Genomic DNA, 121896 nt, shown 5'->3' on the forward strand with positions numbered 1-121896 from the left:
TTTTTATTACCTGAGGTGTAGTTAGAGTTACGTCCTCGCTTTTAATTTTGAGAGGTGAATGGATAACACTTTCTTTTAGAGGAAGCTTACAAAGGGGACAGTCGACAGAATAAACTGAGAGAAAGAGTGCTTTATTATGAGAGAAAAGATGGGAGGTCGGCCTGAACTACTATGTAGGATAGGGTAGATAAACATTATTAAAATAATAATAGAATAATCGCTAATGGTCGGGGCCCTCTAGCCTGCTACTCAACGTTGGAGAAGAAGAACAAAAGAAGAAGGCGAAGAAGAAGGTGATGATATGAAAAAGAAACGCATGAATAAAACATTAAAAGTAAAATTATCTGGAAGAACTTATTACAGTGGTATTACCAGTTCAGCATAAGCTGAAGCTTCAAATGGACATTAAAGATGAATATTCAGTTAGGTTGCATTAGTACACCGCGCTTCTAACATATCAAAACGGCTCTGCCTCTACCGTGCATGGGAAAAGACTAGGTGAGCCAGCTAAAGACGCAAAGAACGATAGTTATGCGGTGACGTCGTCCTGAAGTTCTCGAACCAACTCCATGAGGTCAATCATCTTAAAAATTAAACTTACATTCTGGGGTTCTACGTGCCAAAGCCACGATATGATTCTGAGGCACGCCGTAGTGGGGAACTCGGTTAAAGAACCCCTGCATGGGGTTCTTTAGCGTGTACCCAATGCAAGGTACAAAGGGTGTTATTGCATTTCGCCTATACACCGAAATACGGCCGCCGCGGTCGGGATTCGATCCCACGCCCTCGGGCTTAGTAGCGCAACGCCAAAGCCACTACGCCGTCACCACGGCGGGTGTCAATGATTTTGACAATGATTTTGATCCACATACTCGGGTCTAGTTAGACGCGAAGGAGGTATACGTCACATTATAAACAAACAAAGCACACAACCTAACGATTTCAGAGACCTTTTCGTGCGCCATGACGGCCCACACATGAGAAGAAAGAAAGATTGAAATTTGTGACGTCAGAGACACGTACCAGGGCTGGCGCGGAACTCAAACGAGAGAATTTTATTCAATTTTCTCAAGTACAAAGATTTTCTTACTATATGAATAAAAGCTGTTTCTGAAGGATGCTTTGCCAGCCTAGAGTGATAATACTCTTGCTATCAAACACTATAAAGAAATGGGTGGCGCGATCAAGGCGCATTCCAAAGTCGTCTCGAGGAGAAATTTTCGCACGATCCAGCGGGCGTTGACGGCGGGCTGCACTTCTAGGTCCGACAGATACTCGCAGCACTCGTGGTGGTGGTCCTGCAGCTTGCTGTACTGGGAACGGTCGCAGAGCAACGGCAGCCACCAAACATCGTCTTCATTTTCGCCGACGACCTGGTGCGTACATTTCGAGCCTTGTTCCACCCAGTGATCTCCCTCCCCCCGTTCGTATTAATAGTTTGTTTACAGGTCACTTCATTGCAAAAGGTCTTGCACGGCCCAACTCAGAATTTTTACTTCGTTATACTGGACATTTGGTTGTAGAGACCTTCGCTGCAGAGGCTTTCCGCGATTTCTCCCTGAAGTTCGTCCCGAAGTGCATTCCCTAAAGGATTATTTTAAATAATATCTGCTAGAACGATGCCCCGAGAACCACACTCGAGTGTTGTTCTACTGGCAGACCAGTGTGCAGGACACACTGAAGCCACCGCTTTCTGCCCCAACTTAGTGAACGCAGCACTGACGCTGCTCTGCACTGCGAACGGTATAGTTGGGATCTTGAGAGAACGTTTTACCGAAAGCCCTCACAGGTCTAGCATGGAAACAGAAATTATCAAAACGCAAATGCTAATGTGCGTAAACAAGGGCTTGTAATGACAAGCATCGCACCTCTTGCGAAGTATTTTTTTCCCTTACCGGCCTCGTATGAGGCATTGGGAAAGGAAGGCCTGACAGTAAGGACTAAATGAGCATATATAACGGGTACATAACAAAACATAATACAGACACAAGATAAATCGTCATCATCAGCATATTTTATGTCCACTGCATGCAGGACGAAAGCCTCTCCCTGCGATCTCCAATTACCCCTGTCCTGTGACAACCGATTCCAACTAGTGCCTGAGGACTTATTAACACCCCACGTAGTCTTCTGCCGTCCTCGACTGGGCTTCCCTTCTCTTGGCACCCATGGTACCCGCCGCGGTTGCTTAGTGGATATATGGTGCTGGGCTGCTAAGCACGAGGTCGCGGGATAGAATCCCGGCCGGCCACGGTGACCGCATATTGATGGGGGCGAAATGTGAAAAAACACGTGTACTTAGATTTAGGTGCACGCTCAAGAACCTCAGGCGGTAAAAATTTCCGGAGACCCTCACTACAGCGTGCCTCATAATCAGATTGTGGTTTTGGCACGTAAAACCCCATAACTTCATTTCAGCCCTAATGGTCCACCGTTTTCTAACCTACGCATTACATGCCCTGCCCAGCTGCAGTTATTTCTCTTAATGTCAATGAGAATATAGGCTATATACCTGTTTGCACTCTGATCAACACCGCTCTCTTCCTGTCTCTTCGTTCCATCGCTCCTTGCGCGGTCCTTAACTTGTTTTCGAGCTTCTTTGTCGGTTTCCAAGTTTTTGCCCCATATGTCAGCACTGCTAAAATGCACTGATTGTACACCTACATTTTCAATGATAATGGTGATAAGTCAGGAGCTCACAACGTCTGCCATATGCGCTCCGACCCATTTTTATTCTTCTGTAAATTTCCTTCTTATGATCAGGGTTCCCTGTGAGTAATTGAGCTAGGTAAACGTACCCCTTCTCAGACTCTAGAGGCTCACTGGCAATCCTGAACTCTTGTTCCCTTGCCTGGCTATTCATCATTATCTGCATATTAATCTTCAACCCCACTCTTGCACTCTCTCCGTTAAGGTCCTCAATGTAACTCGTCCCCGGTGTTGCTGAACAGGACAATGTCATCGGCAAACCGAAGGTTGCTGAGATATTCGCCGTAGATTAGTACTCCTAAGCCTTCCCAGTTTAATAGCTTGAATACTTCTTCCAAGCACGCAGTGAATAGCATTGGAGATTGTGTCTTCTTGTCTGACCCCCTTCCTTATAAGTATGTCCCTACTGTCCTTGTGGAGAATTAAGTTAGCTGCTGAATCTCTGTAGATACTTTGCGAGATATTTACGTAAGCGTCTTTTACTCCTTAATTCTTCAATACGTAATGCCTCTATGACTGCTGGTATCTCTACTGAATCAAATGGATTTTCGTAATCTATGAAAGCCACATAGACTGTATAATAATGTACACGCAATATTTTACACAAACATTAGAGCATTGTACAAAAATAATAGGAGACGGTAGGGTACATATTAGAAAAAACAAAACAAAAGATGCAGTTCATTCAGCATGCCCGTGTGTACTATTGGTAGTTTTTTTTTTTTGCTTTGTTAAAAATAGGGAGAACGAATTAACTAAACAGCGGATCACCAAACACGCCTGTAGTTGTTCTTGTTTACGTAGTTCGCGTAAAAAGTGCCGCCTTCCAATTAAGATTCGCATGTATGTGTTCGTAACATGACTTGCGAGCGACTCTCTCTTTCAGTATACGTTTCTGTGAGTGGTTTCGCTTCTTTAAGTAAAACCCTTGTGTCCAAAAGGAGACGCTTGTGTTAACAGTTCGTGAAAATTATCGGCAAAATTCCGATCTTGGGACTACCAGACAACAAATATCTGGATTTGTCACCCATCCCCATCTTCAAAAGATAACATTCCATATTAATCTCTCGAAATTTAAACATATAAAATCCGAAAACAGAGGACCTTATGATATACGTCCACCACAATTCCAGGCCCTCGCTGTGTAAGGATGCTTCGTTAAGGGGGTGGCTCTGTCGAGTGGCCTCCGAGTTTACATTCATGCCATCTTTCCGCAGCTGCAGAGTACGCGACTAAATACACGCGCGTGAGTGCCTGCAGTGCTCAAGGCCTTACCGTCCACTACCCGTATGCCCTGCCGCTTCTTTGACCCTGCCTCCCTGCCCTATACTTGAGTGTAGAGTTCCCTCCACAATCAATTAGGTTCAGATATTACTCGCCCTAGATGATCGCATAGCGGGTGTGTCATTTATACTCTCTCTATTGATGCGAAAGCATCAAATGGCCCATTGAGCGAAAAAGCCGGCGTCTGTCGTCTGGACACGCGAAAAACGGCACCTATATTCGGGGACGAATTTCTGTGGCAATGTAGGGAAAGCTACGGAGGCAAAGCGCGCAGAAGTGAGAGCGCCTCTGAAAAGAGTCCCGTCTTTTCATCGACGTTAGTTTAAGCTGGGGAAGAGAAGACATAAACTCCTTATTAGCAACAGTTAAATAAGGTAAAACACACCACTGAGTGTAAAAGTTTACTTATTTTTCCGCTTTTCCCTTAGGTGTCTGGGCAAACGCGAAACCATCGCACGTGAAGCTGCGTCAATTCAGCGTCTGTTCCGAGCAACCAAAAGCACTGTCAAACGCTGGCGGACTACTTGACGTGGTAACACGTGCAGCGGCCACGCGCCCGTAGCTTTCCCTTCATTGCCACAGAAAGTTGCCCCCGCGTTTCTTTTTAATTTCTTATAAGTCTGCGACGCCACGTCACAAGCGCGCCTCGACAGCAGAGCCTGCTGGGGGCCGCAATAGCGCGCCAGCTGTATACGTATAAGGGGAGAGGGCATCACCACAACGCCACGTCACCCTCGCCATCGCTCTCGGAAGCCTGTGTTATCCACGCGTTCCTTGTCCGCGCAAGTTCTCGCCTGCATTCAAACTGCGCCCCGGTAAGGCCAAATCAAAACGCGCCAAGCGTCCCCATTATATTCTATGACAGTCGGGCAAGGTGGCATGACGTCACGGATCAAAGTGCACTGGCCTTGTACTATCTATAGGAGGCGTTGACCAAGCGTAGAGTAAGGAAAAATGTAGGAGGGAGCAGACTGCAAGGCTATTGAAGCCAAACCTGTCGGCCGAACACGTAATCGCACGTCAAAGTGCGCGATTGATTTTTGGTGTTCCCGATCTTCGGGCAGAGCCATGGAAAGGCAGCCGAACAAGCGCGCATCGAATAAGAACTACTGACATAGCTATTGGGAACCGAACGTCCCAGCAAATCTCGATTCTTGCTCCGTGATCTCGACAGAGGTCACGTGATGGGCCACTGCTGTGGCTTCACGGAGGGTTCGCTTGCCAAGGCTGTCTACGTGACGTAATACTCCCTCCTACATTTTTCCTTCCTCCATTGTCTCAACGCGCTCGCTTGCTCACGAGGAGTTCATAACTCCAAGGATCGCTCAGCGGCGTTCAAGTGGGCATCAATACTTTCACATTCACTACTCGTCAGAAGTGCTTAGGTGTCCTCAATTTCTTCATGCTTCAGTAAAAAAACGCGCAGCCGATATTACGTGTGAAGTTTCGAAACGATTCTCGGCACAATTCCTCGTCTATATACATGTAATAAGAAGAGTTGCACTTAATTTCTTTCGTACTCCGAAAAGAGACACGCAAAACGGAGAAAGGTGGAGGACGTGCATGGCGTTTCCTGCGAAGCAGGATCTCTCCATGGTATATATAACCTCCCTGGTGCAACAAAGAGAGAGAACATAAATCTGTCGTGGCTGACAACGCTATGGTATGAAATCCAGAATTGTATACGCGCACTGTCTGTGCAAACGGCTGCCCTAAGCGCCTGTAAGGATCCGACGGCGAGACTTTTGGCCAGTGTACACAGTGCATCAATATAGCGGCGCCGTAGCGTTAAAATGCAAAGTCACGCTTGCGCAATTTCCAGGGCTGGGCCGACGTCAGCTTCCACGGCTCCGGCCAGATACCGACGCCCAACATGGACGCCATGGCCGCCGACGGCGTGGTGCTCAACAACTACTACGTCCAGCCAGTGTGCACTCCGTCCAGGGCAGCACTCATGACGGGGCTCTATCCCATACACACCGGTACGTGGTAAGGGAACAGGGCGGATGGAATAATAATAATAATAATAATAATAATAATAATAATAATAATAATAATAATAATAATAATAATAATAATAATAATAATAATAATAATAATAATAATAATAATAATAATAATAATAATAATAATAATAATAATGATAATAATAATAATAATAATAATAATAATCGTTACTATTTATTATTACATTAAATGAAATGGGAGTGTAAGCCTTTCCTTTTTTTGAGGCCCGGAATTCCAAAAGTTCAAGTACACTTTAGTCAGGCAAGATTAATTTATATTAAGGCAGATTATAAGTCAGCCAGTACACAAAGTGACAAGTACACAAGTCAGCCACTTTGTGTACCGGCTGTCTTCAACTACGCAATTAAAACATCCCACCCCCCTCCCCTACAACCCCCGTAGAGTCGTTGATTAAATTCTGTTTTGCATAAGCCATCAGCCTGCAGCGAAATGAATTTCTGCAGCACGTAAAAATTGCTAACTGGAATAGCAATTCAACCCACAGCACATTTAGAGCCCACATTTTTCGAAGCTGGAGCCCAAAGTTTTCTTCAAAAGGTTATGCAATGAGTACTGACGTTCTGCAATTACACAACATGCGATTCTACAATCACAGCATGCGCTGTAGGGGTTGGGGGACGGACTCCGGGATGAAAACCCAAACTTGGGAGTATTTATTCTACATTATTTACAAGGAGGGTGAGACGTCACGTAACCGTCGTACAGTCATTACGGGCCGGCAGCAACTCGGACGCTGCGGCCCGCGGCAAGAAGTACGAGAGAGGTGAATCAGGGAATCAGGGAATCAGGGCATGCCCTGGTCTCTCTGGAAGGCTTCTTATAAACCCTTCGAGCACTGTAAGTCACGTCATGTTTGACCAATAGGAGAGTCCGCTCAGATGACGCCATTTTCAGCCAACGGTAGGCGCCCGTGTCGCGGTGTCACACCTGGCGGCTCTCTGCGGTCTTGCCTCGCCGACTGGCAATGCACTTCTTCTAACGAGGAGAAGGAGAGGGGGCGCTCATGCTCCATTGTACAAGGGCCCACCTGCTCCCGGTGGCTCGGCTCCTCAGCGGTAGCAATTGTCTTCTTCAAAGGCGATGAAGAGGTACGCCTGGGCCTTCCCGGCACGTCTGGCAGTCACGGCGCATTACCGCCGTCTTGGTTTGGCGCCCACTTCACTTCCAACAATGCCGTGCTATCCCCTCGCTTTCTGGAAGAGTCAAGCAGAGAATAGCTACCGCGGCTTACAAACTTGTTGGCTCGTCCGCTCCTCTGGAATGTGCTGCGATTCGATGTGGTCCGGGGGAACTTGAAGCAGGCGCAGGAAACAGCTCCATATCTAACAGCTCGTCCTCGCCCCGGTTGTTCTGAATGGCCGGTGAACTCAATTCGCTGGCCATGAGGAACGCTGATAGAAGCTGCAGGGTACTGGGGTCGAGCCTCGTTTGACGAACTTCGGGATCCTAGGCCCTGGAGAACAAACGTCAAACAAACCAAACAACACAGCGCTGCACCACGCGCAAGCGCAGGCTCTTCACCCCTGACTCGCCAGGCTATTACTGAGTCAAAATCAACCCTGATCTTTTAGTTCCCCAATTTTGACAAAACAGTTGTAACCACCCTTCCAAACAGCCATCCATTTCTCCTCGAATGCCGACAAGACCAGAGTACTATTGTTGTTGCAAAACAAAAGGGTCGTTGACGATGCAAAGAACAAATGAAAACAGCCGAACATAACTTAAGTGGCCTAACTACACGAACAGCATGTTTCCAATCTATCGCAGTGGCGTACTTATCGCACGTAATGGTGCCACTGAACAATCTGGTCAACATCACAAGTACGTAATCACAAGCGCACTAGCCTTGTGGTCAATAAACAGAACGCGTACATGCGTTGTAGGCAAACTTTTCACTTACGCTTACTCACGTTTCTTTCCTGAAAGTCCTACAGGACACGTGACGTAAACGAACAATTAAACTTGCGGGACTTACACACTCCGCAGAACTCTTAAAATAATGCGTCTTCTAATAACTAGTTCCAGGCACGCTCACTAAAGAAGTCAGAATACGGCTGCCCTCCACACACACTAGCAACCCAGTCCTAAATCTGCTTCCTTCCGTCCACACAGGACACGCGCTAATGGAACTACGAACGCTTCTCCGTGCAAATCATGCACTCACTGAAAACTACGCGCTTAACCTTAGAAAATTCAAAACACTTAAAAATAAAGAAGGTTAAATAACACACACGGGCGTTACGATAGGCCTCTTAACAATAACCTTGACCCTCAGGTTACTCACACACGCAAAAAAAAAAGCCTATCTACTTATTAATGAGCATCTCGCGAGACTACATGTTTACACAAACGCGTCTTTCAAACCTCGGAGCTTTCTCAAACCAAAACATAAACAAAGCTCATACCTTACACCTTGAAAGAAATCCTAGTCTCAAATCGCGAAAACTTTCCGATGCTCAAAAATAAAAAACAAAACAACATACTTTACTTCTACGGAAGCTCTTGGCCTCCCTTTCCAAACGCTTACGTCTGACTCATACTTTGAGTCGAACCCGGGGTGGTCGAAGTTTCAAAGCTACTCTGGCTGCCGAGGAACAACAAAAGGGCTGACTAACTATCAGCTCCCCCAAGACGTTACGGTCTCCTGCCAATTTGCGTCCTCGCGCCCCGCTTTCAACACAAACTCGATTGAGCGCGTCGCTACTCCCCACCGTGTCTCGTCCTGCCACCTTGCGTTTCTTCGAACTGCACGCTGAGCTTTGAAAAGAACTACGGAACGACGAGGAGTTTAACAGCCTCGTGCCCTTTGTCCGCGTCCGTGCAGAACATTCTTCGCGGTCCCCTTTGACCGGTGGCTCGACCATTCTGGATGCGTCAACATCGTCCTTGACGACCGCACCTTTTTCCTCGCGCACTGCCCTTTTGGGTTTCTGGCCATCTTTGGCGGCGCTACATAAGTTAATGTCTTTCGGTCTTTACCGCGCTTCTTTTTACGGCGCTTTCTCTTTGCACTCGCTTTCATGTCGCCTCGTGCTGGCCGGTACACATTTCGTCGGACCGGATCGGTCTCTTACCCGCACAGTCTGAGTGATTTATATTTAAATCTACTCTCACTTTGCCTCGACTGGCGGACAGCCCAACCGACTCTGGCACAATGCAGCAGGCTTTACTCGAGTAAGACAACTCGCACTCTTGCGAACTGCCCTCTACTACATTGCCCAGCTCACGCTGTGCATCGGCACACAGCCCGTCGGTATCGATCGCTGTCTCACGCGCACAGTCCGAATGATTAACAACTGAATCATCCCTATCTAGGCTATCTAGACTGGCGGAGAGCCGCACCGATCCCTGAACAATGCAGTTGTTCTCTCGTGAGCTACGGAGCTCGCCACCCCGAGAGCTACTCTCAACTGCATCGCTCAGTTCGCACTTCACTTCTGCACGCAGATCTGACCTGACATGGGTGCTCGCGTCTGTCGGGTCAGCAGTACCCTTTTCTTCGCTAGCAACCTCGCTAACATTACCAGCGACGCACACGCGCGGTAACTGTGCCAATTTGTTCGCAGCTGGCCTAGCTGTCTCCACAGTCATCTGTTGGCACAGCACCTCGTCGCTCTCCTTGCGGTTTTTAACGGCCTCTGTTGCCACTAAGGCATCGTTAGCAGCTAGCCTTTTCCCTTTACTTATGAATCTGCAGCTAATCTCACAGGCACTACTCTTCTCGTCGGCTTCTGGCGAAAATCCGCTCGATGCTGCCTCATTCTTTCGCTCTGTACTACGTACAGAATTCTCAGACAGCCGTTGTCTCTGTGCCAATAACTGATCACAATACTGTATCTCTTTGATCAGTGCTGCCTTCTCTCTCTCATACTTTTGCTCACGCTCAAGCTTACGTTCCTGATACTCACGTTTGCGTTCATTCTCACGTTCGTGACGCTCATACCTAAGAGTAAGTTCTTGAAGCTCATGCTTCCGTTCATTCTCGCGTTCTTCACGCATACGCTCACTCCCAAGTTCACGACGCTCTCGCAAACGTACACGACGCTCGCGCTCCCGTGGCTCCTGTATCACCTCCCAAGCAAGCTCAATGCTTTTGTCATCATTGTCACTATCGTTAATCGCCTTTATGATAGCTGGCGTTTCCATCCGTTCGTCCGCCTCAACTCCCAAATCGTCGCACACCAACAACAAGTCCAACCTGGTCAACCTTCTAAGATCCATGGCAGCTGCCCCGACAGGTGGTTAAAACTGTTTTCCTTAATTAATTTGTGCAAACATACAATGCATCAAACTCCCGATTCCCAGAACTGTCAAAATGAACACACAACATTTGAGTCTGGCGAATCATAAGGAAAAAACCACGCGCTCACTTACGGTTGCAGCACCCTGCCATCCGGTTCATTCGTCCGCTGTTCCCGGTTCCTCCGGACTCCCTGGGTCGAAGGCTCACTCCTTCTTCGCTAATCCCAGTTTCTTCGGACCTCTTTCGACGAAGGCTCTCTCTTCTTAGCTCTTCCCGGTTCCTTATGATCTCTCTTGACGAAGGTTGATCCGTAGCGCTGCCACCAGCTGATGCATTCGGAGGCGATCCTACCGCTGCCAACCAGATGTAGGGGTTGGGGGACGGACTCCGGGATGAAAACCCAAACTTGGGAGTATTTATTCTACATTATTTACAAGGAGGGTGAGACGTCACGTAACCGTCGTACAGTCATTACGGGCCGGCAGCAACTCGGACGCTGCGGCCCGCGGCAAGAAGTACGAGAGAGGTGAATCAGGGAATCAGGGCATGCCCTGGTCTCTCTGGAAGGCTTCTTATAAACCCTTCGAGCACTGTAAGTCACGTCATGTTTGACCAATAGGAGAGTCCGCTCAGATGACGCCATTTTCAGCCAACGGTAGGCGCCCGTGTCGCGGTGTCACACCTGGCGGCTCTCTGCGGTCTTGCCTCGCCGACTGGCAATGCACTTCTTCTAACGAGGAGAAGGAGAGGGGGCGCTCATGCTCCATTGTACAAGGGCCCACCTGCTCCCGGTGGCTCGGCTCCTCAGCGGTAGCAATTGTCTTCTTCAAAGGCGATGAAGAGGTACGCCTGGGCCTTCCCGGCACGTCTGGCAGTCACGGCGCATTACCGCAGTCTTGGTTTGGCGCCCACTTCACTTCCAACAATGCCGTGCTATCCCCTCGCTTTCTGGAAGAGTCAAGCAGAGAATAGCTACCGCGGCTCACAAACTTGTTGGCTCGTCCGCTCCTCTGGAATGTGCTGCGATTCGATGTGGTCCGGGGGAACTTGAAGCAGGCGCAGGAAACAGCTCCATATCTAACAGCGCCCTAAAGTACAAGGTTCATTATTCAAGTTTCGTTAATGCAAAGCCGTGTTGGAGTTTAATGTGATAATCGTGACGTCCGCCACTGCTAAAAAAGCTTGGATCGAAAAGTTATCCTTTTGTTCCTGAAGGGACCAACGGAAAAGGGGGGGGGGGGCGTCAAGAGAAAAAGGACGTTACTCCTCTCTCTTTCTTTTTCTTTTTTTTTACGTTTTTTTTTTACGGTCGACCTCGAGCTCATCGTGGCTCTCCCGGTTATAAGTCGGGCTTCTGCTTGCATATTATTTTATTTGTCGTTTTTATTATCTAGAGGGTAAATTCAAGAAAATTACTCATCACCGCTATCCTCACCAACGTAGAAGATGTCGCGTACTTGGACCTCCGTGCAGGGATGCAGAGCTTGGTGATACAAGTGGGCGAAGCTTGGGGCCTGCCGCTCGGGTTCAAGCTGATGCCGCAGCACTTCAAGGACCTCGGCTACGCCACTCACATGGTCGGCAAGGTGAGGGAGAGCTGCGCCGCTGCCACCGGAAGCACTGTCTGCAGTCGGTGACAAGCTAAGAATGAAGCGGCAACTGTAATGTAACCGCAATATTTACCGGGAAACGCTGGCGGCGAATGATATATGCACGAAGGCGACCTTTGTGGTTCTTTTTTGATGGTGCGCAAAGAATCGAGAGGGCCGCGCCGCCCCTACCAATGGCATCTTCGGCTAGCCGTTTCTGAGCGCTCTGGAGCGCTCTCGCGAGCGGCGTCGTCTTCGGATATATATATATATATATATATATATATATATATATATATATATATATATATATATATATATATATATATATATATATATATATATATATAGTTGAAAGAGGGTGCACGCCCTGCGTTTGGCTGGTTCTTCTCTATTGCTCTCCTCCATCTTGGAGCGCTCTGAGGTGCTCCGAGCCCTGTCGTCGGAGCAGGCGTCGAGACTGCAGCGTTTCCCGCAACGTCATCACAACACAGCGTCGCTGCTGTTGGCGATGGCGTCCACCGTATAACCTATACTCCGTTTCATACATCAGCCGCAACGCTGTGGAGGCTAGGGACATACTTTTTTGCAATGGCTGCGTTCGCACTTAGAAACATTTCGGTGTTTTTGACGTATTTTTGCGAAAATGTTCTTTATACATAAGGTCAGTTCTGAATGAAAGTAAAAGCAGGCAAACCGTACGCTTATTTGGCTGCTAACACGTTGTTTTATATCAATTTTCTTTCCGTTGTTTTTTATTTGCATCCCGTCGCGGGAGCCTCCCGTGCATCCTCGCGCGAGCAAACGCCGCTGGCGCACAGCGAAGCATATAGCTGGAACGCGCGGAGTGATGAAATTTGGATACCTAACTACTTGCGTAACTTCCACAGCGTCGCACCTGATAAATGAAACGGAGTATAGGCAGCCTCTGCAACCGCATGCTCGCGACGCTCATCCCATCAGCGCGCGTTCGCCGGTCTTCCCGGCAGCGCCGGAAGCTTCGGATGGGCGAAACGTCGGACGTTGGCAGTAGTCACGTGGTTTCGCATCTGCCATTTCCTCCTCCGAGAGCGAGTCACACACGTTTGGCTTGAGCGATTGTCTTCTACCTCCGGGTTCCGGGAACGCCGGATCTGCCCGACTCTGCTTCGGGGTACGGAGGCGACCAGTCGAAGATACGAATATGTAAGACAGATCTCAAGCGGCAGCTGGAAACCGCTATCGCGTCAAAAGCGGTTTCCGTTTGAGTTTCCGCGTAACAGAACTATCTTTTCTCGTATATTCAAATTACAATCCGACGCTATCATGTGCGTATAGCTTGTGTGTATGTCGTACTTAACGATTTGTCTTCGTATTTGATCTTGAGAAATTCAATTAGTTCAGTAATTTCCTTGCGCCACATGGAGGGCCTGAGTGGTTAGAAAACCTTTTTTTTTTTTCCGAGACGACGTCCAAACATATAGTGCAACGCTGCACACTGGACGCGGGACGTCGGATTTTCTGCGACACGGGGCCTTTCACGCTATCGCATTAAAATAGCAACCTAGTAAAGGTACCTCCCCCCCCCCCCAAAAAAAAAATATATATATATATATAAAGAATCTAGGAATGAAAAAAACAAGAAAACACTAATCAAGCCCTAGATGAATAACAAAAAGGTTAGCTGAATAACGCCTCCTTTATAACGGTGAGACTGCGTGACTGCGATGAGACAGTGAATTTGGCGTCCAGTGCTTCTAAGTCATTCTCGCTACAACGCCATCAGCACCACGCATACTTGCCGGCGATTTTAATGCACATCACCTGACATAAAGAAAGTTGCTCTAGTTTTCCGTGATGTGGAATAGTGATTTGGTTTTGAAGGGTTAAAGATACACATAAGGATACATAAGCACCACTTAGTTGTCGAAAAAGAGAACCCTCACCCTGCTGCCAGCGTTTAGGCAAAGGGGTTTGTTTTTCTCGTCACTCCAGGCTGAGGCAATAGCCGAGTTCGGTCATTATTGATCACTTCAAGGTCCCCATTTTTCTGCGACACCTTTGTCTTATAGGCACCATTCGTTGTTTAAAAGAACACTATAGGTATGTATGTAAAGCTGTTAAATTAAGATATATTGTTAAAGTCTACGGAATTACTTACAGATCGTTTACAGTTCACGCCGATTCACAGTGCCAGGAAGCGACGTTTAAAAACGAAAGGCCTGTGGCGGCGCCATCTTGAAGTTCCCGCACTCGCCGTAACATACGTCACATATTTTGCAGCGTCTGAGCGAAGCTAGTTAACTGTTTGTTAGTAAAAAAAATACTGTAAGTATAGGCCATAAATAAACACAGCTTTTGTAGGATTTGCCTGTTCAAAAGGCAGCGATTATGCGAAAATATATCGCGAATGAAACGTCGCGTCACCGTGACGTCACGAGCTCCGAGAATTTGAACACGGAATCTGAAAGCAGTGACTCGGGGCTTCGTTTTCTCCATGGACAAAGGCGATACGATCTCGTCGACGAGACTCGATTATTTGGGGGAGTGAAGTAATCTGTACTCGAGCATTTCTCCTCAGTGTTACTTCAAATGAACATAGACGTGTTCATGCTTAATATGCAGCGCTGTCAGGTACGACGTGACAGGGCAGCCCGGGTTCCATATCTTCACATTGTCTGTATAGTGATTTGGGAGATAAACCTCAGTGTAATAAATCCTTCAATGACCGGTGCACTGAGTCTACCTCATCCGGCGTGTGTTTGAATTCATGGACACAAGACAGGATGCAATCATTATTCGAGCCAATGCTGTCTAATCCCTCTAGAGTGCATGAGTGACAGCAAAGTTTATCTGCATGTCTGTATAGCTAAGGTGCTTACAGGTCAGGCAGACACGTGTAATGGCGTGCGTCCGCTCGTCTCGCAATTGCAGTGGCACCTGGGCTACCACGAAGACGAGTACACACCCACGTACAGAGGCTTCGACACCTTCTACGGCTACTACAACGGCGAAGAGGATTACTACAACCACACCCTCAGAGAAGTAGGCTTACAAAAAACACTCCCTTTCTGCATTCCATGTCATTATACTGACGCGAGTCAATCCGCGGAAAGCAACCGCAAAGTCGTATGCTTGTTCACGCTTCTCAACCCATTAAACGGTGGTCAAGAGGGGTCGTAAGCTCGCGCATATAGGTAAAACTGCAATAGAAATGGCGTTGGGAAAAACAGGGAGCACAAGGTGATTGCCTCAGAATTGTGTCGTCTAAGCACGATATAGGTCGATCTGCCAGAAATATTTAGTACAGAGATACCGTTAGCTTACACCGTAAGTTACTACGCCTGCAATGTGCCCGCGCGCTGTCTAGTCCATCTGGAGAACGTGCAAACAGCACATAACAGTGACACTTTGGGCGTACACTGTTAAATAATTTACAGTCAAAGCGAAAAAAAAAAAGGCTGCAAATTATTTGATAGTGCGCTGCCCATATAAACGTGAGATGCACTTTATTGCATCCACATGGGAATCGCACACACCTGCACATACTGTACTAGCTGTCCGAGATCTGTCTTTACGTACAGACTAACTTTTTTTAGTTGCCGCTTGTCTTAGTCTATTTTTTCTCCTGACGATACAGCAGTCAGTCAGAGATGTGCGTTGAGCACGCGACTTCAGTAACGTGCAAAGTAAAAGGGCGAGCACCTCTTCACCAAATAATTCCATAATGAAAAGACTTCTGCGCACCGTTGCGTCTTCTGAAGGAAACCAGGAGCGGGCTTTCATTGAGAGAAGTCGAACCGAGGTATATATAGGCACGAGCGCGCAAGTTCTTTTTTCGTGAAGGGTCAGCGTATACTTAGCTATTGTTTGCCAGCGTTTCCTTTCTTGCGCGAAGGTGGGCGGATGACTATGCAGTTGTTTGTTTCCTTCAATTACGCGTGGACTCGATAATGAGAAAAACATCAACGCGCTCGAGAGCTCTCGTGCTTGCCTTCTCTTGTTGCGTCTCCTGTCTTTCAGCGTTCGCGTTCTGCCAAAATAAACTGGCGCGGCCCTCCGGGCAGAGCGTAAATACCCCCGCCACGAATGCTTCGATTTTTGGCCAGCCTCCAGGCTCCCGGATTACGTGCGGGGGGCTGCCCCCGAGCCGAAGCTCAATGAAAAATGCGAGTTTGAAATACTTACAACAGAAGAAATAGGAAAGACTATAACTGTACCCTCCTCTATATCCACGCTACCAGAGTAGACGTCGGCTTGAATATACATCTACAGCGATTTGGAATCTGGGCGTCGTTCGAGATCTCTTGCGTCACAGCGCTAAACAGCAAAGTGTTTCCCAATTTGTGACGTACGCACTGCTGACGATCGTGGTCTGAAAAAAAAAAAAACAAATATGGTGCGCGAGACGCCTGGCGAGCCCTTTGAGACGACGTGTCTAAGAATTTGTCGACTGTGTGAACCAATAAACACGACGTCGACCGTGAATCGAGCTTGAGGCTTTGACCTAAAATGGCATCAAGTTCAGCGAGCATCGCAAACAACCACAGTAGAATGCGCTGTACAGAAACTGCGACACAGCTCAAGCAGCTGAAACTATATGTGATTTTGCTGTTCGTAAAGTGATGTGGCCGCTTTTATCTGTACCTGCTTTTGCGCAAGTCAGAAAACACCGGCTGATCAATCTTATTCTTGACTTTCCCACTGTATATGTCCATCATGTAGAGCATTGTGCATGCCTTCAAACGTAAAACCGCATCAGTTATTGTCGACGACAATAGAACTCGGCTTCCCATTTGGTCCCGATGCGGGGAAACGTTATACTGTGCACCTCAACCCAACAACACGCTATTCGTCCCACGCCGTTTCATGCGGACAGAAATCACGAAATAATTCGGCTTCCCGTCATAGACGCCGTGAAAACTCGTTGTCGTGCATCTTCTGACAGGGCGAGCACTTTGGTTTGGACTTCTGGGAAGGCGTCAGCAGTGCAACCAACGAGAGCGGTCACTATTCCACGACGCTGTTCACCGACAAGGCGGTTGATCTGATCAAGAGCCACAACGCATCCGAGGTGAGGCTATTGCATAGATTCACAGTGGTGTAAAATAAATGCAGCAACCACCGTCATCAACTCTTCGATTCTCCTAGCTGTTACAGAGAAAAAAAAATTACCGACGATTACGTTACTTCCTAATGCGAAATTTGAGCGCAGCAAATAATCTGTTTCACCTTTTCGATAGATTGAGGCAAAGAAATCGAGCAACACATGTATGCGCTATCACAGAATTTTTTTTTTATTTTTCACACGTATTCCTTTAACAAAGACTCCATTAACAGTTCTTGACAGTCATGAAGGAAGCTTTGTGGTCGGAGAAATAGACTGATATATGTTCGACTTGGTACACCAATGCTTGATTCTCAAAGACGAGATCTATACAAGTGCCTCGCGAGGTTGTCACAGCCGTGGGACGCGTTACGAGCGAGAGGAACGGGATGTTCTCCCGCATAAGTGTTAGGAAATTGCTGTTTGTCTTTATGTCAACATTAAAGTCCCCCACTACTAACATCGGTGTGGATCGATGGACGGTTAATGCGAGTTGCAGGAAGTGCACGACGTCTTTCGTGAGTGCGGTAGCGGACTCACGAAAGCGGTATCAGTCAGTCGCTGCTAGCGCTGGGGGGATGAAAGGGGGGCGGAGCTGGTTATGAGGCCGACGACAACGCGAAACCCAGGAACGGACGCCAAAGAGCCATTTGTGTAGCCAGCCCTCCTCCACAGTCTCTCCTCCTCCCTTCCATCATCCTCCCTCGCCCGGAGAGCCGACAGCGCGCATGCGCGGCGGCGGAGCAGCGGCGCATGCGCGGCGGCGGAGCGCGGCGGCGGAGGCGAGCTGGTTACGAGGCCGACGCCGACGACGACGACGCCGACGACGACGCGAAACCCAGGAACGGACGCCAAAGAGCTGCGCTCTAAAAGCGAAGATCCCACGTACTCATGGGAATCGATGTTATGCGAAGCATTTTGCAGGTATACCTGTCTGTCCCTAATTGTTCGGCTTTTCGCAAAACCGTACCAAGTATAACCAACGTGGTTGTGGAAATTGAATAGCTGTGCGCGTGCGCGCGCGCGCGCGCGCGCGCGTGTGTGTGTGTGTGTGTGTGTGTGTGTGTGTGTGTGTGTGTGTGTGTGTGTGTGTGTGTGTGTGTGTGTGTGTGTGTGTGTGTGTGTGTGTGTGTGTGTGTGTGTGTGTGTGTGTGTGTGTGTGTGTGTGTGTGCTGCTTGGAAAACACGACAGAACAAGAAAGGAGGGAAGAAAATACCGTATTGCACCTAAACTTCAGTCACTGAAAAGCATTCGCGTAACATACAAGATAACATAGCAGCACACATTAATTGAAACGCAAACAAATTTAGAAAAAAAATAGAAGAAAACACAACGTGTGCGGGACATTGACTCAATTGTTTTAGGCACAGTGCCCAGTGTCTTCAGAACGCATCGTTCTCAGATCAGAGCACCAATAGTGACAAGCTGTGCAGCGACTAAACACATTGCACTGTCAATGAATCGCCAATGACTGAGTCCCTAGCGCTTCTTTTTTTTTCTTCCTCTCTCGTTCGCGCCTACATTTATTCTTACACACTTTCCGGACTATATGTGGAAGCTTTAAAGCCAGCTTCTTTCATGTTCTTTGATTTGTCGATCCTGTGCCTTCGGCGCTGGGGGAGTCACACACTCCCACTCAATGGTCGTGCAGCCCTTCTTTCTGTACCTGAGCCACCAGGCGCCGCACGGAGGCGTTGAAGTCCCGCTGGCGGCGCCCAAGGAGAACATCGACAAGTTCGCGTACATCGGAGAGGAGAACCGCACCGTGTACGCTGGTAAGGCCTCCGGACGCACATAATGCGCAAGCCTTTGCAAGGGATGTAGCACAGGCACAAAGAAACAGCACACGGAGGGGCACGCAAACAAGGGGCAGCTACACACAGAACCAGAGGCAGTCAAATTGACAAACAGCTATATAGGAATTTTCCGTTTCGGTGTGCCCACGATGTGGAATTTTTTACACCCTTAAGAATAGGGGTGGTAGCCATGGGACAAACGACAACACCCTTAATGGCGTAGAAAGCGTCAAAGCAACCTGGGTGCTTGGTTTGACTCATGGCGAACACTCTCACTCTTAAAGGTGTACATGATTTTTGTTTAGCGTTTGGCTTTAGTCAGCACTGTTGCGTAGCATTGGTCTTGCGCACAGCCTGCAGCATCACTGGCCGAAAGTGCAGCACACGGTGCAGCTGGCCATACAGCCGACGCAAGTAATACGTGATTGGCTTTGGTATAACGTATCAAAATATTGCAAAAAGCTGCACCCCGTCTTGAGTGCAAGAGTATGAGCTAAAAACATTTGAAACACCTTTACGCTTTTTCCACAAGAGTGTTGAAAGGTGCACTTACAAGCTTGTACTCGCGTAATGGCTTCTTCGTGCTAGAGCCGTAGCAAAGGAGACAAATTGAGTATGTTACGAAATAGCACTGTTTCAATCTGTGAAGTTAACAGTGGTGCACGTCCTACTTTTCAGCAAACGTTAATGTTAATGAAGACAAACCTATTTTACAAACGCGAGTAATTAGCTTTTAACACGAAAGTGTTTTATGCCGAGATACACCATCAACTTCCTGTAACCTGATGTGACGTCGGCTCAAACGCTTAAAATATGCTCTCTCTCTCTCTCTCTCTCTCTCGACAAGGATGGTGCCGCCATGTAAGAGCGGTGAAGCGAAGCGCTGCACCATGACACCGACGATAGCCGACAGTATACGCGCTTCGGTATAGTCTCAGCGCAGCGGGGGCTCCAACGCGGTGTAGCCTGGTGTAGCCGGTGTAGGCCATCTGCTGAGGTGACGACGCAGTTTCCGCACGTGGTTCGTCTTTCGCGTCCCATTAGCCCGTGACGCCTCCTCGCCTACAGAGTGCAGCTTCAACAGGCATCAGCAGTCCTTACACGCCGCCCATACCGCTTCGCTTGCGATAGCATCAAGTAAGAAAATTGCTGCGCTAAGCGGCGCAGAAAAGCAACGACGTCGACGGGCGACTCTCGCTTTGGTCCGGCGAGAGACGCGCCAGCGTGAAGCAGAACGGTTTCGCGCTTTCGCGGCGCCCGCTGCGAACTGTGCCGCTCGCATTCCCGAAGCTGAGCGCATCGCGACCCGACTGGCTACCGAATGCACTACGGAGCAACAGGACGCTGCTCGCCAATAGGACGCCGCGCGCCACGCAAACTTACAAACACCGTCGGCGACTCGCAAATCGTGCGCTTTTCGCTGCAGCGGACCGTCAGTTCACGAAGTAAACATGCGACGGCTTCTGTGAAGACATAGGTTTCGCTTTCGTGTTCTACCGATTCCTATGAAAGCGGGATCAACCATATAGATATAGATACATAATGTAAAGAGGTCTCCGGCTACTTGTAACACCCTTTGAAAGAGTTTATATGTACTATAGATTCAAAAAAGCTCTTCCGTTTGGTCACCTAAGGACGTACTTGTAGTATGTGCTGCAACACTGCCTTTCGATTGTTTCAAAAAGCGAAGCATCGATGTTTGTCAGAGCTTTGGCGCCACGAAGCTTCTTTAAAGGATGGAAAGCATATGTTTAACAGGACTATAGTATATGCACCGCTGTGCACCGCAGATGGTGGTCTGCATGGCCCCGGCAATGCGTCCAGACCTACCTTGCACACATCGGCAAGTAACGCCGCTCAATGACGTCGTATAAGATTTGCACAGAGCTGTTTCTATTCCTCATTATTCGACAATCAATCTGATATTTCGGTCACTGCAAGAACTTAATTTTGGCGCATTGAATATCCTGCTTCTCGCCTGCCCGCAGCCATGGTGGACGCGCTGGACGAGTCCGTGGGCGCCGTGGTCGAGGCCCTGCAGGCGGCGAGCATGCTGGACAACTCGGTGCTGGTGTTCAGCAGCGACAACGGCGGCGCCCCCTGGGGGACGCACGCCAGCCGCGGCTGCAACTGGCCCCTGCGCGGCGCCAAGGGCAGCCTGTGGGAGGGCGCCTCGCGGGCCGCCGCCTTCCTCTGGTCGCCGCTGCTCGCCGCCCGCGGACGGGTGTCGCAGCAGCTGATGCACGTCGCCGACTGGCTGCCCACGCTCTACGCGGCCGCCGGTCAGAGCCCAGTTTCGCTATACGTCTCGTTCCCTACGTGGCATGCTTTTCGAGCGCACATGCCGTCGCTCTCTGTGTGGGGCGTTTCGGCGAACACTTTCGAAAATCTTTAAAAGCCGCCTGTGGCAGATATCACAGTCCTAGTTCACGAGCTGGTCTACTCGAAGCGGCGGACATTACTTGCACAAAAAATTGAGATAATAAAAATTGACTAATTGTGTTGTTAACTAATTACATTATGGCCCATATTGCAATTTACAAATTCTACATAGCCGTGGAGTTCGCAAGGCGGATCCACGTGGAACGAATTATCAGGTCGACACCAGTTTCGAGATACAAATTCCCGTAGTTTGCGGAGAAATGCGTTGGCGTTTCAGTTACTTGTGCGCTTCAGTGCATAAAACGACGTTTTGTTAACAAATGAACTAAATTGCAATAAGGGTCACGATATAATTGGTTAAAAGGTTAATTAGCGAATGTTTATTAATTAGTCGATTTTGGATTTCAATTTTTTGTGCAAGTTTAGTGTCCGCCGCTTCGAGTAGATCGGCTCATAAACTAGAATTGAGCCATCTGCCACAGGCAACCTTTCAAAATTTTTGAAAGTGTTCGCTGAAACACCCTGTATATAGAAAAGCTTCCTGCCGGGATAAACACCATAATTGGCGTCAGTGCGTTTTAGCGCCGCAAAAGAGGAAAAGTGACGGAAGGGAGAGTGAACAAGCGCTGCTACCATGCATGTATAAATATGTATAGTATAAACTCCCGTTGCTTGTAGCGCTTTTCAGTTTTCATCTTTTGTGACGCTAATAAATGCGAAATTAAGTCAATATATTGCCACTCTTCTGGTTCCGTGCATTAATTGTTTCGTCGTGGGCCAGCATAAGACAACTAGGAAAATGTTTGTAATCTCTCACGAAAGACGTGCAATTATTGAAAAAAGAAAAAAAAAAGAAATCGAACAGCTTGCCTTGTGGTAGATATAGGTATGTATATAACGAGAATGCGTAGCCCCCCTTATGTAATAATTGAAGCAGTGGCTTATCATATAGATTTTCCATGAGCACAGTCAGTTCGATCCCTGTTGGTTGGAAGCTCATAGAATTTTCTCTCGTGTAGCTGTCGTTCATCCACTATAGGCCATGAATTTCCATTGTTGATGCTAGAGCAGAGCACGTCGACATGCCCACGGGGTCTTCAGGTGTTGGAACCCAGGCCCAATTGTGGCGCAAGCTAATTGTAAAGGCCGCGCGGGCCAAAGTTTCCCGAGAGGCTTCTTTCACCAAACAAAACTGACGGAGAAGGGATTGGACACACGTACGGTGCGTTTGATCCGACGGAGGAGGGATTGCTGTGTCAAAAAGATATAAGGCAGAGGGATCATGACCTGCGGTTATTGTGACCAACGATACGCATGTGTGTTTCTTCAGGCCTTGAAGGTATACTGGTGGTGGTGTTGGATGGTTTTTTTTCTTTTTTGTGTGTGCACTGTGGACCACGACACGTATTCACAAAAATTCGCTTACGCATATTGTTTCCTCACTGCCCGGCTTTTGTCTACCTCAGGATGTCAGCGTGCTTATGACACGATTACTGTGTCGTGGACGGCCAATCGCGGTCGGCACTTACGTAAGACAAGTTTCCTAAACACTGGCACAGTGGTCGTCAACATCGCAACGATAAGAGTTTTCTTTCTCTTTTATTTCTTCTTTCCGTAATTTGCGGGGTGGGGAGAGCAGGAATAAGATTACGTTTCCCGAAGCAGCCGCCGCCTGCCATGGTTTCGATAAGTGTCCTGCTGTAAGATTGCATCATCCACAGAACCTAACAATCATACTCTGAAGGATGGTATTAAGCACAAGAACGTACTAATGTATATCACGTTATCACATTCCGTTATGGTCACGTTATTACGTTCCACTTCTGCATAACATTGCGCATGTGACAGCGTGTTGCCCTTGAGGACCTATATTAGCCTATTATCAGGGAGTACGATGACCACTAATGCGCAATCCGAAAGTAGAAATCCCGCACTATCTAGTTTGTACTGCCGCGCTATGCTCACATCTGAACCAGCTAGTGCTCACGACCTATAGTCGGATACAACTTTAGAAAAAAGGGGGCGTTTACTCCTCCGAGGCGGGTGCACACAAGCATCCACCAATGGGCGCGCACTCTGGACCGACGTCATGCGCCGGACGGCCGGTGACTTCGCCGCTTCGGTCATCTGGGCGGGGCCTCCCCTTTTTTCTAAAGTTGTATCCGACTATAGTTTCGAAATCGTTATGTGACTCGGCGCAGTCACATAAACTGCACGCCCGCACAGGCGGCGACCCGACCAGCCTGGATCATCTGGACGGCTTCGACATGTGGCGCCACCTGTCGGAGGACATCCCGTCTCCACGCAGCGACATATTGTACAACATCGACCCCGTGAGCAACACGGCTGCGCTGCGACACGGCGACCACAAGCTCGTGTTGGGAACGGCTTCCGGTGGCAGGTATGCGCACGAGAGACTACAAAACGGACACGTCCGTCTGTTAATACAAAAGCATCGTAACCATGCGCCGTGAAGGTGCCGCGACTGATTTTGCGAGCGTCCGAATACTTACCGCACGCAGACCTCTCCCACGCGCTGCCCGTGCACCAGCGCGCCAATTGGTTCCGTCGCGCGCGAAGCTGTGAGTAACACTGCATTCGAACAATAAATCAGGCTAGAAGACTACTAGATCTCTTCGCTTGGCAGGCAAAAATAAAAAATACGGAAATCGCGAAGCGGTTAGTTAAATGCTGTACAACGCGCGTTTTGCAGCATAGCGGCTATACGTGCCATGCTCGACAAGACGTAATACGTATGGCAATGCGCATAGACCCGCCGCGACGACATGCATATATACGTGATCCATGCGACCGCGGATTACACTGTCTCCAAGATCGGCCCACTATTATGGCATCTCCGGAATCGGCTCAGTTTACTACTGCACTATTTCCACAATCGGTCCGTTTTTCTCGGCGATAAAGCGACCGAACAGAAGCCTCGAGGAAGAAGGCGTAGAAATCTTCGTTTAAGAAAGAAAAAAAAGGAATTATGCCCTTGAAGGTGTATATCTGTTGATGTGAGAATATTTTGGTGTCCTCTGTGTTTTACTTGCGTAATTTCCTGGAGAACAGAGTCGGTCAACGGCACACCTACCTGTATATGTAGGCAGTCTTGGTGGGGCTACATACTGTCAGAGTTGTCGGACGATCTCGCCGCTGCCACCAGTTGAAGGGATTGCAGGCCCTAGGGAGGAACTTGGGAGGAACTAGGCGTACAGGATTTATTTACAGTATTCACATTTTGAACAAGAGATACATTCTACAGTCTAGCGTGGCTCCCAAATGGAGCACGCAAGACGAGCATACAGCACACAGCTTACGAGCACGATGACGAGTACATTGACGAGCACGCAGCTCACGAGCACACACTAGCAGCGACAAACAGCTGCTTATAAACACTCCGTGTTCCTTAGATCCCTAGGTGAGGGAAACATTCGACCAGTCAGCGTAGAGAGTCCTCGTGGCCGGCCCGCCTTTGAGGGAAGGGGGTAGGGGGTTTACACACACACATTCCTCACAGGTTTCACTGCCCCCTCCGAGGTGAGACGGGCTTCGCAGAACTCGGGGCTTACATCTTGAGCGGCGCGTTGGTTCCCTGAGCTGACCCCCGCAGCGTGGCCGCCGGTTGTCCATTGTCATGCGTCCTGTAGTCGCCACGAGTGTCAGCAGACTGACGAATCCTGGGGCCCACGTACCGCAAAGCACCCTTTTGTTAGGGAAGCTCTTCTCGCTGCAGAGAGACCATGTCAGCGGTGGCGGGTTCAGTAACAATAGTTGGTCCGCCGATCGCGTTTAGTCACGACGGTGCCGAGGGGGTGTTGAAGCGGCACCGCAGCAATTGTGATAGGCTTCCATGTTTCTCTTCGGGGAAGCTCGCAACGCTCGCAGCTGCAGCTGGCTGAGAAAGCTTGCATGTTGCCACCTCGGCAGGCCATTCCTAACAATACATACAAGCTGATTCGTATATATACGAGTGTTGTCGTGCGTGTGAGCCATTTTCTAAGACAGCAGCAACTCCAGCAGCCACGGTCAGCAATGTCCGGGAGGGCTTGCAAACAAATCTGCGCTTTAGAAAGGTGTGTAGGCTGTTTGCGGAAGAAGGAAAGAACAACGTTCCCGTCCATCGCGACATCCACGGCGCGAGTGCTCACCGCAGCTGAGGATTTCGTGGTATATACGCACGTATTTGGCTCCTTTGTGTGCAGGAATGGGTATGGAAAAGGAGCTCTAGTTGCCTATCGAATGCAGTGCATCGCGGCTATACTGATTCGTCAGAAATTGCTATTGTATATATATATATATTACCTTACGAGAGGCTGGTACGGGAATTCAAAGGTGGCCTCGCCACCCCTCTCTCACTTGTGTCATTTTCTAACACGTCATGCCTCTCCTGCGGATAAGGTACTCACTTCCAGAAGTGCAGTTTAGCACTCTCACCCAAGCCCCTCTTTATAAAGGCACCTCACGAAGGTGCCTAAAGATATGGCCGAGGAGAAAGCGAAATGGGCCAAAGAGAGTGCGGTGTTTGGGACGTCAGCCCCTTAGACGATAAGGGAGCTGCCCTTAGCGAAAAGAATGGTTTTGTTATGGTCTTTAACGTATTATAGATCAATTCACAAACAAACAAAACGACTAACAAAGTCCTGTGGAGCAATCGTTTAAACAAAGTCCCTGCAAATGGTGAGGGGAAAAGACTACAAACTGTGTTAGTACCCTATCTACATGCGGGACGTTTACTTCCGCCTGTGTATGGTCTCGATTCTCAATTAACTTGCGTTGTTTCATAACTACACTCTTGATACACGTTTTATCTCTTTCTTTCTGTTCCTCGCGTAATTTCTTTTGTTCCTCGCGTAACAAGACATGCGCCATGTTTCTCCCCCCCCCCCAAAAAAAAAGAAAGAAAGAAAAGAGAGCAAAGAGAGCAAGGGCCTTTGCTGCGTTCAGACGTCGCGGGAAGATGTCGATCTTTAAAAGAGCCTATCATCGGACGAAAAAAAAAATATTACGGAAGTTGTCTTTACACTCAAGTACGGGCGACGTCTTCGTGCAGATACGACGAACGCTCTCCGATTCCGGGTAGTCCGAGGCCCGACGAAGACCTGGACGAACTGGCGTCGCGCTCCAAGGCCGCCGGTGCCCTGCGCCTGCTCTACAACAACGCCAGCCGCACCGGAGCGACCACCGCCCAGTGGCGCCAGGAGGCTTCATTACAGTGCGACGACACGAGCGAATCTTCTAACTTCGTGAGCGGCGCGCCGCCTTACCTGTTCGACTTGAGCAAGGACCCTTGCGAACTGCACAACCTCGCAGATACCGAGGCTGAGGTAAGCACACAGAACAGGCGAACTCGTTGTCATTGCAAGAGATGAATGGTTTCGATCTCCTGTGACGTGGTCAGTCGTTATCATTTCGTAATGTTTCTAGAGTCGAAGGAAGAAGAACCTTACCCGCCGTGGTTGCTCAGTGGCTTTGGTGTTGGGCCGCTGAGCACGAGGTCGCGGGATCGAATCCCGGCCACGGCGGCCGCATTTCGATGGAGGCGAAAACGCCCGTGTATTTAGATTTAGGTACACGTTAAAGAACCCTAGGTGGTCAAAATTTCCGGAGTCCTCCACTATGGGGTGCCTCATAATCAGAAAGTGGTTTTGGCACGTAAAGCTCATAATTTAATTTAATTTAAGAAGAACCTTCGCTTGTAAGTTGTTGGTGTATACAACGGTGCGCATGACTCTAACAAAGATAAAGCTACCGATTCACCTTGTCTTGGTCCTTCAGTGTGGCTTGGCCAGTGACCGCAACATTACCAAATCTAAAGCAACTGGCGATGCATAAGCGTATATCTTTTGAACTTGCGACAAAGAGCCCGCCGATTTTATTTACGCGATTGTCAATAAACCGAATCTCAAGCAAGCGAATGCCGCGAATAGTCGATCTGTTTCGAGAGCGTAGGCAGGTCCAAGGTTGCCACGTATTGCATATACTTGCAGGTCGCAGAGCACGGTACCACTGCACGTTGCATCGAGTAACGTTCCTCTTTCGCCATCGTCTCATAATCATGGTTGCCTGATTATGTCATTGCAGCCGTTCAGAAGATCATTGATCATGCAGAAGATCAATGATCATACAGTATCATTGGTAGCTTTCCTTGTATGACAGGGTTGCCAACCATCCCGAATTTAGCGGGACAGTCCCGACTCTTTTCTAAGTGTCAAGTCCCAACATGACCCAATCGGGACGTTCAAATGTCGTGACTTTAGCTTTCCTTTTTCTTATCAATAGCCATCAATAAACCATACTTCCTTTTGATAATGGCCTACAACTTGGTTGCACCTTCTTCTTCTTTGTCTTCGGCTGCATAAAGACGGTGTCGTTCTTGTCTGTTGTATAGACCGTGAACTCCACACTACCTCTATCTGTAGGTGGCAGCCGCGTGGCAGCCAGGCATCTGCTGCACCTTTTCAAATATAAATCGCGACATAGTAGCACTAAAAAAAAAGAAAGAAATGTGTGCAGCTTTGTAGCGCGTACAGACTGGCGGTTCCTGGCAATTAGAGGATCGGTCTTCACCAGCCGCTTCCCCCGCTCCCGCTCAACCCTTTCTTTCCGAATTTGTCCCCTTGAGAGTTGGCAACCCTACTTGTATACCGTAGTATATGTTACACAAGGGGAGACCAGCTTATGTGGGTCAGACTCGTAGATCGCGTTCAAAGCAGCCAGCGATGCCTAGTCCGTTCTTTTTTAAATGCCGCAAGAATTAAGGGCTCAGAGGGATGCCCTCGATGCGCGCAGGCTGGCGGCCGAGGCGTTTTTCTCACGGCTTCTTTTTTTCTCCTCTACGCAGCTGCTGGCGTCGATGAAGCGAAAGCTGGAAGAGTACGAAGCAACGGCCATGTCGCCGAGGCTGAGACAGGTCGACCCGAACGCCTTCCCCGAATCGCACAGCGGAGTGTGGGCTCCCTGGCAGTAACGGCGCTGTCTATAACGGCGCAGACGTCTACCCTATACGTTCTTATCTAGGGCGGTTGTGCCGCCTTCTCTGTCCCGAGGAGTACAGTCACTTCGGCAGTGTTTACATGCACTTGAAACACCGGTGATCTTACCTCAGGATCCGCCGACGCGGTTCCTCCAGCTAATTCATTCATTTCACGTCGGTGTCGCCAACCTTTAATCATTCAACAATTTGCATCTCCGGAGAAGTCAGAGTCGCGGTGGTTGTCAACATTCACGCTTTCATTGCAATCAATCACTGATCGATCAACCAGTCAATCGATTTCGGAGGCAGAATATAATAAATACGCTGTATCACAGAGAACGTCACATATGGCATTGGTCTCAAATCCAGGCCCTTCATACCACGCCTTACGAGCTTACATTGATGTGTTTCTGCGTTATGTTGCTACAGATCGGTACCCAATGCGTAAAGCTGTGACTGTAACAGTTCCTTCGCAGCATTACATATATTCAGCGGCTGACTTAACGCAATCGGAAAAGACAACGCATTTTTCTGGGTGTATGCCTGCTTGCCTGCCACTCTGTCAGCTACAGTTCGGCAAGAACATGACTGTAACTAGCAAATTTACAACAACAACAACGACGACGACGACGAAAAAATAATAAAGTAATCGCAAACCAAATCGAAAGGTTATACGCATTCGTATAGGACATGGCTATATAACATGCCGGGGTGCTCCCAACGCGTACGCGGTCGTAATGTAGAACACACGAAAGCGACTGTACTCCCTCCGTCTGTGTGCGTGCTCGTCGCCAGTCGTCGAAAGATTAACTATAGTATTACCTTCCTGTGTGAAATCCTTGCTGCTATCGCAGCCCGTATGCCTTTAGTCCAGTGTACGATTGCATCAGGTGGTGGATCTGCTTTCTTGAGCATTAAACGCATACATTTTCCTCTACCGTGCGACTCGTGTGGAATTTACAATTGTGCAGCAGTCCTCGTTACACGCCGCACAGAAGACTTGCGCCAGGAGCAGAAGCAACACTTCGGCACCAAGAAACGAGGTTCTGTATTTAAATATATATTTGTATATTCTTAGATCTAGAAGCATGAGAATGTATATAGGCTACGCCACAGCCGGCTATCCCAAAATCCCAAGTTCGTTACTGAAGAAAAAAAGAAAGGAAGACAAAGAAGAAAATATTTAAAATAAGCACTATACACACAATAACAGAATTAAGCTCACAAAGATTATTTCGTCTACGGGCACCAGCACCGAAAGCACAGTCAAGTAGCTATATAGGACGGTCGCTTATTATTACACGGGAGTGAAGGATTCCACACAAATGTCTTCATATATACACACAAGGACAACACCACCGCGAGATCAGATCGTTGAAAAATAACCACAGTGTAGAATACAAAACAGTAGTGCCACTTATAGGCACTCTATACAGTTACTTTCTAAAAAAAAAACGCGAATGTCACTTACAGCTCACCTAAATGCTCATCAGGGCATGACTGCAGTCCAATCACTTGGCTCACAGTGAGAGGACGTCTGTCAAGGGTATTTGAGCAGTCTCGCAGGCCAACCCGCTGTTGGTCATATTAAATACATTCTATGATCACATGCTCCACTGAGCGTCGGAGTTGTCACAGTAACTACAATGCGTGGACGTTCGCCTTTTGATGCGACGCAAGAAGCGAGGCGTGTAGGTTACGTCTAAGCGTAAACAACGGAGGAACGTGATGAACGTACGGTCAATTTTTTGCTTCGGTGAAAACCGCAAGAACGGGTCAAATAATGGCACTCACGGAGCAGCCAAGTGTAAACAACAACAACAAGTAGTTGGGCATTATGACGCGAAACCGTATGTTTGTACTGCGGATCTGACGCTGATTTATTTCCCCAGCACGTGATGTAATGTCCCCCGTAATCCAGCAATGTCTGATCGCGATTCGACTATTATCGTTTCAATCGTCTCGGAAGCCTTTATTGCGCACGACTTTTTGTGCAGGCCTCTTCCAGGCGCGAGAAGTGATTCTAGTAGTACTAGCAGCTTCGCTGCAAAGCGGACAGCCCTGCCACACAATGCACTACATCCAAAAAGTGCTCATTCTGTTTTCCTACTTTCTTTTGTATCAGCTTCACCACAGTTTATGTAACTATGCGGCGGTGCATACTTTACAGAAAAAATACGTACACAGCGATAGGCGAATGTGCCGGACGGCGCACTCGGACGACAAGTGTCTGAAACCACTAGACAATAGTAGTTCGACTCGCGATACCACAGCCTTGACTCAAATTGATGTACAGTGCGAGAAAAGATTAGAATTTCTTTGAAGGATGACGCTTACGCAAGCTGACATGTTTCTGGAAAAAAAAAAAGAAAGGTTTTGCAGTGAGTGGCACTTTATGCAGTCTTATCAGTTCTTATTTTCTTTATGGTGGGAAAATGGATACGCGCACAATACTGGGCGCACATTGAAAGAAGAAAACGAAATCCTCAGCAGGCAAGGCTTTGAATCTGCAGATGTTCATCCATGTGAGAGAGAAGCGTTCTGCCGTGATGTCAATCCCGATTTTATTGTGTTTTTTTTTATTTGTGAACTAAGTCCTGCAGCGCGAAAAGCGTCGCATAACTTTGTAGAGTTAACTACGATATAGCCTTCGAAATCTCCGGCGCGGAGCCGTTCCCCATACCAGATCTCGGAAGCCGATGTACGCTGTTATAGATCGCGCGGCGCTCGCTAGAAGTCAACGTGATGCCATAGATCATAGAGTTACTGTATATGCTTGGCAGTTACTTGGAGTTACTGTATATAGTAACTGTAATAGATCACGCAGGGATCCTTCATACGCTCGCACATACCCTGTTTGAGCGTGCGTGCCTACGAAGGCTCACTGTTAGATCACACGGACGATTAGGTCGAAAGTCGCTGGAACCACACCTCGCCGTCGTCGCCAAAATTTTAGTGATGTTTTTTTTAGAAATTGTTGTGTCCAGTTAACGGATCACGATAAAAGACCAAGAGATTACAATTATGGGGCACAAACTTATCCAATGCGTGGGGCAATAAATCCGAGAAGCAGATGGCTATTCGCCGAGATCTGGGGTGAGTTATACTTTATTCCACAAGCGCTGTGGCCGTCGAAACCGCAACGGAAAGACGAAAACGTAAGTCAAGCGGTGCTTTCGTTTCGACGAGAAATCCTGTATTAGCCGTCGCTCAAGTCTTCATTCAAAACGCGTGGCAGAGAGTTCCCTTGGCACTTTACCGACGCCTCAGTTCCCATGCGCGTTTCCATCGCTCCATCGGTCGTCCGTGCCAAGAGAAATGAAGTCCGCAGTACTGTAGCGCGCACAGGAGATGCTATATATACGGTCCCGAGGTAACAATACGTTTCAACGGCGTCAAGGAAAGGGTGCACGAGGACTAATTGACGCACACGACGCGCTCACTCTCGAAGCCACCGCGGAGGAGTCCGACGTGACCTTCAGCTGGCAAAGTATCGGATGGCCGCCGTGATGACGAGACTGACCAGCAGCAAGGTGCCGGTGAAGGCGATGCGGATGACGAGCCGAGGCGAGCGCTCTTCGACGACGGCGACCGGGCGACGACGCGCCGTCGGTTTGCGCGTCCACAGCGGAAGTAGCGACGTGCTGTTCATGTCCGCCACGATGCAAATGCGTGCAGATGATTCTTCACAAAGGTGGTGGTGGCGGTTGCCTCACAAAGGTCTCGGAACGAACCAGCCGAAGTGCGTATAGCTCGAACTTCTTCCTTTTCTTCTGCCCTCACGCGATCGATCGTGCTGGTTATTTGTTTTCATTATCGTTAAGGCGAAAAAAATATCGCATATTTGTAAGGTCGGCTGTTTAAATATCCTAAATACACGACTCGGGAAATAAATAAATTGAAAACAAGATTAGAATGACAATTCGAATGCTACACACAATAACACGTCAAAAGCAGACCGAGTAGTGTGCTTGAGTCACGTCCAGACTTGCACATACCCTTAATAACGGCAATTTATAACGCGGAACCGACATTTAAGGATGCCAGCTTGCACTTGAACGTGATAATTAAGAGGAATGCACAACACGTAACCGACATTCTACGAGGCAGTCCATGAGATCGCTGTCAACTAAGAAGTCGCAAAGGGAGCTGCCGACATGTCGGCACGACCACAGTGCAAGCGCTTCATAGCTGTTATGCCTGGGCAGCGTGACGAAAGGCAGACAAAAGAAGAGAGACGGTATAACTGACGACGACGACGACGATGATGATAATGATGATTATGATCCCTTGTATAATGGAACGAATCCACTGTGGGGGTTAGGCCACGAACTCGGTGGTGACATGACAAAAAATAATAGAACGTTATCGAAGATGTGAAAGAAACCGATAATAAATTAAAGTAAATAGTGTGTAGCAAGGTAGTCAGCGTTGCATAAACAGGTAGAGTCACAAGAAACCAATATTAATAATAACTAAAGTAAATGGACAGGACATTCGTCTCTCTTCTTTTGTCTGTGTTTCTACGAGCTGCGCGCCCAGACATACCTATGAATTCGCACCAACTTGCTCATTTTTCAGTCATTCTGTTTTGCAAGCGATTTGCTCACTGATAAAGGGCGTTTGGCAAGAAGATATAAAAACAGACACGAAGCGAACCCGCTGTTGGCCATATCAGGGCCGTTATGCGAGAATTATGAATATCAGGACCATTATATATGCTCTACTGGAGCACAGACCACTGGTGGGACAGCGTGTCGAATGTGTGGTAAATATTTTAGTTCGGAATTGCAGGCGCGGGCATGAATCCGGCGGCTACAGCCAGGAGCACACATTTTACAGCCGCGCCCAGTCATGAACATTGAGAAGAAATAGCTATGTCATATTACATCCACCCCGCTACTTAGGTCACAATGCGGCTCTGCCGCTTGCTTACAAGGGTTAGTTTCGAGTTGGCAGCGCAGTGTTGTAAGAGGAATTTTCAATTGACGGGCGAGACATAATTTATGATCCCCAAGAAAGAAACAGCTGATGAACGCCTGAGGATATACCAGACCTGGCAGTTTTGTCGAATCTTGAAAAAGATGGAACTTTCCAAACCTATACCCGCAGTGACGTAAGCCGAAGCCGGCAGAACGGATTGGCCGTCATTGCTATTCTTCTTGTGTGATGCACTTCTTGCGAAAGCACTTTGACCTACGTACGACTTGGTCAATCTTTCCTCGTCTCACCGCGCTACTTTAGTGGCTCGTCTTGCAGTTGAACATGGTTGTGGGTTCGGCTTCATCCCGCGAAGGCCGCATTATAAGGGGGACGCACGGACGCTCGTGTACCGGGTACTTCAGTGCTCCTTGAAGAACCCCAAGTGATCAAAATAAATTCGGAGGCCTCCGCTAAAGCGTCTGTCAGTGAAATTTATCTTACAGCCTACCAAGGCAGGGAGACCGACATGCACTTCTTAGCGTTTAGATTAGTTTCACTGCACCTCTCCCCCTCCATTTCTTTTTTTTCTCACTTTAACTGAGAACTTTGACACCGTGACACCAAACATTGAAGGAGTCACAACCGTTAGTTACCGAACGAAAAAGATGAAAAGCCAATCGCCAGTCCCGTCTCTTTCTTCGACTTTCTATCTATCTATCTATCTATCTATCTATCTATCTATCTATCTATCTATCTATCTATCTATCTATCTATCTATCTATCTATCTATCTATCTATCTATCTATCTATCTATCTATCTATCTATCTATCTATCTATCTATCTATCTATCTATCTATCTATCTATCTATCTATCTATCTATCTATCTATCTATCTATCTATCTATATATATATATATATATATATGTGTGTGTGTGTGTGTGTGTGTGTGTGTGTGTGTGTGTGTGTGTGTGTGTGTGTATAAAAATGAGATACGAAAGGCAGGGAGGTTAACCGGAAGATAGATATAGCCAATATGCTACCCTACGCTGGGGAACGGGTATGAGGCGACTTATATTAATCTCCCCATAAAGTGGTAAAGGTTGATTCTCCTTTTCGCTAAGTGTACTGTGAAACCAAAAAATTAAGAATTCGAAGACAAAGAGTTAAACAAGATAGCTAAAGAGAGAGAGAGGTACGCACGCGTGCACAACGCGTGCAGTTCCATTTAGTCTTTGTGCGACTGAGTTTGTTTCTTTTGCATGCATGCTGTGCACATTTTCTGCAAGCAAGTGATCTTTGTCGAAGTATTCAATGTGCACCTCCGTTGCGGACCCAGTAGCGACATCGCCGCTGTACATCAGTAGGTTGGCGAACCATCAACGAGAGAGAAAGAACCGCAGGTCGAAGGAATTTATGTCGCTTGTGAATTGTGACGTCGCCTGCCAGCAGGCAGTTATAAGCAGCGGATACGTCGTTCGCATGGGGTCAGTGGAGGGAGCTATGGGCGCCAATTGTCGATGTCAAAGTTCTGTGCACTGTATACACCGCGCGCTCTGTATGCGCCGGTCGCGTATGCAGGTCCGTCGAATCGAGCACTGACACATAACGGGCACAAGTGTTCTTACGGCAAAGCTACAATTCATTCTTCTCCGTGCAGACGACGCATTGGAGCAACCTATTGAGCGATCACGGGGCAGCTGAAGGCATCGAGAGTGTACGTGCCGAGAGGCGTGAGAACGCCGCAGGCTGTTGGAGCAGGCCGGCGTTTTGCCATTGACACGCACGTACTACGTCAGAGCACATATTTAGCCCGCTATCGCTTTTTTTTCCTTCTTTTTTTCAGCCTAACTCTGGAATTTGGATTTACTTTCGTAGTTGAGCTCAGGGCTGCGCGAAGGCACGGAAGCCAGCTAAGTTGAAGGACGTCTCATACATATCAGGTTGAGGTTGAGTGCTGGGGCGCGGAGGCGGAAATGCAGGTAGAACACAGAAAGACAACCAAATAGGTATATCGAATGCACGAAGGCAAGACTACATTCCGATTCACTTAAAACCAGGGCAGCTGCACTGACTTACAAAAATGTGCGGTGAAGTAGCGTGCAACATTTCCGCGTGTAGGCACACTATACTCTATGTCAGCGTGCAGTGAAGCGAAGGGCTCGTCTCAGCCAATCAGTAACGAAAATCGGCTGCGTGTCTCAGAGATAGAAGCGCTCGGCCATCATGCGCCATAGCAACGCTTCCTTGGCGCTTCCCTTCGGTCGCCATAGCGAGGAGGGCCATCAGATGAGCCCAGTGGCGGAGCCCTCAGCATTTTCCAGTTTTTTTTTCCGGCTGTCTGAAGCACGGAGTTGGTAAGATATTGCTGCATGGTGTGTGTGTGGTTAGGTTGGTCTGCAGTTCTTCCTTTCAATTGTTTCTATTATTTAAGTATGCAAATTTTGTGTCTCCTTGTCCCAGTGCCTCCAGCGACTTTCCTTGTAACAGGGACTACGACTGAGGTCGCTTTGTTTTAGTCAACTAGCTTTGAACACAGTGCCCTGAAAGTGTACGAGCTGAAGTGTATGTAGATCAGTAACATTTAATCATTCAATAGTCATCAGGGTTGCGGCGTCACACATGCACATGATGTTTCATGCGGTGCCTTTCAGCTAACTCTAACTGATCCGAAGCGTTTAGAAACACACCTAAAACGAGCATTGCTTGAAATTTTAGAAATTAATGCGACTATAGAAGTGCTCGAAAACACGGTGTGCTGGGAGGACTATATATACTCCGTTCCATACATAGCAGTCAACGCTGTGGAGGATAGACAGACTTCTTTCAGTGTCTTCGTTCGCACTTGGATATAGTTCGATGTTTTTTTTTTTTTTACCGCAACTCTGCGCAACAGTTTTTTAATGTAAGCTCAGTATTGAACGAAACAAGTTTTATCCCTTAGGAACAAACACATTGTAGTGTACGGCTGCTAATGCGTTGTTGTAGATCATTTTTATTCTTGTTATTTTATTATTATTATTATTATTATTATTATTATTATTATTATTATTATTATTATTATTATTATTATTATTATTATTATTATTATTATTATTATTATTATTATTATTATTTGTATCGCGTCGCGAGGAGCCTCCCGTGCATGCTCGCGCGAGCGATCGCTGTTGGTGCGCAGCGAAGCGTGGACGGAACGCGCGGATAACTTTTCGTCACCGAACTTGTTGTGTAGCTTCGACAGCGTTGACTGTTATGTATGGAACGGAGTATAGATAATTAATTTATTTATGGCTAAGAGGAATGTGGGACGTGTTAGGGATGATGCGCAGGAAAAGTTGAAGTTGGTGGATTAGTTATGGGCTGAATGAAAATTGCTAAACCCTCGTTTTCTTTTTCTTTTCTTTTTCGTGTTTAGAGGCGTTATATGAAATGCGTTCATGTCTTCCCTGCCGCTCTGAACGAAAGAAAGGTTTCTATATAGCGTTTCCATACTTGCCGAGAATGGGGCCCATGTTATGGGCGACGTGTTTCGAAAGTTTGAAATGTGTACGTTAATTACAGCCTTTGTGGAAAATTACATATTCAAGCATCTCAGAGTTTTACGAGCATACTTTACGAACCTTGCCTAATGCTTTGAAAGAACTAATCCTACAAAAAAGTTGATATTTTTAAAAATTATGAGGAATATATTATACGTGATGCGTGGACAAAATTTAAAAAGTGTAAGTTAATTAAATTCATTGCAAATTTTGCAAAAAAAGAAGAAAATCTTCAGCGAGCGCTCCAAAGTGTTATATGGCCGTCACTCGCGATGTTTTTCAGTGTCCAGAGGGGAACATAACGTCACTCTGAGTTCACATTGGGCGAAAATGCAGGGCACGTGAAATGAAATATGGCGCAACTATAACGTTCCTAACTTAATTATGAGCTTTGAAATCAATTACTGCTTTCTAGCTTTCTTCTTATTCCCACGCGTTATACGAGACGCCAACGATGTCTAGTTAACTAAACAAGTCGCCTTGTTTATACTTCGTGTCAACAGAGGACATCTTAGGGATGATACGTAGGCAAATAAGTTGGGCTATAACGTTCTTTACATGATCGCACGCTTGAGACAAGACACAGTCAACTTTTTGTAGGAACTTGCAAAGTGGCAGTGTTAAAGAAAAGGGGTCACCACAGGTATGAATCGAAACGACAAACTCAGGGTTTCGTGATGGCACTGAGCTTGCATTTGAGAAGCCTTTGATGAAGTATCAGATCACACGCCCTCTTCTTCCAAATATTCGAGAAATTGGACAATGGGCGCGTACAGCTCAAGAAAACGCTGAACCGCATCATGACTCTCCACCAATCTTGTTTTCTACTTTGTCTTGCAGCTGGTTCTTCCTCTAGGTCCTCCCAAGCGCACGAGTTGCGAATTCAGTTCCCAAACACTTGCGAATGCTGGGCAGTTTGCATGCGTGAAGCAAAGCAAGGCTTAACGAGTGGGCGCTACAATACACGTACAACGCTTTGGGGCGCGGTTTGCCGAATGAACCCCGTTAGGTGTCCACTCATTGACGCTGCGCCATGGTATCCTTGCCCGCAAAGTAGGTTCAGGTGAAAGCCATGACCCCTAAGGCTGTTCAGGATTGTGCTCACCAGCGCCTTGCTAGTGAGATCGTACACGGGAACAAAACAATTAATGTGCAAAAATGTCGTATGTGCACGGATTGACCCACAATCTCAGCAATATTGGTAAAAGACACGGCGTCCGAGTAGTGTGCTCAGTACCAAACAAGGGGAAATGTATGTGCGCACGAGTGAACCAGGAAAAGAAGAAACCACAATGCCAGATCGCCCACCAGAACGGATATACTACGATTGCGTCAAAGGAGTACTGTACACCATCCCCCTGTCCTGTGGAAAACAATACATAGGGCAAACAGGAATTAAGATGCCTTAATGGTCGAACAAGAGAGCACGCATCATCACTTTCAGGGACCCCTGGCAGCAATCTGGCCTTGCACTGCAGACGTTGCGAAATGAACAAGAAGGGACAAGATAGCCAAGCAAGCACGTGCACCGCCAAATTTCACGAAGTGCTAACTCGGGAGATTCTTGATGCATTTGAGATAAGTAAAACAGGAGTGCAACGTATAAGCACTCTGTCAGTGGCCTTGACAAGAAAGGAAGTCACCTTTTTGAGACAACCTCAGATATATGAGAGAGGAGATATAGCGACGAAATAAATAAGAGTGGGAATTTCAATAAAGAAATCAGTTGACAGTGCAGCTGCGTCCTCGTCTAGTCGTTCGTCCATGTTCCTTAAGTTCTGCTGCTACAATCCTCGAAGAATTAACCAACTAGCCCAGTTAAACATCCTTTTGCTTTTCAAGGCCGTGGCTAAGTTGTGCTAAGATGTCATGCTGTGATAACAATAAAATTCAAACAGCGCTAGACGACAGACTCCTATTTCTGGTCCTGTCGTCTAGCGCTGTTTGAATTTTATTGTTACCATGGAACACCAACTCGCCCAATGCACTGCCCTTCATGCTGTGAGCGGAACCGGACTGCTAGAAAGTTATCAGATAACGCTGTTGACATGGCGTGGTAACTGCTGAATGCGTAGCTCTTAAAAGCGTGTATGACTTTCTCGTAATTGGTAAACGCCTTAGTTACAAAGAAGCCCAAGCGCTGGTGCTCCCCTTTTCCTGCACACTCGCCCGCAAAGACTACGCAATATTTGCATAACGCCTCTTGAAGGTTCTCCGAACAAACAAGCCATGGGTAACGATCTACCCAGTGAGGTTGGAACTTTAGGTTTCTTTTTCCTGTCGCTGGATAATCATATATTAGCCGGGGAGGAGGGGGGGGGGGGCACGGATCAAGCAGCAGCCTATAGGCTCTCCATCGTCTCTGGATTAAGTAACGTGTTTAGACTTTGAGACAAAAAGGCCCAAGTCAAAAATTCTTGCAATCGTCGCACTGAGGGCAGGTGGACCAGAATGTGTAGGTGTCATGCCACTCACCTTGCTTGGGTATTGCTCCGTGGCGAAGGCGTCTGTTTGCACGGCGCTGACTGTAGTGCAAAGGCCACTTGGAGTTGCAAGGCGGCCGCCATCATTCCCAAGTGGCGCGTGGGTGTCGTGCTTGTAGTTCTTCAGGCCCGGCTGCGATTCGTTCTGGGACGATTCACGCACGCCTGCGCGTTTTCCTGTGTCGCTACAGAAGTTCCGACGCGCTTGGCTTTCCGGCTGTCCAGGGAAAGGGGCAGTTTTGTCCATTGACGGAGGTGGCTCTTCCCCTCCGCCTGTTTCATCCATTCGGAACTTCTTCAAGTTAGACGCAAGTTTCGTTTGCTTGGTCGTTGCAGTGTGTCTTTTCATTTTGCTACCGCAATCCTGTGCACGCAAACTCGGCCAGCGACTCCGAAGAGACAGGTTTGCGATTGCCTGGCGAAAACGTCGCACGAATGGAGAGCGAATGCATGCGCAGAGAATCTACCCTGACATCCCATCCTGCTCGGAGCTTGTATTGCGCTTAAAACTGCAGAATATCCTTGGGCTCCCCGTTTTACTACGAGTCCTTTTTTCTTCTTCTCGGTATTCCAACAGGAAGGGAAGTGTCGGCTTCACTGCAGCGAGTTATTGGCGCTTTCTCTCTCTCTTATCCGTCTTATTTCTTTATCTTATATGGAAGGCAAGGAAAAATCCACCTTCTTTCCTCCGTTTTTCTACCCTCATGCCACCCTGCAGGTTTCCTTTTCTTTTTTGTTTTCAGCATGCTACCCATGCGGACAGAGCTGTGTGCTTGCTATCGACTTGCCGGCAAAGCCCGAGCCACTTGTGTGGCCTGCGTAGCGTTACACACGGCTTGGGAACACTTGGCACATATATCTTGTTCACTGTATTCTTTACATCCGGGCATCACCGGCGGCAGCAATTATCCTTTGACGGCGCGTGTTCGCTGCCACTTGGAATTGCTTGAAATGCCTTCCTCTCACCACAATCGCGGCTATCGTTCTATGTTTGCTTCGGCTTGATTGTTTTTTTTTTGCATGTTTGTACGTTAGAACCTGGGGAACGCGGAGGAGTGACACGTGTCGGTGTGCCATTGTTCCGCAGACTGCAGACGGCTCGCCGCTGCAATTGAAAGAGACGTACGCGTAAGCGCGGTTAGCACAGGCGGATATCTTTTCGAGCGGCAATGGGCAGGGAAAGCATCTGGGACCAATAATGGAGCCCGCCACGGCATGAACCCTCCTCCCTCACCGCGTCCCCCCATTAAAAAAAAAGAAGAAAAAAGGAAAAACGAGACGCGCAGGAACGGGAGGGTGAGGTGCAAGGCTGTGCAAGGCGGGCGGGCGGGAGAGGGAGCGCTGAGGTGGTCCTGTAAAAGGGAAGGCTTGAGGAGAGGAAGAAGAGGGAAGGAATAACAGGAAAGTTACAGTGTATGAAAAAATTTGGCAACTGGCGGTCGCTGTGAAGGCGTGTAAATATTTTAGTATCACCCCAAAAAGTTAAAGGACGAAAAAAAATTCGGGGAGAGCGGAGGCGGGACTCGACCCCCGAAAACCCCTTCCCCTCCCCCCTCCCCCTTCCCACGGCCCTGGCACACCGCAGCACGAAAAAAACTGTTGCGGAACTCCCATTAACAGCTTCGCTACGAGATATGAAAAGAGGGCGGCGAGTACCGAGCTCACCAACTGCAAAGGGTGCACCACCGCGTAGTACCTTGCATTGCGGCGAAGCTGCTGGATTGATTTGCGACATCAACTTCTTCAAAGCAACACCGGAGTTATGTCAGACGCCGTAGAGGAGGCCACGGTCAAGGGCTACGGATTATATTGTGAACACCTGGGCTTTCTTTGACGTGCACCTGAATGGGCCGGGAACTACTAACCCGCGACCTCGTGCTCAGGGGCGGTACGCCATAGCTGCTGAGTCACCGGGGCGGGTCAGTGAAGCTGTTAAATAATAATAAAAAAAGTAAAATGCACATTTCTTATTTAGCGGCTATAGTGACGTAGCCTGCCATCGACAGTGGAAAATTATGCCGGAATGAAGCGTAAAAAAAAATAAGAGAGAAAGAAAAACAGGTGAGATGCTGAAGCTTATCTCGCTTAACTCACGCAAAAGCCGAGTCTATGCATAAGTTATGGAACTACGTCGCAGCCACAGAGGACAGTTCCAAAGCCTAGTTTTACGATCTGGGCCCTGAGACGAAATTACACGGTCTGCGTTTAAAGGCGACGTTAACTTGTAATGAAGCAATTATGACTAAAACACTCCTACTACATAGAAAGAAAAACATGACTGATAGGACTCACCAGGAAAAATATAGTATGCCTTCGTGTCACAATTAAGCTGTAATTTCTAGCTAAATATTAAATGAGTGTTTCTCTTTAAAGTAAATAGTACCGCATGTTAATTACAGCAATAACAAAAACTTCCTTTATAGTATTAACTGCTTCCTATGTAGAAATATTGCATGGCCTTCTCACTCGTCTTAAGTTCACTGATACCAGACATGTGGCTGAAGGGCGTGTCGAAGTTCATTTATTAAAAATAACGAAAAAAAAAATAAGTGTGATCCAACAGAAAGCACACAATGCATACGGCTACACCCAGGAACGGGATACAAACTTCTTTGTTTAAAAGGAAGCTTTAGCGTGGGAGCTCCTACGTGAATAGAGAAATCGTTTTTCTCTAATACCACAGCATTGATTTTGACGGTTTGTTGCATTCAAAAGGAAAAGTTACAATCTATAGCGACTCTAGGTAGCAGATGTTTTATTTAGGCTATCAATCTTGTCACGAAATATTGTTGAAAACTGCAATATTAAAAAAAAAAACCTAAAGTATGAAGTTTATCGTAACTTGGCAATAAAAAGCGATACCACAATTCTGTAGATTGCACCTAATAATACATATAAAGTAGACAAAATTGGTGTATCGTACACTGCTGTGAAATACACCCATAATATGTGAGTAGAACCTTTTGCAAAACCCTCATAAGCACTATAATTTTCTGTAGGTTGTAAATTCATATATCAAATTCATCCACTTTAGATGCTCTAACAGATGCAGTTTATGAAAATGCAATACCCGCTTTTGTGTCTGTGTGGTTATGGATTTGTAAACTTCGCACTTCAGTTTCAGAAACTTACCAATTTTTGCAAATTCTAAAATTACATCAAAATTCTACTTCCTAGAGCTGTCAAAATTTGACTTTTTCTCTCGGGTTCAGCAAATTTAATTCAAACATGTCTAACGGTTGTCTCATAAAAGCATTTCTGCGTTTTACATGTACATTTGAATAGAGAAATCGGAATTGGCCCCAGGTTAATGCTTTCTTTTAAGAGGATGGGTGGATAAGAGAAGACTACATGCCGACTACCAATACAAACCCGTCCAACTGAAATGTGTGAAACACTTAAAATGACAATCACAGTAGGAAATGCTCGCGTTTATTTTGCGACTCTATGAGCACTCTTAGCTATTGTTACTAGCAGATTCAAAAGCTTCCTCGAGACATGCCGGGTGTGTAGCGAATGTGTTTTACAATGAATATCGGATGTAACAAAGGCATTTGTATCTGACGAGACTTCATTTCGACTTGCAAGATGTACGACTATAGATCTCGAAATCACAAATCATAGTTGCACAACACGACAGGCTGCAGATGTGGCTGGCAACATTAGGTGTCCCTCGTGCCTATGCTGGCTAGTAGGCCTGTATAGACTTCTGCAGCTGAATGCTCTAGACACTACTTTCACAACAAATTTCATTACCAATTCTTTTCTACAATTGTACACAGTGCAAACAAAATACAGAAAAAAAGTATTAATGATTGATAAAGAACAGACTTGTGAGAAAACTGAAGTGAGGAAACCAACATGGTGGAAGCCGCAGACAATACCGAGCTCTGGGAACATGTTGCTACCGACAATGAAACAGGTCACGCTTCCTTCGATGGAGGAGTTTCTGAGTGCAAATAGCGCTGCCTCGTTTTGCGAAGAGATCTCCAACGAGGCGATAGTTGTTACAACAGATGGTGGCGTTGAGAATGACCATGACGAGCCATTGACACTCATCCTGATGTCCATGCAAAGGGCAGTCGTCTACCGAGTCGCTCACTGATTTCATGCACACTAAATTAAAGCCGCTAGTGTTTGCAGAGCAGCTGGATGTGACACACACCGCAGTAATGACCCTAAAACTCCCGCAAAAGCAAGTGCAGATTTCAGATTATTTCAGCGTGCCTAATGCTTGATACACTGTTTGTATAGATAAACTTATTTTTCAGTCTACTTTATACGTCTATTTATTAGCGCAAGTGGCAAATTTGGTTTTGGAGCTACAAAGATACGTATGTTCGGCAGCTTCTTTTTACGGCAGTCCAGATATAGCGATGATCAGTTATAATAATCATAGTTTTTGTTGTTCTTGGCATTATTTTAGGTGGACTGCACTGTACAAGCAAAGTACAAGCAAGTTTTCATTGCAAATTTAACATGACAGCTCATCAGCAAACATTTTCAACAGAGCAGAATTTCCCAGTCAAAGCTACATGAGATTTCACTATGCTCTTTAAACAGACCAGATTTTCAAAGGACACTACTGTATCAAGGCCCGACTTATTTGATTATTTCTTGGTTACATAACCCATACACCACACAATGCTACAAATGAAAGTCACGAGACAAAATGCAGAATGAGTAACAAAGTTTATTTGGCGTCCTGACACCTTCCTTCAGAAGGGAGACGAAGACAAACATAAAGGACATACAGCACATACACGCAAACATGTCTACACGCTTTCCTCTTTGGCTGAGTGAAAGTGTAGCCCTGGAAACGATAAATACAATGAATCATGTGATGTCAAGTTCAGCAGTGAAACTGCCTCAATATGCATAATATATTTCTGCTTCTCCTGTGCAATCCCCATAATCTAACTTTAAACAAGGCAGCTAGCAATGTCTATTCAGCTTCTATGCAGACAGGGCGATAGCATCAGGCAAACAAATGCAGGGTATCACTCATTGTGAAGTCAAACAGCAGTGATAACTTTGCGATGTCCTCCCAGCTATTCATTAGGTTTAGCACCTCATGCAACAACGGTTGGTGAAATGGACCACTCTGCTGTCTCTTCATACAAATGACAAGATGTATTCTCCTTATATCAGTGCCTTTTGTAGCGGAAGCATCCGGCGAGGCTGAAATGAAGAATGCAACATACTTCAGTCAAAAGCTGTAACCCACGTTTCCTAAGCAGACCAGCATATTATAGTCAGACTTTGTTGCAATGATTCAAATTCAATACAAAAATACCTTCATTATAGCTGATATTCATTGTAAGCATATATTTGTTACACAATATCAGAGACACATTTTTTATTTACTTTATGTCTGTTTATATAATTCATTATATTGAGCTTTAATTGCATTCAGAACGATGGCTCGAGGTTTATTTGTAATGAGAGAGAGAGTGAGAGAGAGGGGGGATACAAGGAAGGCCGGGATGTTAACCAGTCAGGAGTCTGGTTGGCTACCCTATGCTGGGTAAGGGAGAAGGAGGGGAGAAAGAAGGAAGAGAGCGTCGGTACAGAGACGTGCACAGATATTCATTGAGTCAAAGCCACTCCTGAAAACCAGACGTTTTCAGAAAGCACAAAAGCACCTTCGCTGCCTTCTGAGCCGATGATCGGTGGGGACGGCGTTTTAGTACTGTTTGTTCAATCAGAGGACGATCATCTAGTTTCATCAATGTGTTGGACAAAGATTGTCTTTGTGCTTGAAATTGAGGACAGTACCACAATAAGATGTCAATGTTCTCCTTGCATCAGCAAACATCACATGCAGGACTATCACCATTACAATTAATGCTCAGTAAGCTTTCGTGAAGGCAACTCCCAGCCACAACCGACACATAAGAGACGATTTACGTCGGTGCAGTCCGGCCGGAGGTCTGAGTTGCAGTGAAGGGTAAAGTCTGTGCAGTCTGGTGCACCTTGTATGTGCAGTATTCCCCTCTGCTAAGGAGGACGTGTGTGTTAGAATGCGAAGTTGTCTCGCAGCATCAGTCCTTGAGAGAGTAATGGGGACGCAGCGGTCTTTGTTTGACGTCCGAGCTGCCTTATCTGTGTTATCTTTTCCAATGACATCACAATGACTTGGTATCCATTTAAACAAGATATCATAGCCATTTTCTCTGAAGTGGTGGACAACATCCCCAATTTTGCACGTGAACTGATCGTGCAATCAATGCTGGAGAAACGACTGCACACTTTGCAAGGTCGGCCTTGAATCAAAGCAGACTGTCCATTTTCGAGGACTTTCAGCATTTATCGCATGAAGCCCACCGTGAAGAGCTGTGAGCTCTGCAGCTATAGACGACATAGTAATATGGGAAGTCTTGAACCACTGGGTTATTCCCAATATTCGTATAACTACAGCGCCACCGGAACTGCTTACCGTATTTACTCGCATAATGATCGCACTCGCGTAATGATCGCACCCCTGAATTTTGTCGTCAAAATTCGATTTTTTTTATTTCCCGTGTAATGATCGCACCCCGAACTTGCCGCAGCGATATGTGGTGTTCCAAGTCTAGCTAACAATGATCGCGCTTACCATCTGTCGAATGCTACGCGAACGACTCGCCTGCACGCACCAAACATTCTTAAGTGGATGCCTCATTTCATTACTTTCATCACTTTACGCACTTCCATGACAAAAAGAGGTACCACCAAACTTGCCTTTATTATGGGTAGGCTTTATAATCGTTGTGGTCAACAAAAACAAAAGATGCGCCTTTCGATTCTTTTCATCTGCACTCGTGAGCACGCAACAAATCGCGCGCGGCAATGATAGTAGCCACGTTTACACGGACACGTTAAAAGTGTACCCTATTCATACGCCGACGCTTGTAACACGGCTAAGATATTCGCCCACCCTTAGCGGAAACGTGCCGTGTTAGGAGAGTAGTGAAACCGGTGCCGCAGTTTCCGCAGCACACCGGCCATGCATTTCTGTCACTGGCAGCTAAGTGCGCCCATCTGTTTCTGTCCCCTCAAAGTGGACATGGCTACGTTATTGCCGCAAACTTGCCGATATTAACGATATTATTCATCACTGATACGGAAGAAACTGTTTCAATGCACGTAATGTACTCACGAGAAGAAAAAAAAATCGCGTTTGGCGCGTTCGGCTTGCTCCGCCGGCCGCCATTTTTGTTTTGGTGTCCCGCACCCGCATCCCGCAGCAAACGCGGGACGAAAAAAAAATTTTTTTTTTCGTGGGAAATTTAACCCGCGTAATGATCGCACCCCTGAATTTGCGTCAATTTTTCTGGCGAAAAAAGTGCGATCATTATGCGAGTAAATACGGTATGTAGTTGAGCCATCAGTATAGACATGTGTGCAGTCGCTGTATTTGTAATGAGGAATTGAGAGAAGTTCCACACCTAGTTTTATTAAGTGCCTCCTTAGCACATCTATTGTTGGGTTCAACACTAAAAGCACGTCACTGTCTTGAACTGGGGTTTGTCACAGAATGCCATTAGCCTTAAGCGATTCCATAAGACAACGTGAATTTGGGGCTAGTTCATTGACACTTGCCCAGCTCCTGAATGCAAGCAGCAACAACCTCTTCGTTATCCGCACCCTATTTTCTCTTTCAGCTACTCAAGAATTGAACTCTGCACACGTCAATCAAACATGTCGCAGTGGGGCCTGATGCCCTACACCAGTTTGAGAACTATTCTATAACCGTTCCTTGTGCACATGAGAATGTTCAGCCTATTCAAACCTATGTCAGCTCAACTGAGACCAAGCACAGAATTGCTCATGACTCATGTACTCATGAAGGCTCATGTACTCTTAGCGAACCCTTAATAGCAATGTTACAAATGTTACCCTTCTCTTGCCATATAAAAAATCAGGAGGGCAGCAATGAGAACAAAGAAAGCGACTCGTTCTTATGAACATTATGAATATGATGAACAACAGGTGGTGTGCCATTTGAATCAAAATGTTCACTAGGTTCTTGTTATTTTAGTTACAAGCTGCCAGGGTTTCTTTATATCTTGTCTTAGGAGTAAGCAGAATACTGTAACAAAAAGACTTGAATCTGTTTGTTCAATGCAATAATCTTTCAACATTTTCCTGCCTGGTCTCAGCAGCTGGTTGCATGAAAAGAAAGTAAGGTGAATTAGCATACAGTCAAAAACAAATTTTTGGACATTTCCAATAATTTGGATGCCTTCGCAGCAGTGCCACGTAACCCTTAGAGCAAATGCATATGGACATATGAAATTTTGGACGCTGAAGCCTTTTACCGTCCAATTTTTCTAGCTTTTTGCTGTGACTGCAGGTCTGAAATGGCGTTAACGGAAGTCTCCATTTTGAAGCATGGAACGCACATCAGAATTCTAAGAAGTGATGCATAATACAGCAATAAAAAACAGCGCTAAACGACAGGACGAGTGAAGGGACACAGGCAACAGCGCTGTCTACGTCCAACCAGCCCAAATGCGTACTCTTCTGCATAATACAGGTTGCCAAAAGATAGCTTTGTAGCAATACAGTGATGTTAAGCAGTCAAGCATGCAAGATTAGAGGTGAACCATACAAAGAGTGCGAAGGGGACGCTGTCATGGGACAGTATGTGTTCCTTGATTATAAATGCATGAACCTATCATCTCCTGCCATAGTACAAGCACTGAAATGCTTCATAAGTGTACTGGTAGGCCTTCAGAGCTATTTCAGACATGGCTGTGGCGATTTAAGCCTTTGAGAACAGTAAAAGGCATGCAATCATTTTTTTAGGAATGCTTGATTTTTCTGACGTTAATGTGGTCCCTAAGGAGTCAGAAAAATTGGATGTTGATTGTATTCACAAAATGTAGAAGTGAAAGAAAGGCATATGTGCGTTATTTTATTTTTTCCCATAATAGCTGCTTGATCTTGTCTGCGATTAAAGCCCAATTTCTCCCTAAAAATTTGTCCTCCCATTACTGCTCGGAGGGTTTTGAGGGACACCGTAGTGGAGGGCTCCTAATTAATTAAGTTTGAACACCTGAAGTTCTTCAACATGCACCTAAATCAAAGTATACCAGTGTTCTTGCATTTCGTCCCTGCCAAAATGTGGCCACTGCAGCTGGCAATCACACCTGTGACTTCATGCTCAACAGCACAATGCCATAGCGACTATGTCACCTTGTTAGGTTCTACCACGGAGGAAGGAAATAAACTAGGAGGACTATTACGTCATGCAGCCAGCCTTGGCAAGTCAATTCTTCATGAAGCCATTCCCTCCGCCTATCCCCTCCAAAAGCAGGCTTAACATATTACCTCGATTGGCCCAACTCAGTTTATTGGCTGCGAATGTTTGGTTCCTGGTAGGTTTCTTTAATAGATATGCGCTCCTCCTACTATTTTGTTCTGCCGGCTCTTCTGACTCACTTGGCTTCTATCGTACTGAGCAATGCCCCCTCCTATTTCTTTCCTTGCTCCGTGGGATTTACCTCACATAAAATCCATCAATTACATGTGCTCAACGAATCAAGGCTTTTTTTTTGTTTCACAGTTGTCACAGTTATCACGGAGCAGTAACAGTGTATCCTTGCTTTCTGCAATTTCTTCTAAAGAGGCCCACCTACAAGAATTGTCACCCTGCATCCACAAAACAAACTTTGTAGGCTATGTGCATGCAAGTGCCTCAGTCAGGTAGCACTTGTACGCTGAAACTATGAGAGAATAACTATGTTGTTAAACACTACAGAGAAAAGCTGTGCACATTTTTCAAAAGGCTGTTGGTTGTTTGTGCTTGACACCAATGCCACTCTATAGCAGAACCTTCTAAGAAAGGTTGCCAGCCAATCTAACTGGCCGAATGAGAGCTTGCCATGCCAAGTAATGCAGTATACTACTTACTGAATGAAGCTAGATTCAATGGTCTGGTTCTGCATCTTCAAATTGACCCGTCTCCATGGGCTCATCCCCAGCCTCCCAGTCACCATTACCTGCGAAAACAATGCAAATGACACATGCAGCCAGGAAACCAGAACAAATAAAGTTGCTTCTGCAACTGTTGCTTCCAACAAGCATGGGGTAGGAACAAAGACGAAGAAGTGCTGGTACAGAGCACTGCGGCAACACTTGTGGGTGCCTCATCGAGACATCTACTAGTCCGCATTCTCAAATTCCTCAATTTCTCCAGGTTTTCAATGACTCTATTTATCACGTAAAAAAAAAAGAAAGTGGTAGTTTACAGTTTCCCAAGTTGCTATGCCAGCTTATAATATTGAACAACTACAACCAGTAAGCTGCATATCAGGTGGGATGCAGTCTCAGAGTTGATGGAATGGTGTTTCACGATATTCCAACTACCTGACAAGGATAAAACTTTGAAAAGAAGCAAAAGACCCCATTATTAGCAGATTGTATAATGTTGCATTGAAAACTTCACTTCCTTTTTGCGTACTATCCACTGTTACATAACCACTGTGGGCACCAATTTCCTTGATTCAAAGCAGCCATAGTGGAAATTTCCTATTCTCTTGATGAATTTTTTAGAATTGACAATTTCCCTGAAAATTCCAGGTATTCTCTCGTGGTAGACGCCCCGTTCATGGCTCAACTCTCCTCTCCTCTCCAGCACATGCTCATGCAGCCCAGATGTGACTATAGTGCAAGCCTTTAAACTTTGAAGGGGCCCTAAACCACATTTTATTGAAGAGGAAAAATGCATTTGAAGTTGAAATGGGCTATTCCATAAATACTCTGCCACAAAAAGTACTTCAATGCATTCAGCAGAAGCTTGAGTTATTGGGCATCACACACACACTCTTTGCTATACTTCCGTTCCCTCTTCAATGCCTTGCATTGCAAAGGCTACGGCGGTGCGGGGCGTGGCCATGACGATTCACCTTCTGTCAGCATGACACGGATATTAACGTAGACGCTACTAGTTCCGATTTAGGCACCTACAACGGGCCAAATGTAAACCAAATGCAGTTGTCCTCAGTGAGTCGCAGTGAGCTTAGCCAATGGACTCGTGGCAGCACATTGCGACGGCTGCAGTATCTACACTACGCAGAAGACTGCAGCTACATGCAACTGTAATCATTTGTGCACGACAGGGCTTGAGTTTGTGCTCATGTGTACATGTTACACTCTGACCATGCGTGGTGCGTACTGGCTTTGTTCTTTACCAGCTTGACCAACGGATAGTAGCCACATCCAACTTGTACATTTCTGAAGCACCAAAGTATAATTCCTACGCGGGTGGCCATGGCCGAGCGTACCTGAGCAAACGATAGTCGGTTTCTTCGGGAAGTACGTCATTATTATCGAAATTTGAAAGCACGTTTCTGCTTACTTCAGCCTGTTTATTGATCATCAATAAATATATATGGTAACAGTAGGAAGAAGCGCACTGATCCAAACACCCTTCTTGACTGACGTTGGCTATTGGCCAATAACAGCTGCATATGGGAACCTGCTTTATTACGAAATAAAGCATCCAGAAGAGAATGAGGAGCAGGCTTGTGCTGAAAAGAGCATTTGAGAGAAAGGTGACTTCGCACTCCACTTGCAAGCACCACGCGCCGCATGTTCACAGCAGCGTTTGCTATACACAGACTATTTTTTCACCAAGCCCAAAAGGTGGTTCAAGACCCTTTAAGAAAGTCTGAACAGTATGTGTGAGCAGTGGACGAACATACGTGTGAACAGGATAGTGAACAGTGTCATGTGTGAATCACAATGAGCCCTTGCAGGGACACTAGTGCAATGCACAAGGAGCAAGGCCAGTGCACACTGCAGTAGCAGATCGGGCTTTACCACTTTATACCGCTGCCCCAATTCTCATTTGTTGTGCTTTCACTTAACCACAGACCTGCGCACCTCTCCGAGTGAACGTACTATAGCACTGCCAGGGGTTGGCTTTCACAAACAACAAAACCTTAAGATGGTTGAACTGACTAGATTCTGATACAAGCAAGTTAAAGGGAAAGAAGAAAGACTGCTTTATATTCATGCTAATATGGCACTTTCGTACTATGTCAGCTAAATTTACCCTAAGCCACACTTATGGTACGTTCACACTGAGGAATCCGGCGTCTACAGCGAATGGAATTCTCCTGCCGCCGAAAATCGCGTAGTTCACACTGCTTGCGGACCGCGCCACCGGAAAGACATACAGCGCCATCTGCCCCATAAAGTGCTAACCTCCAATCAAGCCAGTATATCCCGGATGTTCGCGCGGCTCGAAATTGCGCAGTTGTCTCCACTCGCGTCGAGTTCGTGTGTTTATGTTGCGCGTTTCCACCATTGCTTGGAAAGACAATGATGAACCCCGAGCAAGAAGAGGCAGTACTGCTCGGCCTGTTAGCAAACACCTTTCTGGCGATGCATGATGCGCAGAAGCCTTCGCCGAAGAGACGGCGGCAGCGGCGTTGGTGGGTTCGCCCACCAATCTCGCGACCGATCTTGTGCCACAAGTCGTCCTTCAGCACGTTGTCTTTGTGCTTCAAGTGGCGCTTATCGTAGAGGACTGGGTGGTTGCGCACCCGTTCGATGAGCATTTCGGATGTGGATGTCGCGGCGGACTTTGATGACTGCGACATGACGTGAGACTCGGCCGCCATCTTTGGAAGTTCTGTTTCGCGTTCCCCGATTGGTCAGCGCCGCGCGGCGGCGAGGCAATCCGGCGGCAGCTGCCGCAAAAAACTGTACGGTAGCGATTGGCGCGGAAGGGGCTTTTCCGGCGGATCTTGCCGCCGCCGAACTGGGTTCCGCCGAACTGGGCGCCGCTCCGGACGCCGAATGTCTCAGTGTGAACGGGGCATTAAGCCAAACTTGCTGTGCAGAGGCTCCCTACAGTAAACTTAACAGGATGTGAACTTCAAAAATGGGTCAGATGGTCAGAGCAAAGTAAAATGGCATATGCAAAAGCTCAAGTGATTTACTGAATGTTGCACATGCGCAACAACTGTCTTTTATCACAAAACATCAAAAAGAAATACTGGGCCCCAGTGATTACATTATGAATAATCCAATGGAAAAAGCACTTTAATTTAGATATTTACATGCCAGCCAATTCCATCTCCTGGCAAGTTTAATGACATAAATTAAGGAGGTGAACAAGCTTGTGAAAAAGTAACAGAAAGAGGAAATAAAACGTGACTGAAGGCGTAGAAACACCTGCACAACATTTTCCCAACAGTGGAAAAAAATTTCAATGATCTGAAAAATTTTTCCAGGATCGTACAAGTTTATTTATGTCTCACGTTTTGGTAAATCTGCTGGCAGCCTGTAGTGCTTGTGGAAGTGCAAAGATTTTTTGTTATTACAAAAGTGCCCTCAGGCAAGCACTGACAACATGCACGTACAGTATAGTTATAGCATGTAAATAATGAGCAAAGCTGCCCAGTCAGAAAAAATGGTAGCACCTGCATCAGCTTCGAGTTGGTGGCAGCCGCGCTGCTGTTCGGCTGCTCGGACGTCGTACTCAGCCCCTTCATCCTCCTCATCGGCGTCCTCGTAAACGGCATCATCTGCATGAGGACAAGGAAGCACATGCCAATGCAAGATGGCGGCTCACTCAACCCATGGCTACTTGGCGAAGACCCGAAAGACTCACCATCTGAATCACCAACATCAGCAGGGTCTGGGTGCAGGGCTTGGCACTCTGACATTGCCTTGTACATGGCTTCCACTGTGGTGAATAACAGACACAGTCACATGCTGCCTGTTTATGCATGCATGGTCAAAACCAGCAAAACGTGTTCTTTGTTTGCTTACTTCATAGTTCAGCTAGAGGAGGAACAAAAATTACTCAGCTGACACAGTGTTAATACAGCAAAAATACAGTAACACATTCAGTTATGCAACTCCACACTGAACTCTGGGCATGCTGTCAATCTGCAAGGATTCCAAGTCTGACGTGCCACCAGAGAGTGACCAAATAAAGCCTTGCTTGGATGTATTGCGGCTTATCACCTCTTAATAAGTGCTTGAAATAAATCGAGATATAAAAGAAAGGAAAAAATAAAGAAGCACCGGCTGTATATTGTTTGTACATGCATTTCATTTTTCTTGCTGCAGTGCTACAAATGTGGCATCTTATAGTTATTTCGGTCGTATGTAGGAGACAGAACAGTCAACAGACCCAGTCCCTCCCTTTTTCCTCCTTTTTTGGCAAGCACTTTGTCTGGATAGTGAAACAGAGGGCATATGGCGAATCTCCCAACTATCCTATCAACTATCACATATGAGTTTTGTAACTAACATGATTGAAAAGCTCTGGTTGGAATATGCTTATGCACAGTTTAAGAATTGCTTGCTTATTTTTTCTCATTCTCTTTTTCCCCACCCTCATGCAGGGTATTAAACTGCAAATTTGGATCTCATTAACCCAACCTCCCTGCATTTCCTCTATATTTATCTCCAATATTATAGTTGAACAGTAAACAGATTTCTTACTTTCAACAGACAGCCATCTGTAATTCAATGAAGTGCTTCTTGCAACGAAACGGATGCTGTGCCACACCAGTGCTAGCCTCTCCTTTCATGTGCAATTAAAAATGGTACCGGTGTTAAGTTCTAACATAAATCGGTTGGAAATGATAGAACTAAAGCTAACATTACAAGAATGAAAATGCATATGTGGGTAACAAGATGTGGGATCCATCACGTTTCGAAGCATGCTCAGGCATGCTTTTAACAGCTGGAACCACTCACAGTGCGACTTGTCGTCTGGCACGAAGCGGATCTCTGACGCAGGTTGCTCGTCATCATCCTGTCCATTCTCGCTGGACTCTGAGTGGTGGAGGGAGTGAACAGTGATTCAAGATGTCAGAAAATTACAGCACCAACCCCTTACAACAAAACCAGCTTCAGATTTTAAAAGCCCCTAAGCAAGCAAGTGTATACCACAACTAACGTATATTGCACATAAGCCAACAAAATTATAGTAAAAAAAAAAAAGTTGTCCACAGCCCAAATTAGCACAAAATAGCGATACTGCACTGAGTAAATGGTACCGATATGAGCAAGTGTTACTGCACCCGTGAGCATACACCGTGGTCTAGGAACTGCTTTCACAACTACGAGGAACTGAAATCAGTTCATGCACAGTGCCAGAATATAGTACATGATGATATCATCAAGTTGTGTATGCTGTGAAAGAAAATGCAAACTTTGACATTGTTTTGCATGCTGAATTGCTCACCATCACGGTGAGCATTACTATTATGGTACTATTTCATTGAAGCTTGGACATTAATACCGGTGCCACATGGGTGTGGTTAATGCCATTAAAAGTGTAAGGCCTTAAGTTTCTCAATGCCATTAAATGTCGTGATGACCATAGCTGCAGTGAAACGATTAGGTTTGTTTGCCAATCATAATACCATAAGAAAAATTATTGAGGGAGCAAATGTTTAAGAAATGGCATGAAAAACATTAATAGGCGTATTTCATGTAGTTTACTTCAGGAATGTCCCATTTGCACACAGCCGTAAACAGTTTGAAGACTAAGCGTTCGATGCATTTGATGGCCAAGTGAGTTTTGATGGTTGTGAGAACGCAATATGCCACGAAAAGGAGCTGTTTCTGAAAGAAAGTGAAGAATATATTATTTGTTTTTCGCTACGAATTCGTTTAGTATCGTCAGAATGTGGAGACATTGGGAACGACAGTATGCATTTGATGGCCAAGTGAGTTAGGAGTATGCACAACGCCCCGACTGACATTAAGTTTTAATGTCACTAAGCATGTCCATATGACACCCAATGAATGGCAAGTTAATTAGGAAGTTATTGTCATTTTCTGTGTACATGTGGCGCAGGTATTAGATATAACTTTTTTTTTACAATTTAACTTCTGCAGTGTCATTTATTCAATGCTACAGTGTACATCAGTGTATATTTAGATAGTTGCAGAGATAAGCCACCTCAACAATGTGCTTTTGTTTTATACAACACAAAGTCAATATTACCAGAAAAAATAAGTGCCACTTCTACACCAATGTCTAAATATTCTTGAACAGAAGTGTTAAAGCCAGCAGATACATAATGATAGCTACCCATAATAAACGTATTCCAAGGCTTTGTTTGTGAACAATGTTATAGGATGGTTGCTTAACATACTCACCTTCTTCACCTTCACCCAGATCACCGTCAATCATAAGATAGAGGCACTCCTCTGGAAAGGCTCGCAGGTCCCGCGACAAAGCATGCAGTGCCACAGACGGGTACTCCAGTGAAAAGCCAGAGCTGTCTTGGCCAACCCATGAGACACGGCTGCATTAATCAGTGCACATGATGAGAGGCTATGCAATGCGAAAGTGAAGTTCCGTGTAGAATGAATGGAGGTTGAGATTATTCATGCACTTTGCAAATGTAATAAGAACATCTATTTCTGAATGGTTGGTTTCAATGTTACAAAGCTGCACATGGCTAATTAGAAAGGTTATGGTGAAGCGCTCCGGACAAATTCAACTGCCGAGAGTTCCTTAACATCTGTGGAAATTTAGGAAGATGGCTGCTTTTGCATTCAGTCCCCGCAGTGATGTAGCTGCTTCAGCTGGGAGCACTGACTTCAAACATATAACAGACAGAAACATTAAAGCGCCCATGGCAAAGAAACAAAAAGTCGATGGCCAGTTCTACATCGCTCAACTGCATGAGCTCTTGCTCACCTCTTAGTCTTTTACTGCAGTGCTCGTACCATTGCCGTTGTGTGTTACTGCCAATGACAGCAGTGCCATGACAACAAGTTACAGGAGATGACATCAAATTACAGCAGTATTGTGACAATTGTGACAGTCAGTGCTGCAAGCTCAATAGATGGTGCCCTCAACAGATACTCTCAATAGCTTGTGACATAATACTGAGAGAAGAGTATGGAGGCAGCAACTAGCCACCAATCTGGACACATAAACACTGGCTCTGTTCTTCTTTGGGGTTACTCATGGGCTCCAGTACACACAGGTTTTTATATCTACTTTGCAAAAAGCTTGGGTAAGTTGCACAAACATGCACACATTCGTAGAAGGGATTCATGAACAGTGATGATAACATTCTTGACCAAATGAAGACACTTTCTGAGAGCCAGATTTGTAACTGACAGCAGTTTTTCATACCCACCAGACACACTGCAGAAGTAGAGATGGGAAATGTGGTCTTCAACACACACACACACACACACACAAAAACACAGACCATAAAATGTTATCTGTATACAAGATTTGTGCAATAAAAGGTGAGTAATGACTCTGGAAAAGATATTGCATAACCCATCAAAATAAACGTGCACAAACTTTGAGCACATGAGACAAGGTACCTGCAAGATTATACCACCACAGAATTGATTTTTTTTTTCAGGAATGCTATATAATGCCTCAGAATATGTGGGCTGAAGTGCACATTTAGGCCGTGACTGTCTGCCGGTGTCTGTTTGGTCTCACAAGAATGAAGAATGCACTCAATTCCCACTGTGTTTGAAGCCAAGTGAGTTGGTAGCACTTCTGTACATCACATCCGCCACAGCCTATGCAAGTCACCCTGAAGGCTATTTATGCAGTGTACAATGTTACGCCTAGGGTTAAGCGTAACATTGGAAAAAGAAGAAGGGAACACTAACAGGCAAGTGTATCCCCCCTCTTTTGCAATGGAAGATAACAGGCTTTTATGCAGCCTTGAATACAAGCTCACATGTGTATCTTGGGTTTAGGAGGTAAATCTGATGGATGCATAAATAAATCATAGTTTGAAAGTCAATGTATTCTGAGGAACTGGGCAATATAAACTGAATGTTCTAGAAATGCCACATTAAGAGGTAAATTGGAGAGTATATAGCTTGTGTCATGGTGGCCATGACACAAGCTATATGGGCCGCCCTCGCATGCACACTGTTACCTTTTCTGCCTCATTCTTTTGCCATGCTGCTACAGATTGGAACAACCTGCCCCACCAAATCGCCGCCATCATTGCCCCTTGTACATTCATGGAGTGTCACTGCGCACTTTTCACAATGAAAATTACTTGTGTTAACAGACTTATATGCTCGTGCAACTTTAGTTTGTATTATTTAGGTCTATGTATTTGTGCTGATGTATGTAACACTTTAGCTCATGTAGTTTTTTTTTTGCGTGTTCAGTTATGTATTATGCAAATTATATACTAATATATTCCCACCTCTTATGTAATACCCCTATCAAGGGGTTCTTAAGGTAATAAAATGAAATGAAATGAAGGGGTGACAATATTAACATCGCTTGTAACTGTCACAATGGGAGAACCCCATATAAGAAGTCCCAATGATTTGCAGCATTAAGACAATAGCTTCATAACTGGTTAGGCAGAATAAAAGCTGACGTTATGTAATTGGCAGATAGGGCTGCACTTGAATGAATGAATGGTGTTTTAATTTCTTTTCACATTGAAAAAGAGTCGCATTCAAGTCGCTATTGATCTGCAGGTCGTACGCTCTCCTTCGAGCTAAGGTACGTACGTAGTCTCCCAAGTCATCACACAGAAGCTGTGAGCGCGCATTCGCGTGTCGTTTAATCCGTGCTTATAAACTAGCCAACGTTTCCTGCAGTTTCGTGGGCCCACCTCTCGGCGATGTAGAGCGTTCCCTTGCCCAGGCCCCTGCTTTGGATGAACGCGGCCGTCGCCTCCTCGCGGTGACGGATGCCTTCGTCCGGTGGCGGGAAGCTGGTAAGGATCACCATGTTGTCGCACGAACACCTGTAGAGGCAAAATGAAAAACGCGCTCAGCAACAACACTACTGGAAAGAAGCCACTCGGCCACACCCGCGTCGATGAGCACCTACGTGCGTTTATTTCCACATACGAGCCAGAACTTGCATCGATTTGCTCCAGCCGATGCGCCCGTAATGGGGTTATGTCTACGCTTTATATCACGCCGCAACACGCTGCAGCTGGTCAGACACACGAAATAGTGATCAAAACATGCGACCACCACAGCCCTAGCCTACAGTTACTTACACCGTTAACACAAGCAACACAAAGACGAATAAATATGCTACAGCCGCACCGTTGCGCCGATTTAATACGTTCAGGCTGAAGCAGAAGCAGATACTCCTAAGAGAATCTTCTGGAGCCAGGTGCGCGATGAAGACAGGCGCTCCTGATATGCCGAGAATCGTGCCTCGTGCGTGCAGCCTTTCGCGGCTTCCAATGTTGCTAGTTGGTTGATGCAAAAGTAGCACATGCGTATCGTGAGAGGAAGGACGAAACTGTTGACTGGACGAAGGCTTCAGTTGGCTATGACGAGAGCATCGGAACGCTATATGAAATGTGAGTAGTACCACTATAGCCTGAGAAGGAACTTATACAACCTACTAACGTTGGCCAACGCAAGAGTACAGCACGTATACAAAAGGTTTTTTTTGTGATAATTTTTTTTAACACGCGTAATGGTTATGTGATTGTGGTGTCTAAATCTTCACATGATTGAGACATCTTTTCAGATTCATTTCCTCAAATAATTTCGCGAAAGAAAAACTGGACGAAGAGTCAAACGTCAACGTCTAACTCAATTTCAATGGGATTATTATTAGGCCAACAATAAAAATGGTGAAATGGTCAGATATGATGAGTGTCAGAAATATCCATAAAAGTGGCCCGTCTTAAAGTTTAAGGAAGTGTGGTTTAAAGGAAATGACATGAATCGTATGAAAAATAATGCATAAAACAGGCATCCGCTTTGTAGCCTTTAAACAGGTGCTGCGATCAAGCGCCAATCGTAAGAAGCAATAGCGCTAGTTATACAGGTTGCTGTATACGTTATGTTAGTGAAACTATTTTTACAGCTACGGGAAGTTTCGTACATTTTGATAAAGTCAAATAAAAATCTGCCCACGGAAGCAGAGTATTTTCTATTCCACTCTATGCAGAAGTGTATGATCTCTTAAATTTACAATTATAAAAATCATATGCAATCTTGACGATGTGAATAACAAAGCTATCATCATCAAGTAAACTTCACAGCATGTGCTTCAGCAACGTTGGCTTCAGATACAAGTTTCGGCGCGTGCATCGGTTCATATAATATATTTGTGGAAGTCCAGCTGATCATGTCGGGAGACGTTCCCCAGGACCATCTAATACTCACTGTCCGTGTGATACGCTCATTTGAGCATAGAAATATATGGCACGTAATTATGCGAGACGTGTCCTCGGCGTTAACGGCTGGAGAGTTCAAGAAGTCGGTACTATCGGCGATGAGTATGAACACCAGCATACCGTCAACAGTGAAGACTTATCCGTACGACACGCTGAAGATCGAGCACTTTCCTCATAAAGCGAAGTCTAGTGACCCAGTGATAAATACCGCTGACGACGACAAACTGATACTACTCGACCCCAAGCCGCTCTCTGCCGGAGGCGTCGTGCATGAAACTGTGCTGTCACTCTTCAGAATGGACGATTATTTACAGTACAAGACATCGAAACTCGTTCAAGAATAAACTGTGCTACTGCAGTAATCGTGCCTCTGGTCTTGTTCCGGCAGTGCTTACGCAGTGCTTCCCGCGTGCTCGTCGAAAAAGCAGAACTGATCCGCGCCGGCATCGCCGACTAGCATTAGACATTTTTCCTCGTAGCCCTCAAACCTTTGAAAAAGTCATAGAGTTTCCTACAAGAATAGGAAACTCTGTGGAAAAAGCAACCAGGGGGCTTTGCAAGCAACGCAGAGGTGTCTTATGACAACGACTGACTGATGTGTATGTTGAAATGGAATAGCGCGAAACGAGGCACAAAGACTGCAGTGAGCAGTTTTGAAATTATTTACAAAGCCTGCCCCGAAAGTTCATGCATTATGTTTAAAGAAAGTTATTTCACAAGCTTTCAGATACATCAACGCACAATAAAGCCGGTCGTGCATCAACGTGGCTAACTTCAACATACTCCACATTAGACACAATGCACTGGTTCCACTTTTTTTTTTTATTTTGGGAACAAAAACTGTCGCAGAAGGCTAAAAATTGGTGTTGGCTAAATCTGACCAGTGGGAAGAGTATTCCAGCCCAGAGACTGAATGACTGAACTGCATGTCAAAGACGCGCATACTATAAGTGCAGTGTGTGCGTGGGACATTGTCGTGGTGCACAATCCAATGCCCAATTCTCTCAACAAATTTGCTTTCAGATGCTTCCAGACCACGCAGAAAGCTGCATTGACAGTTTCAGCCCAGGTACAAATTCGTGGTGCACAATACCATGGCCGAAAAAAGAAAAAAAAAATGCGCAGCTTGCACTAGTGGTGCAAAGCTGGAGTCAACAGCAGAGCGATCACCTAGCTTTTATGTGGCCTGTAGGTTTTACTAAGTTGTTGGTAGGCTTGGCTAAGTCGTTTGAAGTTTTGCGAGGTTATGGTGGGCTTGGCTAAGTTGTTTCTAGATTTTGCAAGGGTATGCTAGGTTTTGCTAAGTTGTCTCGGCGGGCTTGACGCTGGAAGTTTTTGAGCAGTCGCAGGCCGGGATCGCTTTCTCGGCAACGTTGAGCATTCAGGCGCCGACTTTCGCGTTCCCTGGACTGAAACTCGGGATCTTTACTCGGCGTCGCCTCTTCTAAACCGCAGCTTCAGCGAGGTGTTCCGGATCAGCCCGACGGCGACGCTTCGCTTCTCGCTTGGCAATACGACGCTCTTCCTGGTAAGCCGCTTCTTCTTCGGGCGTCCGGACTTTCTTCGGTCTTCCCAAGGAGCTGTTGTCAGAAGGGAAGAGCACTTGGCATCCGGAGGTGCCACCATAGATGGTGCCACGTCCCACAGCTTTCATGTACTCATCAACCCAGCATAGCAGCACGTACTGGTAGAGGAGGCGAGATGTGTGTCGCCGTGCCGGCTGTTCCGAGCGTTTACTCGCTCGGAACAGCCGGCTGTGACGTCATGACTCGCACATGGCTCGGTGCTCTCGCAGGTGGTTGCTAGGCAACGCGAGGCGGCGCACACTGGGCTGACTTTTCTGGTAACGCTCCACGGCAGACCTTAAACAGCTCCGCTGTTAAAAATCACCATAACTTATTTTTGCTTTGTTCTTCACGTTTTTATGGTCTTCGCTCATCTTTCTTTTTCTGCTCCTTGCTTAGCGACTTCAGCACAATGTCGTGTTCATAAATCGAGGTTTCATCGCCGGTGGTGACCCTTTTAAAAAATTCATCGCTGTCATCTGAAGTGTTTCTCTAATCAAACATTCAAAATGCATTTCTTTTCGTTGCAACTTTTGCTTAAGAGTTAGTAATTTCAGCATCATCTTAGTGCAAATCTTTTTCATTGCCAAATTTTCAGTTAAAATATGGTGAACAGACGATTTTCCCTAACCAAGTGCTTCCGATATAGTTCTAGTTAAGTGCAAGAAAACCCAATGATCATTGTTTTCATCTTCACATGTTGTGGAGAGGCATCCTGATCTTGCATCATCCTTTGGTTCTTCACAACTTTCTCTAAAATGCTGAACCCACTTGAATACAGTTTTCCTTTAGGGCATCATTTCCATAGGTCTTGTGCAATATTTGAAGAAGAAGAAACCTTATTAAAGAATGGTCCGGCGGTTTTTGGCGTGGCGGCCTCAGGTAACAGCTCGAAGTCCTTGGACTAGGGCAGCATCTTTGGCTTGCCCAGGGCTGGTCTGCCAGCTCTGCAATATTTGATTGATTACTGCACCATTATCGCCAATTTCAAAAGAAATTCGATAGTGATCCTTTGTTCCATCTGTTCGCTCATCTCCATTTCAACAAACAATAAAAATGGATTGCATAAAAATCGCATGTATAAAATTCTGTTTTGTCGTATAGCAGTCTGGCTCGTACTAGAGGTACCGGGACCTTGCAAGTGGACCGAGTGAGGGAGCGGCTCCGCTACACCCTACTTTTTTTTTACTGACTCGCTGCATTAACATTTGGTACAGACCTCTTGTGCACCCGAGCTGACAAATGATGCAGTATGTAAGTGGTTGCAAATAAATAGTGCAACGAGACCATCGCATGTTTTGTCTAGAAGTGAACGTAACCTCCTTTTGTATGGTTTTTCTTAGCTCCCACTGGTATGGCATGGGAAAGTCATCACTTCAGCCTCAATGTAGTGCATGTGTACTATCAGCATAAATTTCAACCCAAACAATTCTGAAACTACTTCAATGCGTTATTTTCAGCTTTAGCTGCATTTGCAACAGTGGCTTAATTCAGACTCCCAAATGTATATTTGGAATTACTCCACTTTTAGAATCCAGTTACTCGACAACTAGACGTCGCAAGAGGCATTCTGATTAGGGCTGTGAGAATATCCAAAATTTCAAATACGAATTGAATAGTCTCTGCTATTCAATTTGAGGATTCACTATTTGCGCTATGTTCCAAGTGTTCCACATGCCTGAACACAGTTAGCAGACAATTTTTTCACAGGCCTTTTGAAATATTTAATGAATTTCTGCACCATTCTTGCTGAACTTCACAAAAAAATTGCTATTGATCCTATGTTCCATCTGTTCCAATGCCATTTGTTGTCATGTTGTTGCCAAGTATTTGCCAAATTGTCGAATATTCATTTCTTTTGAATATACAAGTGATAAAATATTTAGGTTTTGTGGCAAACAGAACTATGGGTGCGAGGACTGTTTTAAATGATATTGCTGCACGATAGTGGTGGTCATTGCACAGAGGTACCAGTTCCTGAGCGAACTTGCCGATCAGAAAACTTATGCTCAGTAATTTCCAGTCATTCAATAAAGATGGCTTGCTTTTAGATAATCTATATCCAAATTGGTTCCAAATTATTATTTGTTCGGTATCGCCATGTTTGCATCCCCTTTAAAACAATCTTCGGTGCTGTAGTATCACAACTATCGTACTTCTCTCCAGCAAGCTTCTTTCATTGCTGCCATTGCCACGATACCCTAGATTATTGAAAGCAATTGTTTATCATTTACTAGCTGTTCAGTTCTCCAGACCTGCAATTGTGAACACTATTAAGTGCATGTCTCAATGTATGTAAGCCCAATTTCCTGCTTTACCAACCAGGCTCCACATGAACCACATATTTCATGCTGCTTCAAAAATTGAACAAATATTCCACTCAATTTTCGGAGGCCATTTTGCTCGAATATGCATATTCGAGTGGAAAATTTCGCTATTCAAACACCCCGAGTTTTTATCAGTTATTTCCTGTTAAGAAGTTTCAATGTATTCTAATGGTACGCAACTGTTTCTTTCTTTTTTTTTATCCATCTGTCCAGCGGCTTGAGGATGCCGCCAGCACCCACGAACTCTTCGTTGATGTCATAATGGTGCAGTTGTAAATTTTCAGAAGGGAAAGTCCCATGTTCAAAACTTAATGCACCTTGTTTTTCTTGTCTTGCACTATATTCTTATGGCACGATGATCATCACTACCAGGGAGGTATATCATGACCTACCTCGGCATCACAAATGCAGCATGAGAGTTCCTAAAACACATCGCTGTAAGAAACAAGCTGCAGTTTATTACTCAACCAATACATTCACTCTGCAGCATGTTAGTTGTACCAGCATTGCTTGCAACAATCAACCTGAATATAAGCAGGTACATAACAAATCATTGCTCCACAGTGGGCCACTGTGAAGAAAAAACTAACCCAATGTGTAGTCATTGATGTCTCAGGTAGCGAATAAAAATATACATGCCCATATCACCCACTGTTAGATTTCCTGCAGTGGATGTTTGTCGAATATACGCCAGATTATACTTATATGATTTTCGTAACAATCAAAATTCAACACCGATTGTTTGTCCACAAGGTGTCCTGTATCAAACTCGGTGCCTGAATCTCCTAGCGGATACCCGTGGCCGGTAGCAGTAGCCCGAGCGCAACTGGCAGCACAGATGTAGTCACCGTCATGTCTCCATGGCAGAGCATGTCAGATGCAAATAAATATTACAGATAATAATTATGCAATAATTATTATACTAAGCATTTATACATGAATATTCCCATACTAATAATGTAAATTTCATCACGGCTGGTGCACTGATAACAGCTGCAACAGTCTCCATTGAAGGCACAAATCAATAAACCGCGCTACGTTATCTGTAATACCTTCACTTGGAGCAAATTTTTTGTGCTCTCTGTAGTTTTAGCCCATCTGTGTTGCAACCACAGTGCAGAAATAGTTGCATGCATTGCACAAATGGACAACCGGCTACTTCTAGGAAGCTAAAGACACAATCATGCACTTGCGCAACACTCACCTAGCTAGGTTTACTCCAGATGTAGCCTCCACTACTGCGGCAGCACCAGTAGCTGTCTTCAATCTAAAGCATCAAATGTTGATGTGCCCTGCCCCAATGGAATGCTCACATGAGTAACCACCGATGCAACTGCATGGCTCTAAGTTGCCACAACCTATAGCAACAAATAAAAGCAGGAGAGGGAACCCCAACTGCCTCAATGTACAGTTTGACAGATAGCTGAGCTGAGCTGAGCACAATTACAATGCACAAGCTGAGCTTGTGCATTGTAAATGGGGAGGGGAGGGGGAAATAGCCCCTACATCATGCCTAATGTTCTAGAGAAAAACCCCCCTCCTATAAAGAACAATGAGGATTATGTGACATCAGCAACCAGTTGATGACATCTAGAACAGACTACGCTTATGACAATTGGGGATTTGTTTTTTATTTGTCTGCCATGCTTATCATGCCAGTGCACCCAACACTGACCATGTCATGAAACATTTGCCTGGACCAATTTGTGCTTGCTATCCATATGGTGTGCTCTTTTCAGCACGGGAATAATGGCACAATGATAGATGTGTCCTCTAGAAAGGCAGTTGAAGAGCTCAAGCTGGCGGTGCCAGCAACAAGGGCCAATGCAAGCATGCCATATACATTGAAGATTTATCCATACAGTACTCTGAAGACTGAGCACTTGCGTCATAAGGTGAAATGCAATGATTGCACAATAAATACTGCCAATGAAAACAAACTGACGCTATATGTCCACATGCCACCTTAAGCTGAAGGTGCTGTGAACAAAACCCTGCTGTCGTTCTTTAAGATGGACAACTATTTACAGTACAAGTCAACAAAGACGACACAAAAGTAACTGTTCTGCAGCTGTAATTGTTCTGTACTAGTAAAAGGCCATAAGCATTTTTTTTTTTGCTTCATGCAATATGCATGCATTTGCACCCATGTAACTTGTCCTGTCCTGGGTTGAGGTAAATTAAAATCATGATGGTTACACAAACACTTAATGTACACACTTTCCAAATAGTTATATACAGAATCTACAGGGCAGTCAAATAAGTCCAACTGTGCTGCTGAAGGTAGCCTTGGGATGGCTGCTCCACTTGCAGTAGCTGCAACACTGCAGGAGTCCGTGACAGCAACTAGCTGCACAATGCGCAAAGGCACATGTTAATTCATCAGCATTGTCCAGGAGCACAACTACCTCGCAAGCATTCTACATGCGCACTTGCACTACAGCTAGGGTCATCACTTCCCGAGTCCCACAATTGCTTCGTCCATGAGGTCGTCATCAATGACACATGGTGAGGGTCTAGAAAGTGAGCTTGACACCGAATGGTTGGAGGGTGGGCTCCCTGCCTGTGGAGATTTGAGTGACGGGGACGGCACGAAGTATGGTGACTTGGCACTGAGACTAAGTGCTGGTGATGCCCTTGCTGGCAGTTCAGGGGCCACCACAGGCTCCGGCGGCCTTGGGGAGCTGTGACACACAGGGGGCGCCTTTTTGCTGTCCATTGCAAAATCAATGACGAGGCCATCCTCGGGGCTACTATCATCTTCACCAGCAGTGGCAGCAGCTGCAGGTGCTGCTTTGGTTAAGGGAATTGGAAGGGCAGCTGCTGTACTCGGTCCCTTGTCTTCAGATGTACGAATTTCAGAAGGGACCCGTGGTACTGTTAGGGCCACAGGTCCAACTTCTGGTCCATTTTCTATCTTGGTCATCAGATGCTCTTCACCAACCACATCCCCCTTCAGTGCCCGCCACTGATCATCATCTGGGCCTTCCCCAGGACCAAGGAGCATTCGCAGGGCAGCCTCATCAGGCGAAGGCTGGCCACCTTCGCCGCTCTTGGGTCCAGTTCTAGAATGCAGTGGTGGTGGCATCAAGTTGGTGGTTTCCTTCTCGACAATGGGCTTGGTAGATTCATTGAGTTTCTTCTCGGGCCTTGCACCTGCCTTGCTCATTGTGGTCAGTTTGGGCGAGTTTTTCAGGGAGCCGGGGTTGTTATGGGCTACTCGCGGCACTAGTGTTGGAAGTGCACCAGGTGTGACACTATCGCATGGGCTGAACCCCTGGCTTGAACCGAGTTTTGCAGGGCTCTTGGTGGGAAGTTTCTTGGCTGGCGCTCCAACGGGCAGGCCACTCAATTTCTGAGAGCTTTTGACTTTCACCCCACTTGAGAGGCTTCCCTTGGATGACGATGCACCCATTTTGGCCTTTCCTGATGAGCACTTATAAATGCCAGATGTTTTGGTGACTGTGAGCTTGATACCTGAACCCTCCTTTATTGCACTACCTTCAGCGACTGGCGCCCTCCCTTCTTTTGCCTCTTTGCCCAACGTTGGACTGTCTCGCTTCTCGCATGTCTTCAGAGTTACATCTGGCCTACTACCTGGAAGTTCAGGAGCTGCCGGCCCAACAAGCGGTGATGCCATCGTATTGGTCAGCTTGGCAATCACCGCATTTAAACAACCCTTGCGTGACTTTGGAGGTTTGTTTAGGTTGTTAGAGCCACCAGCTACAGATGTAGTGGGCACTATTGTAATACTGGGAGCTGCTGTGGATGTTGGTGATGGCAAAGCAGGCTTAGCCACCACTGGTGTGATTGTGGTTGACGAAGGCAAATTGAGGTGCTTCAACTTCAGTGTCCCTGTCGGTGATGATGGAGGCTGCTTTGTCACAGGGCTGCTACTAGGTACGTATGTGCTCCCTGACAAAGAAGACACTGACTTGCTGGGGCTGCTCTTCTGGGGAGACTTTACAGTAGATCGGTTGTCCGCCTCTGCGCTGCTTTTTGAACAGCTTGAAGGCCCAGGCTGGAGTGGTTTTGAAAGTTTCTTTCCATTGCTAACAAATGAGCTGGTGGACTTCTTTAGAGGAGGGCGGGATGTTGATGGGCTCATGGAGCCATGTGGCTTAGTGCTTAGGTTGAAAGCCTGCTGGGAGAGTTCTGATGACTCTGGAGAAGCAGCCACGGCTGGCTCACGGCAGCCCGAGTCGACACTCTCTGCTCTTTTTCTTTTACGTTCCTTTCTGTTGTCCATCTTCTTTCGTAGCTCTGATGAATCACGGGGCTTGGAACCTGACTTGCTATCGGTCTTTGAAATCTTCAAACTGTCCCCTGATTTTTCGATTTTGAAGCTGACCGGTGGTGACGCCGAGCGGGACAGTTTATCGGAGTCCCCACCGGGAAACAAGTTTTTTGGACCACTGTCCTGGGATCGAGAGCCCTCCCTCTCGAGCTTGATGTCTTCCCGAGCCTCTTCACTGCGAACACGCTTGACCTTCCGGCCAGGAGGCCGGTTTGCTTCACCCGGATCTGTGCCTTCCTCAGAGAAGAGCACGCCTCCTCCCCCTTCCCGGAGGAAGCTGGCGCTGTTGTCAGTGGCAGGTTCCGCGGTGGCGCCAGCCGGCTCAGCGGGGTTCAGAAGCGCCGCCTTGTTCTGCCCCGCTTCAGACTCTAAAAAAGGCTCCTCTTCTGGGTCAGTCCCACCACCATCATCTTCTCTGCGCTTGGGGCTGCGGCCATCCGACGAAGTCGTCGCTTTTCTCTTGCGCTTGTTTCGAGGCTTGGCCTGGCCTAAAAAAGGAAACCCTGGTGCGGCAGGCGAGTTGCTTGCCGAAGGCACATCACTCAGCATGCTCATCAACATCATGTTGGGACTTTGTGATGGCAGCGGTCCTCCCAGAAGCGAACCGAGAGTGCCTGGCTCCTCTTCAGATTCCCGATAGCCATCAGCCTTGCCGGCTGGTGTGAAGTCACCGAATGAGCCAGTTGCTGGGTTGGGCCCATAGCCAGGCAGGCCAGTCAGGTATGCGTTCCCACTGCTGTTGAGCGCACTGGAGTACGAATCTCCTTGGCTGGACATGCGTGCTCGTTGACCCTGTGCCTTTCGTATTACAGCTCGCATGGTTACTGGGATGGACAGGCACCTGCACATAGTATAAAAATGATTAAAGGTAAATCACGCACTCAGCTTCTCTGTGTATAAGTGCGATAGATTAATAACTTTGAAACAGACTGTATTGAAAAGGCTTAGAAGAACCAAAATGGTCATTGCTCTTGAGCCACTGCTCACAAAAGCACTTGCCACAAGACGTATGTTGCTAGTGCATAAATGCGGTCTTAATTCAACACTCTCACCTTGATAATATTTCCTGTTTGACAATAAATGTGCATAAAATTTCCACAGGTAAGGTTGCAAGTCAGCAGCACAACACGGAACTACACTGACACGCTCATTTCTGTCAATATTTTAGAACAGTTAAAGGAAGGGATAAAACTGTGTTTAACTGGTATACACATAGCTGGATCCAATATTTCCAGGACTGGTGCTGTCACCTCACCAAAATATTATAATTGACTTATCTGGGGCTGTTATGCATAAAAAAACTCAAAGAAAACCTATTTCACTTTTGTCTTGTGCCTGCTGCAAATGATAGTGAATGCACTCACCGCTGCATAACTTTGCTGGCATATTCATCAGTGCAGATGCTAATGTCGCTGTTGAGAGTGTAGATACGGCACTTGACGCTGGTGATCTCACTAAGGTTTAGGTCAACTGCAGGGTGAAAGAAGCGGTATATAAGCCACAAAGAGCACTCTTTTGAGAAACTTGCAGTAAGAAACTGTACCTGTGGCCAGAGATTCATCCAGCGGGTGCTCAAAGGAGATGCTTATGTTTGATATAGATGTGGTGTTCACCTCGAACATGTGTGACATCTCGGCATCTGCAGAAGAAACAGGGTCAAAAACAAAGTCACAGTCTTACCAGCTCATTCATAAGGATCTTGAAAACTAGTCACACATGGAACAATGTACTGTCTGGAATATGGGCATTGTACTGAGGTGTGTATAGTGATTTGGTGAGCTTTAAAAGGCGTGTAAAGCCTAGCAATTGGTCAAACCTGTGCACATATTTTCATTTCCTTGTACAGCTAAACAGACAGCATGGTTGGTTCAGTGTTGGTATTTTCACTACAATGAATGTGGGTCACGCCAAGTCATTGTGCATAAAATTGAGAAGCCCAAAGCATTTACAAGGAGGTGTTACATCATATTGATGTGTTGAATTTGCCATTATAGCAAGGTTTCATGAATACAAAAGCACACCATAAAATTTAGCATAACTTTAACACAAAATAATTGCAAGTACTAGCTGACAGGGGGCTGACCATACACATACAAATGACCTGGGCACAGGCACTATGCTTAGCCCCAAACACCTTTGATATCAAGGAACCCTATCAGCTTTCAAGAGGTGTTGAGAAACCATTGCACCTTTGCTTCCTCACTCGAGAAACTGGTGACTGACATCTTAAGTTTGTGTAGCCACTTGTCTAAGTGAATGTTCACTGAAAGGTCATGCACCTGTTCTCAAACTTTCTGACCTTGAAGAACCCCACCATCTTTCCTAGTATGCTGCGAAACTCCTTCCCTCTCCCTCTTTCCAACAATGTGCTTATACACACACTCACTATAAGGGCTTGCATACAGAGAATGAAAACGGAGGTGCGGTCACTACTGTGAGCGTCGAAGTTGCCAGCATATCTCCGGAAAACGGGGGTAGAGGGCAGGACCTCATTCCCTGTGAATCCGCCTAACCAAAGCAGCATCACCGCCGTGTCTGTGTGTGGCCTCCGTTATATACAGGTCGGCATGTTGTCTTTAATTTCGAAGGCCATCACTCTTGACGAGGAACTCCCAATAATAAATAGACAAGCGATCCTTCAATTCCGTATTGTTCTGTGCACCGTAATGCAGCACGCACCATAAATAGAGTCTTTATGCAAACAGAGTGGCGGACGCACAAATGTTTATTTCATTTTTCGCAAGAAGATGTCACAAGTCACTCACGCTGTGGAATATACCGATCACAACGCTAAGCCTAAATGCCCGCGTCAACCTGCATGCATCTGTGCCCCTTGCACATCAAGACGCTTGTCTTGCATATTTATTATGAAACCACAGTTGAAACCTGCAATAACGAAATTCCACGACAATGTAATTCTCGCGACTATGGAATGTCACCGTACTACAATTCAGTATCAACGAAATTTGCCAGAAAGTAATCTCGCATATTACTTACTCGTGCAAGGCAAGCAGACTCCAAAATGTGCTCAAATGCGATTGCTTTGCACTAGAATTACATAAAGTACCATCACATTAAACTTGCGTGGTTGCCACCACCTCGTTTGTTGATTGCATGTTTGAAGCGGCACGCATGTTGCTACCAACATAAGGCGACGGTTTTTGCACAGCTAGTGTAGTGATAATATGTGCCTCTATGAGAAAAAATGAAGCAAAAACAAGGAAATCCATATCCCATCAATGTGCAATTGTTTATCGCGCTTGAAATGGCAGTCGCAGCATGGAGTGTCATGCATCGGGCTGTGATTGAGCGATCGTTGGGGAATACGCATCCCTTGCTACAACATTGCTGGTTTTGGTGCCAACCAACAGGCACTGCATGCGGATTCAGTGCCGGAGGCACGGCACCTATGGGTGACAGCATCCACTGGAGAAATGCTGTTGCATATGCATGGAGCGCTGTTGCTTTGCGCCTGGTGCAGAGTTACGCAAAATCTCACGAAAGTGATCGTATCTCCGAAAGCAAATGACTGAGAATTCTGCTCCATGGCAGTGCTTTCACTGCTGATCGATGCATGCACTGCACTTTGTATTGTCAGCAATGTGGATCTATATCCTCGAGCAGAGCTTGCCAAAGTAGGCTAACAAAATTTTGATAGTAAAGTTTCGTTCCGTGATGCACTACCTATCTGTGCAGTCTCATTTCACAACAATGAAATTCTCGCAAAAATGAATTTTGGTTGTGTTTTCCGCCGCTTTCATTATTGCGAGGTTTAACTTAAGTGCGGTAACAAACAAGCCGGTATCAAAACTGTGCCGTGTTGACATCGACGCACCTGAGCCACCAATGATGCATGAATGTTCCCCGCTTATCCGTTGCAGTGCGCCTTTTAAACAGTCACTATCGTCTTCTGTCAGCAACAAGGATTAACAGGCAGGAAAGTGGTTCTCAGCTGGCATAACTTCTGAAACGATTCCTGCTCACATGTTACAAATTGCGCTAGTGAGAATGAACTAAAGGTGCTCAGCATGACCACTGTAGGCTTCCAAGTCACACAATGATGATTCTTGTGTGCTGCCGCCACGTGGGTCTCTCGCTGCTCGCAGACTACGTACCGCGAGGAGGATGTGGCTTGCGATGGCTTCATTAAAGCCAAAATAATAAGTTTTTTCTCTAAATCGATAAATTGTGGAAGTGAATGGAGAAAAATGAGATGGGGGTTGGATTCATTCTGACCATTTGTGGAACCATAAGATGCCAGGCACAGAACCCAGTTTGAAAACTACAACATACACATACAAATGGCAAGGCTAAAGAGACAAGCTTGTCATGTTGCTCAGGAGAAAAAGTCAGGAACCCCTAGAACGCATGGTTCGATGCATGCATTTATGTCTCATGGATTTTCAACTAAGATCAGCTGCAACCCAGCTCACAGTAAGTAGTGTTCAACTCTATGCTGGGTAACACCCTATTACAGCTAAGCCTCAGCTAGGGTCCCTTCCACCAGTTTTCATAATGAACAAAAGGGTAGCAGTGGAAAAAGAGGGTGTCAACAAGAAAAACAAGCTGGTTGTGCAAAGCTCACTCTGTCGGCTAGAGGGGCGCACACAGCTGGCCACCAATGTGTTGAACAACAGTTGCTGTCGCAGGAACACCAAGATCTGTGGCACGTGCGTAGGATGTGTGAAGGGCACACCAGACACCATGACTCCTGGCAGTTCGGGGCTCCCTGACAGCAGGTAGTAACAGTGCTGCTGATCTGGCAGTGTCTGCAAGCAAAGATGGTTATTCCACACAAAAGCTACCAAATGCTGTAAAATCAGTTTCACATATATGTTTATTACATTTGCCATTAAAAGGCACTGAAGCACTTTTTAAACACAGTAACAAACGTTACCTATCTGTCAATAATACTGCTGTCAACCTGACCTGTGAGCCACATATTCTGCTGCATGCAGCAGGAAAGCTGCAACCTGGCATAATACATATGATGCTCTCTCCTGCAGCTTTGAAGACCCATACGTGTGTGCGTACATGTGTGTGTACTTTACTGCAAAAAGTACTTCCATGCATTTAGCAGAAGCAGAGTTAATGACAGTCAACTAACCCCTTTGCGTTGCTTCCGCTCCTTCTTCAATGACTTGCACTGCAAAGGCTACGGCAGAGCAGGGTGTGCCCACAATGCTACGCCTACTGAATGTCACCTTGGCGCACAGCTGAAATTTGATTTTGCATGTTTACAGAGATGCCACTACTTCCAATTATGGCAGCTGTGATGCGCCAAATACGGTTGCCCTCAGTGAGCCACAGTGCACTCAGCCAGCGGATAGTGCAGCCAGCTGCACCCTGCGGCAGCCGTGGTATCTAAGCTATGCAGCAGACCTCAGCTGCATGCAAGTGCAGTGCGTACGAGCAGCGTTTGCTTTGTGCACGACAGGGCTTGAGTGCACTTTTGCACTCATATGCTACAGTCTAGCCATGCTACGTTGTGAGGAACGACTTTGTCCTGCACCAGTTGGACCAACGGATAGTAGAGACATCCAATTTGTGCATTATGAAATGTTATCAATAGCTCAATATGAAGCGAAGTCTGCCAAGGCGTCTAACCAGGAGTGAGCTGGCAAGCACGCGTGTGGTCTGACCTTAAGTTTCACTTAGTTTGAAGCTGGTTGACTGTTCAAAACTAGTCGAAATTAGCAAGATCCAGCAGCTTTGACAGCTATAAGCAGGGTAGCCAAAGTTTAATTCATACACAGGCAGCCGTGGCCGAACTTGAGGAGATGATAGTCGGCTTCTTCCAGAAGTATGTAATAATTATCGAAATTCAACAACAGATTTTTGCTTACTTCAGCCTGGTTATTAAACTGTGTCAATAAATATACATAGTAACAGTAGGAAGAAGCGCATTGATCCAAACACCCTTCTTAATTGACGTCAGCTATTGGTCAACAGCAGCCGTGTATGGGAATCTGCTATATTATGAAATTAAGCGCACAGAGAAGAGTGAGGAGCAGGCTTCTGTAGAAAAGAGAGCGTTTGAGAAAAAAGGTGACTTTGCACGCTGCTTGCAAGCTCCACGTACCATGCACAACTGCAAAATTTTGCCGAGATGTTCCCAGCAGCGTATGCTTACTGACAACTGTGTTTTCTGGCCAATCCCAAGGGTTGGTTTAAGACGCCTTTAATGCAGGGCTCCAACAAAAATCTGTACTATGTATGTACATCACACAATCATCATCCCATCAAATTCCTGGCATCCCCACGAGATGGCACTACTTTGCATTTTGTAAGGCTGTAAGAGCTGAAAGGAGGAATGTTGCAGAACACCACAAGATGGTGTTGCCGTCTGTGCATCATCTCAACGGAACGCCTCGGCAGTTCGTCGGGAAAGCGACCAGCATACGCTTGGTGGTTAGCAAAAGCAACCCCAGAGTTGCTTTTGCTAGTAGCGCCAACCTTTAATATGCGCCACTGTTCTCCGATTCATCACTCATACCAGTCTCGCTTCTGCAATTTTAGCTTCTAATGTTTCCATTTCCAGTTGTTCAACTTCCGGATTCCTGGTTTGTGAATTTTCGCTTGTTGCATGCTCGCACCTCTATGGTTCAGTGACATCGCTTCCGCCTAAAACCAGAAGCTGGGACTACGCAAGTTCCGCCTGACGACGGAAGCTGATGAGTTAGCAAGGGAGGAGGGCGCAGGAGGACGGTAGGTTGGTGGTACTTAACCTGGTTTGCAAAAATGGGTATGGAGTGCCTTTAGTTTGGACATACGCACGCGAGCAATCTTTTCGTTTTCCACTGTCACAACCTAACATTCGTCATGGACAAGCCACCTTTAATCATCATAACTGAATTCAAATCAGTGAACTTGAGCAGTGCCGCGTCATGAGCAACGTGTGCGATTGGCACCATAAAAATAATACGAAGAGTTATCAGGGATGAAGATGCATGGCAAGTCTGTGCTGTGTTTTCATTTCATTCATGCGGGTGCTTTTGCAACAGTGGCAGTGCAGCTGTATGGCTCATGTTGTGCTTTCGCTCACAAAAAACATGTCATGCGATATTGACGCAGTTTCCCCACATATGGACTCACTGTCATGTCGGATTGGTAACTGTGATGCCTGGTAACCTCTGGGGTGCTGTTTAAGCTGCACAGCAGCACAGGCCTCATTGCGTGCTTGCTATTGCTGCTATTGCTTTGTCCTTTGAGCGAAACTGTAATTAACAAAAGACTGTGCACATTTATGGACTTGCACTTGTGAATGTACAATGAAGCTACCACTGCTTCTTAGAATACACATTTCGCTTTGGTGCTATCACTAATACCGTTATATGAGGGCTCAACCGATTCTTTCGCCCTATGCGGCATCAGCAATGACATTACAGCAGGCATGACAGCTGGCATCAGTGGCAGCAGCCCATGGGCGCAAGCCATTAAGTGATCACTTGCGACCAATTACTCGCAAGCCCAAGTTCATGCACCCATGCACACCATTTCATATCTTCTAAGAGACAGACAAGCGGTGGTTGTTAACGAGTCCCACCAGTCCTGTCAGTGCTTCTTTATTATTATCGGAGACCTTTGTCAGATATCAACCTTGAATGATTACCACATGTGTTCTGCAGAAAGAAAAACAAATATGTAAAGGAGCAATAGGGAGTAGATTGCTATCAATGCCCTGTCTCAGCTGAGGTAAATAAATGAGTTGAAGGGAAATAGGGAAAGTAAACATTTCACTTTTCATATCTCCATTCATAATCGTTTTTTTTTAATTATTCGGGAATATATTCCCTATAAAACATCACAGTCATTTCAGCGTGTTTCTCTAGTTTAAAAGGTGGTTCAGAGTCTCTAAAGAAACTCAGCTCCCAAATAAACAAGAAAGCGACAAAATATAAGCACAAATGTGACAATGGTGGCAAGCCAACAAACTTGCCTTGCCATTTAGCAAAAAGACAGTACCATGTTCAATATTTGTATAAAGACAGCACCATATTCAATATTTGTATATGGCACTCAACTGTGTGCAATTACAGTTTGCCCTCTTCCTGCCATGAACAAGCTGGGCTTTCCTACACCTTTTGCAGTGTTCTCTCTGAGGCTGCAATGATCTCGCTCTCGTCAAGCAGGAACTGGAAAGACCTCCCTGGGATAGCACTTGGTACGTACATGTTTTCCTCTCATCTGCCAGCCCCTTTTTTAGGGCCTTGGACTTGAACCCGTTTATGGTGCCTTCGCACTTATGACCAGCACGTACCCTGAGTTGCTCCTTCTTCCAAATGCTAAACCGAAGACTGGTGCCTATCGCCTGTGCGTGAACATACTGCGTCAAGCCACACTTATCGGATGCCCAAGCTGATGGAGATTTCCCAAGCTCTCACAAGTGGGCCTACTGGTTATTGCGAGAGAAAGCATAGCCGCGGCGACATTTCCAAGCAATGTGTTGCGAGGAGCCATCCTCTAGCAGCGACATGCTAGCAAAGCCCTTGTCTGCATTTTTCGCCATTGACCTCAGAGCCCCTTTGATTCCTGAGCAAGTTCGGGCGTTTGTGCAGTGTTGGGTGGCAAATAAACAAATAAGAGACAAATAAAGTTTCTGCTAACTAAGGGCGATTCGGTGTTTTCTTGCGTGCGCAGCACTCGGTACCGCACCTGTGCGGCCTGAGCACACGCGGCAGTGCGCTAAATTACACAAGGCGATGGCTGACTTGGCCCTGTGGCTCGACCGCACCCGCAGTGGTAGGTACTCCTGTGGGATACCAGAACCATAAAAAAGCTGCACTCATTTTAGGTCTTAATTGCATAATAAATTTGAGGATGCCTACAAAAACATCAAAGTACAGCCAACTCCTCCTTGCAAGTATGACCTCCATGCACAACCACTGCCTTGCAAAGATTATGGGAGTGTGCATCCTGTAATGATTCTTCTCTCACCACATTCAGGCCACGATCACTTGAAGCAGTGAGCTTCCCTTCTGATGCCTGGTTGATGATGAGGGACAGGAGAGGTTGTGTAGTGCTGGTATCGGCACACTCGATCACTGCATGGCAACCAGAAATCACAATGAGAACAATGTCTTTCTTCTAGTGCAAATGCGCTGTGAAAATTCTGCCTGCATGCTTACGTGCTCACCTGTAGAACTATTTGGCAGGGATGTGGTGATAAATGCAGAGAATCCCAAGACTACGAGTCAATCAGCATATTTTTGCGCCTAAAACATGCACCGAAATTTCTACAAAATCAACAGTAAAGTGGGGATGTGGATTATATGTGAATTTTGCCATGAAGTGTGACTTCACAGCAGCGCACACTATGCTGCCATGAAGCCACACCTCAAGGCAAGGTTCTCTGCCATTCAAAGTTTCGTTATCCCCAAAGGATAACACCCCCTCCCCAACCCTGCATGTTGAAGCTCCCTTCTCCTCTCTTTCACTGTCGTCCATTGTTAGATATGGAGCTGTTTCCTGCGATTACGTCGAGTTCCCCAGACCACATCGGATTGCAGCACAGCTAATTGAGGAATGCAGAAGCAGGAAAGCGCATTCCAGAGGAGACACGTGCAAACAAGTTTGCGGCCCCCAGGTCGTCTGCCGCCGGGATTAGAAGGGGCCCTGGGACAATGGAGCTCAATCGTCCCCCTTCGCCTTTGAAGAAGGCATTTGCCACCGCTGCGGAGCCGAGTCACCAGGAGCAGGTGGGCACTCGTGCAATGGAGCATGAGCGCCCCCCCCTCCTTCTCCTCGTTAGAAGAAGTGCATTGCCAGTCTGCGAGGCAAGACCGCAGAGAGCCGCCAGGTGTGACACCGCGACACGGGCGCCTGCCATTGGCTGAAAGTGGCGTCATCGGAGCGAACTCTCCCATTGGTCAAACATGACGTGACTTACAGTGCTCGAAGGGCTTATAAGAAGCCTTCCGAGAGAGACCTGAGCATTCTGGGACATTCCCTGATTCCCTGATTCACCTCTCTCGAACTTCTTGCCGCGGGCCGCAGCGTCCGAGTTGCTGCCGGCCCGTAATGACTGTACGACCGTTACTTGACGCTCACCTCCCTGTACATAATGTAGAATAAATCCTCCCAAGTTCGGGTTTTCATCCCGAAGTCCGTCCCTCAACCCCTACATCTGGTTGGCAGCGGTAGGATCGCCTCCGAATACATCAGCTGGTGGCAGCGCTACGAATCAACCTTCGTCGAGAGAGATCGTAAGGAACCGGGAAGAGCGAAGAAGAGAGAGCCTTCGTCGAAAGAGGTCCGAAGAAACTGGGAGTAGTGAAGAAGGAGCGAGCCTTCGACCCAGGGAGTCCGGAGGAACCGGGAACAGCGGATAAATGAACCGGATGGCAGGGTGCTGCAACCGTAAGTGAGCGCGTGGTTTTTTTCCTTATGATTCGCCAGACTCAAATGTTGTGTGTTCATTTTGATAGTTCTGGGAATCGGGAGTTTGTTGCATTGTGTGTTTGCACATATTAATTAAGGAAAACCGTTTTAACCACCTGTCAGGGCAGCTGCCATGGATCTTAGAAGGTTGACGAGGTTGGACTTGTTGTTGGTGTGCGACGATTTGGGAGTTGAGGCGGACGAACGGATGAAAACGCCAGCTATCATAAAGGCGATTGAAGATAGTGGCAATGATGATAAAAGCATTGAGCTTGCTTGGGAATTGATACAGGAGCCACGGGAGCATGAGCGTCGTGTACGTTTGCGAGAGCGTCGTGAACTTAGGAGTAAGCATAAGCGTGAAGAACGCGTGAATGAACGGAAGCAGGAGCTTCAAGAACTTGCTCTTAGGTGTCAGCGTCACGAACGTGAGAATGAACGCGAACGAGAGTATCAGGAACGTAAGCTTGAGCGTGAACAAAAGTATGAGAGAGAGAAGGCAGCACTGATCAAAGAGATACAGCATTGTGATCAGTTATTGGCACAGAGACAACGGCTGTCTGAGAATTCTGTAGGTAGCACAGAGCGAAAGGATGAGGAAGCATCGAGCGGATTTTTGCCAGAAGCCGACGAAAAGAGTAGTGCCTGTGAGATTAGCTGCAGATTCATAAGTAAAGGGAAAAGGCTAGCTGCTAACGATGCCTTAGTGGCAATAGAGGCCGTTAAAGGCCAGAGTGAGAGCGACGAGTTGCTGTGCCAACAGATGACTGTGGAGACAGCTAGGCCAGCTGCGAACAAATTGGCACAGTTACCGCGTTTGTGCGTCGCTGGTAATGTTAGCGAGGTTGCTAGCGAAGAAAAGGGTACTGCTGACCCGACGGACGCGAGCACCCATGTAGAGCCAGATCTGCGTGCAGAAGTGAGGTGCGAACTGGACGATGCAGTTGAGAGTAGTTCTCGGGATGGCGAGCTCCGTAGTCCACGAGAGAAGAACTGCATTGTTCAGGGATCGGTGCGGCTCTCCGCCAGTCTAGATAGCCTAGAGAGGGATGGTTCAGTTGATAATCATTCGGACTGTGCGCGTGAGACAGCGATCGATACCGACGGGCTGTGTGCCGATGCACAGCGTGAGCTGGGCAATGTAGTAGAGGGCAGTTCGCAAGAGTGCGAGTTGTCTTACTCGAGTAAAGCCTGCTGCATTGTGCCAGAGTCAGTTGAGCTGTCCGCCAGTCGAGGCAGAGAGAGTGTTGATTTAAGTGAGAATCACTCTGGCTGTGCGGGTAAGAGACCGATCCGGGCCGACGAAATGTGTACCGGCCAGCATGAGGCACGAGAAGGCGACATGAAGGCGAGTGCAAAGAGAAAGCGCCGTAAAAAGAAGCGCGGTAAAGACCGAAAGTCGGTAATTAATGTAGCGCCGCCAAAAATGGCGAGAAACCCAAGAGGGCAGGGCGCGAGGAAAAAGATGCGGTCGTCTCGGACGATGTTGACGCATCCTAAACGTTCGAGCCACCGGTCAAAGGGGGACCGCGAAGAATGTTCTGCACGGACGCGGACAAAGGGCACGAGGCTGTTAAACTCCTCGTCGTTCCGTAGTTCTTTTCATAGCTCAGTGTGCAGTTCGAAGAAACGCAAGGTGGCAGGACGAGACCAGGTGCGGAGTAGCGACGCGGTCAATCGAGTTCGTGTTGAAAGCGGGGCGCGAGGACGCAAATTGGCAGTGGACTGTAACGTCTTGGGGGAGCTGATAGTGAGTCAGCCCTTTTGTGTTTCCTCGGCAGCCAGAGTAGTTTTCAAGCCGTGACCAGCTCGGGGACAGTTCAGAGTATGAGTCAGTCGTAAGCAATCGGGAACGGGAAGCCAAGAGAGCTTCCGTAGAAGTGAAATGTTATTTTGTTATTTTGAGCATCGGAATGTTTTCGCGATTTGAGACTAGGATTTCTTTCAATGTGTAAGGTATGAGCTTTGTTTATGTTTTGGTTTGAGAAAGCTCCGAGATTTGAAAGATGCGTTTTAAGTAAACCTGTAGCCTCGCGAGATGTTCATTAATAAGTAGATAGGTTTTTTTTTGCGTGTGTGAGTAACCTGAGGGTCAAGGTTATTGTTAAGAGGCCTATCGTAACGCGCGTGTGTTTTAGTTAACCTTCTTTCTTTTGAAGTGTTTTGAATTTTCTAAGGTTAAGCACGTAGATTTTCAGTGAGTGCATGATTTGCACGGAGAAGCGTTCTTAGTTCCATTAGCGCGTGTCCTGTGTGGACGGAAGGAAGCAGACTTTATGACTGGGTTGCTAGTGTGTGTGGAAGGCAGCCGTATTCTGACTTCTTTAGTGAGCGTGCGTGGAAAGAGTTAGTAAAAGACGCATTATTTTAAGAGTTCTGCGGAGTGTGTAAGTCCCGCAAGTTTAATTGTTCGTTTATGTCACGTGTCCTGTAGGACTTTCAGGGAAGAAACGTGAGTAAGCGTAAGTGAAAAGTTTGCCTACAACGCAAGTACGCGTTTTGTTTAGTGACCACAAGGCTAGTGCGATTGTGATTACGTACTTGTGAGGTTGACCAGATTGTTCAGTGGCACCATTACGTGCGATAAGTACGCCACTGCGATAGATTGGAAACATGCTGTTCGTGTGGTTAGGCCACTTAAGTTATGTTCGGCTGTTTTCATTTGTTGTTTGCATCGTCAACGACCCTTTTGTTTTGCAACAACAATAGTACTCTGGTCTTGTCGGCATTCGAGGAGAAATGGATAGCTGTTTGGAAGGGTGGTTGGAACTGCTTTGTCAAAATTGGGGAAATAAAAGATCAGGGTTCATTTTGACTCAGTAATAGCCTGGCGAGTCAGGGGTGAAGAGCCTGCGCTTACACGTGGGGCAGCGCTGTGTTGTTTTGTTTGTTTGACGTCTGTTCTCCAGGGCCAAGGATCCCGAAGTTCGTCAAACGTGGCTCGACCCCAGTACCCTGCAGCTTCTATCAGCGTTCCTCATGGCCAGCGAATTGAGTTCACCGGCCATTCAGAACTACCGGGGCGAGGACGAGCTGTTAGATATGGAGCTGTTTCCTGCGATTACGTCGAGTTCCCCAGACCACATCGGATTGCAGCACAGCTAATTGAGGAATGCAGAAGCAGGAAAGCGCATTCCAGAGGAGACACGTGCAAACAAGTTTGCGGCCCCCAGGTCGTGTGCCGCCGGGATTAGAAGGGGCCCTGGGACAATGGAGCTCAATCGTCCCCCTTCGCCTTTGAAGAAGGCATTTGCCACCGCTGCGGAGCCGAGTCACCGGGAGCAGGTGGGCACTCGTGCAATGGAGCATGAGCGCCCCCCCCTCCTTCTCCTCGTTAGAAGAAGTGCATTGCCAGTCTGCGAGGCAAGACCGCAGAGAGCCGCCAGGTGTGACACCGCGACACGGGCGCCTACCATTGGCTGAAAGTGGCGTCATCGGAGCGGACTCTCCCATTGGTCAAACATGACGTGACTTACAGTGCTCGAAGGGCTTATAAGAAGCCTTCCGAGAGAGACCTGAGCATTCTGGGACATTCCCTGATTCCCTGATTCACCTCTCTCGAACTTCTTGCCGCGGGCCGCAGCGTCCGAGTTGCTGCCGGCCTGTAATGACTGTACGACCGTTACTTGACGCTCACCTCCCTGTACATAATGTAGAATAAATCCTCCCAAGTTCGGGTTTTCATCCCGAAGTCGCGTCCTCCAACCCCTACACCATTCTCCTCTGCATTATGGGTCACCATATTGCATTTAGTAGTTAGCAAATAGCACATGCGACACTGGCAATCTCATACAGCCAGCACTCGTTCCCCGGTGCTCCCTCAAGTCTGCGTGAAGTGCTTGAGATACAGTGGCGAGCCAAATCATCACTGGGATTTTCGGCTTGGTCCCGTTTGCTCCATCGCCGTTGCCGATGCAAGCGGTATTCCGCCTGTGCCTTCATTCGCTGTCGTGTAAGTGCTAGCTGCGAAGTGATCTGACTCACGTCAGATATCATGTGACTAATTCGTCCACAATAACGTGCGGCGTGCGAATCCAGCTTTGTAAGCATTGCCAAAGAATGGGGGATCAGAGCCCCTGGCCAAAGATACGACGTAGGCAAGCTGTGCATCCACAAATGGAGACTGTTTTTGCAAAGATTTGAGCAGTGATGTATGCAGTTACTTCCGCAGATTATATGCATTTTCTTTCTTTCTGGGTTGTTGTAATTGGTGATGCAGATTGCACACAGTGGCGTTTTATATGCACAAAAATATGGTATCACCAATATGTTTACACTACTATAGATGACAGGGCAATGATTTATCATGCTTAGTAACTGCCAAATTATTTTTACTGAACACAAAAATTGTAGGCACTCTCAGGATGACTCAGGTGTATGTGTGTAAGCTAATACCATCAGAGGTAGGGTGTAACTTGAGCAAGGAGAAGACTAGGCATACAAGGTGCTGTAAGCCCCCTTGAACCTTTTCACCATTTGGTGCAGTGCAGTCGCTTCAAGACATGGCCTCATGTGCATATAAAGCAGTGAAGACCTCCACTAAAAGATGTGTGCATGCTGCATAGCCTAGGATCTATAATCTTTGACGCAGCTACAGTGTACCCAGAGCGACATTTTCTGGATAACAACTTATACTACCAGCTACAACACCAAGTTACTTCTTGCTCAGCTTTTCAAATTACTTTTCCTTCGTGCAACAGAACAGGCACTTTGCTTCAATATTTGTGCACCTTTATGTGAAGCACCGAGCACTGTTATTCTCGGCACCACTGAGCAAACAAACGTATAGAATGTATGCAGCTTTTAGTATGTTTTCAATCTTGCACCCTCTATTTACTGAGTCATGCAGTAAAACAGAGCTTACATGTGACAGCATGTATCTTGCGAACCAACGCCACAGCCATGGGGATGGGCTTGGGAAGCTTGAGCACAAAGCTTGCTGGTAGCATTGTGCTGTTGAGGTTGCTCAGGGCAGCAAATGATGGGAGGCTGCAGGGTTCAAGCAGCAATGTTAAAGGAACAGTAATTAGAAATATTAAGTTCGGCTAACAGGAGAGTCATAAACAGGTCAGTCTTATTACCAGTAAAATCATGATAAGCTAGAAAAAAAAAGCTAAAATGAAGGACGGGTGACTACACCACATAGAACTTCATACTCCAGCTCCAGCTGATTTCATAGGTTTTACAAGCACTAACCCTGGCACACTGGTAAAGAAAAAGAAAGCATTTCATTAAAACCAAGCAAATGCACAGACTTAAAGCTTTCATGGGTTTTCCCTGCACAATAACCCCCATTTTTAAGGTAATCCTAAGAGATGTATGCAACATTCTAAGAAACCCACATCAAATACTTCAGCAGCAGTTAATGTTCATCTCATAAACATCTATTGCTAAAGTGCCGTTGCTCATTATGGTGCAAATATTGTGGATATCCTGCACGAGTACTGAAATTTTTGAGATTCCAATAAAGTAACACACCACAACACCGCACGCACCACACTCTCTCCTGAGCCACTGACATTAATTATCACAACCTTGCATTATGCTGTCAACAAAACACTTGTGTGCTGTCCTATCTTTTCCACTAGAAACACTCTCTTCCCCCGAGCCATATCTGCTCCAAAGGGCATCAGTGCATACACCTTGAGCACTTAATTATAGTCCTATTTGCTTGAGGTGCTTTTCAAGGCATAAAGGAAATATTACAGAGGTTCAACTTGATGCATAGAAAGTTTTATCCGAATGCTTTTATTCCTCTGTCTGCAGCAATCTGTTGCAATTTGCAAGCACATTTCTACAGTATAAAATACCATTTGATAGGCAATCATGCAGAACTTTAGTCGTTAATTACGCATATTTATTTACCCACGAGAATGTCTAAAAGCACCCGCAGTATGTCCACACTGCATGTGATACATGTGCAAAGTTTCATCTCGCTACCCCCATTTTTCTGCCTGGGGAAATCATTTAAAACCATTTAGCAAGTTGTGGGGGCTATACAAAGGATGAACCTATAAGCAATAGACAAGATGCAAAACTTGCATTAACTGCTAATGCAGTAGAATGGCTTAATACATTAATATAATGCGAAATCCTTGACATCACAATTACATCACTGATGCCACAGTCTGGAAGTGACATTCAAAATGAAAAGCCTGGCCCTCATCATCTCCTTTGATACACCAGTGTTTTCATAATGAAAAAATTCAGATTGAATTAAGAAGTGATAACCGGCAAGCATCCAGTGATTGAGTGTTCCTTTTAGTGGCCTTTTAAACAAGGCACTTTCTTTAGAAGCGAGTACTCACTTTTTGCCTTCAGGGGTGTTGGTTACGCTGATGAGGGACGTTGTTTGGAGCTTGTGTGAACCTGAGCTTTCGATGCAGACAGACACAGACTGACCAAGACCCTTCTCCAGGATGGCTGTGAAAAATAAAATGAATAAAGTGCAGCGATGAGTGAAAAGCTGTTTCATTCTTCAGGATTAGATCCCATTCACAAGTGCAGAACAATGTTCAGTTTACTGCACTGGAATGTTTACGTAAGGTACAATAAAAAAGGGGCAGAGACAATGTATGCAAACATCTGCCGTGAATGCCTGAAGACTGGAATCACATTTCTGCCTAAAAGAAACTATTAAAAATCAACTATATTTAAAATAACGCTACACATTAGAACCTCGTTGATAGTATGATCCTGTTTCATATGATTTCGCGGCATCAACGTTCACGATCGAGAACACAAACAATGACTGAATACAGTTACCCTTCTTTTTTGCCATAAAACGTGTTCTCGGAAAACGTGATTTTCCAGCACCAACGTTCAGTACAATGCCAAACTTCGATCATTTGGTATGTTTGTCGGCCGCTAGGTCCCGTGAGAACACGAAAAGGTGCGAGGCGCGCGCAATCTAGAGCAGTAGGAGCCTGCAATGACAGCTTCCCCGCAGTACTCGCCTGCCTGGGTCACGTGAAAATGCTGGCATGGACTCAGTTCTCTCTTCCAGTACCAGCAAATCTCCTTGCGGGTCATCGCACACTGCATTCACAACTATCAGCATCAACCCTATTGTGATAAGCTATCTACTCACAGGTAGTGTGGAGTAGTGCCATTGGAAGTGTACTGCCCACATTTAATAGTCAATAACCCAAACCAGGTGCCTTTCCCTGCTGCAGGCAGCTCGAAGGGAGCTTCAGGTTTAGCTCTGGCGGCACCATATTCCAGCGTTGCCCACCAGCTCGATTTCATATTGGTTTTCCATAGCAGTCTTAAAATGCTATGCAATGGAAAAACAGCAAAGCGCATCTCGGGCCACTTAAGCCGCATCAGCTAGGTGCGCAGTCAGCATCTCGTGCCGCAATTATTCTTGCAGAGCAGACACATCATAACTCCCCGCCAAAATGCCTCGCCCAATGAACCCACTGAGCCAGGCTGAACTCAAGGAGCACAAACGTAAGCTTTCTGAAGCAGCAAAAACGACCAGTACGGACATCTTGGGCTGCTCGGGCCCTACCAACTTAGTGCGCATCGGCACTGCGTGCTGCAGCAATTCGCACGAGGCTTCGCATTAAGTAGATGCCAACTACAGTTCAGTGCAAAATTTTCTTTGTGTGGCTTCGGATTGTATGTTTTCCCGATTTAGTATGTTTCCTCTAGCCTTTTTTTTCCCAAAAACATACGAACGAGGTTCTACAGTAGCTGATATGGTATCATTGGGGCACTTCGCACCTGCCAATATAATTCTCTTTCGTTAAGTGTCGATCTTGTATTGCATTACCACATGCTTAACTTCTTTGCTCCCATCAATGCATTGTGGTAGCATTGTGGTGATGGCATTCTGCCGCCAGCACAAAATCATGGCTGTGGCTCCTGCCCACGACAACCACATTTTGATCAGCGCGAAATGCAAGAATGCTCATGTAGTACTTAGGTTTAGGTGCACATTAAAGAACTCCAGCTACTAAATCTTATTGTGAAGCTCTCAAGTGGTGTCCCTCATAACACCATTGTTGCTTTGCGTCTGCATCCAGTGTTTGTATCCCAATTTACCAACTCTAATTTTCATAGAACTGAAATGCAAAGGCACTTATGTACCACACCCTAAGAAATGCTAACTGATCAAAATCAATACTGCGCCTTTCACTATGGCACCATTATACTATATATTAGAGGCGTTCGAATACAATATAGCAGATTTTGAATCGAATATCAGAAAATTTAACACCAACTTTTATGCTTGCAAATTTCGTGCTAGAGACACAATGGTGCACAAGCTAAACAGGCTAATAACATTACTTAACAAGAATATTGCTAGCCATCAGTAACTTAGATACCCATGATCCGAGATAAATAGTACGCGCTACTCTTATTAAAGGGACACTAAAGGCAAATATTAAGTCAAGCTAATGTGATAGATCATTGTTCGAAAATCACCAAGGCGTCAATATTATCGGGAACAGAGCCTTAATAATCGAGAAATTGAGGTAAATGCAGGACATGATTACAGACTTCCCTGGGACATTCAAGCACTTGCCCGATGACGAAAGCACTCATGAGTTAAATTCTGTCCCTAGTACTCAACCACTCCTTGCAAAAAACAACCTTTTATTGTATTATAAGACGAAATAAAATGCTACTTGTCCAGTTCTATCTCATCTTTAAAAAGGGACTCATTGAAATTGCCTTTGACAACAACACGGGCGGTCGAAAGGTTTCGTTTTCGCTCAACTCCGCGCCGCCCACGCTTTCGCGTTTCAGTAGTTTCGTTATAGCGCAGTGCTATACTGGCTTTGCTGGCTCGTAAAAATTGCACCAACTACAAGTAGCAGAGAATTCAACTTCCATGTCATATCGCAGGATGCCTGAACGGTCTACGCCACTTGACCAAAAAGCAGCTGCAGCAGCGAATCCGCCGCTGTGTCTTGGCTCAGTGCCGCCGTATGATGAGCGCTGTTTTACTGACCGACGGCAGCAAAGGGCGGTGATGGCGTATGCAACGTCACTACTCCCCAGGTTGGGTGGTGGGAGATTTGAATTTCGGAAAAGGTATTCAGACCCTTCAGATACAATTTTCTCATAAACTAAGCCATTTCTTGGCACGAAACAAATGTTACGAGGTTTCTGGAATGGTATTTAAACAGTCCACATTGACTTAGTATTCGCCTTTAGTGGCCCTTTAAAAAGAACACCAAATTAATATGCCAGCTCTGATAACTCAGTTCGAATATGAAGGTCTGAAAAATATTTTTCATTGATGGAATCTCTGTCAAATAAAATCAAGTGCTTTTTTCCCTCTGAAGCTAAAGAAATATAGCAAAGTTGTTCTAAGTACTAAGTTGTCCAAGTACCTAAGTCCTCAGTACTAAAACCCAAAGTACCAATGGGGTTTTGAGTTCATTAGTGGATCATACAGTGCTTAATGGCAATCTTCTATTGCTTGTTTTGCTTTCCAGTTTTCTTCCAGAAAACAGAAGGGGATTTTTCAATCTTTATGGCAGGTGGTTGCTTTGGGTTAATGTCAGCTCGTTGAACCCAGACAGACAACAGCAGGGAATGCGCATCATGTGACTCAGCACCACCCTGGTCCATCTTGGTCAGTGCTGATGGGAAAGCGTCCTCAAATTGGGAGGCCCATGGCAAGTTCGTGTGACATCTCCCCCTCCCATTCCCTCCCCTCCTTTTTTTTTCTTTTTTCTTTTTCGTCTGCATATATCTGCCATTTATGTAAATGTGTCAGCTGCCGGGGATCAGTGTAATGTCACATGATATTTTGGAGCACACCATGCACTAAATCCAAAGCTAGTCTTGTGACGTGCCAATCGAAGCTCTGATAAGAAACCATTATGCACCTACAAACAGCATTCAGAATGCAGGGAATGCAGGGAACACTGTACGGTATTTTGCTAAGATGGCAGCCATGAACAACGGTCATCCTGCACACACGCTTTCATTAGTATCACACACCTCGTGAACGAGGCACCAATGCCAGGCCAAATTCTAAAGCTGACTTATCAGCCTCTGAAAATAACCCCACGAAAGCACGGATAATTAAGAAGGGGCCTTCTGGTGCACCAGTGAACGCCGGTTGGGGTGCAAGGACCGAGTCAGAGCCCAGAGTTGTCAAAACTCAACAAAATATATTGTTCAAATAAGGCAGTTACGTCCACACATGCACATTTTGGCTAAGTACATCACAATGCAGTTCAGATGGGTATCAACAAAACTCTTGAAAATAATTAACGACAAGCACTAAGAGTTCAACATGTACATTACAGAATGAATAGGTGCACTAAGTGTACACTCATATTCACCCATGTTGGTTTTGAGCCAGATGTCCTCGGCATAGATAATGGCAAATATAAAAGAAGGAACTGCTTCCGGAAATGCAGACGCTCAAGAAACTCGTCGGCCAGCTTGTCGGTGAGTCCCCTTCTTCTGCGCGTCCTGCACAGCCCGGTCTCTGATCACTCCGATTCTAGCACAGTGCTTTTATAGCCTCCACTGGTGTTTCTCGAACTTTCTGATGGAGTCGTTCTCCCATAGCATGAACAAAGCCTGGGAATCTTCTAGACACTTCTTGCATTTTCAGCCACAGCCACAGTGACTCATCCATCGGTGCATGCTTGGGCTGTGCCCCGCTCACTCTCCTCGCCGTGTGTCAAGGTCTGAGAGAATGCTTAGGCATGCGCTCTCTCTCTCTCTCTCTGAAGCTTCTAGTCACCATTGATTGCGTTGGTCGTTCGTGGTGTATGCGCTCTCTCCCTCCGTCGAAGCTGTCGTGGGCCCGAGGTGCTGCTTTGTTGGCTTGAGTGATACGTGGCTCACACTTGGTTATGTGCACTTTTGTGACAGCTGGCGAGGCAGTTTGTTGGCTTTCTGAGGGTTGTGAAACTGCTGTGAATAGATGTGCGTTGATTCGGTGTGAAACCGTAACTTTTGTCGCTGACACCCGATGAAGCATCTCCTATTAGGCCTAATGAGCTAGACAGTGTGGCCGTGATGAAAATTCGCCACTGGCGGATGTGATAACAGGCCACAAACCATTGCAGAAAGCTTGTCGCTATTATATTTGAACCGGTGGCTCATCAGTGATCGTCCGCGAGATCACGCGTACGGTGTAGTTGACGGCCATTGAAGCGGCATTCGAGTGCGTGGTTAACCAGCCAGCAACTACCGTGAGCATGCTTGCCAAGTTCGTCTGTGTGCTCGCATGTGGGTATAAGTTGTGAACTGCACGAATCTGCATGCGTGAACACTGAACTCACGTATCTGATACAACCAGCATGCCTTCCAAGGGATAATCAGCCTGATCTTCACATGTGCTTCTGTGTTTTGCACACGTGCTGCTTTCCAAACCTTGTAACAATAGATATTACGTGTCGTGGGAACGCTGTGCCACGGACCACGGCTGAGTCATTCACCGCATGCACCAATTATTTGAAAAATTGAATAATCAAGAAATCGAATATTCGAGAAATCATATAGTAGTAGGTATTCAATTCAAGAATCGAACTATTCAAACATTCAATATTCAATTCCAAATCAAACGTTCAAGTGCTATTCGCACACCATTACTATATATGCACTGCTGTATGACAGGAACACCTACTTATACTATTTTTAATTACGACTACTGTTGTATGACAAGTTGGGAAGCAGTTAAATACTTTTAGAACTACGTATATTATTGGGTCTCCATTAAGCTTTCATGTGAAAAGTGGCAGCAAAACAAGAAATTATTGCAAGGAGAACAGGTTAAGAGGTAGTGTGTAATATCATAAATATTCGTTGGCCTCCTCAATTAATTCTCATCATGAAACATTTCCCTGCCCAGAAAAAAAGAAAAGACTGCAAATGCTGCACCTGGCAGTCTTTCATTTTAGGATTTGAAATGTGCACAGGCTCAATGATATGATACTTGTAGGCTTTACAAGCACCACACACCATGTAAAAGAAAGACAGATGAAAGTAGTAGCAATGAAACACTTGCCTTCGACAGTGAGTGGGATGGAAGACTTGCTGTCCACATCAAGTAAGTCGTAGGGTGAGATAAAGAAAGTGAGCTTCATGGGGTGCCCTAAAAGAAAAGAAACCCACACGGTTTGTGAAAGGCAGTACTAGTGCCGCAGCTTCAGAGCCAACATTTTTTATACTGCACATAAAACTTTGCCAAAGAAAGGAAAGTGCAGACAATACACCTCAAGCAGTACAGTGGAGCCTCATTACTACGAACACCACATTAACAACATTTTCAGATTAACGAACTTTTCAGAAGTCCGCTACTGAATGCTTATAAGTTCAATGTAAAAATATTTCAGTACTAGGATCTTCTGAATACCGATCTTTCCAGAAAAACGGTCATTGTTCAGTTTCCGTGTCATGTTAACAATGCCTCAGTACTACAAACAAATATTCCGAAATCTGGAGATTCTTAGATTTCCGTGTATCCCTTATGGCAGTCAGAAGAGTAGGATAGCAGACGGCAAGGCGCAGAAAGTGGACACTGCAGCGCATTGGTTCGCAAAACCCGAGACGGCACCTAAGGAAAGGGCACCTAACGCAAAAAAGGGCACCTACCGCGCTGGCGTGCAGTGCGGCAGGTGCCCCCTTTCCCCTGCTCTGCTTCGTTGATGCGCAGACGTGACGCGATGTTGCAGCCAATGGGAACTGAGGTGCCATTTGACTGCTACAGACGCTGTTTTTTTTTCACTCAAGGAGCAATTTGATGTTCTTGCATCAAAAAGAGAATACGTATAGGAGCTAGCTTTGTACTGAATTAGCTGAAGTTAACCAAATAGATGTCTGAAAGCTATCAAAGAAAAGATCACTGCATTGTGTTTCTATTTAAAAAGCAGCACACAGAATTTAACAACTGTATGTCTACAAGAAATATTCATTCGAACAACTCATAACTAGTTGACACGTGAGGGTATACAGAGCTATAGTAATAGAAGCCTGTAGTATTCGAAAGAAGCTTGCCCACTGAGCTTCATTCACAGCATAACATTATAATCAGCAGGCTTTGAGCACTAAAGTGCCTTTTCTGCTTTTGTACAGTATGGTGACATCCAAGGGTGCCGGAATGTGTATGGAGTGTTTGCCAATGCAGGCACTCTGGTGTGCAGCTGTGAGTACTTCTCTATTCCTAGACCCGTGACCGTACTGTACATGTGGGGCTCGTGCTTACCTCCCTTGCGAGGTTGTAAAATGCCAACTGGAGACTTGTGAACAAGGTTGCTTGGCTCATTCATGAAGCTGAAAAGTAAAACAAGAAACAGTTAACACGACAATGGCCCTTTATGAAAACACAAATTCTTACAGGTGACCGAGAGAGTCTTTTGCCTCAAGTCTAGACACTCTATCCCATTTTAGTCATTATGAGAATTTAGTAAAATAACGAAGTGGGGAGTGCTTGGATTAAAGAAAATACGGAATGCGGAATAAAAGAAAAGAACAACAGTATGTTTTGCCAACGTATTCTGATACCTCTGCAGCTGGGACAAAATACCCAAGTCGGTCTCCAGGGCCTGAAGAGCCAGGTACGCCTTGGTCTTCTGTTTTCTGTAGAAAGAAAAGACAGAATAATGAGACGTTATCAACAGATTCCAGTTGCCAGAATCTCAGCCTATTGAGCAATTATCTATAATTAAAATTTCAGATAAAGATCTGCTATCTTTTTTTTTTCACCAGTACTGATCATTGATGGATACCACATCATCCCTTGCTATCAGTCCTAGAAAGTCTGAGTGCTGCAGCTAGCATTGATGGGAAACTGAAGGAAGCAATAATGGTTTTACAGCTGCATAAACTGCCTTTCTTTTCTCGAAATGGTAACATTCCTGTAAATAATTGCACATATTTGGCACTGACTAGGAGACAACGGGGTCAAGGCATGCTTTTTGCCAGTGTTCAATACTACTCTCAGCATAACTCTTTGGACAGATGTGGTTTTTTCTCTGATAAATATTCTAGCTGGTGGTAAGCACCTTGTGCGTGTGGCTTTCGTATGTCACAGTTTCTACCTTTCTTTCCTTGCACTTAATGTTTCCACACTGCATTATCCGGTATAGAGTGTGCTGTGTGGTACTGCATTACTGATTTCTGTAACTTGCTTTCTCCAAATCTATGTAGGCATCACAGTTAGAGATATCTTGCTATGCCGTAAGCACCAACGACAATTGTGCCATATTTCTACAGATTAAGCCTGAACATGTTAATTATGTGTTTACTGCTTCAATTTTTACTAAATTTTCGTGTAACAAGATCTATTCACATCAACTTAGCCAACAGGGCCATTATGAGTAATGTACAGTAGAACCTCAATCACATGTACTAAAAAAAAAAAAAAAAGAGAGAGAAGAAATGTACTAACCGAGAAAAAGCATGATCTGAAGCCACTAAAAAATTTGGCAGGCTCAACTGTAGTTGACATCTACATAAAGTGAAGTGTTGCATGAATCATTGCAGCACTAGACACCCAACATGCACCGAGCTGGTGGTTCTAGAGTGGCCCGAGACACGCACTGTCATTCTTGCAACTTTGGCAAGCTTGCGTTCGCACTCCTCAAATCAGGCCTAGGTTAGTAGCTTCTTTGGGCCTGGAGTATTGACAGGAAGTTTTAATGCACCTACTGTTTGAGCAGCCTGGGATGTGCTTTGTTTTTTTTTTTATGTTGTAGTGTTAAGCCAGCGACTGGAAACCAAATGAAATTGAACTGGCAGACAATGCTGGACTCTGATGCCACCAGAGCAAAACATGACTCTCACATCGGGTCATCTGCGACAGGGAGCAGCAGTGAGTTTGGGTTATCACCCATTAAAAGCGTGCAGTGCACTTCAAACAGCACAATGCCACAAGTGCTGTGAAATAGATAGGTGAAGACGCTTATCGCAATACGGTTAGCGGCGATAACTGTAAATGGTGACATGCGACAACCCGTGAGGTAAACTGGTACTGGAAGAGGAAACGGAGTGCATGTCACCATTTTCACATGACGCGGGTGGGCGAGTACCATGGCAAAACTGCTGTGGTGGGCAGCCTACTGCTCTCGAACGCACATGCCTCGTACCTTTTATTATTCACATGGGATGTAGCAGCAAGAAAACGTATCATGCAATCGCAGTTTTGTGATGTAATGAACATTCGTGTCGAAAATCTTAAAAAGAAACATAACTGTGTTGCGTCATTTTTCGTTTTCTCCATCGTGAACATTGGCACCAGGCAATTGTACTAGGATTATATCAATGAGGTTTTACTATTTGTGGAATGCTAAAAAAATGCTGTTGCTGCTAGCTAGCTAGCTAAAAAAATGCTAGCTGCTATGTTTTAAACTTGGCAAAGGTTTCAGCTATATTTCTTCTGTATAGATAATATTACAGTCTTCTCCTTGTGTTTAAAATTTAATGGCTTTGCTTTTCGTTTTGTGGAAACAATAACAAAATGAAAGAAAAGCTGACAGTGGAGAAAGGGAGACAATTGTTGAGGTGAGGTGCAAGTGTGCTTTTGCGGGATAAATGTATTCAGTACCATGAATCAAAAGCAATAGGATCCGTGACGTGTGGGCACATAAAACTATTTTAATTATTTAAGGCAGAATCAAATTTTCCCTTTTTTTTCAACAAAGGAGTGCACTCACTTGTCTGCATTCAGCTGATAGATTGATGCCAGCCCTTCAAGGTGTTTAGTGAACTCAGCGAAGTCTCCCCGCCTGGGTCAAAAATAAAAGAGCTTATAACAAGAACACCAACGCACGGGCAAAACGAAAGGTGACTTCACTCACAAAAGCACCTGCGTCAGCTCAGGACAGCTCTGTCACATGTGGGAGGGAGAGAGTAGGAAAACAAAAACACATCAGTCAGGAGAAGCAACGTTGCAGTTTATCACAAAGAAATCTTCCCATTAACACTTTTTACTGTACAGCATACTGCAAGAATGCTGTTGCTGTAACTGTAAGTTTACAAACTAAACAAGAGGAAATGAGCAAGACAAGAGACCTTATGTAAAGAGGTGGTCATGCTAGTTCCAAATAAAAAGAAAAAGCCAGCATACATGAAACAGCCAGATGTGTTATTGCTTTTAAGAGAAAAAGGACGGGCTAGTATATATACACACTGAAGAGCGTAGCCCTTACACTGATTCGTATATGGCAGAAGTTTAGCATTTGTGTTTGCTGTTTGTGTGCACGAAAACGAAGTGATAAGGAGCAGTATTCAACTTGCAGATGCAATATAAACATAAAGTTTGCATAATAAGTACAGCGAAATACTAATAATTCAAACTGCTCTGTTGGTCCTGGCAAAGTCCCATGTATTTGAATAGAGAAAAACACCCACAAATTCAAACTCCAAAAGCCATGCAACTGTTATTTTGAACAAAATTTCTAACTCCCATCGATTGCTTTCGGACAAACCCGGGCCAAAGAAGAAGGTTCGATGCATCCCTAGCTACTGTAATGTCACGTGCTGTACAAGCGGTGTGTGCCCTCCTTTGCCAATCGGATTAAAAAGAGCAGGAAGGAAATCTTAGTGCACACTTGATCCCATTACCGCGCAGCTCACCTAAGCGCTGCCCCCATTCCTAGCGGACGCTTGATCACGTCATCTCCAACATTAGGCCCGCGGGAAGATGGTGCACATAAGCCACCATCCTTCTCAGCTTACCCTCACATCCACAGCAAACTGGGCGCTAGGCACAATCTTATCGCACTTGGAGTTTATACAGAGCTTAGGCTTCCTCTGGCATATCGCGTGATGCACTGATTTAGGAAACATAAGATTTTCAATGTGAGCCCAGTGATAGTTTTGATTTTGTAGGCTGTAGCGCACAATTAATCAGGCGCTATATTTAAAGGGGCTCTCCTTAGTTCTAACTCCATAATATTCAAATAAATTTCTGGTCGCCTGAGAGTTCGAATTAACGAGATTCTACTGTAATGATGAACAAAAGCAGTTGTATATAGCACCGACAAATGAAACTACACCAAAGCATTGTGAATATTCAACTTGTCATTCCTTTCTTTGTCGCTGGAAAGAGCTGAACCAACAGCACCTTAGAAAGTTGGCTAACATGGTGACAACTTGACCTACCTTCATCATTTCCTTGACTAAGATAGGTCCCCCTATCAAAATGTCATCGACCTTTATGAGGCGTTTGGCTTAGTGCCATTTTGAAACGCAGGATTTGAGCTTTCTCTTTCTTGTTCAATAAAGATTTGTTAACAAATGAGAAGCTGACAAGACCAGGTGACATAACAATGACATACTGGAACCTCGAAATAGAAAAGCAACAGTGTGGCATGCTATACACTCCGGAAGCTGGCAATGTTGTCCGCAATCTTGTATTCCAGTGCACTAAAGCAGGCGGTATAACTCACAAGGGGGTCTCCATGATGGGAAATCTTGACGTCGTTCACTGTTCCACTGGATTCCAGTAGGACTTCCACATAGAACATGTCCGAGCTTATGAAGCACTCCTGTCCTCCAGGACCCGTTGTGAACATGAGGCTGGAACATCCACATTATAAGCGCATGGCCCACAACAGTGTCTCCATAACAAAATGTTGTGTAACTCACCCCTGTTGCCGTGTGATGGTGTCCAGCCTCTCTATCATGGACTGCATCGATGTCACTGTAAGTCAGAAACAGGCAGGGTCATGCAAAAAGGCTCTGGAAGCACTGCTACAGCTGGATCCCCCAATACAGGAAAGCGATCACTGGTATGGACCAACATGTGAAATTCAAGAAAAATACAGCATTCTCGATGCAGGGGTAGGAATGTCCCAAGTCATTTTGTAGCAATTTTAGGAGTCGGTAAAATTTAACTCTGGAGCAGCCAAATTATGATTTTGGAGCAATCTGTCACATATACATCTGAATATTGAAGCAGTACGGAGGATGTAAATTTTAAATTAGAGCTTTATTATAATGAAGCGGGGTAACAATCACAAAGCCATACATTGTGCAGCATTAAAAGATGTTGAAGAGCAGCCTAAACACATTCTTCATACTATTCTTGTATGAAGTGCTGGCAAAGTGAGTGGAGGTGTTTTCCAACAGAAGTGAAGAAGCTAGCATTAGTGAAGACCAAAGTGGTTTATTCAAAGACATTTCTAGGTAATGTGACAGCACCAACTAGCTCAAACTAAGATTCTGTGGGCGCCTGATTTCACTGCCACTCGCCAGACTTGCTGGTAGCACCTAGACATCTGCGATTCACATTGAGTGACTGCATGTAAGCCCCCTGAATAAGGGGGATAAAGGAAGTGACATTCCTCCTCTCTTGGGGTCTCCTTTTCCGAATCCCCTCACCATCTCAGTTTGCACTTTTTGATTGTGGCGATCACATAGCGCGGCACGATCGACACAATATCAGGATTCGCGATCACCGTGACCATTAGGCTGTGCACTATGATCATGAGCAACTGTCATGGCGCTGGCACAAGTCCAAACAAAAAAGCCAATGAAAGGTACCGCTGGCGTATTGTGGGTTTCCACGGAAACGGTGCCAGCACAACCATGTGACTCTGCTCCAACTACGAGGTGCAGGTCCCCTCGCTCACCGGCTCGAGCAGCAAGATAAAAGAATGTCAGTACTTTTAGTCTTATTCAGGGGGCTCAATCACGTGTGGCTTGTCACGCCCACTGGTGGCAAGAATCGAAAGTTACTTTTACCCACCTTTCGAGTCCAACTAAAGCCCCTCAAACTTTGCAAAGTAGTGACATGCTTTGAAAAATGCAGCCTCGGCGAGGACACCTCTCCTTTTCCCCTTGCCCATTCTCGCAGAGGTTTCCACTGCATTTCTATTGGCCTACTGGCATCATGCGGCACCATGTGCTGGGTTCACATATTACAGTCACACTCCTCCACCATTTCTGCTTCAGTAGCATCAACGAACTGGCGAGAAGCACATGTTTGTGTGTTTGCCCCTATGTGCCCATGGTGTTGTTTCTTTGTATGCGCCCTGAACTAAAATTTTGTGACAAAGGATACATTTCTTCACGGCGCTTCTCATCATTATGAGCTGCTATGCCTTTGGATACCGAAATCGATTCAGCGAAGACAAGAAGCTCTTCACTATACCATCCAACAAGCACGATACCTTAAAGACAAAGACTTGGATTCACCGAATGGATAGGGAGATCTCCAGACCAACATCCCTGGCATGAGTTTGTGAGTCTGTCATAGTAATAGTATGTATTGAGGCTTGCATACAGTAAAGCCTCATTAATACATACCCACTCCACAAGCAATTCCAGTTTTTTAAATATAGTCGTGCTGGATTGCCCGCCCTGTTGCCATTGAACCTACTGTATTAGCTGACCACTTAAGCCATAGTCCCTTAATGCATGCCAAACGGTTAGTGCGTAGTATTTACTTCATACTCCAGTACATACAAGCGTGGAATCGGCGAAATGTTATGCATGCAGACAACACATAGCGAAATTGCAGTGTACGGACCTTCTCCAGATTGCAGTCACCACCGATAGTGACGTCAAAATATGGTAGCCATGACGTGTTTCTGGTTCCCATAGCTTCTAGCGCTTCCGTGTCATTGTCATGGATGATGATATGGATGACGGCCCTCCCGTGTGTGACGCGGCTAGTGTGGTGACCGCCATGAGGGAGTTCGCAGAGAAGTGGGGCCAGATAGAGAAATTGACTTGCGGCCTTGCTGAGTTGAGCATGCCATCATCACTACAAGACCGACATGGCGGCAAGTGAAAATAAAAGATTTTTTGCAAATAACACTTGTCCGTCTGTATGTTGAAGTGAGACTTAATATGTTCTTTTGGCTGGTAAGGCAATGGCCACTCATCTGCCATTGTCGATTAATTAGTACATCGCTTTGTGCATACCTGATCCACATTACTCGCCAATTACATAGGTAACAAGGTTTTACTGAAATTTGCTGCGCACTATAACTTCATAGATATCATGCCACAGTTAAACAAGTATGTTGTCCTTTCACTGCATGATTTTACACAGCTCTTGTGTGACATGCACTTTGTTTCTATCAACACTACATCACCATGCTCTGTGAGCTCAACCATATATATACACTGAATGGCTCAAATTCGTGGACATGTGAGGACACATGCAAAATCTTGACTATGGAACTTGTAACATTCAGCACAGTTCTTTTAATAGAACTTATGGCTCAAGCGTGAAACCTCACCTTGGAAAACCAACTTTACACCTTTTCTGTTTACTTGTTTGCTTTTTTTTTTCCCAGAATGTGCATAGCTTTCTGTTTTCATAGTTGTCGTTTGGTCAGTCGACTTGCGACACAAAGGTGCTGATGTAAAGAGCGCATGCTCTCACACAGATGAGTTGTGGGGCATGTTCGTCGCCGAACAACAACTCTGTAACTTTATGATACTCACATGGTATGCATGTGAGCTTTAAGACATCTAAAGGCTTATGTGAGGTAGTGGAACACTCAGCAAGAAAAATGTGTGGCCGCTTGCTCGTTTGTTTCCTTGCTCATTCACTCCTTTATTCATCGGCTCTCATGTTTAATTGTTCGTTCAACTGTATAACTCGTACATCAACTATGTCTCTGAGATGCACTATTTAAAATCATGCGTGCAAACAATGCTTATATTGGAAAAAGTATAGTTATGTATAGTGACTTGCACCTACAAGCCTGTAATGTTTCAGTGTTGGCAAATAAATATTGAATCAATGCTTAAGTGCTTTAGCCCTAACCACATGAAGTTTCTTACTGTTGTGTCATTTTGCACACTATTACAACATCATTTAATTTCCCACAATGCAGGTGTGATTGCACTACCATAAAATTTGCTAAACTAAAATCGCACAAACGTTATTTCAGAGAGAGTGCAACTATCCCCTATGCATGTCCCTCTAAATTATTGAGGATGAAACTTGGTTACCGAAATCAAGTCTGTCGCATCTTGCAGGGATAAACTTACACGTGATCAATCGTAATTAGTCACTAATCTGGCAAATAATTTTTTTTAATTTCTCAACGTAAAGTCACTATTCTCTTTCTTTTGTTAGCCAAGGAGGAATGCTGCTGCTGCGTTCTCATTTGATGAACGATAAAATAGTGATTGCATTTTTTATTTACGCAATGTCTCAGCTAAATCATCAGTGGTGCGTACATTTGTCGATTTAGAGGCACTAGAGACATAATAGCACATCTGCACATCGTCCGAGCCTGTGTGAGTGTTTATGAGATTGGCAAGTACGCATGAAGGCAAGCAAGCCACAGGTATTAACCTGTGGTAATGCATTAACGAAGCTTCAGAGAAGCGACCGTTGGTGCCTCCTGCCAGCCTATGTGCATCATAGCTGATAAGCAAGGAAGACACAGTTTGTCTAGGTTGAAAGAGTGCCTAATAGAGATTGAGACGATAGCATTAGATTGTGGAGCTGTCATCTACAACCATATGAAACAAAATATTGCAACACCGGTTTGACAAAAGTTGCATGCTTAAATGTAACATACACAATGCATTCGGAGTCGTCATTCACCAGCGTCAGCACTTTTTTAGATACTTTCTTTGCAGAATACATATCAAAACAGGAAAAGATGCTGTTCATAAATTTCCAAAAGCCAGTCAACAGAATTTCTATGCTGAAGACTGCTAGTGCGAGCACTCAAAGCACTCCGTTGTATACTTGATATGCTTGGTGTTTCTCAATCTCAATATCAACAATACAGTGCCAATAAGTAGCCATACCTTTGATGGACTTCTGGATCATGTCAAGGCACTTCTGCAGCTGGCTGCGCTCGGCACTGTCCACCAAGTGGTGTTTTTCCTGTAATACAGTAAGAGGTGCCAAAAGCAAGTGCTACATCTACTACTTCACAGTTACATTCATAACAAAGCTTATCTACTTTTTATTAGTGCATTTAACCAAACAAACAATTGCATCTTTTCTGCTAGCCATCCAGCTTAGCACCATCAATCCAAGCAAGCACAATAAAAGGAAAAGTCCATTCTGAGTGCATTGATAAAATATCCAGTCACCCTCTATGAAACAAGGCTTTGACGGTGTTAAAAATGCTCACCTGAAAGTGGGACATTCAAAATAAAAGGGAAACGAAATAAAGACACGATCAACAACTTGAACTAAGTGAAGAGGAAGCTGGTGGAAAACTATGAGGCAATGAAAACCCTTATGAATTTTTCCTATTTGTCTTTTACATGTAGTACCACACATAATTTTTACAAACTTGCTAGCTATAAATGACCCGAGACCTATTGTCTTGAATGGGTAAGTAAAATTTACATTTAGCTGACAAAGGACCAATAAAGCGGAGCGCCTTTAAACACATTGTTAGCACAGTAAAGAAAAAAATTTTTTTTCAGGAACCATCGAAAATGATTGTCAATGTGAGCAAATAGTGAAGTGCTTCTATGAAGCTATTCACTTTATTAAAGGAAAAATGCACTTAAAAACGTATATTTGTTGCAGTGAGGATATTTAGGTAGTGTATGTTGTTTCATTGCATAATTTCATAGTGAATAGAGCTTTTAACTAGTACATCTACAGCGGTGCTGGAGCTTCCTTCTGCACCCAGGAGAGAGGGCAGTGGAAGAATAGGAATGCTCTCTAATCAAGGCGCTCCTCCACAGCATTTAAACCTTCAGACAACCATTCACTTATAAACACAACTCTCTAACAGACGATGTTATGCAGGCATGTCTACATTGTTGCTTGTGGCCTACTTTCACAACCTCTGCAAATGCCATGAAATGAAACTATACGGAATGAAATCTGATACACTTACAGTTAGTGTTCAGCAATGAACGCACCTTGCAACTCAGTTTGGCCCTTCGCATAGGTGCCTTTGTACTGTGGCAAAAGCCCGACTACAAACCATAGACAACAAAAATGCACGATACAGCTACAGAAACCTATTTCCTTTAAAAATACAAGCCTAAGTAAATTTTAATGCTGCACTCATGAAGGTACACCTTTTTCATTGTTTACAGAAAGCAAATGCAACCAGAGCAACTGCCTGCAGGTGCTAGTACTATAAGAACTGCATGCTCCAAAATGTGGCTGTAGCAGCCATGTTGAGAAACCTTTTCAAGAACTTTTGAAGCAATGGTAGGCACTTCGTGTAAAGCAAAAGGTGGTGGGTTTGGTTTCGACCATTGACAAGTTATCTTTTCGTCCACTTTCATTGCTCTTTTCTTCATTATTCAACCACAGCTTATGCTTTCCTTGTTCACTTTATATGGTCACTTTAGCACATCAGGAACAATTAAAGGCACCTAGTTTTAGCTTGTATTCTACACATAAAGAAAAAAGGCACTGAAGACTAAATAAGTATCAGTTACCATTATTATGGAAGTACACGACATACTACTGTACTGCACAAGCACAAATGCATCATCAATACTAAAATTGTTGATAAAATTACACGTTAAGTAGGTTGACTCTTTAAAACGTTTCCTGTTCCAATAATGGGCAAGGGGTGGACTATCATGTTGCTGTGTTAGGTTCAGCATTAAAGGGAAGTGGTCACTCCCAAATGGATTCTTGACGACATTCCATTCTATTTAAGGGAGCAGGGCCACAGTGCCAATTGCTAAATATATGGAAGAATATAGATTGTGTTGAAGACTGTAGTACGTGGGCTTTCCTTTATTGAAGAGGCATGCACCAGAGGTTAGTAGAAAGTTTTTTATGAGCCGATGCCTCGCATCACACAGGAAGCCTCCCAACAAATTGCTGCGAGCATTACAATCACCAGTGATAATGCTTGTTTTGAGAGCTGGTCAATGAGTGAGTAGAATTCTGTTTTGCTGAGTTTTTAATGAGGCGGTATGCAACTGCAATCGAAGGTTATCAATTTGTAGCAGAGAATCGCTCACACAAACACCGCTTCTAGGGGCCTCTGGAGAGAGATTCTGCCAAGCAACAGACTTATCTAAAACTACTGCTACACCTCCAGACGAGGCAACAGCGTCATCACAGTCTTTCAGAAAGATAGCATATTGTCTAAAAAAACATAGTTTATGGAGGGCTTGGACGTATTTGCTGAACACACAGCACCTCTGGATCATATTTATAGAAGAGTTCTGTGATATGATTGAGGTTATGGAGAAGCCCTCTCACACTTCACTGTAGAATCTGTGGGTCCATTTTGAAAATGCTTTATGCTTTATGTTCAAGAATGCAAAATTAGCCCATGGAGCCCTTTCCAGGTGCCTTGATGTGGGGTTTGCCTTTTTTTTTTTTTAGCAGTCGATGGAATCGCGATGCTCCTTAGGCACTGGCTGCGCCATCATGTTCGCTGTTGCATCTATAGCTTCGTGCAAGGTGCTGCTTGCAAGGCACTGGACACGTGCTCTTGCGAGAGATGCATTTGCTTTGAAAGCCCCACCTCAAAAGACGAGACCTTGGAGCCAACCAGCCTGGAGGTGGATGGGCCCTTCTTGGATGGCGTCGCTGCCAGTTCACTACAAGTGGGCCAGACAGCCACTTCGGCAAAGCTGGTTTTCGGCAGGTAGGACATGTGCCTTCTTAAACTAAATGTTTTCTTTCACTTTTATTGTGAATATTTCCTTCTATTTCTTCCATGATGGGCAGCACCACGAGTATGTGGCATGCTCCCCCTCACAGTTGGTACAGTGGAGAGTTCTCGCATGTTTCGAATGAATGTTCATTGGCACTACAGTTGGCACAAATCAGCCGGCCTCGACAGTTCTGTGATCTGTGGCCGAACCATTGGTGCTTGAAACATCCGAGAGGATTTGGCACGTAAGGCCTAACAAGATTCTTGATGCACCCAGCCTCAATAGACTCAGGTAGAACACTTGAGCTGAAAGTACTAGGTGCTTAGTTTCGATTTCTTTTCCATCCTGCCTCACCTTAATTCATTTAACATTGATAACATTCTGCTCACTCCAGCCATTCAAGAGTTCAACCTCAGTCAGCTCCAACAAATTATCACCTGAGACAACGCCGCCGGTGGTGTCCATAGTACAGTGCAGAGTCATTGTTACTGGAACATCCCCAAATGATACTAGATTGGGCAGCTTTACATGTTGTTTCTGACTGCAAAGCTCCAAGAGGAGATCACCGCTTGCCATCTTTGGTGCTTTTTAACCTGGTCCAAGAGTCTCAGTTAGAGACTCAGAAACAAGAAAAGGTGAGACTGTTTGTAGTTGGTTTTCTGGTATTTCAGAGTAAATGACCTGGAATCGTGGAAAGTTTTGTCTTTGACGTCCAAAGAACTGGAATACATCTTGCACTCTTTCTTGAGGGTGATCATGGTGTGGTGGGAAGGAACTAGCCATGAATATACGTGAAGTTTTCGGCAGTAATGCCAGCCACCCACCATGGAGCCCAACAAGGGGATGCCGCAGAATGTGTAAAACAGGTCCTGCAAATCCCAGTTGTATGTTACTGCTATAGCCTAATATAATATAACCTAGATTGGTTATGTCACACACAGTTAACCCTTGATGCCTACAAAATCGGAAGTAAAAGAAAGGGAAAAGAAGACAGGAGAGACAGAAAGTAAGAAAGAAAAACAAAGGTTGGGGAGGAGGACAGGAAAAGGCAACTAGCGATTTCCCACAGTTGGGTCCGTCCGTGAGTACCGTCTATGTAAAACGTAGGCCAAAGGAGTGCGCAGCCTCTGCCGAGACCCGGCATCACTTCAACCCCTCAATCTCCTTTTCTGTTGACACGACTAAGCCGTCCACAAATACACGTGAGAAGTTCCAACACCCATGTGCTCAGGTCCATGGTGTTGCAACACACCAAACACTTGCTCATGCAAAAGCGCGGGCGGGGCACTGGACCTTTTCATCAGATGATACAGTGCCTTGATGCTTTTGCCATCGCACACATGCATTTTCACTGTTACCGCATGGCTACTACCAAGTGGCAAATGGTTGCAGCTGCCAAAGAACTGGGGCATGCGTCGTCTAACTTCTGTTTCAGTGACAATATGTGCAGCTTGTAAAATCAGATTATTTGTTCACCACTCCTCTTCACGGAGATTGCATGTGTAAGCGATGACAACTGGCAGTGACTTTGAATGCAATGGTTTTCCAGTACCACATTACGTTCAATTCTATCTCTACAAGAAAACAATGGACTGACATGTCAAGGGTTTTGGCTACTTGAACATGTAAGTACACTTACAGCTCATGCATTTTGCAAACAGAAAATATCTCTTTTTTATCATGCCAGGGTGTGCCCTTAGTGTGCCCTCGGAATTTCACTTAAAGCATCTCGCGAACAATAGCAGTGCAGATTGCGCAGGAATATATCGGCCTTCGCTACAAGAAGGATTTAAATCACGCACATAACAAGTCAAAAACTGAAAAATTACGCTATTTCGAATTCTAAACACGTCCCAGAAATCATGACAACCGACATTGCACAGCAAGAGTCAAAGAATGTACATGAACATGTGCAAACATGATCTCAAGACATCTCGGGCGAATGTGCACATGACCGGTATGTCCCGCTGTCAAAATTAAAGACCTGAAACCAAACGTTTGCCAATCCTCGATATCTTCTAGTCAACTGCGATGTTCATGCTCTCCGTGCACACACAGACGATCGGCGTTCCATAGCAAGTGGCAACTGCTGTTGACTTTGTCCGTGTACAAACATGCACAACGCACCACTAAAAGGAGAAGCTCACCATGATAGCCATGCGGAGCGCCTTGGCCATATCTCCCCATGGCTTGTAGTGTTTGGCCTTGGCGCGGAGCTTCTCCAGGAGACTCTCCCTGGGGTTCTCGTTCGGACTTTCCTTTCCATTCTGCGAATCTGTTCCAGAGGCAGTCATAAGTGGGAGGCACAGTCCATCGAGCATCATTAAAGATCGGGAACCTCAACCACAAACGCACCGCACAGCGCAATGCGGAGATGCATTGACACTTCGCTGTCATCGACGGATGCCTCACTAACTTTCACCGCTACACAGCGGCGAAATCGAGAATCTTGTTTTCTGCGCTGCTACGCATGAAATGCCGCAGGCACAACGCGTTACGATCGCTAAAAGAGAACCCAGACACTCAACCGAAAGCTCCAAGCAACTTCCCGAGAAAGTTGGTACGAGACGCCTCTTGGTTTGAACGATCGAATACGTAAAGACGCACAAAGCGAATCGCCGCCAGTCATAAGTCGTGCAAACCAGTTCAACTTATGACAACTTTGAGTACGAGTAATGGGCTCGACTCACTCTCTATTACGTCCTTTGCGCCAACTTGTGGGCACGGAGTTACCGCTGCTGGCTTCTCGACAGCCGCCATGCTTGTTCTGTTTGTGTTTGCCTCTTTTGTTTTCGTAACTTGAAACGCACTCAATGTAGTCAACGCTTTCCAAAAAAAGTGTTATTTAAAATATTTTATCTAGCGAGATTATTTTACTTTTAACAAAGGAGACTTGCTTTTAACAAACGTTTCTTTTTTTTCGTTTTAAAACAAGATGCACAAAAAAACAAAATGTTAAAAAATTGAAAAAAAGCATATAAAGTTATTTAGAATAACTGAAGTAAATATGCAATTTTTTTGTTCGTTTACGCTTGTAACACGGGTTTTTTTTTTCTTTTTTTAAGAAAAAGCGGCGCTCTGCCAGCGAATGTGCGCAGGCACTTCCTAATAGGTAGCGCTAGCATCGTCAGCGCCAGAAGTATGGTTTGGTAAGCATCGCTTGCATCACCAGCATCATACCATGTACAGGGCCCTAAATATTTCGCTGCACGCGTTCTAAAAAAGATTTTGCGCTCACCGCTGCACTGTTCTTGCTCAAATATTGCAGAACAATCAAATTTTGGCGTCGACTTCGTTTAGTATAACACTTGGCACAGGTAATTGCATGATATTAAAGAAAAAAAATGCAAATTTGCCTGCGCTTATGGAGATGCAAGCTGCTGCCGCGACGGCTCAAGCATAAACTTGTGTCGGCGCCTGCCGTCAGCTGTATGAAGCAGCGTTTCAGGAAGTGTTTTGGGAGTGCTGTCGCGTGTTACCCACTTCTGGAACAGGCGACTGAAACGCTGCTTTTTGCAACTGACGGAAGGTGGCGAAAGAAGCTTAAGCTGGCGCCGTCGCAGCAGCAGCTCGCATTCCCATAAGCGCAGGCAAATTTGATTTTTTTTTTAAATCAGGCAATTCACTGAGCCAAGTGCTATACTAAATGAAGTCGACGCCAAAATGCGATCGTTCTGCAAAACTTGAGCAAGAGAAGTGCAGCGAAGAACGCAAAATCTATTTTTTTTTCTTTAGAACGCGCCCAGGGAAATGTTCAGGACTCTGTATGTCTACAAAGCGTTCTGGAACCAGAACATTGCGAATTACTGAGCCACTGTGAAATCTAGTCACTCTAGGGAATTGACGTGGAGTTGCATCGACAAACGAAATGTTATTGCATTTGAAGTGAGCCCAACGTGACGTGCAGTGAGTGCTGGCGTTGCGATTGTTTCGATACGAATGTCGGATAGTACGAATATTTTCCGAGGCCCCCCAAATACTGTACTTCTCTTTTTCGGCAGGATTTTATTGTGTGTACATCACCTCCTCCTCGCCCATACGGACGTCACATTCGAAAAACGGGTCCACTCTTCATTAGCGAATAGTTCCTTACTACCTCAATAATATATATATTATTTTTAAATTATGGGGCTTTACGTACCAAATTAAACCACTTTCTGATTATGAGGCACGCCGTAGTGGACTCCGGAAATTTCGACCACCTGGGGTTCTTTAACGTGCACCTAAATCTAAGTACACGGGTGTTTTCGCATTTCGCCCCCATCGAAATGCGGCCGCCGTGGCCGGGATTCGATCCCGCAACCTCGTGCTCAGCAGCCTAACACCATAGCCACTGAGCAACCGCGGCGGGTTCAATAATAATTATTAACATACGACATTTACGTGCTTGAATTCGAGGTCAAATCGGTAACACGCTTAATTGGTAACAAGCATAGAGTTTTATTATTTTGGGGAACTCTATGGTGGCAGCTAGGAAGCATTTTACGCAACCGTTATGTTACATAGTTACGTCGATCGGGGTCGGGAATAGCGACAAAAGCTGACTCAACAAAATGTCAGCCAGCTATTCCGTATTCCTTGCTTCTCGTTACGTAAATTCATGCCGTTGCGGCATTCCCACCAGCACGTGCAACGATAAGCTGGAACACTTGGGCATGCACAACACCCTGGAAGAAATTACCGAAGCCCAGCAGCGCGCCCAGCTTGCTAGGCTTTCGACGACGCCTCCGGGGTGCACGATCCTAGGGAAGTGAGGCTTTGCTCAAGGAAACATGACTTTGCGCACCTCCCACGGGACATCCGTGCCAAGATCACGGTCCGACCTGTACCGAAAAACGTACACCCCGTAAACAACAAGGGCAGACGACAAGCGAGAGGTCAATTCCTTGGCAAACCGCGAACGCTCAGCTTTTGTGGACGCGGCTGCATACGCGGGAAACAAAAAATTAAGCTTTCGCAGTGGCGGTTGTGGACGGCCGCAGATCCACAAGACATGCAGCCACGGTAATTGTAAGGAAGCCTGAACAGGCCGAACGTTCAAGTTGCGATCGCTGTTGCGTTCACCGACGACAATCTTCAAAATTGCCATATCTACAGCGACTACATATATAGTCGCTATCATAGCTTTACAAAAGGGCACGACCTGCGCACAGGCTCTCTGAATTGTTACAAAGAAAGAGATTAAGAAACAAATCATATAGTACTGGTTCTCGGCACACTTAGGACCAAATATCGGCGACGTCCCCAACCTTAACGAGGCGGCACACGAGGCTGCGCGCGCGCTTACAGACCGCGCGGCTTCACCTGACCACTCGGAGAACAAGGACGCCCCCACTACATACAATGAAATCACTAAACACTACTACCATAGAGAAAGAAATTTACTACCTACAACGTAGAGAGTATAGCACGCCACACCGCACGCTCACTCGAGCTCAAGCGGTTACACTCAGAATGCTACAAACAGACACCCCACGCAAAACAGACTACACCATTATATGCCTGCGCTCTACGACAAGTCTTATTGCACCAATTGCAATAGATCCCTTAACGTCTATCATTTACTCTGGCCGTGCTCGCAAGTTCACATAAACTGCGAACAGGGCAAGCGCAAAGTTTGAAGAAGCAATCCGGATCGAAGCCCTCCCCAACTCTGGGCCGTCCAGCAGGTCCACGAAACCACCAGAACTCAACCTCCCGGTTCCGTCGTGGGAGACGCCCACTCCATGAGAGCCCAAAGCTCTCGTGGCCTGCAGGATCTCGAATAAAGTTGATTTCCTTCCTTCCAGGCAAAATGATGGAAGATACATGGTTAGAGCATATTATAGTTTCGGTTTCGGTTCATTTTCACCGATTGCACCATACTCGCCGCGTCTGGCGCTTTCTTTAACGCAGGACCAGGCAACTGTGCTTGTTTTTCTCCTTGAGCAACCGATATCCTCTGGCCTGTTCAAGCACGTTTGCAGTTGCTCTCCGTTTATTGAATCCGTTGGTGAGCTATGGCTCTTTCAATGACCTCGAAACTGCTGTTGAACAACGGAGCTCATCTACCTGCCATCGGATGTGAGCCTGTTTCATGCGTAGCATTCATCACGCATACATTTCAGTGTGAAATACATGGGCGAGCAAAAAGGCGACATGCGTATCTTGCGCTGTTTTCAATACGAAACGTATTGAAACAAACAACTTAACAATAGAAACAAACAACTTAATCTATTAATCACAAGCTTATGCAGCACGCGTGTGCCGTTGCTGAAGCATGCTGAAGCGTGACTACGGTTGGTACAGTTAGGTGCGGTCCGGTAACCTAAACTAAACCGAAACTGCCGATTGTAAGATTGTAACGCATCGCCGCCAACGAGGGACCAAGACATGTTTTGCGTAGTACTATACTACTGGTTAAATAAAGCGTACTGCTGTCACGTTTCAGACAATTGACGTAAGTGTGCTCCGCTGTCGCCTCGATGCAGACGTGGCATTGAAGCACATTTACACTGCTCGCGCGCGCAGAGCCGATGCAAATACGCACGCGCGTTCGCTACTGCCCGTGAATTAGGGACTGGGCGCACCCGCCTTAATCCCTTTCTTTTGTCCTTAAACATCGTCGACTTTTATTCCAGAGATCAAAGCTCTGCGTGTATTTACCCCTAGCCCCTCAGGTGCGGCGCTGAACACGTACGTGCGCAAAGCAGACAGACAGCATTGTTCCTACTTTCGTCCGAAATCATGCCATGAAAACTTCCAACTATTTAGTTAATATAATGAAATATATGCATGCATGGTTTTTTGGCATACATCTCCATACATTGCTGTGTTCGTGCTTCTATGACTATCCTAATCAACTTCTAGAATCGCATACTGTATTGCATGTTAAAATGCGTGCTGTGTTGCTCTATTGTCATGGTGTCTTGGGTGCGTGTCTGCATGGTGTTTGCCTGCAGCTCTGTAGTATGACGTACCAACAAGGCCAGAGTGTGAATTGCTTGTCGTGATCCTCAGTTACTGTGTTCGAGTTATTGCACAAAAATAAGGGAATGCAACTTCATACACATGGTAATTAAGGAATTTCTTTCAATTGATGACTTGTATATAACCCCGCGACAGGTTAGTGACATATAGGCAACACCAGTACAGTCCCTTTAGGCAACACATATGCATTGTTATCACTCTGTCTTGCTGTTCTGTGCTGACAAAAATTCTCAGTCCCAGTTATGCGCGTGCTAGTTTAATTTACTGCAGAAGTCCTTTTTTTGTAATTTAGAACGTGCTGCACTGCATAAGTGTAATGCTAATGTATATCCTAGATTGCATGCATTGCCAACCCATTATACCGACCTTCCTCTTGCACGACCATAATGTTTCCCATTTCATCTGACACCTTTTAATCCTGTTGACATGCTTCAGGTTACAGACAAGGTACATGGAGTCCCATGTACTGAAACAAAGTGCGGCACACAACTTGTCGCAATAAAATGTTTGGTGATGTTCATTTTCTTTTTTTTTTCTTTTCTATGTGGAACTATGCACCAAGCTTTGCGTAGTCTAAGTTGGTGGGCCAGTTAGTACATGCTAACATGAGCATAACCAAGTGGAAGACTAAGCAGCTATCCAAACGAGAGTTTCTAGTTTTTTTCAGTACTAGCACCTCTCTAGTTCAGCTTTCCTTCGTAGAATCCGCCTTGCTTTAACTGGACCCCACTGGACTTAACATGCACTTCATGTTCTGTACTCATCTACATATTCACATGTTTGGTTAAGAAATTTTTCACAAGGTGTACTGTTATTGAATCCAGTTGGAACATATCGCATCTCGGATGCTGCGCTCAAGTCCCTCCTGCCTACTGTGCTGCAGCAGGGATACAGGCTGATTGGTATGTGGCAGCCCTGGGATGACCAAGGGCAAGCTTTGCATCTTAAATTCTTGGAAACTGAGGCCAATATACACCAGTGAAAAAAATGCACTGGTAAACAGGCATGCGCTATCAGCACAAATTCAAATGCATAGAAGTCAAAATAGGCTCATGCATGTTTTTTGCATTTTGCCTATGTTTGTTTTGTGCCTGCCTTCTATTCGCAGTTCAACTCTACTCGTTACTCTGCCCTGAAGTGACCTGTACATTGCAGATTAATATTGCCCACAATAGATGTTCTGGCAATTGTTTCTTTCCCACTTGATATTATGCTGATAGTGCTTCTAGAAATAGTCATGAGACATCAGAAAAAGCTATGTAAAGATCAAAGAAGTGCGATGCAGGAGATTAACATTGCTATCATGGTGCTTGCATTGGTTACATGCAGTCGAACCCGGATATATCTAATCTGAAGGGGATCACGAAAACGTTCCATATATAGGTAATTCGATATATAAAACAAAATTTTATACAAAAAGAATTCAAGGGGTTTTACTGCTGTTCGTTAAACTCAATAATTTGTTATATGTGGGTTCGATATATCCGGGTTCTACTGTATGTGTTGTAAAATGTAACTTCATGACTGTTTTTGATGCACTTGTGCACTCTACATTTCATTTCTGGATTTTTTTTTTCATATATTGTCTGAAGCAGAGATTATAGTTTATTTGTAGTAGTACTTGAAACACAGGGGAAAATGTGGACCTGCCAGATCGCAGTCTTTTTTTGTTTCTGACAGGTTGCATTATCGCTAAGCGTTGCGTGTTTATTTGTAGATCAGTGTCTAATATCCATGTTTTCTTATATCACTGTATGTATCAGTCATCTTGTATTACAGTGAACAGAAAGCTTTTAAATTGGCTACTATATCAATTTAATACAGTGAAAGCTCGTTAATTCGAACTTCAATAATTCGAATTTATGGATAATTCGAACTGTACGATTTGGTCCAGCCAAGCTCCACAGAAGTCAATGTATAAAAAAGTCCGTTAATCCGAACACGAGAAGGTTCCCTCACGGATAATTCGAACTACGCTCGCCTGGCACACGGCCAGAGAAACGCGCCTACTGCCTACACACAAGGCTGTATTGCCTCCAAAACGGAGAGAAGGCGAAATCGGAAAAAAATCTAACCGACGCGGTGTCAACCAGAAGGCAGCGGCGGCCGCCGCCTCTACGTTCTACGTAACATCCGAGACTTCTTGCCCATTGCAAATCTCGAAGGTTTTGCAAATCTTGTACAGCTGCTAATTTTGTGCGGATATGGCACGGAAAGCGCCAAAACACAGCGAATCAAGTACGTCACAGCTGCGCTTGCAATCAAGAACCAATGAATCAGGGCCTTCGCCACCTTCTCATGTTCAGCGTCTTTGTCTCGGCAGTCTTCATCGGTTGTACACCTCTGTTTTCAGTTTAGGAGGTATCGGCCGTCGCGATTCATTGTGATGGTGTTAAGCCTCGGCTAACGTTCGTTTCGGTGGACGTCGGTGGTGTGGCACAGTCAGACCCAGAGCTTCGACTTGAAGATGGCGTGTGCCCGCGGCACACGCCATCACTTTCTGACTCGGCAAATTTCGGACATGCCCTACTGCTTCCAAATCGCAGTGTACTGTTGCTCTCCTTCACTTTCGTTAGTTCGAACTTTCGTTAATTCGAACTGAAACGACTTCCCCTTGCGGTTCGAATTAACGAGCTTTTACTGTATATGGCTATAATATATATGTTATGCATACATTATAAATAAAACAAATTATGAACATATGTGTGTGTTGATACTGAGATGCTTAACTTTCAGTGTACTTCCAAAAACAGGTGAATGACCTCATGAAGTGTACTGATAACCTTTGAATCGTTTGATCTTTCTCTCTTGTGTTAGGACAGCACTGAAGGCAGCAGTTCAAGTAAGATGACTTCCATTAATTCAGTATGGCATTAATTGACCTTCCATCTAGGTTGAGTCTGTTTAAAAGTCCAAAACAGTATCTAATTTTTAAATGGTTGATTGAAACATCACATAACTCTCGTTCTGCACGTCCTGCTGGTGTAAGATTAACAGAATACAGCCATAGTGATATAATAGTATAAATCACTGAACACCATTGACCTTTGATGCATTTGCATATCGCCTATATGTCTGGTTGGCTGGAGCACTTGTAAAATCCAAAGTGAACATATGGGAACCTAGAAACATCAAATATAATGACAACTGGTCACTGCATTTATCCGGACACGGCCCTTGTGTAAGTGCACTTAGTTTATAAGTTAAACCTCGATATAACGAAGTCGGCAAAATCCGCAATTTGCTTCGTTATACTGTATAGAAATTTCGTTTTACTAAAATTCGACCTTTTATGCAAATAAGTGCAGTTGCCGATCGACTTTTCTTACATGCAAAGGGGCTGCAGAATTTCCCAAAGTATCGGGCAGTCAAAACAAAAGTTTAATGAAAACAAACAATTCATTTTGATAAATTTAGGAGTCGGCGACGAATGATACCATTTCATGCCACGCATGTCGACGACATCTCGATGGTACGACTTTAAAGCGAAGCCAGCCACGCGTTCGTGTGCACTCCGCCCCCGCGGCTGGTAGCGTCGCTCTCACTGGGGCAGCGACATCAGGAAGAGTGCCTGCAGCGGGGAGTGAATGCTCTGGCTGCTTCTCACTCCAACAGGTCACTGAAACTCGAGATTACGCAACCTCCAATACTAAACATGCAGTAAGGCAGTTTAGATGGTACCAAGCCCTCTCGGTGTGCCCACAATTTGCACACGGGGCAGATTACCTCTAAAGCATAAAGCAGGGTGCAGTGGCTGCGTATACACCCAGCCGCTTTTAGAGACATGGGCAGCCACAGCTGAGATGAGAAATTGAGACACGCACTACCCCCCACACTTTTCCCCCACCTACCCACTCATGCACGCGCTTATCGCGTTACCGCCGCTGAGCTGCTCCCCTCCTTGTCTTTCCGTTTGCTGGTCCGGGAAGGCAGCACTCGTGAAGCCACCATCTTTCTTCTACCACCCCCGCACACTTTCACTCGCACCTAAAGCACACAGTGGGCAGGGCGCGATAGGACCTTATCGCACTTGGACTTTATAGGGAACATGATGCGGCTCCACTTCTATTGTGGTGCTGCAGGTGACATGAGAGGTGCGTTTCCAAACAGCCACTTGCAATTCAATCATTTGACCATCAGCATCCGTGAAGTTTCCATTTATTGTTTCGACATTACTTTGTGGCAGCAGTGAGATTCCGTTATGCTGAAATCGCATACAAACGCACTTCGTTACGTGAGGTTCCAAGTACATGGTGTTCTATGGGAGGTTATGAGCAGTTAAATAATTCGTTATATCGTGAATTTTATTATATTGAAGCTCTTTATATCGAGGTTTAACTGTATTCGCTTATATATGGGGTGATCATCTACAAGTTTGCTGGAATTTTTAAAAATTGGCTGTGGCAGATAACATAACTCTTGTCCTCACATCTGTCACTCTGTTAACATCTGTTACTTGTTTCTATTACATTCACCAAGCCAATTTATTTGTTCTAGCAGGACAGGCAATAAATTGCAAACAAAAGCACAAGGAATTGAATATACATGTCAAAGCACATGGAAATGCTTAACAGTGCTCGAGCAAGGAATGTCGCTGAAAGCAATGTTGTGATGAGAAAACTTGTATTTGTCAGCCCTGACGAAGACGAGCCCCCTTGTCGAAATGTTGGCTACAGCGACATTCCTTGCTTGATCGCTGTTAATCATTTCCATGTGCTTTGACATGTATATCATGTATAACTCAGGACAAAGAGAAGAGATGCTTGCAATTATTTAGCAAGTCATCTGCTCAAAAACTTGGTGATAAAGCCTTCTAGTTGCTCATGCACTTGCATGCTTCTTGCTGTTTGCCTTTCATTCGAGCCAAATTGAAGCACATCGCACTTCCCTAGCATCATGGTTATGAGGTGTGTGGGCGCCAGACTCGGCACCATTATACAGGAACGAGGCGGCGCTTGTCGGTGCCCTGCAGTCACTGGAGGAGTTTGGATTGCAGAGGTCCGACCTCTGGGTGGCAAGCAAGCTACCACCCATAGCCCAAGGCCGAGAAAAGTCCCGTGAATGTGCCCTGGGAATAATTGAACGGCTTGGCGGAAAGCTGGATCTGCTGCTGCTTCACTGGCCTGGAGTGCAGGGGCGCAAACCTGAAGACCCAGAGCAAGCCGTACTGCGCAAGGAAAGCTGGGTGGAATTAGAGAAACTGTACAGCCAAGGTATATGAACGTTCCCTCTGCAAGTGAATTACAGCACTGCTTTGTTTTTAATTTTACGCTGATGAATTCAACCTGCCTTTTGATACGGCCCTGTTTAAAGGGACACTAAAGGCAAATACTAAGTAAAGCTAAAGTGACAGATTAGTGCTCAAGAATCTCTAAGGCATCAGTGTTATCGCGAACAGAGCCTTAATAATCGAGAAATCAAGTTAAATGCAGTAAATGATTAGAGACTTCCCTGGGACATTCAAGCTATTGCCTGATGATGAAAGCAATCCTCAGTTAAATTCTGTCACTAGTACTCAATTACTCATTGCAAAAAACATCCTCGTATTGTATTATAAGATCAAACAAAATGCTAGTTGTCCAGTTCCATTTCATATTTAGAAAAAAGAACTCATTGAAATTAGTGTTAGCAACGACACGGGTGGTCAAAAGGTTTCGTTTTCACTCGACTCTGCGCCACCCACGCTTTCGCATTTCAGTACTTTTTTGATCGCGTAGCGCTGCAGTGGTTTTACTGGCTCACGAAATTTACACAAACTGCAAGTAGCAGAGAATTCAACTTCCATGTCATGTCGCGGGATGCCTGAACGGTCTTCGTCACTTGACCAAAAAGCAGCTGCAGCGGCGAATCCGCCGCTGTGTCTTGGCTCGATGCCGCCGTCTGTTGGGCGCTGCTTTACTCACCGACGGCAACAAAGGGCGGTGGTGGTGTATGCAACGTCACCACTCCCCAAGTTGGGTGGCGGGAGATTTGAATTTCGGAAAAGGTATTCAGACCCTTCAGATACAATTTTCTCATAAACTAAGTCTTTTCTTGGCACGAAACAAGCATTGTGAGGTTTCTGGAAAGGTATTTAAACAGTCCACGTCGACTTAGTGTTTGCCTCTAGTGTCCCTTTAAAACTCAAAAGGTACTCATGCATTTTAAACTCTGCTTTTAATTTGAATGTTAGGAAATACAAACCAAATTTGTGCCTTTTGTAGGGTTGTGAAATTAAGAAGTCGACTGTATTGGCATAAACTCAGATACAGACAACTCAAGTTAAACAAAAATTTCCTTTGGCCGCAACACGTTGAACAATTGGGTATGCAGCAATGCAATGCTATGTCGCTCTCAAGTAGTGCAAATGCAAAAACCATTTCTTCTGTTGCAAAATATATAGGTCAAGCAAAAAGAATAAAATTGAATGACAGTACTGCAATATTCTATGCTGATGCATTGTTATTCACCTGTATACCAGATCTACCACAAAATAGCAAATAGCATAGCATTGTTTTGAAGATTTATTGTGTACTTCAGTTTGCAAGTACTAATGAGTTAGATTTTGAACAATGTATTGAGATTATGTGTGTGACCCTGGCACCTATTATTTGGATTACAGGGCCTACAAATGGGGACATGAAATTGGCATTGTGAAATAGATATTCGTGCACATGTGAAACAGAGCATAATAACAATGCACATGACTACAACGAGCAATACCTGGCTTACTTTAAGCTGCATCACTTGGGAGCTCTTAGCATCATACAAATTGTGCAGGCATTCTCAAATGAAGCGGTCATATTGGGAAGCTGGGTGAATGCATATTCAAGTAATGTCCTGTGCAGTATTTTTCCTTCTATGGCTTTCAAAACTTAAAAAGTGTCATTTGAATCGTGGACTATCTGCAGGTAAAGTGGGTGCCATTGGTGTTTCCAACCACACTGTCAAGCACCTGCAGGAACTGCTGACGTACTGCAGCGTGCCGCCTACTGTGAACCAGGTGAGCTTTTCTGGTGTGAGGAGCATGGGCCATACTTATGATTAGGAGTGGCTCGTCTCCTTTCCCAAAAGGTTCTCAAGGTTGACTATGGCTAAAAGTACGAAAAAGTATCACTGATCTTTTAATGGTTCCCTTGATTCAAACATTGCATACCAATTCTGCATGTCCTGCTGGTGTAAGATTACGAAAATTCAGCCGTAGTGATCTAATTCAGGTTGTACACTCTAAAACAGTTGCACCCTTCGGGGTGTATATTTGCCACACTACAATAATCGTCATCTGTCTTGCTTGTGTTCCCTTTCTTGAAAATACTGCGCTCGTTACTTTCCTGTCGAGAATGCTCTGTGATGCTGATATTGCGCATGCTGTTCATGACTTAGAAGTACTGGGCTCACAGCTTTAAAGAAAGAAAATGCGGGCAAGACAGGTGACGATTATTGTTGAGCGGCAAATATACACCTCAAAGGGTGCAACTGTTTTTAGAGTGCAAGAGTTGGGGTTGGGCACGTAAAAAGGGGTAGCTGGCCCATGCTATCGTCCGACTAGTCCACGCTAAGGACATTTTTGAAGGAAGGAACATGTTCTCGTAGAAAATGAGGAGTACTGGATTTATTTGCAATATCTACATGAAGAGTGGAGAACGTTATGTCTCATCAATCTAGCGTGACTGAATTGAAGCACTCCGAGGAGCTGAAAAAGTTCGCTTAAAGCCCTTATTTCCTCTCTAGATCCCTAGGCTAGGGAAAACTCCACCCCCTTTCGTCCATTCGGAGCATCCAAAGTCGAAGGACCTGCATTGAGGGCGAGGGTTCACACAACCACTTCTGCACCTTTTTTCAAGAACACACAGAAAGGAGGGGAGCTTCCTAGACAGGGATTACCACGCTTGACTCAAGCTGGCACGTCTTTGTTCCTGGGATGACCCCATAGTTAGCTGGAGCGCCTGTCAAGCAACTGTGGTGGTTACCTGGTTCTGTGAGGGAATGCCTTAGAACACCCTTTTCCAAGAGTTTTCTTGCTCCCATAGGTCCGTGTAGGCGACAGTGAACCAACAAACAACACTCGATCTACCAAACTTGTCTTACCTCGCTGCCACCGCAGGTGGGTTCGAGGGGGACGCATTGTTAGCTTCACGAAGCAGTTCGTCGCAGTGGTGCAGAAGGGGCTAGGAGGTTACTACCCCTGCTGGCCGATCATAACAAGGTGTAGTGATGAAACATCACCTTTCCCAGGTGGAGTTTCACCCACACCTGGTGCAAAGCGACCTGTTGAGCTACTGCAAGGAACATCACATTGTGTTACAGGCTTACTCGTCTCTCGGTGCAGCAGGCGGAGTCGATGCAGTGAGTACCTGCTTATTACTTTTTTGTGAAGTTGTGCCTCTGTGCTTTTGTTCATTTGACAGTGCTTTCATATCACTAGCATACTGTTTTGCTTGAACACATAGCAATAGTATGACTACTGAGTCATATGAGGACATTCTTGAGTGTTGGCAGCAGGAATGCTAGAATTCTTGTAAGGGGTGGAATTTTGGATACCCCACAAGTTTGTTCGGAAGAAAGCTTTGCAGTTAGAGAAAAATTCGCCTTAGCATGCATATTGAACTTGAGACCAACACCACGGAAACATCAAAGATTGAGCTAGTTGGTTCTGCATTCAAGGTGTAGCAGCACAACTTCTTGAATGAAAAAAAAAAAAAAAAAACCCGAAGGACAAGCACTGTCCTTGTCTGTATTCCTTTTTTTTCCCCATTCAAGAAATCATGCTGTTATATCTTCAACCAGGTAAGCCCTATGGAGTCCACCTGTAGAGTTTAGGACCGCCACAGAGACTGCCCTGGAAGGGCGCTGATCTTGGGTTCAATCCCTGAACCAGAACGAATTTTCCTCCAATTGCAAATCTTTCTTTCTGAGAAACACTATTAGCTTTCCTTTGTAGCTTCGTGCCTTTCTCAAGTGAGCGACAATTTTTTTCCTTTCATGAAGCTTCCTCCACTTTGCTGATTTCTGTAGAACTGCTCTTCTGTATAGCAAGCTTATGTCATGACCCCACGTTGAAATAACTACCTAATTGTGTGCCCGTCAGGCTGGTTGAGTCTTTATGCATGATGTTATAAAAAAAAGTTCAAGATCTTTACAGACAACATGGGCTTTCTTTTACTTGCGCTAGCAAGCTATGCTTAGTGGTTGTGCTCATTATTCTTTAATTGCTGCAAGGAATATATAGTAAAGAATGAACAAAAGGATATGTCACCAATTGACGACATTCATGTATACAGCAAAAGCTCGTTCATATGTTTCGGAAAAAAAAAAACGGCAGCAACATACTAACTGGGTAAACGTGCAATTTGAAGTAACTAAAGAATTGGACAGACTGTAGTTGACGTCTAGGTAATGTGAATCAACTAAGATTGATGATTGATTGATTCACATTACCTAGTTGAAATCAAGAAAAAGAAATGGGCATGGGCAGGACATGTAATGAGGAGGGAAGATAACCGATGGTCATTAAGGGTTACGGACTGGATTCCAAGGGAAGGGAAGCATAGCAGGGGACGGCAGAAAGTTAGGTGGGCGGATGAGATTAAGAAGTTTGCAGGGACGGCATGGCCACAATTAGTACATGACCGGGGTTGTTGGAGAAATATGGGAGAGGCCTTTGCCCTGCAGTGGGCGTAACCAGGCTGATGATGATGATGAATGCGAATCGTTGTGGCATGAAATGCTGACGTGCGTCGAACAGGTGGTCCAGTGGCTGGAGACACGTTTTGTTGTCTTCCTGTTTTGTAGTGTTTTTAGGGCATTGACAGGAAAGCGAAATTAAATTGAGCTTGTGAGCAATGCCGGATGCCGCCGGAGTGAAAAGTAACGCTCACATCGCGCTGCCTGCATGGGTTGCGTGTGGTATGCTTCCAACGGCACTAAGCCCGGGCTGTAAAACAGATAGGTGAAGATACTTATTGCAATATGGCTGGTGGCGATAGCTGTGAATGTGGCTTGCACTGACCTGGGAGGAGATTTACTGGTACCGGAATGAGAAACTGAGTGCATGCTGGCATTTTCATGTGAGACGGGCAGGTGAGTATTGCGGCAAAGCTGCAGCAGCGGGTGGCTGCTGCCCTCGAATGCACACGTCTTGCGCATTTTCTTGTTACACAGTACCTAGCAGCCGACCAACGTATATTATGATTGCAGTCTGCCGATGTATTGACTGTTAGTGCAGAAAGATAGTGTTTTCTGGGAACGTATGAACCGGTAAGCATAACTCAATTAGGTCATTTTTCTGTGTTCTTGATTACGAATGTTGGCGCCGGGAAATAGTACGTAACGGGATTGTATCAACGAGGTTCTGCTGTATTATATGCCTAAGTCTGGTACATGAGTACTGGTTCACGAAACCTCTTGTCTGAAGCTCCTTATGGGTCATATGTGCCTCCAAGAGTACAAACATGCCAAATTTTATTTTGTATAACAAGTTATGCTTAGTGTTATCTTTTGTGAAGCTCCTTATGCGTTGCAAGTCAAATCAAGCAAAGAAAAAAGGCAGTAAATGATGTGGAAGTGTGCACTGAAATCTCAAAGGCAATGGCTATCATTTGAGGAGTGCTTGCTAGATGGCACCACAATACAGTACCGCAGCAAACACGCGGCTTCACCAAGCCGCATATCATCTGCACCTTGATAGTGAATGTTGTAAACATGGGGCACATATGTTAGCAGCACCGTGTGCAAAAAAGACATGAAGTTGCTGTGGCACGTCCTTTAATTACAGTTTTATGTGAGCAGCCTTTAATTTTTTTTCGAATACCAACTAGAATTTTAGCACATAATGTCAAGCACATCTACTGCTTGCTTCTGTCGTCCCAAAGCCGGTGCAACTGTTCATCAGTTTTAGCTCTCATCATTAATTACAAGGATATCTTATTACAACCATTCATGCAAGCAAGGTAAACAACTAAATAAATAAATGATGTTGAAGTTACTTGTGCGCTTTTACCATTTCAACAATGTGCAGCGTCAGAGTGTTAACTGATGGTTGCATTGTATGCATTGTTGTAGCTCATCTCTCCTCTTGAATTTAGGCATTGCATGTCTGCCACCCTAATATTATACTCTTGATCACTGTTGTGTTGGAGCAGCCTAATTTCGCTCTGACATGCTGCATTTCTGCTTGTCTACAGATTCTTCAAGAGCCAGTTATTGTGGAAATAGCAGGTAAACACCAAAAGAAGCCAGCACAGGTGGTCCTGCGGTGGGCTCTTCAACATGGCATAGGTACAGTTATTTTGCTTCTGTCATTTGTTCCTGAAGTTAGCTCGTACAACCTATAGGCGCACAAAAATGAAGGAAATACGAGTAGCTGCTTTCCATAATCACTGCTTACGATTGTGACTTTTTACAGCTATCATCCCCAAGTCAAGTAAAGCTCAACGAATCGAAGAGAATGCAAACATCTTTGACTTTACACTCACTGATGATGAAGTTGCTGCCATCAGTAGCTTGAACAAGAACAAGCACTACTGCTGGGACCCGACAAACATTGTGTAAAGTAGGTGAGCAGTGGCATAGACCTTCTTAATACATGTAAAAATAAAGTGGTGTCTTCAGTTTACTCAGGCTTTCTCTTAATCACATGGAAGCTGCATGCTGTCCACCTCCACTTTGCAAACGATACCTCTGCTGCTACGCTCACACGCGCACGACCACAAGGACTGTACCACGTGTATTTGTTCAGGGTGTTTTATGAAAGCATGGAGAAGTACTGCTCCACAGCTAAGGGCAAGTGCCCTGACTTCTGACCTCACTAGTGCTTTACATCAGTGACAGTTTCTGTATGTTTTATTAAAAGCTAAACTCGCAGCAAAGGCTGTGCGTCATCGCTATCTTAAAGACATACCACCATAACAAAGATGCATGTGAAAAGTACATAACTTCCAACTGCTGTAACACTTTTGAAGTGGAGCAATGCAGGATCAACAGAGGAACAAGAAAGTATAGAAGCAATGCAGGTAATTTTAGTGTTAGTGTCTTGACATAAAGAGCAGTTATCAATGCAGTTTCCAACTAGCTAATATAATCAAGCAGTTGACAGAACAATCTGTAGTTAGCTAGAAGCACTGTGAGCAACTACAGGTCAGCAGACTCAAGTGATGATGCTATTTGGCAAATGCACATTGGCAACATTGCTGGCACCATATGCAAAGAGTGTGGCTTTCTATTCTCTGGTACATTTTTGATGCCATTCATCCACTGTGGAGACTCGATGGCTGTGGCATTTTGGTGCCAAGTACATGTCTTGGGTTTGATTTCCAACCAGTGTATTCCAGTGAGGCTGACGTGCTTAGATTTAGTTGCATATTTAGTAACCACGAATTAAAAATTCAGAACCTTCCACCATATAGAGTCCCCAAAATCACAGCTTCAGAAATTGGAAAAATAAATAAGACAGTGAAATCATGGCATGTAAAAGAGGCACATGTCTATCACTGACTTATAATAGAACCCCCTTGGCACATTTTTGAGGGGACCAAAAAAAAAACGCACAATCTGGGAAAACACAACATCCGATAACGCATGCAGCAGCACTACTAATCAGACGAAAAACTACTCTTACAGTACATTATTTGAATATGAATAGGAAGCCAACAAACTAATGGAAACCCACTCAGTAAAGTGCATTAATTCTGCCTAGTGGTTAGATTCAATGTCAAA

At 45.5% G+C, this 121896-nt stretch overlaps 4 protein-coding genes across 7 annotated transcripts in view; 2 read left to right on the forward strand and 2 right to left on the reverse strand.

Annotated features, from left to right (window-relative positions):
• Positions 1-29031, forward strand: part of LOC135918777 (arylsulfatase B-like) — a 29167-nt gene extending 136 nt beyond the window's left edge. The window contains exons 2-11 of the mRNA XM_065452474.1: positions 1263-1376; positions 5816-5975; positions 11738-11850; positions 14767-14877; positions 16781-16906; positions 18592-18715; positions 20725-21018; positions 23345-23519; positions 26172-26445; positions 27963-29031. Of these exons, the coding sequence (XP_065308546.1) occupies positions 1263-1376; positions 5816-5975; positions 11738-11850; positions 14767-14877; positions 16781-16906; positions 18592-18715; positions 20725-21018; positions 23345-23519; positions 26172-26445; positions 27963-28088 (1617 nt within the window). The 3' untranslated portion in view covers positions 28089-29031. The remainder of the gene's footprint in view (positions 1-1262; positions 1377-5815; positions 5976-11737; positions 11851-14766; positions 14878-16780; positions 16907-18591; positions 18716-20724; positions 21019-23344; positions 23520-26171; positions 26446-27962) is intronic.
• A 14680-nt stretch (positions 29032-43711) lies between these two features.
• Positions 43712-58329, reverse strand: icln (chloride nucleotide-sensitive channel icln). 2 transcript variants are annotated; one of them, XM_065452428.2, is made up of 8 exons: positions 57850-58329; positions 57629-57763; positions 55164-55312; positions 53751-53828; positions 52651-52725; positions 52460-52564; positions 48939-49027; positions 43712-44219 (listed from the first exon to the last, which is right to left on the reverse strand). In XM_065452428.2, the coding sequence occupies exons 2-7, from the start codon at positions 57745-57747 to the stop codon at positions 48954-48956; spliced, it is 600 nt and encodes a 199-aa protein (XP_065308500.1). In that variant the 5' UTR covers positions 57748-57763; positions 57850-58329; the 3' UTR covers positions 43712-44219; positions 48939-48953. The 2 variants fall into 2 exon arrangements, with proteins under 2 accessions (XP_065308500.1, XP_065308499.1); XM_065452427.2 differs by having other exon boundaries at positions 58074-58327.
• Positions 58330-63494: 5165 nt separating this feature from the next.
• On the reverse strand, positions 63495-107041 carry MED1 (Mediator complex subunit 1). 3 transcript variants are annotated; one of them, XM_065452461.2, is made up of 17 exons: positions 106916-107041; positions 104382-104509; positions 99442-99520; positions 95305-95359; positions 95106-95235; positions 93513-93541; positions 93369-93440; positions 91219-91293; positions 90920-90987; positions 89723-89809; positions 84042-84156; positions 82598-82722; positions 76291-76397; positions 71939-72122; positions 68897-68992; positions 68718-68823; positions 63495-68194 (listed from the first exon to the last, which is right to left on the reverse strand). In XM_065452461.2, exons 2-17 carry the CDS (start codon positions 104409-104411, stop codon positions 65509-65511), a joined length of 4044 nt encoding a protein of 1347 aa, XP_065308533.1. In that variant the 5' UTR covers positions 104412-104509; positions 106916-107041; the 3' UTR covers positions 63495-65508. The 3 variants fall into 3 exon arrangements, with proteins under 3 accessions (XP_065308533.1, XP_065308531.1, XP_065308532.1); XM_065452459.2 differs by lacking the exon at positions 106916-107041 and adding an exon at positions 104925-105030; XM_065452460.2 differs by lacking the exon at positions 106916-107041 and adding an exon at positions 104590-104808.
• A 1066-nt stretch (positions 107042-108107) lies between these two features.
• LOC135918770 (uncharacterized oxidoreductase YtbE-like) lies at positions 108108-120796 on the forward strand. The gene is made up of 7 exons (XM_065452463.2): positions 108108-108297; positions 110028-110105; positions 114126-114416; positions 116094-116185; positions 117418-117528; positions 120366-120459; positions 120587-120796. The coding sequence occupies exons 1-7, from the start codon at positions 108234-108236 to the stop codon at positions 120730-120732; spliced, it is 876 nt and encodes a 291-aa protein (XP_065308535.1). The 5' UTR covers positions 108108-108233; the 3' UTR covers positions 120733-120796.
• The last annotated feature ends 1100 nt before the right edge of the window (positions 120797-121896 follow it).

This window comes from Dermacentor albipictus, chromosome 1, assembly GCF_038994185.2.
Source record: "Dermacentor albipictus isolate Rhodes 1998 colony chromosome 1, USDA_Dalb.pri_finalv2, whole genome shotgun sequence".
NCBI classification, from domain to species: Eukaryota; Metazoa; Arthropoda; class Arachnida; order Ixodida; family Ixodidae; genus Dermacentor; species Dermacentor albipictus.

Excerpts from the sequence above, each read along its gene's own strand:
- LOC135918770 (XM_065452463.2), top strand. The coding sequence starts at position 108,234 with ATGGCTCTTTCAATGACCTCGAAACTGCTGTTGAACAACGGAGCTCAT. Across the intron at positions 108,298-110,027 it reads TCATCTACCTGCCATCGGAT|TTGGAACATATCGCATCTCG; the intron begins GTGAGCCTGTTT and ends TATTGAATCCAG. Across the intron at positions 120,460-120,586 it reads GGCTCTTCAACATGGCATAG|CTATCATCCCCAAGTCAAGT; the intron begins GTACAGTTATTT and ends GACTTTTTACAG.
- MED1 (XM_065452459.2), bottom strand. The coding sequence starts at position 104,994 with ATGGCGGCTGTCGAGAAGCCAGCAGCGGTAACTCCGTGCCCACAAGTT. Across the intron at positions 95,236-95,304 it reads ACCATCACACGGCAACAGGG|CCTCATGTTCACAACGGGTC; the intron begins GTGAGTTACACA and ends TGGATGTTCCAG. Across the intron at positions 84,157-89,722 it reads CATCCCACTCACTGTCGAAG|CCATCCTGGAGAAGGGTCTT; the intron begins GCAAGTGTTTCA and ends TATTTTTCACAG.
- icln (XM_065452428.2), bottom strand. The coding sequence starts at position 57,747 with ATGGTGATCCTTACCAGCTTCCCGCCACCGGACGAAGGCATCCGTCAC. Across the intron at positions 52,726-53,750 it reads GCCAGACGACAAGTCGCACT|TGGAAGCCATGTACAAGGCA; the intron begins GTGAGTGGTTCC and ends TATTCACCACAG. Across the intron at positions 52,565-52,650 it reads TGATGTTGGTGATTCAGATG|ATGATGCCGTTTACGAGGAC; the intron begins GTGAGTCTTTCG and ends GTCCTCATGCAG.